At 43.4% G+C, this 144179-nt stretch overlaps 1 protein-coding gene across 8 annotated transcripts; it reads right to left on the bottom strand.

Annotated features, from left to right (window-relative positions):
* Nucleotides 1-49827: 49827 nt before the first annotated feature.
* Nucleotides 49828-109560, bottom strand: MECOM (MDS1 and EVI1 complex locus). Of its 8 annotated transcripts, none has more exons than XM_073578920.1 (16): nt 109406-109560; nt 107708-107842; nt 95385-95487; nt 94951-95167; nt 93163-93310; nt 90923-91079; nt 80305-81655; nt 78062-78185; nt 74405-74431; nt 65779-65945; nt 60113-60190; nt 59464-59633; nt 58950-59094; nt 52721-52927; nt 51838-52018; nt 49828-50938 (listed from the first exon to the last, which is right to left on the bottom strand). In XM_073578920.1, the coding sequence occupies exons 3-16, from the start codon at nt 95431-95433 to the stop codon at nt 50804-50806; spliced, it is 3156 nt and encodes a 1051-aa protein (XP_073435021.1). In that variant the 5' UTR covers nt 95434-95487; nt 107708-107842; nt 109406-109560; the 3' UTR covers nt 49828-50803. The 8 variants fall into 8 exon arrangements, with proteins under 8 accessions (XP_073435021.1, XP_073435018.1, XP_073435019.1 ...); XM_073578917.1 differs by lacking the exon at nt 109406-109560 and adding an exon at nt 109150-109270; XM_073578918.1 differs by lacking the exon at nt 109406-109560 and adding an exon at nt 108115-108573.
* Between the last annotated feature and the right edge of the window lie 34619 nt (nt 109561-144179).

The following is a 144179-nucleotide window of genomic DNA, read 5'->3' as shown; positions in this document are numbered from 1 at the left end:
ACAAGGGAATCCAGTGGGGAGGACTGCAGGTAGACAAGCAAGTCTTCTTACTCTGGCTGCCATCATTTCCAAATGAGTCCAGAGGTCAAGGGCTGGGTCTGATTTACATCAGAAGAGTGGCCGGGGTACCGCCATATTCAGGAGAGTCCAGGAGACAGAGCAGATCAGATTCTATAACAGACGGGTCATCAGACGGGTAGCCGAGGTACCAGCGGAGTCCAGGGCCTGATTAACTGTGACGGACTCAGCTCCTGCTGAGCCCATTTTTTGAGTGGACCCTCTGGATCGTGGCACCCACCCACCGAGGGCGGGATAACCTTGTGAGAATCCACCCCCTATACAGGGAGTGTCAGGGGCAAGACCAAGGGGGTGAGTCACCACGACTGCTGGGACCAGACAGCCGGCTCGGGGACACTAGACGAGTGTCTGACGACAAGGACGAGCAGGAAGCAAGACGAGACTAGACGTAGGTGCAAGGTATCTTCATTAGAATAACTCAGTATCACATACAGTGTAAACAAGCAAAACGTGCAAGGTGCGCACGTGGGCACGCCAAGGTCCATAACATGGTACGTGCCAGGTGGCACGCCTAGGTACAGGTAATGGCATGATGGCATCGGACTCCGGACTCCTGGCAAACCAACAGGGTCCAGGGATCAGGCTGCGGACGTCAGCTCCGGACATCAGGCCGTAGTCGTCTGGTTCCGGACCTCTGGCAACGGTCGGCAGGTTTCCGGGCATCCGGCAGGCAAACCAGGGTTCAGGCAAGGAGGCACGACAGATATCCAAGCAGGGTGCGTGTTTAGGGAACACGCCAAGGTCCAAGGCTAGGTGCGTGTGTAGGGGACACGCCAGGGTTCAAGGCTAGGTGCAAGGCAAGGTGCGTGTGTAGGGGACACGCCAGGGTTCAAAGCGAGGTGCGTGTGTAGGGGACACGCCAAGGTTCACAAAGGAGACAGGGTGCGTGTGTAGAGCCACGCCAAAGCATAGGATAAGACAGAGTGCGTGTAGAGACACGCCAAGGCACAAGACAGAGTGCGTGTAGAGACACGCCAGGGTCCAAGGTACAAGACAGAGTGCGTGTAGAGACACGCCAAGGTTCAAGGCAGGGTGCGTGCTAAGAGCCACGCCAGGGTTCAAGGCAGGGCTGCGTGCTAGGAGCCACGCAGAGACGCACACCTCACTGGCCAATGCACACAGCTGTAACGCCAGCACGAGGCACGACTAAGGCACAGGAGGCGGGCAAAGGAACCTTCGTGCTAGGAGCCACGCCAGGTTCAGGGCAGGGTGCGTGCTAGGAGCCACACCAGGGTTCAAGGCAGGGTGCATGCCAGGAGCCACGCCAGGGTACAAGGAAGGGCTGCATGCTAGGAGCCACGCAGGGGGCACGCCACACTGGCCAGTGCACACGGCTGTACACAAACACGTGGCACTTACCACGGCACAGGAGACGGCCAAGGGGAACCCACGCCGGGGTTCAATGCAAGGACAAGGCAGGGAACAAGGCAAGGAACAAGCAGAGCCAGGTCAGAGCGAGGACAGAGTCTAGCAGCGGAGCGTAGGCAGAAGCCCAGAGCCGGGCCAAGGGAAGACCTTGGGACTAGACATAGAAACGAGCACTGAGGAGAGGAGAAATTGTGCGTGTGCCAGGTAGCACTACAGAGCACCATAGGAGAGAGCGAGGCAGAGCAAGCAAAGACTGAGACCATAGGGAGGAGCACAAAGCAAGGAATAGCAAGGCAGAGAACACAGGGAGGACTACAAGTCAAAGCATAGCAAAAGCAAGACATGGCAAAACAGGCGAGGCAGAGAACACAGGAAGGACTACAAGTCAAAGCATAGCTAAGGCGAGACATAGCAAAACAGACTAAGACAAAGAACAGCAGAAGGACTACAAGGCAAAGCAAGGCAAAGACAAACATGGCACGAGAGACAACACAAGACATGGCACAAGACAAAGAGGCGGAATACGAGCATGGAGCGTGTGCAGAGACGCACTACAGAGCAAAGTGCAAGGGCACAGAATAGAGGGAGCAACCCCACAGACCCAGAGCCTTGCAGGGAAGCAACACAATAATCAGGCCCTGAGTATAGGAAGAGGCGGCCTGATATAGGGCATAGCACCTCCTCCTCCAGGTCAGGACCAGGGGAGCACTTCTGGGATTCTAGACATGACGAGATGATAGCAGAACCAGACAGTGCAGGATCTTAGGAAACGTCACATGATCAGGGTTTCAGACATGACGAGATGAACACCGAACCAACCAGTGCAGGATCCTAGGAAGAACACATGATCCGGGACTCTAGACATGAAGAGATGATTGCAGAACCAGACAGTGCAGGATCTTAAGAAATGTCACATGATCAAGGACTCCAGACATGACGATAAGATCACAGAAGGCAGAGCAGAAACGCAGGCATCCTGTAGCTCAGACATGAGGTGAGTGTGCACACTGCTCTAGGGGACATGCAGGACAGCAGACAAAGCATGCACATCGCTCCAGGAATTCTTGAGACAAACAGACATGGCAGACATGGCGGACGTGACACCCCCTTTGTACTTTCTTTATCAGTCTACCAAGATGAAGAAGGCAGGGAGTAAGGCACGTGGTCGTGGGCATGGAGTTTCAGCAGGGAGAGGACGTGGGGATTCTGTGCCAGCTGCAGGCACCAGTGACTCAGCATCCCCCAGTTTTACCAGGCAACAGTCCTTTATGCGCAGCTTTGTAGGACCTCGCCGTACCCCACTGCTGCGGGACGAACAAATTGAAGCCGTTGTCGGATGGATGGCAGCTAACGCATCGACTTCAATTACTTCCACATCCTCTCAGGGCCAGAGCACTGAAGAGCAACCATCTGCCTCTTCACCACCTGCCAAATTGCCCAGGCATTCAGAGAGCCCTGGACAGGAGCCATCTCTACTTCTGTTCTCTGAATCTCTTGGCTTGGAAACAGGGGGCCAGCCAAGCAGCATTCTAGAAGGTGAAGAAGAGGGAGTATGCAGTGATGCGCAACTGCTTTGTCCCTCTGAATCTGAAGAGGCAGGTGGGCCAGTGCCTATGGTCAGCACACCTCAGTACGCATCAGATGATGAGACTCAGGTGCCACTTTCTGGTGCATACTGTGCTGGTGAGACTACCCAGGAGAAGCAGGTGTTAGAAGAGGGGAGTGTAGATGATGAGGTCCTTGACCCATCATGGCATGAGGAACAGGAAGGTGGTGGGAGCAGCTCTGAGGAAGAGATTCCCCGAAGGGCCAAAACAGGAGGGAGAGGAAGGGGGCAGACTTAGTTGCCTGTAGCCTCCACTTCAGCACCCGTTAGGAGCATTCCTCTTCCAAAACCCAAAACGGGCGCTCCCAGGACTTGAAGTGCGTGGTCCTTTTTTGACACAGTTGCAGATTACATTTGCTTTGTCAAATGCAAGCTGTGTAATCACAAAGTCAAAAGAGGGAAAAGTGTCAGCAACCTGAATACCACAAATATGTGGAAACATGTGCAGACCAAGCACGTGGTGGAGTTACAAAGACACACTGAAGACGTAGGCCAACCTACAGCACCACCTACCACCTCTTCAGCTCGTGTTGTAGCCTCTTCCTCCAGCTCACACATAGCTGGTTCGGCTTCCGTGAGCTTTCCGTGAGCTCATTGCCTACGCAGTACCACGCTATGACCTACCCAGTCGGCACTTCTTTTCGTGAAAAGCCATCCCAGCCCTCCACGTGCATGTGAACAACCGCATTGCGGATGCACTCAAGCAATCACTCAGTGGAAAGGTGCACCTCACAACAGATGCATGGTCCAGTAGGCATGGCCAGGGCCATTACGTGTCAATCACTGCGCACTGGGTTACTGTGGTGGATGCACACAGGGGACAGCGGCGGTGGGACAGTGCTGCCTAGCCCACGGTATAGGAAACAGTTGGCTGTAGGCGTTCGACCCTCCTCCTCCTCCTCCAGAAGCGAAAGCTCGTCCACAGAGCGCAGTCGCACGAGCACTCCATCCGCAGCTGCCAGTGTTGCACACGAGGTGTCCCACTATCGAACAGCTAGTGGTAAACGTCAGCAGGCTGTGTTGAAGATGATGTGTTTGGGCGACAACAGACACACCGCGGAGGTACTGGCCGACTACTTGCAGCGACAAACTGAGTCATGGCTGGGCAGTCTACATTTTGAGGCAGGCAAGGTAGTTAGTGATAACGGCCGGAATTTTGTGGCAGCCATAGCCCTTTCGAAACTCAGACACATATCTTGCCTGGCTCACACCTTGAACCTGATGGTGCAGTGCTTCGACAATAATTATCCAGAGTTAACAGCCCTGCTCCATAAGGTCCGCCGGTCGCCAGTACACTCCAGTTGTATGCAGAAGCGGCAGCGATTGCTCCACCTTCCCAAGCACCGCCTAATTATCGACGTTGCAACAAGGTGGAACTCCACCCTGCACGTGGTTCAGAGGCTGTGCGAGCAGAGGCAGGCTGTAATTCATTTGTGGGAGGATACACGGACAGGCAGTTTGGGGGCAGACATGGAGTTGTCTGGTGTGCAGTGGTCGAAGCTGAAAGACCTCTGTAAAGTCCTTCAGGGTTTTGAGGAATGCACACGGCTGGTAAGCGCAGACAACGCCATCATAAGCATGAGCATCCCACTTATGCGTCTGCTCATGCAAACTTTGATGCACATAAAGGATCAGGCATCTGCAGCCGAGAAGGAAGAGGAGGAGGGAAGTCTTGATGACAGTCAGCCATTGTCTGCTCAGGGAAGTCTCGTGGACGAGGTGGAGGAAGAAGAGGAAGAGGAGGAGGAGGAGGATGGGGATGATTATTTTGGGGAGGAGGATGCAGTTCAGGGGGCAAGAAAAAATGTTGGTGTGGCAAGGTCAGGTACAGGGTTTGTGTGTGACTGAAGGGATGTTGAATTGCCAGAAATTGCTCCTCCACCCAGCACTCGCAGTGCATCATTGACACCTGGAACATTGGCCCACATGTCTGAATATGCCTTGCAGATCCTAAAAAGGGACCACCTCGTTGCCAAAATGGTGAACGATGACGACTAGAGTTGAGCAAAACGGGTCAAAAAAATTCAAAAGTCGCCGACTTTTGGCAAAGTCGGGTTTCATGAAACGAAACCCGACCCTAGGATGAGGTCGGCCACGAGGTCGGCGACTTACGCGCCAAAGTCGCGTTTCAAAAGTTTGTTTTGCGCTCTTTTTCAGCCAATCAGGATCCACGTACACTGTGGGCAACGTGATGACATAGGCACGGGTCACCACCATCTTTCAGAAGGGCATGCAAGTGATTGGCTTGCTTTGGTGGGCGTCACAGGGGGTATAAAAGGGCGTGCACGCCGACCGCCATCTTACTTCTGCCGATCTTAGTATAGGGAGAGGTTGCTGCTGATTCTGTAGGGAGAGCGTTAGGCAGGGAAGAAGACAAAAAAACTGCTTCTGCTGCTAGCGATTTGGCCTGCACAACACACCAGTCACTGTGTGTGCAGTGCAAGGGGAGGCTATATAGTGGTGTATCAGTGGTGTTGGTTGTTGGGCTGCCTTCTAAGGCTTCCTGACATTCCTGCATTGCTGTTTACCCACTGCTCCGCAAACTGCTTTTTTAAAAGCAATCCAATCTCCCTTATCCTCTAGTCACTTTTGTCACAGCTGTGCCATCGAGCCTGTCACATAGCGCTCAGATATTCATTGGGCCTCACACAATCCAAAAGTGTCCAGTGTCCAAAAGTGTGTGCAGAGATTCAAAATCTCCCTTATCCTCTAGTCACTTTGGTCACAGCTGTGCCATCGAGCCTGTCACATAGCGCTCAGATATCAGTGGGCCTCACACAATCCAAAAGTGTCCATCCAGTGTCCAAAAGTGTGTGCAGAGATTCAAAATCTCCCTTATCCTCTAGTCACTTTGGTCACAGCTGTGCCATCGAGCCTGTCACATAGCGCTCAGATATCAGTGGGCCTCACACAATCCAAAAGTGTCCACTGTCCAAAATTGTGTGCAGAGATTCAAAATCTCCCTTATCCTCTAGTCACTTTGGTCACAGCTGTGCCATCGAGCCTGTCACATAGCGCTCAGATATCAGTGGGCCTCACACAATCCAAAAGTGTCCAGTGTCCAAAAGTGTGTGCAGAGATTCAAAATCTCCCTTATCCTCTAGTCACTTTGGTCACAGCTGTGCCATCGAGCCTGTCACATAGCGCTCAGATATCAGTGGGCCTCACACAATCCAAAAGTGTCCAGTGTCCAAAAGTGCGTGCAGAGATTCAAAATCTCCCTTATCCTCTAGTCACTTTGGTCACAGCTGTGCCATCGAGCCTGTGACATAGCGCTCAGATATCAGTGGGCCTCACACAATCCAAAAGTGTCCAGTGTCCAAAAGTGTGTGCAGAGATTCAAAATCTCACTTATCCTCTAGTCACTTTGGTCACAGCTGTGCCATCGAGCCTGTCACATAGCGCTCAGATATCAGTGGGCCTCACACAATCCAAAAGTGTCCAGTGTCCAAAAGTGTGTGCAGAGATTCAAAATCTCCCTTATCCTCTAGTCACTTTGGTCACAGCTGTGCCATCGAGCCTGTCACATAGCGCTCAGATATCAGTGGGCCTCACACAATCCAAAAGTGTCCATCCAGTGTCCAAAAGTGTGTGCAGAGATTCAAAATCTCCCTTATTCTCTAGTCACTTTGGTCACAGCTGTGCCATCGAGCCTGTCACATAGCGCTCAGATATCAGTGGGCCTCACACAATCCAAAAGTGTCCAGTGTCCAAAAGTGTGTGCAGAGATTCAAAATCTCCCTTATCCTCTAGTCACTTTGGTCACAGCTGTGCCATCGAGCCTGTCACATAGCGCTCAGATATCAGTGGGCCTCACACAATCCAAAAGTGTCCAGTGTCCACAAGTGTCTGCAGAAATTCAAAATCTCCCCTGTCTTATAGACACCTTGTACCTTGTTTTACATTACTATATAGTTTGTTGGATTTTGTCTACATTTCTACCAAAAATGAGGAAGGCTGGTGGAAGAGGCCGTGGAATTGGGCGGGGATTGGCAGCTGGTAATGATGGTGTTGGTGGTGGATCTGATGGTAGTGGCAAGAGCAAAATAGGACCGAATGCAGGAGGTGCTGACCCTGCGTCATCGTCTGGCTACATAAGGCCTCGAACGCTTAGTTTTCTAGGAGTTGGCAAACCGCTTTTAAAGCCAGAGCATCAGGAAAAGGTTTTGTCTTACATTGCTGACTCAACCTCCAGCTCTATCGCCTCCTCTTCTTCAGTTGTAAAAAGTAAAAGCACTGAGTCGTCATTGGAGGCTCATGTTCATGAACCACACCTTTCCTTGTGTCCTTCACCCCAACCAAGATTGAAGGATGACGCAGGCCATACTACTGATTACTCCATGGAGCTGTTTTCACATACCATGCCTGGATTATCAAGTCAAATGGTAAATTACCCAGGCCAAGATGAATCTGACATGGAGTGCACTGATGCACAGCCGCTGATGGATGATTCTGCTGGTACATTCACTCAGAGCACTACATTGTCCTCGCAGTGTACAGAGCCAGATTCTGACCCTGATGAGACTCAGGTGCCCCTTCCCGCACACTATACCACCATACACGGTGACACAGAGGAAGGTGCACATGACATAGAAGAGGAGGTGATGGATGACCCAGTTGTTGACCCAGATTGGCATCCATTGGGGGAAGAGGGTGCTGCTTCCAATAGCTCAGATGAGGAGCATCCACAGCAGACATCGACATCGCAACAGCTGTTATCTGGCAGGCCCGGAGCACTCCAAAGACAGGTTCCAAACATCAAAAGAGTTGCTGGACAGCTTGTCCAGAGGGTCAAAAGATCACAGCGTGCTAGGCTGCAAAATGTCTGCCAAAGTAGGAAGAGTGCAGTGTGGCACTTTTTTGACCAAAATCCTCATGATCAGGCCAAGGTTATCTGTAAGAAGTGCGCAAAGACCTTTAGCCGAGGGAAAAATCTGAAAAAGAGCAGAGGCAGGCCATAATGCATTTGTGGGAGGATACACGGCCAGGCACTTTGAGAGCAGACATGGAGTTGACAGGTGTGCAGTGGTCGAAGCTGAAAGACCTTTGTAAAGTCCTTCAGTGTTTTGAGGAATGCACACGGCTGGTAAGCGCAGACAACGCCATCCTAAGCATGAGCATCCCACTTATGCGTCTGCTCATGCAAACTTTGACGCACCTTAAGGAGCAGGCGTCTGCAGCCAATGTTGATGAGGAGGAAGAGGAGGAGGGAATCCTTGATGACATTCAGCCATTGTCTGCTCAGGGACCTCTCCTGGACGAGGTGGAGGAAGAAGAGGAGGAGGAGGAGGATGATGATGGGGATGATTACTTAGGGGAGGAGGATGCATCTCGTGGGGCAAGTGAAAATGTTGGCGTGGCAAGGTCTGGTACAGGGTTTGTGCGTGACTGGAGGGATGTGGATTTGCCAGAAAGTGCTCCTCCACCCAGCACTCGCAGTGCATCATTGACACCAGGAACATTGGCCCACATGTCAGATTATGCCTTGCGGATCCTAAAAAGGGACCCCCGCATTGCCAAAATGATGAACGATGACGACTACTGGTTGGCCAGCATCCTGGATCCACGCTATAAAGGCAAATTACAAAACATCATGCCACAGGAGAACCTTGACCTAATATTGGCTAATAAACAAGCAACTCTGGTAAATCGGTTGCTTGAGGCATTCCCAGCACACAGCAGCGGTGATGGTTCTCACACGAGCCGTACGGGCCGGGGGCAGATTGGCAGAGGTGTTCGTGGTGCACACAGCAGAAGTGGCGTTGGAGACAGGGGTTTCATGACAATGTTGTGGACTGATTTTTCAAATACCGCTAACACAACTGGTAATACTGCATCGATGGAAAGTGACAGGAGACAGCAGTTGTCAACTATGGTTACAAACTACTTTTCCTCCAGTGGCGGATTATAATGAGGTCAATTTGGGCAGTTGCCCCGGGCCCAGTGGGGTTAAGGGGCCCACAGCCCAGGCCAGTAAATTGCCCCATTATAATCCGCCACCGCGCAGGGCCGGATTATAGGCAGGGCAGGCGGGGCTTCAGCCCCGGGGTCCCCACCACATTCCTGCTAGCTGCTGCAATGGCACTCCATCTTCTCCCCACCTAAAAGTGAGTGACCGTGGGGGCGGCATTATGTGCTCTGCTACCAGCAGCCATCTACAAGTAGCGTGAACGCTGATGCTGCTGGTAGCGTGCAAAGGCTTGTGATGAGATCACAGGAGGTAAGGTGTCAGGGCCCCCGATCATGTGACCCCTGTCTCCTCCCCTCCTGTGACCTCATCACAGGTCCTGTGCGCAGAGCACTGAGAGCAGCCATGTATGTGGAGTGCGGCTCTGCGGGTGGAGGTCGGTGCTGGAGGCCCCATTATTCTCTATGTGGAGTGCGGCTCTGTGGGTGGAGGTCGGTGCTGGAGGCTCCATTATTCTCTATGTGGAGTGCGGCTCTGCGGGTGGAGGTCGGTGCTGGAGGCTCCATTATTCTCTATGTGGAGTGGGGCTCTGCGGGTGGAGGTCGGTGCCGGAGGCTCCATTATTCTCTATGTGGAGTGCGGCTCTGCGGGTGGAGGTCGGTGCTGGAGGCTCCATTATTCTCTATGTGGAGTGCGGCTCTGCGGGTGGAGGTCGGTGCTGGAGGCTCCATTATTCTCTATGTGGAGTGCGGCTCTGCGGGTGGAGGTCGGTGCTGGTGGCTCCATTATTCCCTATGTGGAGTGTGGCTCTGTGGGTGGAGGTAGGTGCTGGAGGCTCCATTATTCTCTGTGTGGCTCTGTGGGTGGAGGTCGGTGCTGGAGGCTCCATTATTCTCTGTGTGGAGTGCGGCTCTGCGGGTGGAGGTCGGATCTGGAGGCTCCATTATTCTCTATGTGGAGTGCGGCTCTGCGGGTGGAGGTCAGTGCTGGAGGCTCCATTATTCTGTATGTGGAGTGGGGCTCTGCGGGTGGAGGTCGGTGCTGGAGGCTCCATTATTCTGTATGTGGAGTGGGTCTCTTCGGGTGGAGGTCGGTGCTGGAGGCTCCATTATTCTCTCTGTGGAGTGTGGCTCTGCGGGTGGAGGTCGGTGCTGGAGGCCCCATTATTCTCTATGTGGAGTGCGGCTCTGCGGGTGGAGGTCGGTGCCGGAGGCTCCATTATTCTCTATGTGGAGCGGGGCTCTGCGGGTGGAGGTCGGTGCTGGAGGCTCCATTATTCTCTATGTGGAGTGTGGCTCTGCGGGTGGAGGTCGGTGCTGGAGGCCCCATTATTCTATATGTGGAGTGCGGCTCTGCGGGTGGAGGTCGGTGCTGGAGGCCCCATTATTCTCTATGTGGAGTGCGGCTCTGCGGATGGAGGTCAGTGCTGGAGGCTCCATTATTCTCTATGTGGAGTGTGGCTCTGCGGGTGGAGGTCGGTGCTGGAGGCCCCATTATTCTCTATGTGGAGTGTGGCTCTGCGGGTGGAGGTCAGTGCTGGAGGCCCCATTATTCTCTATGTGGAGTGCGGCTCTGCGGGTGGAGGTAGGTGTTGGAGGCTCCATTATTCTCTGTGTGGAGTGCGGCTCTGCGGGTGGAGGTCGGTGCTGGAGGCTCCATTATTCTCTATGTGGAGTGTGGCTCTGCGGGTGGAGGTAGGTGCTGGAGGCTCCATTATTCTCTATGTGGAGTGGGGCTCTGCGGGTGGAGGTCGGATCTGGAGGCTCCATTATTCTCTATGTGGAGTGGGGCTCTGTGGGTGGAGGTCGGATCTGGAGGCTCCATTATTCTCTATGTGGAGTGCGGCTCTGCGGGTGGAGGTCAGTGCTGGAGGCTCCATTATTCTCTATGTGGAGTGGGGCTCTGCGGGTGGAGGTCGGTGCTGGAGGCTCCATTATTCTCTATGTGGAGTGCGGCTCCGCGGGTGGAGGTCGGTGCTGGAGGCTCCATTATTCTCTATGTGGAGTGCGGCTCTGCGGGTGGAGGTCGGATCTGGAGGCTCCATTATTCTCTATGTGGAGTGCGGCTCTGCGGGTGGAGGTCGGTGCTGGAGGCTCCATTATTCTCTATGTGGAGTGCGGCTCTGCGGGTGGAGGTCGGTGCTGGAGGCTCCATTATTCTCTATGTGGAGTGGGGCTCTGCGGGTGGAGGTCGGTGCTGGAGGCTCCATTATTCTCTATGTGGAGTGCGGCTCTGCGGGTGGAGGTCGGTGCTGGAGGCCCCATTATTCTCTATGTAGAGTGTGGCTCTACGATTCGTGACCCCCGTCACGTGACGAGGGGGCCCACAGAGTCTGAACTGCCCCGGGCCCTGGCTACCCTTAATCCACCCCTGTTTTCCTCCCATATCGATGTTCTCCCACACAGGTCATTCCCCTTTGACTATTGGGCCGCTAAACTGGACACCTGGCCTGAATTGGCCCAATATGCCTTACAGGAGCTCGCTTGCCCAGCTGCAAGTGTGCTATCGGAAAGAGTCGTCAGTGCAGCTGGATCAATCCTGACAGAAAAAAGGACCCGTCTGTCAACCCAAAATGTGGATGATCTAACCTTCATTAAAATGAACCACGCATGGGTTTCCAAGGATTTTGTCCCACCTTCCCCTGATGACACATAGGGTGACAGAAAAATGGCTTGCTTTGGTCCACCTCTTCCTGGTACTTCACCTATTTCGCCTTTTGCATCAGCTGAATGTCCAACATCAACATATGCCACTTTCTAAAACTCCCTAACTGTGCTGCCTCCCCCCCCCATGGCCGGGGTCACCACCTAGCGCACGACACCGTGCGAGTGCCGTTGCCCTGGACAGGTGGGTAGGCCGACTCTTGGGCGCGGGCACTGGCACAGAGTCCCTCATAGTGCAATCAAGTGTCTCTGACGCTGGTGGTGCACACCCGCCGTCAGACACACTGCTGTACTATGAGGGGCCCAGTGCCAGTACCGACGCCCACGAGTGGGCCCCCCTTACTTGGGCAGGGCCCCAGCATTTGCAATCTTTACCTCTCCCTGCTCCTCCGCTGTGTAATCTGGGCCGTCAAATCCATACTGTGCCTGACACCGTCTGAGCCTGCCTCCTGATGTATAGCCATATATTTTGAATGTGTACGCTATCCATACATGTTATCTGGGGATACGGTACCCTTTCTAACCTTTGTGCAATCACGTGCAATCCATACTGGGCCTAACACCGTCTGAGCCTGCCTCCTGAGACATATATTTTGAATGTGTACGCTATCCATACATGTTATCTGGGGATACGGTACCCTTTCTAACCTTTGTGCAATCATGTGCAATCCATACTGGGCCTAACACCATCTGAGCCTGCCTCCTGAGACATATATTTTGAATGTGTACGCTATCCATACATGTTATCTGGGGATACGGTACCCTTTCTAACCTTTGTGCAATCACGTGCAATCCATACTGGGCCTAACACCGTCTGAGCCTGCCTCCTGAGACATATATTTTGAATGTGTACGCTATCCATACATGTTATCTGGGGATACGGTACCCTTTCTAACCTTTGTGCAATCACGTGCAATCCATACTGGGCCTAACACCGTCTGAGCCTGCCTCCTGAGACATATATTTTGAATGTGTACGCTATCCATACATGTTATCTGGGGATACGGTACCCTTTCTAACCTTTGTGCAATCACGTGCAATCCATACTGGGCCTAACACCGTCTGAGCCTGCCTCCTGAGACATATATTTTGAATGTGTACGCTATCCATACATGTTATCTGGGGATACGGTACCCTTTCTAACCTTTGTGCAATCACGTGCAATCCATACTGGGCCTAACACCGTCTGAGCCTGCCTCCTGATGTATAGACATATATTTTGAATGTGTACACTATCCATACATGTTATCTGGGGATACGGTACCCTTTCTCACCTTTGTGCAATCACGTGCAATCCATACTGGGCCTAACACCGTCTGAGAATGATAGATGGGGCCCACTATACACTGGAACATTCCAAAGGTGGACATCAGACACTGGAGCAGCATTTACAGGGCCCATTATACACTAGAGCATTAGAAATGGGGCCCATTATGTTTGGAGCATTATTTGGGCCCATAAGACAGTAGAGCTTCATCCATGGGGACCAACATATACTGTAGCATTATGTGGAGCTCATCATATACTGTTTCAAACATTATATGGGACCAATGATTCTGTATGGAGAAATAGATGGGCCTCGTCATGAGATGTAAAAAGTGAGGTATTTTTCATTGTACTATACCGCTATTTCTCTACCGTATCGGAGCATGATGAGTTGTGGTATGTGTTAAAGGGGCTCTCTTTCGCCCAGGGTACATGAAAACCTGGAGCCAGCCCTCCCCCCCCCACAGTCTGTAGCCAAATAACCCCCATTTTTCAGTGCGTAACTTGTATTATGAAGTTAATTAAGGTTGACAAGCTTAAGTAAGACGAATTGATGCTTTTGCCATTCAAATGGGCACTGTTGGTGTGTTTCCTGTCCTCCTCTCACTGCCGACTTTTATTCCCCATTGACTTACATTGGGTTTCGTGTTTCGGGATGACCCCGACTTTTCCCTATAATCGGACGATCTTGCTCGACCCGACTTTTGGAAAAGTCGGGTTTCACGAAACGAAACGCGACCCTAAAAAACCAAAAGTCACTCAACTCTAATGACGACTACTGGTTGGCCAGCGTCCTGGCTCCATGCTATTAAGGCAAATTCCAAAACATCATGCCACAGGAGAACCTAGAGCTAATATTGGCTAACAAACAAGCAACTCTGGTTAACCGTTTGTTTGAGGCATTCCCAGCACACAGCAGCGGTGATGTTTCTCCCACGAGCCGTAGGGGACAACATGGAAGAGGTGTTCGTGGTGCACACAGCCGAAGTGGCATTGGAGACAGGGGTTTAATGACCATGTTGTGGAATGATTTCTCAAGTACCGCTCCCACGACTGCTAATACTGCATCGATTAAAAGTGACAGGAGACAACAGTTGTCAACTATGGTTACAAACTACTTCTCCTCCCATATCGATGTTCTCCCTCACCGGTCATTCCCCTTTGACTATTGGGCCAGTAAACTTGACACCTGGCCTGAATTGGCACAATTTGCCTTACAGGAGCTCACTTGCCCTGCTGCTAGTGTGTTATCTGAAAGAGTCTTCAGTGCTGCTGGATCAATCCTGACAGAAAAAAGGACCCGTCTGTCTACCCAAAATGTTGATGATCTAACCTTCATTAAAATGAAACATGCATGGGTTTCAAAGGATTTTGTCCCACCCTCCCCTGTTGACACATAGGTTGCCAGAAAAATGGCTCGCTTTTGTCCTTCTCTTCCGCGGACTTCTCCAATTACTCCATTTGCAGCTGCTGAATGTCCAACATCTACATATTCCACTTTATCCACCTCCCTAACTGGGCTGCCCTGGACAAGTGGATGGGCCCAATCTTGGGCAATGGCACTGGCACAGGGTCTCTCATACTACAATCAAGTGACTCTGACGGTGGAGGTGCACACCCGCCGTCAGACACACCGGCGTACTATGAGGGGCCCTGTGCCAGTATCGCCGGCAACGAGTGGGCCCTCCCTGCTTGCTCAGGGCACCAGCACTTGCAATACTTACCTCTCCCTGCTCCACCACTGTGTAGTCTGGCCTGTTAAATACTTCACTGGGACTGCCAATACAAATTTGTTGAAATGATAGATGATGACATGAGACTGTGAGCCCTCGCGGGCAGGGTCCCCTCTCCTTATGTACTTGTGTGTCCCTTGTCTTACACATGTTTATTATACTTGTCTATATTTCCCCTTTTCACATGTAAAGCGCCATGGAATAAATGGCGCTATATAAATGCATAATAATAATGATGGTTAAGACGTAGCTATGCCCTGTCCTTCTGGGCTCTATCTTCAGATGATCAATGGCTTCCATTTGTTATGGACGTCGACTCACAATGAGATGCAGTGGTGGTTTATCATCAGCTTTCACGGTTTTCCGACTCACAGACGTGTGACATTCCTGCCCACATTTTTAAATGTGTCCTCTCATGCCAATCCAATAGAATCATCTACAGCCTGTGGCCTGTGTCTTTTGCACTCCAAAGTTACCTGACAGATCATGATAGGCAGTGAGGACAATGTCTACATCTCTCCCTGTGATCACAATTTGACGGAGATGAGTAACAGTGATGGGTTCCATGGTACTGCGATACAGCAAACCTTTCTTCACAAGAACTGTATTCGATGTCTCCACAGACAAAGTAATTGAGGGTCAGCATTGCCTCTGAGAGTTTTTCCCGTGATTAGTAATTCCAAAATTTCTGCAATCACTCGACTTTCCGTCTGAACTTGTATCCATCTCGTTTCCTCTTGCGGAGAGTCTGGACTGTCTTACTGAGACTGAAATATGTGGAGATTGAAAAATACCCCAACAGTGTATACTGGTGTACGCTTCGAATGCATAACCCTTTTTCTACTTTTTAGATTCTTGTCTAATCCATACTGAGGCTGTGAGTGTCTTTGTCGGACTCCGGAAATATACACGCAGATTTTTAATGTTTAAACTATGCTATATATACCTGCTATCCAGTGATACTGTACCCTTTCTCAATTTTCTACAATCACGTCAAATTCATACTGGGCCTGAGACCGTCTGAGTCTGCCTCCTGATATATAGACATAGGTTTTTAATGTGTAAACTATGCTACATATATACCTGTTATCCAGTGATACTGTACCCTTTCTCAACTTTCTACAATCTTGTAGAATCCATACTGGGCCTGAGAATGTCTGAGTCTGCCTCTTGATTAGAGATGAGCGGTGTTCGAGTCGACCTGTTCGCCAAGTTAAAATTCCAGCTGTTTTTGGAGGTGTTCGAGCCGTTCGTCGAACTCGAACACTTTGCTTTAAAATTCGGCTGTTCGAGTTTCCGTTCGAGAACGGTTCATTCACCAAAAGCATAACTTCATTTTCACATTAATAATGGTTTTCAATGTTAATAGACTGTTTCATGGCATAGTAGTGGTGTGTGGTAGAAAGCAGTGTAGTACACCTGTCAAGGAGCTACAACGTGTGTGTTTCTAATAATTTTTTACCGCATCTTGTCCAGAAAATCCTTTAGGGCCTTGTAGCACTGTCTGCTACTCAGCAGAGGAGCCCACCAGTGAACCTAGCTATGCCGCCTGTTTATGAAAGAACCAGTTTTTGACTGCATTTAGCCCAGTTAATACTTTGGGCCTAGTAACTGCGTCTGCTACTCATCAGAGGAGCCCACCCGTGAACCAAGCTGTGCCGCCTGCTTATGTAAGAACCATTTTTTAGCTCCATTTAGCCCAGTGAATACTTTGGGACTAGTACCAGTGTCTACTGCTCAGCAGAGGAGCCCACCTGTGAACCTAGCTATGCCACCTGTTTATGTCAGCACTGTCTGCTACTCAGCAGAGTTGCCCACCCGTGAACCAAGCTATGCCGCCTGTTTATGTAAGAACTGCGTGCTACTCAGCATAGGAGCCCAGCTGTTAAGCAAGCTACAGCACCTGTGGTTTGGACACTTAATTTTTCCATTCTTTCTGGAATGCCGGTTAGGCCTAATTCCGGAATTCCGGTTGACCTGCATTTACTGGGAAATCCTCGCTCACGGGGAAGAATTGAAATCCCAGATCCCCATCACTAACGGTGTTCAGCGGGTTATCTGCACCTGTAAGCGACACACGCTGGTCCTTTCAGTGTAGCGCGCATGCAGCCCCGGACATGTAAGGGCATGACAGACCTGTTATTGCTCGATCTCACGTGCCAGAGCCTCGCGTGTCCCTCTAGTAAGCTTGACGCGTACCACGGGGGGCATGCCGGAGTCTCGTTTGTTAACGGAATTAAGCTGACAAATCGCTAGAACAACTAAAAACGGACATCCACCACCACACACTGAATCGACAAAGCTTGCAATCTGTCCATCTTTTCTGTAGCTGGCATGGTTGAGGTTTCCCGGGTGGAGTTGAATTAAGCCGGAGGCTCCACTCCTGGTGGTGCCCTTCTGGACATTCCTTTAAGGTTCAGCTTTGCAACTATACTGCCCCCGGAAACCAAACACTGCCTTCATAGATGCTGTTCAGAGGTTCGTGGGAATAACGCCGCCCGATAGGCAGTTGGCATAATTTATGGTGGGAAGTCCGACGGTATATGATCGTCTTCGATTTCAGATTTTTTTTTTTTGTATTTTACATTTTTATTCCAGCCTTTCTTGACTTCATAAGGGCATGACATGCCTATATCTGTGTCTCCTCCTCCACATTTTACTCCTCCACCTCTTTTCTATATGTAGTTGCCCTTTTCCATATGTTATTTTTGTATTCTGAGCATTTTGTCTGCTTTGGGACACCTTTTAAGGTGTTTTGTAATTGTTTCCTATGTGTTAGTATGTGTTTGTGTTTGCTTGCCATTGTTTTCAATGGTGTTCGATGGTGTTCGACGAACATTCGACGAACTTGCCTCCTGTTCGACGAACCAAAACTAACTCGAACACTAGCGGGGTGACTCAACACTACTCCTGATATATAGACGTACATTGTTAATGTTTAAACTATGCTATATATACCTGGTATCTGGTGATACTGTACCCTTTCTGCCAGGAAGTCCTCCTCCACCCACCACTCTAAGTGTATCATTGACACCTGGAACATTGTCCCACATGTGTGATTATTTCTTGCCGATCTTCTTGTTATATTGTGGTGTGATCCATCCTGAGCGTGTGACAGTCTGTGGGTTACTCCTGAAATTTAGATGTACATATAAAAATTACCACAACACTAGTGTATACAGCTGTACGCTTGTGATTAGAGTTGAGCGATACCGTCCGATACTTCAAAGTATCGTATCGGATGGTATCGGCCGATCTTTAAAAAAAGTATCGGTATCGCCGATTCCGATACCGGAAGTCCCATTCAAGTCTATGGGACTTCCGGTATCGGAATAAGAAAAACCCTTTCCTGCCCTTGTACAGCCTCTCTGGGGTCTGTACGGGCCTTTCGGGGGGCTGTGCCGGCCTGCCAGGGGGTCTGTGCAGGCTCCGGTGGTCTGTGCCGGCCTGCCGGTGGTCTGTGCCGGCCTGCCGGGGGGCTGTGCCGGCCTGCCAGGGGGTCTGTGCAGGCTCCGGTGGTCTGTGCCGGCCTGCCGGGGGGCTGTGCCGGCCTGCCGGGGGGCTGTGCCGGCCTGCCGGGGGGCTGTGCCGGCCTGCCGGGGGGCTGTGCAGGCTCCGGGGGGGCTGTGCCGGCCTGCCGGGGGGCTGTGCCGGCCTGCCGGGGGGCTGTGCCGGCCTGCCGGTGGTCTGTGCAGGCTCCGGGGGTCTGTGCAGGCATCGTCCGATGGGACTACAAGTCCCATCGGGCGATGCCTGCTACCATAACAGTGATTGACACATTAGCCAATGATGGGACAGTAGTAGTCCCATCATCCGGCTAATGTGTTAAATGTAAAAAAAAAAAAAAAATTACATGCTACATACATACAACATGCATACTACATACATGCTACATTCATACTACATACTACATACATGCTACATTCATACTACATAAATACTACATGCAACATACATACTACATATATACTACATGCATGCTACATACATACTGCATGCTACACACATACCACATATATACTACATACATACTACATGCATGCTACATGCATGCTACATGCTACATACATAACACATATATACTACATGCATGCTACATACATACTACATGCTACATACTACATATATACTACATGCATGCTACATACATACTACATGCTACATACTACATATATACTACATGCATGCTACATACATACTACATGCTACATACATACTACATATATACTACATGCATGCTACATACATACTACATGCTACATACATACTACATATATACTACATACATACTACATACATACTACATGCATGCTACATGCATGCTACATACATACCACATACATAACACATATATACTACATGCATGCTACATACATACTACATGCTACATACATACCATATACATACTACATGCATGCTACATACATACTACATGCATGCTACATACATACTACATGCTACATACATACTACATATATACTACATGCATGCTACATACATACTACATGCTACATACATACTACATGCTACATACATACTACATATATACTACATGCATGCTACATACTACATGCTACATACATACTACATATATACTACATGCATGCTACATACATACTACATGCATGCTACATACATACTACATGCTACATACATACCACATACATACTACATATATACTACATGCATGCTACATACATACTGCATGCTACATGCATGCTACATACATACTACATACATACTACATGCTACATACATACCACATATATACTACATACATACAATACATTCATACAATACATACATAGACATACAGTACATATAACATAGAGTAACATACTTACCAATACTTGTCACATTGTTCCCCGAAGCCATTGTCTTTTCCGGAATAAATATTAACATAACAAACCACAAAAATACTCACCCACGATCCGAAGCAGTCCACGAGTGTGTCCCACAACGATCTTGGGTAGAGAACTGCAGCATCAGCTGTTGCTGCCGTTCTCTACGGGCTGCAGGAATCCAATGACGGAAGGTAGGTATCCTTCCGCACTGTATTCCTCCGCCACTTAAAAAAAAAAAAAGTCCCTAGTCTCACTTTATGCCATTGCTGTGTGGGAATTTCCCACGCAGCAATGGCATAAAGTGAGACTAGGGACTTTTTTTTTTAAGTGGCGGAGGAATACAGTGCGGAAGGATACCTACCTTCCGTCATTGGATTCCTGCAGCCCGTAGAGAACGGCAGCATCATCTGATGCTGCCGTTCTCTACCCAAGATCGTCGTGGGACACACTCGTGGACTGCTTCGGATCGTGGGTGAGTATTTTTGTGGTTTGTTATGTTAATATTTATTCCGGAAAAGACAATGGCTTCGGGGAACAATGTGACAAGTATTGGTAAGTATGTTACTCTATGTTATATGTACTGTATGTCTATGTATGTATTGTATGAATGTATTGTATGTATGTAGTATATATGTGGTATGTATGTAGCATGTAGTATGTATGTAGTATGTATGTAGCATGCATGTAGCATGTAGTATGTATGTAGCATGCATGTAGTATATATGTAGTATGTATGTAGCATGCATGTAGTATATATGTAGCATGTATGTAGTATGTATGTGGTATGTATGTAGCATGTAGTATGTATGTAGCATGCATGTAGTATATATGTAGTATGTATGTAGCATGTAGTATGTATGTAGTATGTATGTAGTATGTATGTAGTATGTATGTGGTATGTATGTAGCATGTAGCATGCATGTAGCATGCATGTAGCATGCATGTAGTATGTATGTAGCATGCATGTAGTATGTATGTAGCATGCATGTAGTATGTATGTAGTATGTATGTAGCATGCAGTATGTATGTAGCATGTATGTAGTATGTATGTAGTATATATGTAGTATGTATGTAGTATATATGTAGTATGTATGTAGCATGTAGTATGTATGTAGCATGCATGTAGTATGTATGTAGTATGTATGTAGTATATATGTAGTATGTATGTAGCATGTAGTATGTATGTAGCATGCATGTAGTATGTATGTAGTATTTTTTATTTTTTTTTAACATTTAACACATTAGCCGGATGATGGGACTACTACTGTCCCATCATTGGCTAATGTGTCAATCACTGTCATGGTAGCAGGCATCGCCCGATGGGACTTGTAGTCCCATCGGACGATGCTTGCACAGACCCCCGGACATCAGCACAGCCCCCCGGCAGGCCGGCACAGCCCCCCGGCAGGCCGGCACAGCCCCCCGGCAGGCCGGTACAGACCCCCACAGGGTGCACAGACCACCGGCAGGCCGGCACAGCCCCCCGGCAGGCCGGTACAGACCCCCACAGGGTGCACAGACCACCGGCAGGCCGGCACAGCCCCCCGGCAGGCCGGTACAGACCCCCACAGGGTGCACAGACCACCGGCAGGCCGGCACAGCCCCCCGGCAGGCCGGTACAGACCCCGGGCAGTCCACACAGCCCCCCGGCAGGCCGGCACAGCCCCCCGGCAGGCCGGCAGAGACCCCCGGAAGGCCCGAAATGACGGCGCATCATGATGCGCACACACCGCGCATCATGATGACGTCAGTCTGTCAATCAACTTTGAACTTCTGATTCCGATGCCGAATTCCGATATTGAAAAAATATCGGAAGTCGGTATCGGAATTCCGATACAGCAAGTATCGGCCGATACCCGATACTTGCGGTATCGGAATGCTCAACACTACTTGTGATACATTACCCATTTCCTGCTTTTTATATTCTGGTCTAATCCAAACTGACCAAGTGAGAGTTATTTTCTGACTGTGGAAATAAATACTGAGATTGACAACAATGACCCCTGCACTGTGTACAGCTGTACTCTTCAGATCCATTACCGTTTTACGGCTTTTTATATTGTGTTGTAATCCATACTGAGCCTGAGAGCGTCTGTGTCTGCCTCTTGAAATATCTACGGAGATTTAGAATGTTTAAACTATACTATATATACCTGCTATCTGATGATACTGTACACTTTTTCTACTTTTTATATTCTTGTCTAATCCATACTGAGCCTGTGAGCGTCTCTGTGTGACTGATGGAATATATAGGGAGATTGACAATTATCCTTTTACTGTATAGATCTGTACGCTTCTGATACAGTACCATATATCTGATGTTATTTTTGATTCATTTTCTGTAAAATTTTGAAGTTTGGTGGAAGAGGCCGCGGATATGGGCATTGGGGGGCCAGCTGGTGCTGATGGTGGTGGTGCATCTTCTGGTAGTGGCAAAAGCACAATAGCAGCTAAGGCAGGAGATGTTGAGCCTGCATCATCGTCTGGCTCTGGAACGCCTGGAAGACTACCTTTTCTGGGAGTAGGTTAACCGCTTTTAAAGCCGGAGCATCAGGAACTGGTTTTGGCTTACATTGCCGAAACAGACTCCAGCAAATATGCCCTCCTCTTCTGAAGTTTCAAAAAATGCAAGCACTGAGTCGTCAAGTGCTGGCTCCTGGTCAGGAAGAACCCCTTTCCTTGTGTCCTTCACCCCCAACAAAAGTGAATGATGCAGAAGGCCACACTTCATATTAGTCCATGTAGCTCTTTCTATCATACCATGCCTGGGTTATAAAGTCAAATCGTGAATTCCCCAGTCCAAGATGAATCTGACATGGAGTGTGGGTGGCAAGCCAGGGCAGTGGGGTTAATCGGTACCGGGCCGGTGTCTCAGAGGGATGTGTCACGTTGGTGGTGATGACCCGTTCCGTGGCCCTGGGCGTCCATGCAAAGGGGTGAATAACGTTTATAGGTGAATGATACGTGATGCCACCTGTGGTTTCTGATCAGATGGACCCGCGCTGCAGTGTCGCTTCTCTAGGACAGAAGTTGTGGTGCAGCTAAGATGTAGAAGCCCTGCACAAGTAGGGCCGTAGTGGCAGGGCAGATGAAAGAGTTGGTAGATGGTGTGCATTGCAGGATGTAGCAGAGCCGTGCGCCAGGCACAGGAGAAAGATGACAAACACAGTCGTGCAGTTCCTTTACCTGTACTTGGTAAGTGCCGTCCAGGACCCAGCGTACAGATGGAGAAGGAGTTGGTCAGCCTGGAAGCAAATTTGGAATTCTCTCTCTGCAGATAGGTAGTGTGGCCTCCGTTCTAGCGCTTATCTGAGGTACTCACAGTACTGAGTTCACTGAAGTTCCCCCTGTTGACTCTCTTTTGGAACTTTCTCGTATGGCAGGCAGCCATAGCCTTTTCCTTCTGGCTCACACACATCGCTGCTGGGGCCTCCGAGCCTTAGTTGGGAACAGAGGATTTACAGCTGCTACTTCCTCCGGTTTCTGCTGCAGGACCATCAGTTTCTCTACAAACTCGGAGACCGGAATCCGGACCATGCGCTTCAGCTAGGAGTGAGCCTTAACTCTGCTCGTCCTCCAGCTTCCCCTTCCCTTCACAGACTGCTCTAACTTACCTCCTCCCGACCACAGAGAGCAGCTCCTCAGCAGTCAGGTTCAGAGGTCTCCCTGCTGGCCTGGAGTGGGAACTGTGTTGTGTGTTGGTTTAATTGCTAGAGAGATCCTTTGTTGCTCCCAAGGATGACATCACACTCCCTAGGAGGAAGGTAATGCCACTGTGGCGACCGTACTCCTGGGGGCGCCACAAGTGCACTGATGCCCAGCCACTGCTAGATGATTCTGCTGGTACATTGACGCAGACCACTACATTCCCCTCGCACTCTACACAGCCAGAATCTGACCCTGATGAAATTCAGGTTCCCCTTCCCGCATAATATACCACCTTACACGGTGACAAAGAGGAAGGTGTAGATGAATGTGCAGGTTCTTTGAGCAGGTGGGGGGGCATACTCATGGGCGACAGCACTGGCACAGGGCCCCTCATAGTACGCAAAAGTGTCTCTGCCGGTGGGGGGGCCATCAGACACACCGCGGTACTATGAGGGGCCCTGTGCCAGTGCCGTCGCCAACAAGTGGGCCCCCCTGCTTGCTCAGGATCACAGCACTTGCAAAGATGAAATACTTACCTCTCCCTGCTCCACCGCCGTGACGTCTTCCGCGTTTCCTGACAGTGACATTCTGGTCAGAGAGCGCAATGACATCACGTCTGTGCGCCCTCTGTCTAAACAGTCCTAGTGCAGTGAGATGGAAGATGGGGACGACGAGGAGTCCAGACTAATACAGGGATTCCCTAGCGAGGAGACTTATTTAATTGTTTTCAATGTTGGGACAGCAATTTTTGGAGAGCACTATACTCTGGAGAATGATATATGAGGCCCACCATACACTGGAGCATTCCAAAGGTGGACATCAGATACTGGAGCAGCATTTACAGGGCCCATTATACACTGGAGCATTAGAAATGGGGCCCATTATATATGGAGGATTATTTGGGCCCATAAGACAGTGGAGCTTCATCCATGGGGACCAGCATATACTGTAACATTATGTGAAGCTCATCATATACTGTTTCAAACATTATATGGGACCAATGATTCTGTATGGAGAAATATACAGGCCTCATTGCTCTGTATAGCGCACTATGCGGTGGCCATAATACTGTATGGAGTAATATACTGCCCGTTTTTGGAGCTATTGGAGAATTTAAAATGGATATCAGTCATGAGATGTAAGAAGTGAAGTATTTTTCATTGTACTATACCACTATTTCTCTGCCGTATCAGAGGATCATGAATTGTGGCATGTGTTAAAGGAGTCCAGTGACACTCTTTGGCCCACGGCCCACGAAAATCTGGAGCCAGCCCTACCCCCCCCCAACTTAAGCCAAATAACCCCCAGTTTTCAATGCCTAACTATTATTATAAAGTAAATTAAGGTTGACAAGCTTAAGTAATAAGAATTGATGTTTTTGGCATTAAAATGGGCACTGTAGTTGTGCTTCCTGTCCTCCACTCCCTGCCGACCTTGGTTCCCCATTGACTTACATTGGGTTTCGTGTTTCAGTCGGCCTTTGACTTTTCACGATAATCGACCCATTGCGTTTGACCCGACTTTTGAGATAGTCGGGTTTCATGAAACCCGACTCGACCCGAAAAAAGGCAAAGTCGCTCATCTCTACTTTAGACCAATTTGTCCCTTTCCATTGGCTGTGTTCTTTGCACACTGAAGTCGGACCTTCTGGTTCTTTGCAGAGATTGAAAGACTTCTCGACTGGAACTCATGCATTCAACCCTGCTTCTCTTAGCCATCGCACCACAGTTTGGAAATTCACTTTGACCCAATATTCTTAATTCATTTTGTGTGAAATCTGATACTGACTTTTTCTTTATATTGTCAACTTTGGAGGCAGTTTTCTTCTAGGGTTGCCAACTGTTCCTTAACCTTGCTTTTCTTTCTATATTATACATGACACTTGACTGTGAGAACAGTTGAAATCCATAACTACCTCTTTTTGGCTATTACCTGACTTCACTCTCAGAATAATAAGCTTCCTGACATCTGGTGATAAATTTGACTTTGCCATGTTTTAACTGAAAAAACACAGAAAAATAAAAAATTTTAGTCAAAATTCAACTACCCATGACAAAATATGCAAAGCATTTGGACCAGAAAATGTTGAAAACTAAAACATATAGGGATAAAAAAAATGTCAAACACAATTTTCATCCTTAAAGCCAACAATCATTTGCTTCTGGTTTACTAAAATCACCAGGAAAAATGGCATCACAGCATCCAGACAGAAGTAATCACTAGAGTTGAGCGAAACTGGTTGGTCAAATTCAAAAATAGTCGACTTTAGCTAAAGTCGGGTTTCGCCAATCGAAACCAGACCATAGCGTGAGGTCGGCCATGAGGTCGCCGATCAGAGCGCCAAAGTCGCGTTTCAAATAATGCTTCCAGCACCTTTTCTCAGCCAATGATGGACGACGCACACTCTGGGCAATGCGATGACATGGGCAGCGGCTACCACCATCTTAGAGAAGGGCATTGAAGTGATTGGCTGGCTTTGTGTGGCGTCACAGTGGGTATAAAAGGCTGTGACCGCCGACCGCCATCTAACTTCTGCCGATCTTAGAATAGGGAGAGGTGCTGCTGCTGATTCTGAACAGGGAGAGCATTAGGCAGGGAAGAAGGAAAAGAAAACTGCTTCTGCTGATAGTGCTTTTCACTGTACAGTTAGTGTGCAGTGAAATGGGAGGATTTTTGTTGTGTGCAGCAGCGCTGGTGGTGATTAGGCTTCATTTTAAGGCTACCTGCTAGCTGCATTGCTGTGTGCACACTGCTGTTCAAACTGCTTTTTCCAAAGCACTCCAATTTTTATTATTTTGTCCTGGTGAGTTACTGAGAGTTCATTTTTTCACACATCGTATAGCGGTGTATGCTCCTCACACACTACCGTGTACCAGCTGGAATCACGGACAAATAGAAGCTATCTGGGTGTGACTCTGGAAGAACAAGCCGAGGAGTTTTTCCATTTTTCCAAACCTACACCTTAGAGAGCTGTCCATTTTACAAACAGTTTCGTATATCTGCTGTTTGATTACAGTCAAAACTAGACAGAGACAGAGTGTGTCAGTCCCTATACAAATAGATGGAGATTGACAATTTTCCATACAGAAACTGTATAGCGGTGTACCCTCCTCACACACTATCGTGTACCGCCTTATATCACAGACAAATAGAAGCTATCTGTGTGTGACTCTGGAATAAAAAGCTGAGGAGTTTTTCCATTTTTCCAGACCTACACCTTAGAGTGCTGTTCGCCTTTCAAACAGTTTTGTATATCAGCTGTTTGTTAACGATCAAAACTAGACAGAGACAGCATGTGTCAGTCCCTATATAAATAGACGGAGATTGACAATTTACCATACAGACACCGTATAGTGGTGTATGCTCCTCACACACTACCGTGTAACGCCTTGTATCACGGACAAATAGAAGCTATCTGGGTGTGACTCTGGAAAAAAAGCTGAGGAGTTTTTCCATTTTTCCAGACCTACACCTTAGAGTGCTGTCCGCTTTTAAACAGCTTCGTATATCTGTTGTTTGATGATGGTCAAAACTAGACAGAGACAGCATGTGTCAGTCCCGATACAAATAGATGGAGATTGACAATTTTCCATACAGACACCGTATAGTGGTGTACGCTCGTCACACACTACCGTGTACCGCCTTGTATCACGGACAAATAGTAGCTATCTGTGTGTGACTCTGGAAAAAAAAGCCGAGGATTTTTTCCAGACCTACACCTTAGAGAGCTGTCCGCTTTCCAAACAGTTTCGTATATCTGCTGCTTGATGACGGTCAAAACTAGACAGAGACAGTGTGTGTCAGTTCCTATACCAATAGACGGAGATTGACAATTTTCCATACAGACACCGTATAGCAGTGTACGCTCCTCACACATTACCATGTACCACCTTGTATCACGTACAAATAGTAGCTATCTGTGTGTGACTCTGGAAAAAAAAGCCGAGGAGTTTTTCCATTTTTCCAAGCCTACTCCTTAGAGTGCTGTCCGCTTTTAAAACAGTTTTGTATATCTGCTGTTTTGATTATGAATATACAGCAAAAATGCCAATAGTGATCAGAAATTGACAACTAATTCTCACCCAAATATGTATAATGTATAACAGCAAGTAAGATAAAATATAACTTTTAATGCATAGCTTAAAAAATTACCAGACCTAAAGTGTCACCAAATAGTGATTAAAATGAGATGCCCATACATTGGGTGATCCCCAAGGGATAATTGAATACACCCAAAAGCATCAAATAGGAATATAGAATGCAGCTAGTATAGCATCCAAACAGCAATCTATATGTATTGGATACAGCATAAAAAATAGCAGCAAAATGCCATAGCCAATTGCACTCATATGTTTATATACTGGCTAGACCAAAAAAAGGGGGAGGGGGTTCATAGCCACCAATAGATGAGAATAATAAAAGGAGCAATCTCACCAATATTTTGCAGACGGTCAGGAGTCTCCAGGGATACTCATCGTACATGTGGGAAGGCAGCAGTGGGAGTACAATACCCTGTCACATCCCTCATAAGCTGACCATTACCTGATCCCCAGACTCCTGCCCTGACAAGGGCAGTCCACAACTAGCCCTAGATTGCACAAGCCCTACACTTTTCCTTAAAGGAGCGTCCCAACGCGTTTCATCCAAGTAATTCTTCAGGGGACTAACTTGTTCAAAAGTGCCACAGTGCTAAAGCTAAGAGACATACATCCTCCTGCTCTCAATGCTATCTGCTGTCTGCAGAGAGCAGAGGAAAAAGGACTTATTTATATCATTAGGGTGATCCACAAAGCCCCATCATGATTAATTCAGTGAGTCACATATGTATACTCACTCTCACTTTACATATCAATCGTCCACCATTAGATGATTCTTCCCTAGGGTGTGCGCCACAATTCGCGCTAACTCCGCCCCCCATGACATCACAGAGCAAAGCGTCCTGGGTACAGAGCACTGACTGGTCAAGGACGCCCCACTTCCGGTGAAACCAAAATGGCGGATGCCCCACTTCCGGTGACGTCTGAATATACAATAGCCACCCCTGGGAGCGCCCCACTTCTGGAAAAACCAAGATGGCGGGTGCCCCACTTCCGGTGATGTCTAAAAACACAATAGCCGCCCTTGGGAATGCCCCACTTCCGGTAAAACCAAGATGGCGGGTGCCCCACTTCCGGTAACGTCTATAAGCCCAATAGCCGCCTTTGGGAGCGCCCCACTTCTCATAAGTGGGCCCGCATCATGCCCCACTTTCGCAGAAGCACATACAGCGGTGCCGCCACACTTCCGGTGAGCGGAACCGCATCATGCCCCACTTTCGGGGAAGCATATACATTGGTGCCGCCCCACTTCCAATAAGTGGAACCACATCATGCCCCACCTCCTGGAAAGAACATACAGCAGTGCCGCCCACAGCATCAGCACAAAAACAACGCTGGCAAAGGGGGAATAGCACGCAATTCACGCAATTCACCTCCGGTCCAACGGAGCAGAGATAAATTTAAATAACATCCAGATATAGTGATAATTCAGTGATAAATCAGAAACAACGATTGATCACATATAAAGAGCATACAGTAACACCACCTAAATAGATATCATTTCAAGGGGTCTTTAGGGGACCAAAATACACCTCACCAATATGGTGAAATATATGAAGGGAGGGGGGGAGGGAAAGACAAAAGGGGAATAATGATGGACAATGTAAAGTACCAATAGGAAAAGGATATATACAAACGTACAATGCAAATCCTAGTAGTTGGTGACAAGAATAGTGATTTAGGCTTATAGACCAATCTTATCAGTGGATAAAAAATTGGGAGGGGAGAGAAAAAGAAGGAATTCAAATGAAACAATTGAAATTAATTTGCTCATTGAGGCCTTTAGGTGTTACCGTATCCAAATAGAATCATAGAATAGAATCATAGAATCGTAGAGTTGGAAGGGACCTCCTGGGCCATCTGGTCCAACCCCCTGCTCAAAGCAGGATTCGCTAAATCATCCCAGTCAGATGTCTGTCCAGCCTCTGTTTAAAGACTTCCATTGAAGGAGAACTCACCACTTCTCGTGGCAGCCTGTTCCACTCATTGATCACTCTAACTGTCAAAAAGTTTTTTCTAATATCTAATCTGTGTCTCCTCCCATTCAGTTTCATCCCATTGCTTCTAGTCTTTCCTTGTGCAAATGAGAATAAAGTTGATCCTTCTACAATGTGACAGCCCTTTAGATATTTGTAGACAGCTATTAAGTCTCCTCTCAGTCTTCTCTTTTGCAAACTAAACATTCCCAAATCCTGCAACCTTTCCTCATAAGACAGGGTTTGCAGACCGGTCACCATTCTGGTCGCTCTTTTCTGAACTTGCTCCAGTTTGTTGATGTCTTTTTTAAAATGTGGTGCCCAAAACTGGACACAATATTCCAGATGAGGTCTGACCAAAGAGGAGTAGAGGGAAATAATGACTTCACGTGATCTAGACTGTAAGCTTCTGTTAATACATCCTAGAATTGCATTTGCCTTTTTTGCTGCTGCATCACACTGTTGACTCATATTCAGTCTGTGATCTATTAGTATACCCAAGTCTTTTTCACATGTGCTGTCACTTAGCCCTATTCCTCCCATTCTATATATGCTTTTTCCATTTTTATTGCCCAGATGTAGTACTTTGCATTTCTCCCTGTTAAAAACCATTCTGTTAGTTGCTGCCCACTTCTCCAGTTTATTTAAATCTTTTTGAATCCTCTCTCTCTCTTCTCTAGTATTAGCTATCCCTCCTAGCTTTGTGTCATCAGCAAATTTAATCAGTTTACCCTCAATTCCTTCATCTAAATCGTTGATAAAGATGTTGAACAATACAGGGCCCAGGACAGAGCCCTGTGGTACCCCACTTGAGACATTCTTCCAACTGGATGTGCAGCCATTTACGACCACTCTTTGGGTCCGATCACTAAGCCAGTTATGAATCCACCTAACAGTTGCCTTGTCCATTCCATACTTAATCATTTTTTCAATAAGGATTGTATGAGAGACTTTGTCAAATGCTTTGCTGAAGTCAAGATATACTATATCTACAGCATTTCCTTGATCCACCCAATCAGTGATACCGTCATAGAAGGAAATTAAGTTAGTCTGACATGACTTATTAGTTACAAACCCATGCTGACTCTGTTTAATCACTCTGTTTAAGATCCACTTAGCCTCACATTGTAACAACAACTGATCCCAGTTGCCGCCTCTCTGTGGTTTAAAGACCCTATCAATTGCAGTGAAAGTAAGGCACGTAATCTGTCCATCATGCATGCCATGAATATGCCTTGAGATAGAAGTGTCTCTTTTATGTGTTATATCTCCGCTACTCCATACGCTGTTTGATTATGGTCAAAACTAGACAGAGACAGCGTGTGTCAGTCCCTATACAAATAGACGGAGATTGACAATTTTCCACACAGACTCCGTATAGTGGTGTATGCTCCTCACACACTACTGTGTACCGCCTTGTATCACGGACAAATAGAAGCTATCTGTGTGTGACTCTGGAAAAAAAAGCCGAGGAGTTTTTCCGTTTTTCCAGACCAACACCTTAGAGTGCTTTCCGCTTTTCAAACAGTTTCGTATATCTGCTGTTTGATGACGGTCAAAACTAGACAGAGACAGCGTGTGTCAGTCCCTATACAAATAGATGGAGATTGACAATTTTCCATACAGACACCGTATAGTGGTGTACGTTCCTCACACACTGCCGTGTACTGCCTTGTATCACGGACAAATAGAAGCTATTTGTGTGTGACTCTGGAAAAAAAAGCCGAGGAGTTTTTCCATTTTTCCAGACCTACACCTTAGAGTGCTGTCCGCTTTTCAAACAGTTTGGTAAATCTGCTGTTTGATGACGGTGAAAACTAGACAGAGACAGCGTGTGTCAGTCCCTATACAAATAGACAAAGAGTGACAATTTTCCTTACACACATAGTATAGAGCTGTCCGATTCTCCAACAGTATTGTATATCTGCCGTTCGCATTACAGTCACTTTTATACCTAGTCAACGTGTGTGCGTGACACTCCGTAAATATGCTAATTATGCAAATTGTCTCTTCAGAGAGGAAGAGGACTAGAACTCTAGTGCCACCTATTGGAGGTAGCAATCCTAAAAGTCAATGTTGACCCTTTAACGAGCCTAGTTACATGACTTAGGATAAAAGCCAAGCCAGAATCTCCATTTGCAGACACTGTGTTTCGGGGTACTGCCCCTCATCAGTGCAAAGTGGGAGAAGATCTGGTTTGGCTGTGAGAGAGGCATCTGACCGATATCCAAGAAGTATCATTTCTCCTTGCGGAGAATAACATGCTAAGCATGTCGAGGTGAGGAGACTTAAAGCCGCAATGCTCCTCTGGGAAATATGCTAATTATGCAAATTGTCTCTTCAGAGAGGAAGAGGACTAGAACTCTAGTGCCACCTATTGGAGGTAGCAATCCTAAAAGTCAATGTTGACCCTTTAACGAGCCTAGTTACATGACTTAGGATAAAAGCCAAGCCAGAATCTCCATTTGCAGACACTGTTTTTCGGGGTACTGCCCCTCATCAGTGCAAAGTGGGAGAAGATCTGGTTTGGCTGTGAGAGAGGCGTCTGACCGATATCCAAAAAGTATCATTTCTCCTTGCGGAGAATAACAGCCAGTGAAGGGATTGACAGAGGGGAGAAAATGGGGAATAGCGGGGGGACAGGTGGATTAGTCGGGCAGCAGAGTTTAGAATAGATTGGAGGGGTTCGAGAGTGTTTGAGGGGAGGCCACAGAGCAGGAGGTTGCAGTAGTCAAGGCGAGAGATGATGAGGGCATGGACCAGGGTTTTTGCAGATTCTTGGGTGAGGAATGAACGGATTCGTGAAATATTTTTGAGTTGAAGTCGGCAGGAAGTGGAAAGGGCTTGGATATGTGGTTTGAAGGAGAGATCAGCGTCAAGGATTACTCCGAGGCAGCGAGCTTGTGGGACTGGGGAGAGTGGGTAGTCATTTACTGTAATTGATAGGTTCGTAGGGGGGGTCACATGAGATGGGGAAAGATGATGAATTCTGCTTTGTCCATGTTGAGTTTCAGAAATCTAGCAGAGAAGAAGGATGAAATAGTGGACAGACATTGAGGGATTCTGGTTACTAGGGAGGTGATATCTGGTCCAGAGATGTAGATCTGTGTGTTATCAGCGTAGAGATGATACTGAAAGCCATGAGATTTTATGAGCTGTCCCAGGCCAAAGGTGTAAATGGAGAACAGCAGGGGCCCAAGGACTGAACCTTGTGGGACTCCGACAGATAGGGGGCGAGGTGAGGAGGTGGTGTGTGAGTGGGAGACGCTGAATGTCCGGTCTGTTAGGGTATGATGAGATCCAGGATAGGGCCGAGTCTGTGATGCCGAGGGATGAGAGTGTCTGTAATAATAGGGAATGATCCACTGTGTCAAAGGCAGCCGACAGGTCCAGGAGGAGGAGGACAGAGTAGTGTCGCTTGCTCTTGGCGGTTAAGAGGTCATTGGTGACCTTAGTAAGGGCAGTTTCAGTGGAGTGGTGTGACCGGAAGCCAGATTGTAAGCGGTCGAAGAGGGAGCAAGAAGAGAGATGGGAGGACAGTTCAAGGTAGACGTGTTGTTCCAGGAGCTTGGAGGCGTAGGGGAGAAGTGATATAGGGTGATAGCTAGATACAGAGGATGGGTCAAGAGAGGGCTTTTTGAGGATAGGTGTGATTGAGGCATGTTTAAAGCTTGAGGGGAAAACACCAGTTGTTAGTGATAGGTTGAAGAGATGGGTTAGGGTTGGGATGAAGACAGTGGTGAGGTTTGGTATGAAGTGGGATGGGATCGGGTCAAGTGCACAGTGTTATGATTGAGTCACCGTAGGAGGCAAAAAACAGAAATGCTAGCTAAGTCCAGAAAACCAGAGAAGTTGGCAGCTATCGGATTACAGACCCCTGAACCTATCAACACAACTAGCAGTAGCCGTGGGGGGTTCCTACAATGCCCTAGACCCCTTGATCACAGCCGGAGAATTAAATAGGCCTAAAGAAAGAAAGGGGAAATCTAAACTGCCCCAGAGCAGACCCCAATGCAATAGGCAGCCCCCAACATATAATGACGGTGAAGCAAGATGAAAATACTAACACAGACAGAAAGATAGACTGAGCAAAGAGAGGCCCAAGCTAACTAGATAGAAAAGGACAGGAAGGCTGCTGTCTGCAATCCGTGAAAAACCCTATGAAAATAAGAGCCAACAGACTGACAGTGAAAAAGGCCCTGAAGACGCTAGGCTTCAAAAAAGCTATGTCAGTACTCAGGAATATACTGAAGACAGAGCTACAGGCAAAAGGAGATTCAGCTCACCCCAGCAGGGAATGGCAGAATACTGAAAAGCAAGGAAAACAAAACCAAAAGCTAACAGGCAAAACAGAAAACTTAGCTTGAGAGGAGCAGGAATCAGACTGGTGTCCTAGAAGTCCACAGAGAAATCACCCGCAGGGCAGAAGGGCGTCGGCAGCCTTATATCCAGTCCGTGACTCCACTCAGCCAGTCATCCTCATTAGACTCAGGTGCCTGATAATCAGGCTCATTACCTTCCTTTACCAGAATAGGGAGTTCACCAGACCCCAGTGACGAAGGGGAAAATGAACTCACAACAGTACCTCCCCCTTGAGGAGGGGTCACCGAACCCTCAACCACGCCACCAGGGCAATCAGGGTGAGCCCGATAAAATGCACGCACCAATCTTTTGGCATGAATATCAGAGGCAGAGACCCAGGAATTATCCTCCTGACCATAACCCTTCCACTTAACCAAATACTGGAGTCTCCGTCTAGCCAGACGGGAATCCAGTATTTTCTCTACCTCATATTCCATGTTACCTTCAACCAATACAGGGTCTGGAGGTGCCACCCCAGGAACAACTGGTTCAACAAACCTCTTCAACAAGGACTTATGGAACACATTCTGGATTTTAAATGTGACAGGAAGAGCCAAACGAAAAGAGACCGGATTAATAATCTCCAAAATCTTGTAAGGTCCAATAAATCTAGGCTTAAACTTAGGAGAAGACACCTTCATAGCAATATTTTTTGATGATAACCACACCATATCACCAATCTTAAACTGGGGACCAATGGTCCTATGTCGATTGGAAAACCGCTGGGCCTTTTCCTGGGAGAGAGATAACTTATTCACCACTTGGTCCAGATCTGGTGCATTCTCTCCACCACAGTGTCAACACCTGAGCAGGCAGAAGGCTCCACCTGCCCTGAAGAAAATCGAGGATGAAACCCAAAGTTACAAAAAAAAGGTGACATCAAAGTGGCAGAACTAGCTCTATTATTTAAAGCAAATTCGGCCAAGGGCAAAAATGAAACCCAATCATCCTGATCAGCGGAAATAAAACATCTCAAATACGACTCCAAGGTCTGGTTTGTTCTCTCTGTCTGCCCATTGGTCTGAGGGTGAAAAGCAGAGGAGAAGGACAACTGAATTCCCAGCTTGGAACAGAAAGTCCTCCAAAATCTAGACACAAACTGAACTCATCTGTCAGATACAATGTTCTCAGGAATCCCGTGTAAGCGAACCACCTGTTGCAAAAACAGGGGCACCAACTCAGAGGAAGATGGCAACTTAGGGAGTGGTACAAGATGAACCATCTTAGAGAACCTATCACAAATCACCCAAATAACAGTCATTCTTTGAGAGACCGGCATATCAGAGATGAAATCCATTGAAATATGGGTCCATGGCCTCCTGGGGACCGGCAAAGGCATCAACAACCCACTAGAGCGAGAACAAGATTTAGACCGGGAGCAAGTCCCACAGGACTGCACAAAATTCCTGACATCATGAGACAAGGTGGGCCACCAAAAAGAGCGACTCACCAGATCTCTAGTACCAAAAATACCTGGATGACCAGCCAATGCAGAGCAATGAACTTCAGACATCACTCTCTTCTTCCACTGGTCAGGAACATACAACTTTCCACTGGGACAACGCTCAGGTTTGTCCTCCTGGATCTCTTGCAGAGCAAGTCTCAAATCGGGCGAGATGGCCGAAAGAACTACCCCTTCGCCTAAGATGGTAGCAGGCTTGGTCACCACAGGAGAATCAGCAAAGAAACTCCTAGAGAGGGCGTCTGCCTTGACATTCTTAGTTCCAGGAAGAAAAGAGACCACAAAATCAAAACGTGTAAAAAACAAGGCCCACCTAGCCTGTCTAGGGTTCAAGCGTTTAGCCGACTCTAGGTAAATCAAATTCTTGTGGTCAGTGAGGACCACAACTTGATGTTTAGCTCCCTCCAACCAATGTCTCCACTCCTCAAATGCCCATTTCATGGCCAACAGTTCCCGATTCCCCACATCATAGTAACCTTCAGATGGAGAGAACTTTCGGGAAAAGAAAGCACAGGGATTCATTTTAGATGTTACAGGATCCTTTTGGGACAAAACAGCTCCTGCACCAATCTCAGAAGCATCCACCTCTACCTGGAACGGGAGTGAGACATCAGGTTGCCGCAAAACCGGGGCAGAGGTAAATCTTCGCTTCAGCTCCTGAAAGGAAGCAACAGCCTCAGGAGACCAATTCAACACATCAGCACCCTTCTTAGTCAGATCAGTCAATGGCTTGGCAATACTAGAAAATTTTGCTATAAATTTCCGATAAAAATTAGCAAAACCCAAAAACTTCTGGAGGGCCTTCAAAGAAGTGGGCTAAACCCAATCATAAATGGCCTGTACCTTGGCCGGGTCCATTTCAATAGTTGACGGAGACAAAATAAATCCCAAAAATGAAATCCTCTGTACTCCAAAAAGGCATTTCGATCCTTTGACATACAGGGAATTCTCCCTCAAGATCCGGAACACAGTCCGAATATGTTCCACATGAGAATCCCAATCCTTGGAGAAGATCAAAATATCATCCAGATAGATAATCAAAAATGTATCGACAAAGTCTCGGAAAATATCGTTCATGAAGCACTGGAAGACAGAAGGGGCATTAGTGAGCCCAAAAGGCATCACCAGGTACTCAAAATGTCCCTCCGGAGTATTAAACGCCGTCTTCCATTCATCCCCCTGCTTAATGCGGAAAAGATTATGCGCCCCCCTGAGGTCAAGCTTGGTAAACCAGCAAGCACCTCTAACTCTAGAGAATAGATCCGAAATCAGGGGTAACGGATACTGATATTTAATAGTAATTTTATTGAGGGCACGATAATCAATACAAGGCCTTAAAGAACCATCCTTTTTGGCCACAAAAAAAAAACCGGCACCTAAGGGTGAAGAGGATGGTCTAATATGACCCTTCTCCAACGCCTCCTTAATATAGGACCGCATAGCCTCGTGCTCGGGTACAGATAAATTGAAGAGCTGACCCTTGGGAAATTTACACCCCGGGCTTAGTTCAATTGCACAGTCATGACTCCTATGAGGAGGCAAGGACGCAGACTCATTCTCACTAAATACATCATAAAAGTCCGCCAAATAGTCAGGAACATCATGCGACTGAGGAGAGGTGGAAAAAACCGGAGCCTCACTAAAGGCACACTGACAACCCCAACTCACCACAGACACAGATTTCCAATCCAAAACTGGATTATGAATTTGCAACCAGGGAAACCCCAGAACAACGGCATCATGCAGACCATGCAATACCAAAAATCTGCAATTTTCTTGATGGTCTGGGGCGACCCGCATGACCACCTGGGTCCAAAAATGAGGTTTATTCTTAGCCAAAGGAGTAGCATCAATCCCCCTCAAAGGGATAGGCTTCTGCAGAGGTGTCATCGGAAATCCACAACGTTTAGCAACATCAAAAGTCCATTAGGTTTAGCGCTGCTCCCGAATCCACAAAAGCCTTGGCGGAAAATGTGGACAGGGAGCAGATCAGAGTAATTGCCAGAAGAAACTTAGGTTGAACACCACCAACAGAAAACGCGTGTGCAAAGCGTTTCTCTCGTTTAGGACAAACAGAAATAATATGCGAGGCATCTCCACAGAAAAAACACAGCTTATTACGCCTTCTGAACTCCTGACGTTGCGCCTTAGACAAAACTTTATCACATTGCATAGGTTCAGGCGTCTGTTCAACCGGTGGCAACACCTCTCGTGCAATCCTGCGTTCACGTAAACGCCGATCAACCTGAATGGCTAATGACATAGAATCGTCCAGACAAGAGGGAACAGGAAATCCCACCATAGTATCTTTTATGGCTTCTGACAAACCCTTCCGAAAGAGAGCAGCCAAGGCATTATCATTCCAGGTAGTAAGGACCGCCCACTTTCGGAACTTTTGACAGTACAACTCTGCAGAATCTCGACCCTGGTTCAATGCCAACAGGGTCTTTTCAGCCTGATCAATAGCATTTGGTTCGTCATACAACAACCCCAAAGCTTGAAAGAATGCGTTCACATTAGTCAGAATAGGATCATCTGGTTTCAAAGAAAACGCCCAATCCTGGGGATCGCCACGCAGCAAAGAGATGACAATTTTAACCTGCTGCGCGGAGCTCCCTGACGAATTAGGCTTCAAGGCAAAAAATAATTTACAATTATTTTTGAAACTCAAAAATTTAGATCGATCCCCAAAAAATACATCAGATGTAGGGATCTTTGGTTCAACAGCATGCGAACGAGCAAGGTAGGCGGAAATTCCCCGCACTTCCGCAGCGAGCTGCTCCACACGATCAGACAATTGCTTTATCTCCATTGAGAGAAAAAAAAATTCCCCCTACGGCCTCAGAGATATAGAGGAAAGAATATACACACACCTTTTTTTTTTTTTTTTAAACACAATTCTTTCCTGCTATTGAGTACCCTAGGATCTGCGGTATGTCGGGTGATTCTGTAATGATTGAGTCACCGTAGGAGGCAAAAAACAGAAATGCTAGCTAAGTCCAGAAAACCAGAGAAGTTGGCAGCTATTGGATTGCAGACCCCTGAACCTATCAACACAACTAGCAGTAGCCGTGGGGGGTTCCTACGATGCCCTAGACCCCTCGATCACAGCCGGAGAATTAAATAGGGCTAAAAAAAAAAAGAAAGGGGAAATCTAAACTGCCCCAGAGCAGACCCCAAAGCAATAGGCAGCTCCCAACATATAATGACGGTGAAGCAAGATGAAAATACTAACACAGACAGAAAGATAGACTGAGCAAAGAGGGGCCCAAGCTAACTAGATAGAAAAGGACAGGAAGTCTGCTGTCTGCAATCCGTGAAAAGCCCTATGAAAATAAGAGCCAACAGACCGACAGTGAAAAAGGTCCTGAAGACGCTAGGTTTCAAAAAAGCTATGACAGTACTCAGGAATATACTGAAGACAGAGCTACAGGCAAAAGGAGATTCAGCTCACCCCAGCAGGGAATGGCAGAATACTGAAAAGCAAGGAAAACAAAAAACAAAACCAAAAGCTAACAGGCAAAACAGAAAACTTAGCTTGAGAGGAGCAGGAATCAGACTGGTGTCCTAGAAGTCCACAGAGAAATCACCCGCAGGGCAAAAGGGCGTCGGCAGCCATATATCCAGTCCGTGACTCCACTCAGCCAGTCATCCTCATTAGACTCAGGTGCCTGATAATCAGGCTCATTACCTTCCTTTACCAGAATAGGGAGTTCACCAGACCCCAGTGACGAAGGGGAAAATGAACTCACAACAGCACAGGTGGTGAGATGTGATCTTGAGAGTAGAGTGGAGAGTCGATTTTCTGTAATGGTGGAGAAGTTGGTTTTGAAGGTGGAGGGCTGGGAAGTCGGGAGGAAGGGCTCTGGGGGTTGTTGACCAAAACTGTCTCTGATGTTAACAATCTTCTGCTTGAAAAATGAGGCAAAGTCTTCAGCTGAGATGAGTGGGGAGGGAGAAGGTGCTGGGGGCGGAGGAGAGAATTGAAGGTGTTGAATAACTTTAGGGTTGTGAGACAGGGAGGATATGAGAGATGACACAATGTGTGTGTGTATCACCAACCAATCACAAAGCATCTTTCATTTCACCAGAGCTGTTAAAAAGAAGCTAAGCTGTGATTGGTTGCTAAGAGCAACAGTTTTCCTTGCAACCAATCACTAAGCATCTCTCATTTCACCAGAGCTGGTTAAAAGTAGCTGAGCTGTGATTGGCTGCTATTTGCAAATTTTCCCACATGACAACACCTCAGCAGCCATTGACATGGTGGGAGAAATCTAGCATCCCCAAGAACATAAGCTCCCAGCCATTGTCTGTCCCCCAGAAAGGAGCAGTGAGTACATGACAGAAATGAATCCCCCCTCCCGTGTGGTATCATTAAGTGATACACATGAATGTAGGAAAGTGCACATATTAAATGTCATGTGGATTTAATATTTTCTCACAGACACCATTATGCACTATTGATGTGTTACTGTGCTCTGATGCTGTGAGTTTTTTTAAAGTGCTACTTTCCCCATAATTCACCTGAATTATAACACGTAATGCTTTTCCCATAGCAACCCATTAAATATGATACTATACAACATACAGATGCTATACATCCATGAGCAACTCAGCCGGACAAATTACAAGTTGACCTGGGATCTTAGTGAACCATGTTTCTGTGCAATTTCACTATTCTACTGTTACTGGCTTTGACGGGATGATGTGGGATTTTAGGGATAGTAGTCCGGTAGCTCTGGCTGACGGGATAATGTGGGATATTATAGTGAATGTGGCTATGCGGAGTGGGCGGGGCTCTACACTCAGGTTTATATATATATATTGATGTGGGATATTAGGGGTGGTAGTCTGGTGGCTCTGGCTGATGGGACGATGTGGGATATTAGGGGTAGTAGTCCAGCGGCTGTGACGGGATGATGTGGGATATTAGGGGTAGTTGTCCGGTGGCTCTGGCTGACGGGACGATGTGGGATATTAGGGGTAGTAGTCTGGTGGCTGTGATGGGATGATGTGGGATATTAGGGGTAGTAGTCCGGTGGCTCTGACTGACGGGACGGTATGGGATATTAGGGGTAGTAGTCTGGTAGCTCTGGCTGACGGGATGATGTGGGATATAATAGTGAATGTGGCTATGCGGCGTCGGCGGGGCTATACACTCAGCTTTGCACACTAACTAACCGTAACCGTAGTTAGTTACTATGCCCGGGCAGCGCCGGGCTCTTCTGCTAGTTAAATATAATATATAGCACTTTATGAGCATCTAAGCAACTGTCCTATTGAGAGCTAAAAATCATGTAAGTCAGAAACCTGTAGATACAGTGGTGTGTAAAAGGTTATGCACCCCTGGTCAAAATTACTGTTTTTGGGTACAATTTAGCAGGATGAAGATTAAATTTAGGTCTTTTAGAGATCATTTAAAGATTACATATTTGCTTTGTATTTTAGGCAAACAAAATTGTCATCTTTTACATTTTTACATTTTAATAATTACAAAAAAGGATAATTTTTCAAATGCAAAAGTTTGGACACCCTGCATGGTTAGTACCTAGTAGAACCCCCTTTTGAAAGTATCACAGCTTGTAAACACATTTTGCAGCAAGACAAGAGTCTTTCAATTTTTGTTTGAGGGATTTTCATCCATTCTTCCTTCGAAAATTCTTCCAGTTCTGAGAGATTCCTGTTTGGTCTTGTATGCACTGCTATTTTGAGGTCTAGCCACAGATTTTCAGTGATGTAAAGATTACGGGACTGTGGGGACCATTTGAAAACCTTCAGCATGCATCTTTTGAAGAAGTCTCTTGTGGATTTTGACACGTGTTTAGGATCATTATCTATTTGTAGAAGCCATGCTTTAACCCCCCGTCACACATAGCAATCTCACTAGAGAAATCGCTGCTGAGTCACAAGTTCTGTGATGCAACAGCGATCTCACAAGCAAGATCGCTGTGTGTGACAGTGATCAGCGACCGGCCCCCCTGCCGGGTATCGCTGATCACCGTTGAAAGGTCTGGACATTTTTGGGGTCGCTGGTCTCCCGCTGGTCAGCACGCATCGCTGCGTGTGACAGGCGGGAAACCAGTGAGCAGGAGATGGTAACCAAGGTGCTAAGGGGCGCGCAGCGCCTAGAAACCCGATGTGTTCCTTAGTTACCAGCGCGCTGATGCAGGGAGCTAGTAACCAAGGTACACATCGGGTTTCTAAGTGCTGCACGCCCCTTAGAAACACGATTTGTACCTTGGTTACCAGCTCCCTGCATCAGCGCGCTGGTAACTAAGATACACTGCGGGTAACTAAGTGACGTGCGTCGCTTGTTACCCGCATGTCGCTGGTCCTGATCGCTGGTGAAGCTGCCTGTTTGGCAGCTCACCAGAGATCACATAGCGACTCACCAGCGTTCCTGACAAGGTGATATCGTTGTCGGGATCGCTGGTGAGTCTCTATGTGTGACGGGGCCGTTACAGTACATAACTAGATCGTGCGTAGATTGTACATTACTCAATCATTACCGCTAGATATCAACAATGGATAAATGGTAGTTCCATTGGGGACATGATGTCAATATCTCTTTGTTGCTTTTATCCTTGCACAATTACTACAATTTATATGGTTCCTTCATTGTGCCAACAACAATGTCCCCAACTGGGCAGTTAATCACAAGGCCGTGTGCAATCTACTAGGTTAGGGACATTTGTGTATTTAAGTTTTTCAGTGTGCATGCAGTGAAATTTCTGTTTTGACCCATTAGTTTTGTAGGGTATTCTTTGCTCCACTCCACCTAAATACTGTTGGGCTTTACAGTATAACACTTTACCCATGCTCCTAGCATGTTCAGTTAAATAGGACAGTCACCAATGGCTGTGAACTTTCTGTTTGAATATAGCATCAGATGGTGTAAATCTTATTCTGCATACTTTTACAAGACCAACTGATGATCATGCATATCATGAGAGAAATGCACTTGGACTCTTGTTAATGAGCCCTTATTGGTTTTAAGGCTGCATGGATATTATGCATTCTGTGTGTAAGGACTGTGTACCTGTTTTGTCTGCTCTTGCCCTTAGTTTGGTTGGATTCTGCCCTTAACCAAAATGGAGTTTCTGGCTTGACGGGGGCCTTCTTGCTTCCTGTCTGATACTCCTGGTTTCCGGTCTGCTGTGTATATAAAGGAACTCTGCATATTGTACCTTGCTTGTGTATCTTGTACCTTACTTGCTGACAAGCTGGAAGGACCTGCAACCTGCTTGCTTCTTCTAATCTTCTGGATACCCCGCCTGCTTTGGATCTACGTACCACGGAAGGACTCTTGTTTTACACCCGCTCTGCACCCACCTCTGCTACGGTCTGCTTTCCTTTACCCACATCATTGGGCTCCATAGAACTTTATTATAAACTTATAACAGAATACACAAGCCCCAAAAATGGATCTGTGCTCATTTGTCACAGGACTGCACGGAGAGCTGCAAGCAATTAAGACTAAGCTGGGGGCATTAGAGGCTCAAACTAATCATAATGCAAATGTGGCTGATAATTCTATCCAGGCTATAACCGCTCGCCCCTCAAATGTGGAGACTACAGCTGCAGTTGTGGTTCCAGCCCCAGCTCCAACTCCAGGTCTGATTTTTCCCAAACTCCCACCATTCAGGTTTGGTGGAGAAAGAGAGAAATTTTGTGGGTTTCTGAATCAGTGTCAGCTCTATTTTTCTGCACATACGGCTCAGTTCACAACTGAATGGGACAAGGCGTTAACCATGATAATGTTGCTGACAAACAAGGCCTTAGCCTGGGCATATCCTCTAATTGAAACCAATGATGCATGTTTGAATTCTCTGAATGACTTCATTGCTGCTATGTGTCACATGTTTGATAATACTAACCGAAATGTCATGGCAGAAACTGCATTATTAACACTTAGTCAAGGAAAGCGTCCTGTGGTGGAATATGCAAAGGAATTTCGGAGGTGGGTGCTGGACACTACATGGTACGACTCAGCAAAATATGCAGTATTCAGGAGGGGTTTGTCTGCTACTATTAAAGATGAACTGGCTCGGGATGAATGACCTACTAACCTGACTTTATAAATCATTGTATCGGATAGATATTCATCTCAAGGAATGCCGACAAGAGAAGTGGGCGGAGGCCAATCGTAATAACCCCATATTCCTCCCATCTTCCTCCGGGGAAATCCAAAACAAGTCTTCTCCGGCAGAGTCTGAACCTATGCAGATTGATGCGGTTCGCAGGAGTGCCATAGACGCATGAAAGGAACATCGCTTCAGACAAAATTTATGCTTCTACTGCGGAAAATCGGGTCACTGCATCTCGGTCTGTCCTGGAAAAAATCGCAAGTCCGCAGCTGCGGTAATCGAATGTGACTTTTCAGATGTATCTTCTGTTTGTTCTCAGTTAAATACTTGTAGGATAGTGATGGCAGACGAAACTCCAGACTTCCCTGATTCTAGTTCAGAAGCATCGTCACCTGTGGGTGGGAAAGTTTTTTTTCTATAACTTCAGCTATGGCGAGGTCAGAAAGGACACACTTTTTACTATTCCCATTGAGATCTGGGTACAATGCCGTTGGATTACTAGTACAGCCATGATTGATTCTGGGGCTAGTGGCAATTGCATGGACATTGCATTTGCTAAAAAACACAGTATACATTCACAGAAAAGACGTGCACCAGTGTTATTGGAGACTATAGATGGGTCCCCGTTGGTATCTGGGCCGGTAGACTCTCAAACTACATCTCTGAAGATTCGTATGGGAGCAGGTCATCCTGAAAAACTGTCATTCTTGCTAATTTCCTCTCCTGACTTTCCTATAATTCTAGGGTTACCATGGTTACAACGGCAAAACCCCACTATCGATTGGAGGACGAAAGAATTGCAGTTTCAAAGTAAACAGTCACCACCTGGAGAATTAACTTCAGTCAGACCAGGCTCTCGCAATGGGAAGGCCGATGCTCTGTCCAGGATTCATACGGATGATGTAACCTCGGCTTCATCTCCAAGGACTATACTGTCAGAACGAAACTTCGTAAGTGTGCTGCACAATCAAGACCTATTAAAGGATATTAAGAAGGCCTACACCACAGATTCACTTCTGATTCAACCACCTACTCAGGTAAATTTAACCTTAAAAACGGCCTTTGGTTTCAGAGACAACGTCTGTATGTCCCAGAAACAGTAAAATTAAGAGTATTGAAACTAATGCATGACTCTAAGTTTGCCGGTCTTAGAGGAATTCAGAAAACCCAAGAATTTGTGTCTCGCTTCTTTTGGTGGCTGACTTTCCAGAAAGACATTCATCTGTATGTCTCGTCATGTGAGGTATGTGCCAGATCAAAAGTCCCTCGCTCCTCACCTACTAGACTATTGCAACCTCTTCCTATTCCATCTCGTCCCTGGGGGTCTATCTCAATGGATTTTATTGTAGAGTTACCAACATTCCAAGGAAAGAACACTATTCTAGTAGTGGTTGACCGATCAACCAAAGCTGCTCATTTCATTCCCTTTACCGGGTTACCGACAGCCAAACAGACAGCGGACCTTGTTGTACAAAATCTCTTTCGATTACATGGGAGTCCTGGATGAAGTAATATCTGATTGAGGGGTTCAATTTACTTCAAAATTTTGGCAAAACTTTTCTTCTGCTCTGGACATCAAGGTAAATTTATCATCTGCTTTCCATCCACAGTCTAACGGCCAAACGGAACGGACCAATCAGATCTTGGAGCAGTATCTGTGTTGCTATGTGTGTAACCTGCAAGATGACTGGGTGACTTTGCTCCCATTGGCTGAATTCACCTATAATAACTCCAGAGTGCAGCTACCAAAATGTCTCCATTCTTTGCTAATAAGGGATATCATCCCAGCATTCTCTCTCGACTTCCGATAGACATGTGTGTGCATGCGGTAGCCAACCGCATTTTCTCTCTTCAGGAGAATCTGGAAGTTCTGAAGCAGACGCTGGCCACAGCGCAGGAGAGATACAAAAAGGCAGCAGACAGATTCCGTAAGCCAGTACCCACATACAAGGTAGGAGACATGGTTTGGCATTCAACAAAGAACTTAAAACTCAAGGTTCCAACATCGAAACTGGGGCAGAAATATGTTGGTCCGTACAATATCAGCAGCATAGTGAGTTCCGTAGCCTGCTGACTCAAGTTGCCTATCTCTTTAAAAATACATCCCGTTTTTCATGTTTCTCTGCTTAAACCGGTAGTGGCAAATACTTTCTCTGGGCGCACATCTGCTCCTCCTGATCCAATTCTCATTGATGGGCAGGAGGAATTCATTGTGGAGAAGATCATCGATTCCCGGATTCATAGGGGATGACTCCAATATCTGGTAAAATTCCTGGGAACCTCTGGAGAATATTCACACTCCTCGTCTGATCAGACAGTTCCATAGCAGATACCCCAATAAGCCAGGTGTAAGATCGTCCAGAGGACATCTTTAAAGAGGAGAGTAATGTAAGGACTGTTACCTGTTTGTCTGCTCTTGCCCTTAGTTCGGTTGGATTCTGTCCTTAACCACAATGGAGTTGCTGGCTTCACGGGGGCCATCTTGCTTCCTGTCTGATACTCCTGGTTTCCTGTCTGCTGTGTATATAAAGGAACTCTGCACATTGTACCTTACTTGCTGCCAAGCTGGAAGGACCTGCAACCTGCTTGCTTCTTCTAATCTTTGGGATACCCCGCCTGCTTTGGATCTACGTACCACGGAAGGACTCTTGTTTTACACCCGCTCTGCTCCCACCTCTGCTACAGTCTGCTTTCCTTTAGGAGCCAGCCCAGGCTCTGGGTCCTGGACCCTGCATTGCTGGACTGGTCTGTACCACTTTCCATGATTAAGCCCTCTTAGGGTGAAACGTGTAGGAAATTGCTCCCCTCCATACGCCTCTTTATGTCATTTTTACCTGATGGTATGAAGATTTTATATTCTCAATAAAGCAATTATTATTTTATCTCCTGGAGACGCTGGAAAAATCCTTCTTTATGTTGTGCATGCACTATACACCCGGGTCAGGGTGTTTCCGTGCGTTGGAGGTGTGATCAGGAGTGAAGAGGGGTGAGCTGAATACTTCTTGTTTGTGTACTACTTTGAGACTGTCTTATTTGCCTGCTTATCTGTAGAGTCACAGTTTGCATCTAATCTGAAGTTCATATCTCTGCAATATATACATCTTGAACTGTGATATACCGTGTCTGTCTTCATTTCTGACCCACGTCATCGGGCTCCATAGAACTTTAGCATAAACTTATAACTCTGATTCCTTACCTCATGATATAAAAAAGTTTAAGTAAGCCAAGATTGAAGTTTGTATTAAATAATTGGAAATTTCAGTGTAATTTGTGAAGGAAGCAAGAACTGCCAGAAATTAGATGGAACACAGACTCAAATACACTCTTGTGACAAAGTCACTTGCAAAGTGCTGTAAAGGAGGTATGTTTCACTAAGGCTGTTAAGTTCAGTGAAAGCCAGAAGTTTTTGCTCCAGCACACTAAGTGTTGAGAGGTGTTAAGCAGCCAGTTTAAGGGCAGAGTTTTGAGAACAACTTTAGAGCAGGGGCAGGTTGTTCTCTTTATCTCCAACCCAGGGTGTGGTCTGGGATTTAAATAGCCTGCTGAGGCACTCAGTGTTCAGTTTGTCTGGAAAGGCTAGTTCCAGAGAGGTATTTGTGCTAACCTTAATCGGGCATTTTGCTAACCAATAGCGGACGGATTACAGCTACCACAAGGACTGTGCTTTGTGTTACGACTTTTTGTTTTACTGTTTTTGTCCAAAGGCCTTTGTATATTTTTACTTCACCATGGTTTATGCCATATATATAATAAACCAGCGGATGACTTAAAGAGACAGTGTTCCCGTGTCTTTCTCTGGGGACAGCTGAGTGAGCCGATCTACCACAGCCTGTATTAAACATAAAAGGAGGGCCTCATACACATTCTGCTCAAATTGTCATGTATTATTCCTAGAATCCTAAAGGCTATGCATCATGGGCAAAGCCTGTCAAAATTATAAGCAGGATCATCCATAAACACTTCAAGGTACCAACTGCAGTGTCTCATTCAAATATTGTGAACAAGGTTTATTTGTGGTTCTCCTACATGCAAAAAAGCTCTGCACACATTTCAAAGTCTGCCAAAAATTGCAAGCAGGGTCATCCATCCATCCATCCATGTGAACGTGGCATTAGACAAAATTTGCTGTTCCCCACCATTATCTTCTTGTGACCATGGTTTCTCTAAGCTTTGTGCACTAATAAATAGCATGTCTTCCTGTCCATCTTGAAACATGCAGGATGAGAAGCCACAGTTAGACAATGATGTAAATAGCTCATCGGAATGTCCTATTGTGGGATCACTGGTCTACTGGGACTCCACATGGTGGGAGAAACAGGGTGATGACTAAGGGATCCAGACTCTTGGCTGGTGAGACTAGACAGAGCAGAAGACTGGGTGGTTGTGCTAGTAAGCATGCTGGAAGCATTATCTTCTAGAAAACCAATCACCTGTTCACACTGGTGTGGCTTCTGAAATGGTGTCCCATACCTCCCTGCAAAGTGGGACTGGAAGCCATGTTGCTTGTGCTCCAGTAATAGATGGTCACACCTGATCCATGTCCTCACCGTCTGCATGGAGCATCATCACCACTTCGACTTTTCTGTCCTTTACCACACACACATTTTCTAAATGCTAGGTCTCTGGAAACAAAGTTTAAAAAACTATTTTATTACAAAATAAAATTGGTCACCTGTAGCAGGGAAAACAGTTCTTAAAAATTTCAAACCACTGTAATTTCACACAAAAGCAGGCTGAACTGCATGGATGACAATACAATCCATTTTCTTCACTCAAAAAAAGTAGTCATGTGCAGCAGCTATATACTTAGTAATAGACTGCAAAGTCCTCAGCCCTGCATAGAGGTTGTAATCACCACTCTTCCTGCTACAGCAGCTGTCCCTAGGCTACATGTATGGCACAGAAACAGCAAAGCACAAGATTAGCCCTTATGAAGGACTTAGTTTGCTGAACCCTCAAAGTATCACCACTCTGATTCCTAGAACTGTACACACAGGCCTGTTCAACTACTTTTTCCCTCCAATCCAAACTGTCTCTGAACTGTGCAATGGTGTCAGAGAGCTAAAGCGTGGCACCTGTTCTTTAATAACTTCTGATGAGGTAATGGGGTCAGCCAATCTCAGTTATACCACTACCATGATGACTACGGCATTACAGTGACTGTCAGGCATTCCCTGCATGTGTATTGGGTGTGTAACAAGCACCAAACACGCGGGGCAGGGATTATAGTATTTGATCCAAGCACCAGCCAGTGCTCGACGAGTGCTGAGCACATCCGAGAATCACCGAGCGCGTTCATTCATCACTACTACAAACAGTGTAAATGTGAAAGGATTCTTAATAGCACTACTGCTGAATTTAGGTTTTTTTTTTATTTCAGTGCTGGAGTGGTGCAACTAATATACGCAAGTTCCCTGCCCCAAGTAATATACTTATCTCCAACTGTTTCCAGTGCCTCTCTGATCTTGCACCACCATGTTTTGATCGCAACTTCTGACTTACTGGAAGTCAGAAATAACAGACACAAGCTCTCAATGCAAGTCTATAAGAGCCTTATTTTGGGTCTCAAACTTACATTTAATCGTGACTTCGGGATCGCCCAGAAACCTGTAGAAGACGACTGGAGTGGCAACGATAACAGATAAAACTTAGATTAGTGACACCACTCCAGTGGTGCATTTAGCAAAAAAAAACTGGAGTGGTGCTTTCAAGTAGTATTCCCATCTCCAACATCCTATCCCAACATGTAGTTGGTGTAATAATAAAAATATCCACAAATATCTCCAATTAGAAATGTAGAATATTTCTTCTGATTAGCTATATCACTTACTTGCCGGACATTACAGTAGCTTAGATATCCATAGTGACAACTAATAGCAACAATGGTTAGCACTGCAGCCTTGCAGTACTGGGGTCCTTGGTTCAATTCTTACCAAGGACATCATCTGCAAGGAGTTTGTAGGTTCGCCCCATGTTTGCCTGGGTTTCCTCTCATACGCCAAACACATATTGATTGGGGCTCATAATCTAGATTCCCTATGGGGACAGTAATGATGATATCTGTATAGTGCTATGGAATTAATGGAGCTATGTAAGATAGTAAAATAAATAAACGTGAGTGACTATGGATATCTAAGCTACTGCAATGCCCTGCACATGTTGTAACGCCATAGCGAATCAGGATAACTATGCTACATTTTTATTTGGAGGTATTTGCTAGTATTATCGTCATCATCTTCGTTATTATACCCACTACATATTGGGATAGGATCTTAAAGCTGGGTAAAGAAAAATCCATTAAACATCTTATTCCTCTTTGTTTAATTTTTCTGGAACATGGTGTGGATAAAGTGCAAAATAAAAAGTTCAATTTTATGAACAGTTAAAGGCAAAAAGAATCGCAGCTTCAGTATTATTTCCTATAGACTCACATGGAATGAGCTTCAACCCTTCAACATTGTAGTTCTTTATTTTCATGTATTTACTCATCCCAAAGTAATGTATTGAATGTGTAACAATTACAATTATACAAAACAATTAAAGAAAGTACCTCAATTATTCAAAATGAGATTATAAAAAAAATGTAAAAAAAAAGTGAAAAAATTTCGATCCCTCAGATATGGAAAAAAAAAAAAAAACTTACACTTTTTTTAAAACAGGATTGAAACACTTCATTTTACAAACAGGATTAACAAGAACATAAACACACAAGCTTACAGACAAACCGCATAAAACAAATACAATTTTAATCAGGAGAATCATGCGTTCATCAAAAGAAATGAAAACAAATTTGTACACATGAACAAAATTGTATACAAAAAAAAAAAATTGCCTCTATTTTCTAATGTATTAGAAAATTTTCAACACAAAAATCTGCAGACACATACCTAAATCTGTATCCAGACAATATTGTAATGAGCGAGTGCCTCTGACAACATAAGAAATGTAACAGTGCTTTCTGGAGCCAATAAAAAATAAGAAATAAATACAAAGTATACAAGCAAGAAAAGTCAAAACTCTTGACATGATTGTCTAAAATTAAAAAGTCAAAACATTGATTTGGCAAACATTGAACTGTAAGATATATTAGTGGTATCAGCAATGAAAATGGACCTAGATAGACTCCGTTTGAGTATGGATCATTGCAAAATTCAGAATATACACATAATTGTTTTCTTGGGGGAAAGCAATTAAGAAATGATTCCCTGTTATTTATTTTTTTTTTACATTAAGTGACAATGTACATTTGTAAATAACTACTTCTGTTTTCAAAGTGTTTAAATACATGAAGCTTATGTTATAGAAATTGTCTATAATGAAGCAACTCTTTCTGCCACACTTGTAGTAAATCAGTGTGTACAAAAAATGTTTTTTCCTTTTTATTTTGGAGTGCTTGTATATGTGTCGAGATAACACAAAATGAGCTGGAAGACTCCTCGTCCACCAAAGTTCATAGTCTGTCTTTTTTTGCTCAGGAAATCAGCAGCTGCCTTTGCTGTGCAAAACAAAACAATGAGAATAAATAGTTGCTTTTTCTTTTCTTAAATTATTCCATTTAAGGTCACCAGGACTTGAGATGACCCTGCAGGTAATAAGGCATCCTGCTCTTCAGTCTTTTCTCTATTTTTTTTTCTCCCTAAAAAGTCACATATGGAAGAGCCATGCGAAGTGTCGGACTTGGTCCCATAGATGTGCCCCCAAATTGTCATACATGACTAACTGAGTGTAGAGCTGTAGATTCTGCAGCTGCTCTTGCCATGTTGTGCCACATACTGGAAGAATTGTGGCCAGTTGAATGGATTGGTTCCTGGTCAGACAGAGATAGCATCATTGTATATGCCTTAAATGCAGAAAAAAAAGGTTAAATATTAGAATTTTTGCTTTAGTTTATAACAGACTTAAAACACAATTAAAAATAAAAAACAGTGTAAAAAGGGGTTGTTTGGCACACCCCACTTTCATATTGAGTGGTGAGCAGAGTCGATGAGGTCATGCACCTGGCAAATTCAACAGAATAGGCTAAATGCACAGTACAGGTCAATTGTGCATGTGTACCGGCAGGTATGTATCGACATGTTGCCATCAGCATATCTCACCACCTGATGTGGAATTGACTGGAGCTGGACAATACTATTATGACTTAGACAGGTGTTCCATTTTTTACACAAAAAAAAAAAAAACTTGATGGCCTTGATTTATCAAGACCAGTGTTGTTCATGCCGGACAACAATAAGGGGCCATGCTGGAGTCAGAGGCGCCCGATTCATAAAGAGGAGCACTCATCTTAACGAATCAAGATCGTCTGAAAAGTTGCTTTAGAAACTGGAGTAAGATTTGTGGCATAAAGCATGTCACATCTCATCAATAATTAGATAACTTGTTCTATCCTCAACCAGTCACACCACTGCCAGCCTATTTTGTTGTAGCCAGCCGAAACTGCACAAGGCAAGTCGCGAAATGTTAGCACAACTCCATATTGTGCAAAAAATTTAGCAACTTTTCAAAACATTTTTCACCAGATAAAATCGGGTCATGTGTGTTTACATATGGCAGTAATTGAATGATATTCAGAAAAGTTCAATAAGAACTAACATTGTCTCAAATTTATTATACCATACATAATGTTTAGCCACTTTCCAAATAAATTATTAATATTTATTTTTCTAGGGGATTGAAAAATCTGCACACTTATTATTTGCAACGGAAAACTGCATTTAAAAAAAATCACAAGACATTTACCTGGGATTTGGACTTTCTATATATTGGTGGTTTTAAGTCTTCCGCCAAGCGAGAAGACGTGAAAGTAGAGAGATCGTCATTGTATTGACTCTCATCGATTTTTCTCATCTTGAGACTGTCAGTGAAGTGCCTTATATGATCCAAAGCAGATAGACCACTTTTGAAATCTTCATCGTCATATCTGTGTAAATCAAATCATAAAATTTGTAAATTGAAGGAAGAATGTGAACCTGGGGTTGCCAACTGTACAGAATTTCCTGTATTGAAGGATTTTTTTACCCTGTCAGTAAAAAATAAAAAATGGAGATATCTGATTTTTTTGGAGGATAAAGAAATTTATACAGAGTTAGATTTTTTGAATTTTAATTATCATTTTATAGTTTACATTGAATGCAACTGATGTCTCATGTCATAATTATGGGTGTGTAGACATGGTTCACTGATGAATTACGGTTTTCCATTGTGTTCGTAAAAGAAAAAAAAAAATGGTCCATTAATTTTTGACATGCGGTCTAGAAAATAGAAACCGAATTACCGGTAAGTCTAATTCTATTTTCTCTAGTCACCTTCCACGACAGCTACATCAAATTAGTGCTGTCGTGGAAGGTTCCTAGAAACCGAATTACCGGTAAGTCTAATTCTAGGAACCTTCCACGACAGCACTAATTTGATGTAGCTGTCATGGAAGGTGACTAGAGAAAATGAATTAGACTTACCGGTAATTCTGTTTCTAGGAACCTTCCACGACAGCTACATCAAATTAGTGCTGTCATGGAAGGTGACTAGAGAAAAAAAGAAATAAAAAGTTCAAGTTGGCAACCCCGATATTAATCATGAATGTCACGGCTAATGGCTGGTCACCTGACAGTAAACTCACACTTACCTGCTGGGGGAGACTTTGCAGTTTAATTCAGCTTTACTAGCTTCTTCAAAATCATTGTCGTTGCAATTTTCAAGTAGGCTTGAGTTGGGTTCCTGCATGGATTTTCCGTCATCTTCATCCAGTATAGCATCTTCTTCAATTTCATCATCATCCAGGATATCAGAATTTTGACCAGTCAACATAATTTTGTCATGGGCACCATTCATTCTAAACAGACACAGTAAATACATATTACAACTTCGTTTCTCATATGTCCAATTCATAGTCACAAACCCATTTGTATAAAATATTGTTTGTCCGCATAAATATATTTATTTTACATTTTTAATGAATAATACCGCATTGGGGCATGATATAGATTGTCAAGATATCCAAACAGGCATATACGGTCTATTTTATATAATAATAATTATTTTAAATTTCTTTAGCGCCAACATATTCCACAGTGCTTTACTTTTTGAGGGGACTTGGTACAGACAATAAAAGACTTTACAGAATAACAATAATCACATAAGTCAACAGATACCAAGAGGAGTGAAGGCCCTGCTTGCAAGCTTACAATCTATGAGAAAATAGGGGAGACACAAAAAGGTTGATGGTAACAATTGCTTCTATTGTATGGTCCGGCCATCAATGTAAAAAATAGGGTGGTCATGTAATGCTGCATGAACCAGTTACCAACTAGTATGTGTAAAAGTACAGACACTGAGGGCTATCAAATGCATAAAAGGTGTGAGGACAGATGATACAAGGATCTTGGTTTTGAAGAAAATTTTGAATTGGCAACACAGGAATAGTTCGATAAATATGTTGATGTGGTAGGTCAGTCTGAAGAAATAAGTGTTTAGGGCACGCTTAAAACTGTGGATGCTGGGGATAAAATGAATTGTCCTGGGTAGTGAATTCTAAAGAATTTCCCAGCACACGAGAAGTCTTGGAGACAGGCGTGGCAGATTCACATTATTGAGAATGTTAATCTTAAATCATTAGCAGAACGGAGGGCACGGGAAGGGTGATAGACTGAGACAAGGAAGGAGAAGTAGGATGGTGCTGAACAGTGGAGCATTTTGTGGGTGAGCGTGATCAGTTTCTATTGAACTCTGGAGTGGATGGGTAACAAGTGCAGTGACGGGTAAAGGCATCTGTGTAGCAGTTGGTGAGGAATATGATCCTGGCTGCAGCATTCAAGACAGATTGGAGAGGAGAGAGTTTAGTAGGAGGGAGACCAATTAGTAGAGTTACAATAGTCCAGACAAGACTGAATAAGAGCTACAGTAAGTTTTTGAGGTGTCTAAAGTAAGGAAAGGTCGAATTCTAGAAATGTTTTTGAGGTGTAGATGACAAGAGCGAGCCAGTGATCAGATGTAGGGGAGAATGAAAGATGTCAAATAAGTATGACTCCAAGACAGCAAGCATGTTGCTGGGGAGTATTGGTAGAACCACATATGAAATTGGCAACGTCGGGCATAGGTAGGTTAGCAGAGGTAGGAGAACCAGGAGAGAATGGTGTCCTTGAGGCTGATGGAGCAGAGCATAGTGAGGAGGAGCTGGTGATCCACAGTGTCGAATGCTGCAGAGATCCAGGAGTATCAGGAGTAGTGACCATTAGATTTAGCTGTCAGTAGTTCATTAGAGACTTTAGTCAGGGCAGTTTCAGTAGAGTATAAAGAGCAGAAAAAAGATTATAGAGGGTCAAGAAGAGAGTGATTTAAGAGATATCGGATTAAACGGGACCAAGCGGAGATGAAGGGAAGATTAGAGACAGGTATATAGTTGGCAGCACAGTTTTGGTCGAGGGATGGTTTTTTAAGTAATGGATGTATGCTGGCGTGTTTAAATGTGGAGAAAAAGATACCTGAAGACAGGTTGAATATTTTTGTTAGGCTAGTGGTGACAGCGGGGAAAATGGACTGAAGGAGATGTGAGGGAATAAGATCACTGATGCAAGTAGTAGGGCAAGAAGATGCAAGGAGCCTGATTACTTCTTTGTCTATGATTGGTTCAAAGACAGAGAGCAACCTAGATGCAGGGGGAGGGAGGACAGTGTATGGTATGAGGGGATTGGGAGAAAATTTATCAGATATGGTCAATATTTTTGTTGAAGTAATTGGCCAGATCGTCAGCGCAGAGATCCATGGTCGGGGCCTGTACTCTTGGATTGAGGAGGGAATGACAACTGTCAAAGAGACATTTACGATTGCTGGAAAGAGAGGTGATGAGGGTGTTGAAGTATGTTTGTAGAGGTGAAGGGCAGAGTTGTATGTTTTAAGCATAAACTTATAATAGATGAAATCTTTGGCCAGATTGGATTTTCTCCACAGATGGTTAAGCACACCTGGAGCACCGCTGTAGGAAATATGTTTGCAGCGTGTGCCATGATTGTAGTTGTCTGTGCCGAGTTCTTCTATGTATAGGAGGTGCAGTTTCATCCAGTGCACTTTGCAGTGTTTCATTATAATGTTTCATTCATTATAATGCATGTAACAAAAATTAAACATTACTAAATTCTCTCTAATCTTCCATAGTCCAAATATAAAGAAAATCATCCAGTAAAATATTCTTGAATATATAATTTCCTGTTTCTTTTTTTAATATATCTTTTATAGAAAAATAAACATGTATTAGTCCAGCATGCATCAATAAAATGCAAAAATTTGTTCTATAATTTCTTTTTGAATTGTAAAAGAAAATGTTTGGATTACATCTAAACGTCCTCACTATTATAGCCACAGCACAGAGCAACTTCTGTCAAGTCTACAAAATGGGTCTTTTCTTCTCAGGAAATAATCTATTTACTAAATCATCTGTAACCACATTAGAAATGAGTCAGTAATTCTCCAAATCATGTATCACGCGTCCTAGACAATGGGCTTCCTTGGTAAATTTTAGACTTCACTCTTCTGGGTCTATTTTTTCTTGCAATCTCTCCTCCCGTATACATCACCCCCACCAGGAAACATGAAAAGTCAACACTGTTAAAGAGGATCAATGTAAAAAAAAAAATCCGGAAATGATGTATTTAAATTAGAAAAACTAAAATATGCAATGGAGTCTGTATGAGTCAAGCAGAATAATTACTGGAACACTCAAATCACCCAGTGACTTCTGTCTTTTATCTGAGCATAATGATGGTACTTTTGGACCACCAGCGGAATTCAAAAAGAAAAAAAAAATATGTAGACAGCACAGCCAAAATAATGGTGCTAGTTATGCTACATCGCAATTCAAATGGATGAATGTCTCATGAATTGGACCTAAAGAAAGGAACGCTTTATGATTGAATAAACAGATTTGCTAATTACGTCTCCAAGTTCAGTAATTTGCCAGGGATAAAATATCCATCAAGAGCAGTCAGAATGCAGAATTCAGAAAAGGAAACACTGACTGACCCCATGACCCTCTCTCCTTATTAACTTCCTGTTTAGGGACATGCTGTAACCAGATGTTAAAGAAAGTCACCAATCAAAACAATAAAGCAAATAAATGATAAAAACCTTACAAAAAAAACTTATTTGTAATGTTTTAGTACTAACAAGTTAAATAATACATAGAAATCCAAGATTCATGCTGCAACAATTGGGTATTACAAATATGGACGTTTATTAGCCCAAAATTCTCACTATGAAGCACTATTGATTTGTATCATTCAATAATTCAAGAATGTTAATTATGTATTGACGGAAGCATGCTGTAGTACATCTTTTAATTCTACGTGGACATACACTATATAGGCAAAGTGGTGGGACACCTGCACATTACATCTACAGGAGCTTTTAGGACTTCCCCTTTTAAATCCAAAAGGTATCAATATTGAGTCCGTCCCTTTGCAGGTAAACAAACTTCCACACTTTGGGAAGAAATTCCTCAAAAGTTTGGTGTGTTACTGTTGGAATTTTTGTCCATTCATCTAGTAGAACAATTGTGAGGTCCGACACTGATGTTTGACGAGAGCGTCTGGCTTCCAATCTCCAGTCTAGTTCATCACACAAGGTGTTGTCGGGGCACTGTGCGGGAAGTAAAATTCTTCCACACCAAACTAATTCAACCATGACTTTATGAAAAGGGCCTTCCCCAAACTGTTCTCAAAAAGTTTTAAAGCACACAATTGTCCAAAATCATCTTAGCACACTAAACCATTAAAGGGTTTATCCACAACTTCACTTCTGACAAAACTGTGAAGGTTACAGTCCATTAGCAGCTCCTAATAGGCTCCAGAGACTTATGCTGCAGTACATGATGCTCGAAGCCTAGCCAGACCAGGAGGTGAATATCCATTTTTCTTATTTTATTTAGCACACTAAAAAACATTTAAAAGGAGTTGTCCAGTAGTAGGCAACTCCTTTAGGATTTCCTTTCACTAGAACTACAGTAGTGTACCTAGACCAATCCCTGAACCTCCAAGCCACCCCCGAGCAGTATCCTTCCACCACCAAAGTTTTCTGGTTGGCAGAATGCAGTCTGGCATATAATGTTCTCCATGCATTAACAAAACACATACAGTAATTATCCATTAAACTGCCAGAGAGAGAGAAGCATGATTTGTTACTCCAAAGAACACATTTCCACTGCTTCAGAGTCCAGCGGTGTAATGATTGGCAACACTCAAGTCGATATTGTGCTTGGTGATGTAAGGCTTGCATGAAATGGCCTTGGAAACCTATAGCATGAAGCTCCGGCACACAGATTTTGTGTGGATGTTAATGCCAGAAAAGATTTGGGTCTTTGAGTCAGCAGAGAGTTGGCAAATTTATGTTCTATGTGCATCAGCACTCAACAATCCCAGTTTGTAACTTTATGTTGTCTACTAATCAATGGCTGAGTTGCCATAGTTTCTAAACGCTTCCACTTTTCAATAATACTGTTCCGTTGATTGTGGAATATTAAGGAGGGAAATAATTTCATAAACTGATTTGTTGCCACAGCAGCATCCCATTACTGGATCATGATCAAAATCAGTCATCTCTTTAGAATGAGCCATTCTTTCACATATGTTAGTAAAGGCCGGCTACATGACAAGGGGATGGATTTTATACACCAGTGACAATGTGACTGAATGGAAAACCTAAATTCAATGATTTTAAGAGGCATGTCCCAATAAGCATTTCCATGTAATGTATGTATGCACCAAATCTCCTAAAATCAATGTAATTTACAGTAGGCCAAAAAAAAAAATACTATACATTTATTTTTGTATTGTACTGCAGGCATATGCTGAATGAAACTGTGTTAGGGTAACTTGTAATTGCCCAGACTCATTATGGATTAAGGTGACTAGAATTTATATACCAGGGTTCCTCAACTCCAGTCCTCAAGGCCCACCAACAGATCATGTTTGCAGGATTTCCTTTGTATTGCACAGGTGAAGCAATTATCACCTGAGCAATACTAAGGAAATCCTAAAAACATGATCTGTTGGTGGGCCTTGAGGACTGGAGTTGGGGAACACTTATATACGACTCCTGACATAAATTGTATACATACACACACCTCAATAGTGAAATTGCAAAACTAAGATAGAATAACCATGTAATCACAGAAATCACAGAAAGGATAGATATGGTAAAATTCTCCAAATTATGAAAAAAATTAAGAAGTTTCATAACATATCAATTTTTTCAGTATCGAGAATGAGCGCCACGTACGGAAATACATGCACTGACACACCTTGGCCGTGATCAGTGAGGTTATTAATGGATGTCTGAAGAATGTGCTGCCTATTGAATGTACTTGGGCATGGAAATCACAAAGAGCTGCAGTTGGCATCTTCCTTGGGACACTTTGGAGAAATGACCATAACACTGGTTCCACAACTGAATCAATTTAATGCTAAACTTATTTAACCCCTTTTAGTCTTCATTCTAGCTACAACTAACATACGTTATGCCACCTCACAATGTCATCACGGAAGGAGGACTGGTGTGATGTTGCCTTGTGAAAAACCTCTTCACTGCTAACGTGATCTCTAGATCAAACTCCTGCTACCAATGCATCCATGTCAAAAATCGGTCTTGTCGCTGAAAAGGATGGACCTCCTTTCCAGCCCCCATTCCAGTCTACAGTTCATATCAGAAGACTATATGGGCAACACCATAAAGAAGCCTTCACAAGGGAACATCACATCACAATTATTCCTAGAGTAAATGTCTAATGTGTATAGCACCAGTTTCTTTGGACCTACTACTATTCAAATTTAAAGACCAAACAGTATCATTTATATTGAACATTTTACCTCTCTTCCTGGTTTAGGGGTGAATGTTTTGTATGACTGCTGTTCCCAATAAAATTTCGTATTTCAGTGAAATAGGAATCCTCTTTGTCATCCAAAACGGCTCCAGTGCCTTCAGACTCCGAGTGAGGGGAGGATGCAGCTGTACCTGGAAGGAAGAGACAAGATCAGTTTTATGTATTATTTTTTTTAATCTCAGGGGTCTGTCTGGAGGCGTGTATACTTGAGAGGTATTACAGTGTGTTTGTTTAAAGTCTTCAAGAAAAACAAAATGTATCCATTTGTAAATGTAATTTCCTTTTGTCGGATAATAGCCTAACTATACAATAAACATAGTAACAGAACTTATTAAGTATGGGGGCTTAGGAATTTCCCAAGTGGACTTTCTATGAGACTAGACTAGTTAAATATAAATGTTTTTCATATTGTGACATTAATCGACGTAGATTATCAAAGTTGTCATTTGGTCACAGCTTGGTTTCCCTCTTATATACAGCATAAAAACTGTATTACTTACCAGATATGTTGCCATTCTCATGCTTCTTTAAATGTCTATCCAGGTTGGTTTGCTGACCAAAACATCTATCACAAAGATGACATTTAAAAGGTTTTTCTTTGTTGTGAATGTTTCGGACATGCCTTTGCAGATTTGAAGAGATACTGAAGGATCGATCACAATATTTGCATCTAAAAGTAAAAAATTAAAAAAAATAGGTAGGAGAAGGAACATTAAGTGCATAAAATCAGGCTGGTGGATCCTTCCCTAAATGTTAATTCCAGAATGAAGTTAATTCTTATAAAAGTTGCTTTTTTCATGAATTATTGTAATGAGCAAGTACTGAAAATGGTGGTTTGCAACCTTAGCCATGAATGAAGAACACGTGTTAGAGGAATAGTGACGGACTACAAAATCCTCTCACTTCCATATTGATGAAAATCACATTAAAGTCATTGTATCCAGCAGTTTTGCAACATATCAGTAGATCTTTGCATTCTGCATGTATTTAATCTAAAAATATTGCCACCATATGAAAATGTAAAAAATTTGTTTAAAACAAAATGATCAATTAAACTAATAAAAGAATGTGTTTTTTAACTTATCTAGAATTGTTGAACTATTGGAAGGAAATTATGCAACATGGGACCATGAATAATATATGTCTTACCGATAAGGCTGCTCTCCTGTGTGGGTCCGCAGATGGCGAGTTAAGTTTGCAGATCTGGGAAATATTTTTCCACAGTACCTAATAGAATAAACAATATAGGAAAATTGTGTTCACATCCTTCTCCTTTTATCATTTTGTGATTGTTGTTCAGACAACGTTCTTTTACTATTGTATTACTCTTATCAGAGTCTTCCCATTTTCCTTTTATATACTTATATTTTACTCCATTTCTATTTTTACCAAAAACAATTTGAGTCGTTATCAGTAGTGTTGAGCATTCCGATACCGCAAGTATCGGGTATCGGCCGATACTTGCTGTATCGGAATTCCGATACCGACTTCCGATATTTTTTCAATATCGGAATTCGGCATCGGAATCGGAAGTTCAAAGTTGATCGACAGCCTGACGTCATCATGATGCGCGGTGTGTGCGCATCATGATGCGCCGTCATTTCGGGCCTTCCGGGGGTCTCTGCCGGCCTGCCGGGGGGCTGTGCCGGCCTGCCGGTGGTCTGTGCACCCTGTGGGGGTCTGTACCGGCCTGCCGGGGGGCTGTGCCGGCCTGCCGGTGGTCTGTGCCGGCCTGCCGGTGGTCTGTACCGGCCTGCCGGGGGGCTGTGCCGGCCTGCCGGGGGGCTGTGCTGATGTCCGGGGGTCTGTGCAAGCATCGTCCGATGGGACTACAAGTCCCATCTGGCGATGCCTGCTACCATGACAGTGATTGACACATTAGCCAATGATGGGACAGTAGTAGTCCCATCATCCGGCTAATGTGTTAAATGTTAAAAAAAAAAAAAAAAAAAAAATACTACATACATACTACATGCATGCTACATACATACTACATGCTACATACTACATACATACTACATGCATGCTACATACATACTACATGCTACATACATACTACATACATACTACATGCTACATACATACTACATACATACTACATGCATGCTACATACATACTACATGCTACATACATACTACATACATACTACATGCATGCTACATACATACTGCATGCTACATACATACCACATACATACTACATACATACTACATGCTACATACATACTACATACATACTACATGCATGCTACATACATACTACATGCTACATACATACTACATACATACTACATGCTACATACATACCACATACATACTACATGCTACATACATACCACATACATACTACATACTACATATATACTACATGCATGCTACATGCTACATACATGCTACATATATACTACATGCATGCTACATACATACTACATGCTACATACATACTACATATATACTACATACATGCTACATACATACCACATACTACATACATACCACATACTACATACATGCTACATACATACTACATGCTACATACATACATGCTACATATATACTACATACATGCTACATATATACTACATACATACTACATGCATGCTACATATATACTACATACATACTACATACATACTACATGCATGCTACATACATACTACATGCTACATACATACCACATACATACTACATGCTACAAACTACATATATACTACATGCATGCTACATACATACTACATATATACTACATGCATGCTACATACATACTGCATGCTACATGCATGCTACATACATACTACATACATACTACATACATACCACATATATACTACATACATACCACATATATACTACATACATACAATACATTCATACATAGACATACAGTACATATAACAGAGTAACATACTTACCAATACTTGTCACATTGTTCCCCAAAGCCATTGTCTTTTCCGGAATTAAATATTAACATAACAAACCACAAAAATACTCACCCACGATCCGAAGCAGTCCACGAGTGTGTCCCACGACGATCTTGGGTAGAGAACTGCAGCATCAGATGATGCTGCCGTTCTCTACGGGCTGCAGGAATCCAATGACGGAAGGTAGGTATCCTTCCGCACTGTATTCCTCCGCCACTTAAAAAAAAAAAAGTCCCTAGTCTCACTTTATGCCATTGCTGCGTGGGAATTTCCCACACAGCAATGGCATAAAGTGAGACTAGGGACTTTTTTTTTTTTTTTAAGTGGCGGAGGAATACAGTGCGGAAGGATACCTACCTTCCGTCATTGGATTCCTGCAGCCCGTAGAGAACGGCAGCATCAGCTGATGCTGCAGTTCTCTACCCAAGATCGTCGTGGGACACACTCGTGGACTGCTTCGGATCGTGGGTGTTTATTTTTGTGGTTTGTTATGTTAATATTTATTCCGGAAAAGACAATGGCTTCGGGGAACAATGTGACAAGTATTGGTAAGTATGTTACTCTATGTTATATGTACTGTATGTCTATGTATGTATTGTATGAATGTATTGTATGTATGTAGTATATATGTGGTATGTATGTAGCATGTAGTATGTATGTAGCATGCATGTAGTATATATGTAGTATGTATGTAGTATGTAGCATGCATGTAGTATATATGTAGTATGTATGTAGCATGTAGTATGTATGTAGCATGCATGTAGTATATATGTAGTATGTATGTAGCATGTATGTAGCATGCATGTAGTATATATGTAGTATGTAGCATGTAGTATGTATGTAGCATGCATGTAGTATGTATGTGGTATGTATGTAGCATGTAGTATGTATGTAGCATGCATGTAGTATATATGTGTTATGTATGTAGCATGCATGTAGTATATATGTAGTATGTATGTAGTATATATGTAGTATGTATGTTGCATGTAGTATTTATGTAGTATGAATGTAGCATGTATGTAGTATGCATGTTGTATGTATGTAGCATGCATGTAGTATATATGTAGCATGCATGTAGTATATATGTAGTATGTATGTAGTATTTATGTAGTATGAATGTAGCATGTATGTAGTATGTAGTATGAATGTAGCATGTATGTAGTATGCATGTTGTATGTATGTAGCATGTATGTAGCATGTAATTTTTTTTTTTTTTTTTACATTCAACACATTAGCCGGATGATGGGACTACTACTGTCCCATCATTGGCTAATGTGTCAATCACTGTCATGGTAGCAGGCATCGCCCGATGGGACTTGTAGTCCCATCGGACGATGCCTGCACAGACCCCCGAAGCCTGCACAGACCACCGGCAGGCCGGCACAGCCCCCCGGCAGACCGGCACAGCCCCCCCGAGCCTGCACAGACCACCGGCAGGCCGGCACAGCCCCCCGGAGCCTGCACAGACCACCGGCAGGCCGGCACAGCCCCCCGGCAGGCCGGCACAGCCCACCGGAGCCTGCACAGACCACCGGCAGGCTGGCACAGCCCACCGGCAGGCCGGCACAGACCACCGGAGCCTGCACAGACCCCCTGGCAGGCCGGCACAGCCCCCCGAAAGGCCCGTACAGACCCCAGAGAGGCTGTACAAGGCAAAAACAGGGTTTTTCTTATTCCGATACCGGAAGTCCCATAGACTTGAATGGGACTTCCGGTATCGGAATCGGCGATACCGATACTTTTTTTTAAAGACCGGCCGATCCATTCCGATCCGATACTTTGAAGTATCGGACGGTATCGCTCAACTCTAGTTATCAGCACTTATTATTGGTCCGTTTACCCAACTTCACAGAAGGAAAAAAAAAAAAAAAAAAAAGCGCAAATAAAATGTAGAGATTTTTTAGTTGATACCCTTTAATGGTTACTCGAAAACGTAGTGAACAATACCAAACTTTCCAAACTACTTCGCCATCTTCATCAGGCATTATTTACCACAACAGAGGAAGAGTGGGAGGTCCAGCTCCTTAAAATCAATTCTTTATTAGACCATAAAAACATATTGTTCGCCAAAAGATCCTCAAATATTGTGGATGTGCACTTGGGGCGCTAACGGTCTAGCGACGCATTTCGATCTATAGGTAAATCTTTGTCACAGCTAAACTTCATCTCACAATGTGCACGTCTTATAGATTATATGGACCTGTCTAGAAATGCAAGGTCCTAAAAGGTCCGTATAAACTAGAAGACGTGCACATTGTGAGATGAAGTTTAGCTGTGACAAAGATTTACCTATAGATCGAAATGCGTCGCTAGACCGTTAGCACCCCAAGTGCACATCCACAATGTTTGAGGATCTTTTTGCCGAACAATATGTTTTAATGATCTAATAAAGAAGTAAATTTTAAGGAGCTGGAACGCCCACTCTCCCTCTTTTGACTATCCTGGGTCCGGTCAGGACAAATTTCCATGCACCTGTGGTTGTCGGTGAGCTGGCTGGGGCTTTTAGCCCATTTGTTTTGTTGCAATTATTTCCCATAACACTCGAAAAGTTGCTGTGTATTTTTGTGTATAAATATGTGACCCTTCAGTTTTGTTACACCTTTGCGGATGAATTGACCCAAGCAGTCTAGAAAGCTTGCCATGACCAGGATTCTTTCCATTAGCCAAGCCATCAACTGGAGATGAGCAAATCTGCCAAAATTAAAATTCGGCTGAGAAATTCTAGTCACATTGAATCTATTTGATGTAAATCGAATGTGAATTAATTATACTCAGAGGTCTCTACAAACTCTGGAGCATGATAAAATTAGGGTATATAAAAAAATATTATATATATATATATATATATATATATATATATACACATACACACACACACACCCTTTTCTTGCCCTTATCTGAAAGGGCATAAATTAAATGCCTCTACTATTCTGATTATTCACAGTATATCATTTGGCCTCTTTGCGGCCCCTCTTGACACCCAAGGCATGACTGCTCAGCCAATTACTGACTACATTTGTGACCCACCTCAGTCAGTGATAAGCTAGAGTATTCACATATATTTTTGTTGGGATGAAATCATAGCAGTAGAAAGTAAGGCATGCGACTATGTAGCGGGCAGCAAGGTATCAATAACTATTGCAATTTTAATCCATTAAAAAAATTAAATGAATAAAACCTTTTAAATCCTAAATTTTGCATCTCTTATACACAGCAGTGGTCTTCTATGTTCATAGATTTTCATTAATCCAAGATGAACTATTTTGCATATCTTTAACCTTGTGAATTTGACCTGTCTTCAGTCTCACTAGGGTGCCACTCCTTGGTCTATCCCAAATTATTTTATTGCTCAGCAGAACTACTGAGGATCTAGAAGCTACATATGGTGTATAAACAGTTAAAGGGAACTTGTCAGTGTGAAAATGCATTCTAAACAACAAGCATCATGTTATAGGGCAGTGTGAATGAGTAGATAGGTTTTACTGAATATTTTCACGGTAAACTATATAACCAATGTTTTAATCATTTAACCCTATGGTCTTTCTGGGATTCTTGGTCCAATGGGCGGTCCTATCAGTGTCTGACAGATTTCTTTGTGTAAGAGGACATATAGAGGAAGCTGTCAATCACTGATAGGACCACCCACTGGACCGAGGATCCCAGAAAAAGCAGAGGATGAAATAAATAAAAACACAGGTTTGTACTGAAAATTTTCTCAGAAAACTATATACAGTATCATTCTGCTCAGTTCCCCTTGCTATATAACATGGTGCCTGCAGAATGAATGGCATTTTCACGGTGAGAAGTTCCTTTTATATGCAATAAAATATGCCCCTTTGAATGAGGGCTGAACAGAATTAGTTTGGCTGTCAATCTACAATGTTTGTCACGTACCTGCAAGTATATCGTTCTTTGCCTTTTCTAAGAATGTTTTCTGGAAGGACAGTTGGTGAAGTTCGAAAATTGAACATAGAAGGAACCGATTGTATCAGCTCACTAGACTCTGGCTTAAGAGCATTGAAGCTTTCCAACTTCTCAGCCATATTTTCTATTGCTGACATCTGCAAAAAGAGCAAATGTAAAATTGAGAAAACTGCAAAACATTTAGTTTATGGTTAATAACCGATACAAACGTGAACGTTTAGAACCAGGACACCGAAAAAAAATACAAAAAATCTTTTTCCATTATTAACTTGTCTGTTCTATTAAAATTAAACAGACATTAACCCATTTTATGGAATTGAATGTATCAGTTAAGTATGTGTCTATATTCCGCATGTATTAATCTAATAATACAATCAAATAAAAAACATAAGAACACAATAGAAGAGCTTGTAATAATAGAAAATCTCAACATAACACCCTCTTCTCATACCGACAATATCTTTACTTTATGGCACACACAATAAAAACAGTGTGTGTGTTTCTACAATATAACGTAACATATATTTATACCCAAACTCTATAAAATAAAAAAGTTCAAAAGAAACTCAGACACTTAATTAAATTTGCTCGTACGTCAGCTTTTATTTCTCGATACCCTCGATAAGATATATTTTATGTTTAACAACCATTTATGTAACTGTCTGGGTGCCAGTTAATTTTCTTTCCGCACAGGTGGTCTGTTGAATAGCAGATGTATCCCAAAATACGATTAACAAGACAAAATTTCCATCTGCTTTGACTTGTTTATAAAATTCAAAATAATGATAGATTCCATATTGGAAAAAAAAATGATTGAGGAAAAGTGTTTAGTTCGGAATAGCGCTCACTGTATATTGTGGGGTTACCAGTGCACATGCTTTAAGTCAAAGTACAATGCAAACGGCTTGAAGCAATTGCTGCTGGATTACTGCATGTACACATGGCAAAGATTGTTGGTAAGGCTAGTTTCACACTAGCGTTTTGGAGCGCAGCGACGGCCTGCGCACGGTCGCCGCTAAGCCCCGCCCCTGCCGCGCCCCCGCCGATAGCTCCGCCCACCGGCGCATGACGCTGCATGCGCCCTGCGTCCCCTATCTTTATCACAGGGGGCGCAGGCCGTGCGCAGTATGCGTTTGGCGGCGCATGCGCCTTTTTGACGGTGCGCCGACGCAACCAAAATGCAGCAGGTTGCGTTTGGCGCAGGTCGGCGCACCGTCAAAAGGACGCATGCGCCGCCAAACGCATACTGCGCACGGCCTGCGCCCCCTGTGATAAAGATAGGGGACGCAGGGCGCATGCAGAGTCATGCGCCGGTGGGCGGAGCTACCGGCGGGGGCGCGGCAGGGGGCAGGGCTTAGCGGCGGCCGTGCGCAGGCCGTCGCTGCGCTCCAAAACGCTAGTGTGAAACTAGCCTTAAAGAAATAGTCCGGCCTAAATAAAAAAAACTTTACCTGTCGCATTAGTATCCCCTCCCTCATCCCAAAAAAATAGAAGGCAGTCAGTTACTTCCACTTCCTCTCATCCCAGCCCAAGATCAAACAAATTCTGATTCATTGGCTTCAGATTTTGATGCAGATCAATGTGCCACCAAGATTCTGTCATAAGACCTCTGGAGATCAATGATTGACTACAGTTGTCAGGTGAATAGCACCTCTGACAGAAGAATGATGGCACCATGTCTTCCGATGACAACACAGAGGAACGGATCCATATAGCCGCAGAACTGACAAGTGAGTATGACGCACCAATTTTTAAGATATCAGTGCCTAGGGAAAGGTTTTTATTACAGACAGACAACCCTTTTAATTTGAGATTGCTCTAATACAGCATAAAATGCAAACAACAAGAGGTATTCTTGACCATCTGGTGCCATCAAAAGACCTTTTGTACCCCAAGTTTTTTCTTTTCCTGTCCTTTGAAGACACCATAGCCATCTTGGGGTTATTCAGTTTGGGAATAAAGATGGTTTGAGGGGGAGGCCTAACTACCAACTACAAAATATAAAATGTACAGAGAACTTGAGTAATGATTTCTTTATACTATACCTTGGCCGATAACTGTGATAAATGTCCATTTACTGTGCTTTGAAGAATTTCTTCACTGTAAGAACAGTGGAAATATTACCATTTTGGGATACTAAGTTATTGGAAAGGGTTGTTAAACCAGGGATATATAATTTAAACTTTTAAGACATTTCTCCCAAATTGGGCAATTTGCATTCATTTCATAGAAAATGGTTTGCCTCTCAACCAGCACTTTAGGACAAATGGTTGACCGTCATAGACTTGCTTCTATAGAACTCTTCTTACCATGCTACTATTTGTAACGTTAGTTTAAAATTAATACAAAAGACTAAACTATCCCAAACCAATGGCAACACGTTGCTGGAATAGTGTTAAATGTGCTACATTGAATTTTTAAGCCTCGCTAATATGGATCTTTTATTATTTTATGCTACTGAACAACTTTAATGGCTTTTGTATGACATACGTGACAGAAAAAAATATCCTGACTGCCTGACAAAAGTCTGGATATATCATCAGGCATAAAGTGGCTACATCACCCTATAGTGTACTATTGTGATATGATATATATAGATATATATATTTTTTTAATTTCATATCAAGTCATATACATTTGATAGTGAATATAATTGTATAAAATAGCATAATCAACTACAGTATCTCACTTTTTTGTTGCAGAATGTCAAAATTTACTAGGTCAATTAAGGGGGAAGAATACTTTTTTTAGCCTCCGTCAGGTTGATAAATCCCATGTACATGATTAACCAGCATATCAGGAGCTTTGCTGGTGAACATAACCAAGGGGAAGAATGGACATAGCTTTACAGTACCGTAAATACACTGAAAAGATTTTACAAGAGTACAGATGAAGCAAAAACAAGTTTGACATTGAAGAATAAACTTCTCGACTTAACTCAATGATCTGTCCCAGTGCACAAGACAAACAGTTGAATTATGTATTCAGCTCTGCTACATCTGTATCTGGGATATACAATGTAGTTGTTTTGAATAAAACAGTACCGTATCTCTGCTTCCTATTCATGTTCCCAGCTGTTCGCACAGTAACTCTACATGGCTTATTGAAGACTAGATTTGCTTTCATTTGTCTAAAATTATGATTGATAGCTTTCTACAAATGTTGCATGGGGGGGGGGGGATTTGCATCCCCATCACAGAGGAGTAACCTGAAACTCTTGAGTCCAAATGCAAAAATTAGGGGAAAAAAAAAAAAATCCTGACCTACCATGTGTACTTCATTACACTTGTCTGCTTGGATGCCATCTTCAGAGGCGGATGCCACCACGAACTGTGCACCCCTTATATCCACCCCAATGATTATATTAAAATAAAAAAGTATTTGTAGTCGGGTACTAAAAGTACGCTGACAGGTTTCGGACAATGGTCCATTTTATTTATTTTCTTGTATGTGATAGGCTTTGCTTTTCCCCATCCCGTGACCTCCAGTCTTGACCTCGCGTTCCATGCTTGGACATTTTAATGCTGGATACAAATTGCAGCGTACAGAATACCATTCCCAATTTGCTGCGTGTCTTTCAAATCTAGAGCAGGGAAAAAAATTCTCCAAGGGAAGTCAAGATGCATTTACTTGTCATGCAACGAGTACGAAGGGCCTGGGATGCAGCGAGGGCTGCAGGCTCACATAGGTTTGATTCATAATCATTCTGCCGCTAAAACATTTTCCACAGATTCTTATGGACAGCACATTTGTCAACATGAAGGATCTTGACACCTACTGATCACAGGGCAGACAGCTTTGTAATGTTGCTGCTGATCTCATAGCAGGTAATTCCATCCCTGCAGAACAATGCCATTATCCAACGCAAGCATCTGGAGAATTAGCATTTCGGAGGGGGTAAGGGTGGCTTAACCCTGCTATTTTTTTATTTATTAAAAATCAATTTTTTATCACATGCAATCTGAATCCTGTGGTTTTTAATATCGCTGGACTGTTCTTGGGTAAGAAATCAATTTCACATTTGCGTAACTGCACCGGGAAAAAGGTTTCGTGAATGATAAATGACCTTTGGCCTTTGGGCTGATTAGCAGTGACAGATATGCACAGGGGTTAGAAAAGCATATATAATAGTTGGAATAATAAGTACCTTCCTAAAGATAATAAATATCATTTATTTATAGCCCTTTAATATCCGGGTTAGTTCCATTATCTAGAGGTATTAAATCACTTGACATTTTTGTGTGCTGAGATACTTTGGAATCATAGCCCATTTACATGGAAAATGGCCCACAAAGCCTATTACTGTAATATCTATTCATAGCTGCAAGCCATGTACAGAGCCAATTTATTTTCAATTATTAACATTACATATAAAGAAGTTCAGAGGAACAGACTAGTTTTGTCTGCCCAACACTGACCTCCACACGCACACATGTACTAGGCATTGTCAGAGTATAATTAATGTAATCAGCCAGCGCCTTTGAAATATTATGGTATTATTCCAGGCAGCTAGAAGAAGTGGCTGAAAATGATATGTAGCAAGAGTTAATGCTCAGCTATGCCCCGAGACTGGAACCACTTCCTCCAAAGCTTTGTACACTAAAATTAAATCAGCATTTTAAAACAAAGCTCCTAAGAGTCCTGGTGTAATGTTACAAATTATATGGATAATAGATTCCAATCAATATCAACCACTTAGGTAAATTACAAGCTTTGACATGTGTATGTATGTGAGGTTTATGTACATGTGGGAATGTGTTCCTAGATCCATTTCAGGTTTACCCTAGCTCAACATTCAAAATATTAAAATGCAGAATTAAATTTTCTTTGAGGAAGGGCAAGGTCTAATTTTTATTGGATGCTAAAAAGAGAAAATTTGTACTGCCCGATTGCCTCTTCCAAAGAGCAAGAATTAGAATAGATCCCCCCAGACACTCTATGCTGGACATTCTGCGGGAAGGAGCATCTTTCAGACATTTCTGAAGATATTTATCGCTGGGAGAAACAATGGATTGGATGATAACAGTGAAATCTGCTGCAAACTTGTAGGGTGAAGGCAGCATCTGGTCAATGTAGTAGTCTTCATCAAGTGGCAATGGCAAGAAGCAGTTTTCTCTAATCCGTGGCTCTCATGGTAAAAAGGAACTCATCCACTGTTTGTGCATCCTTTCAAAAAATGAGTAGACAGTACAAATTTAAATCTAAAGGCCCTTTTACATTTAGCGATGCACCAGCGATCCGACCCGGTCAGGATCGCTGGTGCATCACTAAATGATCGCTAGTGAGCTGTCACACAGGCAGACCTCACAGCGATGCAGCAGTGACGCAGCGCACGATACTCACCTTTCACACACAGCGATCCTGGTGTCCTTCCGCCCGCCTCCACGTGTCACTCGTCGTCACAGCAGGAAGCCCCAGCAGGAAGCTGACGACGAGAAATGGAGCCGGACATTCTCGCACGATCAGCGATGGACAGCGGGGGAGCTGGTCGGAGACAAGTATCACACATAGGGATATCACTAGCAATATCGCTATAACGTCACAAAATCGGTGACGTTATAGCGATATCGCTAGCGATATCGCTATGTGTAAAACCCCCTTAAGGCCTGCAGAAAGCAAAAGTTCCCCAGTTTACATATACACTAACATTTATGAATTGGATCTATAAGGATACACGAGTCCCTCATTATTGTGATCAGTGCAAGTCCCAGTAATTTGATCACCACAGTTCTAACACTTATCACAAGGATAGGTGATAAAAGTTTCAGTCAGGAATACTTCTTTGAAGAGTACCAATTACTTTCTTAAAAAATTAGTTAAGTGCCTTATAAAAATCCTCAAAGTCCCATGATGTGGTCTCTTTCTTTCTGTTTTCATCTGTTTCATATTATTGTAGAGATATTCACATTTGTTGCCTTTGTATCGCAATACGTTCCAATGGTCTCTTCAGAGAGGAAGAGGACTACAATGCTAGAGCCACCTATAGGAAGTAGCAATGCGAAAAGTCAGTGTAACAAGCCTTGTCTCATGACTTCAGATAAAAGCCAAAACCAGAATCTCAATTTGCAGACACTGTTTCGGGGCACTGCTCCTCGTCAGTGCAAAGTGTGAGATCTGGTTTGGCTGTGTGAGAGGCATCTGACGGGGGGGGGGGTTAACATTTCTTCTTGCGGAAAGTGACATGTCAAGCATCAAGTCTCCTCATTTTGACATGCTTAAAATGTCACTCTCACACAGCCAAACCAGATCTCACACTTTGCACTGACAAGGGGCAGTACCCCGAAACACAGTGTCTGCAAATTGCGATTCTGGCTTTGGCTTTTATCCTAAATCACGTGACAAGGCTCGTTAAAGTGTCGACATTAACCTTTAGGATTGCCACTACCTATAGGTGGGCACTAGAGTTCTAGTCCTTTGCCACTCTGAAGAGACAATTTGCATATTTACCAGAGGAGCATAGTAGCTTAAAAGTCTCCTCATCTTAGCATGCTTAACACATGACCCTCCGCAAGGAGAAATGTTACCCCTTGGATCCCGATCACAATATGTGAAATTTCTGCTTTAAGTCCAACTAATAGTTTCTTCAGAGTCTCATTTTGGGACAAGTGTCTTAAATCCTTGCTCTCAGATTCTGTCAATCACAGCTCAGTAACTGATTTAGCAGTCAAACAGTTTAAGATGGTATAAAAAAGAAAAAGCCATGTGACACCAGACTCGGATGCTTATTCAAACACGTTCCTCCTTATTTAGGGTATGGGGAGTGTATCTGAATTCAGGCGGTGCTTTGTGGAGATCAAAACAATTGCACACATATAAAAGAGAAAAGCAGCAATCATCATTTTCTTGCTTAAAAGTCCTTTATTCTAAGAAATGATACAAGCTGTATGCAGTGTACCTCCTGCATACCAAACGAATGTCTCATTCCTTGGAATAAAGGACTTGTAACCAAGTGCAACTTTTCTCTTTTCTATATGTACAACTAACAGTTTTAGATGATGCCGAACTGTGATTTGCACAATCAGAGAGGTGAAAGTATTCGCCCCAATTGAAGACTGAAGAAATGCCCAGTTGGTCTGCAAGCAGAAATTTCACATAGTACTCTCCAAAAGCAACAAATGTGAATATCTCTGCAATGGAGCAGCGCAGCACAAGAAAGAAAAGAGCAGGAAGATTTTTACAAGCTATTAGACTAAATATTTTTCAGCAGGACCTCTTTGAATCATAAAAAGATAGACTCATAACAAAATGAATTATTATTGTGCCATTTATTCCATGGTGCTTTACATATATTCTCAATGTTCATTTAAAAACTATTATGATACACAGTATTCTTGAGAAAGACTTATATTAATGTTATCACTGGGGGAAATCTCAGGATCATGTTTGCAGCCCTGCTTGCTACTTATAAAACATTTATTGTGATGATTTATCAAAAAGACAAGTACAACTTTATTTAGGAGCTCTGCAATGTTGACAAAAGAGGAAAGTTCAGCAGAAAGGTCATTTACTAACTAACAATGATTCATTGCCTTCTTGATATTTAAGATTAGCGCATAAGAGATATGACTTTTCCATTAAGATATCACCTAAAATTAACTTCGGACAAAGGAAATATGAATAAAACACTGGAATAATTAAAAGACCAGTCGTAATATTTTTGAGCAAGAAAAATTGTGGATTTTTTTAATCCCTTTGCTTATTTTAAGCTTATTTCAAACATTTTTGGAGTTTTGGTACTTATTAGAAAACTTATTTCTGTGAGAACATAGGTGACAGGAAAAGTCAATGTCATGGAGCTTTTCTTCTTGCTGGGTAAGGGAATACATTTATACTGAACGACATCCTCTGTTGTTGAAAGTGCAATTGATTTAAAAAAAAAAAAAAAAAATTGAGACTGCTCACAAAACAAAGTTTCTTTTTTATGACATCAGAAATCATCTCACATCTGACATTTTTCAGTGATTTTATGGAATCTTGTAATATATTAATAAATCTCCCTTGTGTATTAGTCTAAATAGTAGAAAAGATACACACAACTTTACAGTTCAAATACTTGGTAAATTCCTTACTCAATAGAGATTATCCAAGACTTGGTAATCTTTTTTATCGCATGGGTGGGATTCGGAACTTATTTCTGCCCGAGGATGACCTCTGCTGGCTCATATGGCGACTCTCCTGCTTCCTTTGACCTCATGTCAACAGAAAAATTCTCTCTCTCCCGGTCTGCTCTGTCGAAGGAGCGTCACTGCAGACTTCATGCTGATTGAGAGCCTGCTCCTTGCACTTGAGTTAATTGATAGCTCGCTACCCAATGCCTAACATTAGCAGTGACACCCCTTGACAGAGCAGACCTGAAGAGAAAGAACTGCTCTGTTCCATCACTGGAAGCAGGAGAATCACCGGCAGGAGTGGTTCGTGACCACTCTAGTTGGCAGAGATTGTCACTTAGCAGAACAGGCAGGTAGTTTGCAACTACCGGCCGGTACAATCTTAGCCCCATAGGAAAAAAATAAGTGAAGGCCTGGATAACCCGTTTAAACCTTTTTTCTTTTTTTTTTTTTTAAATACACGTCATTTAGAAAGCACAACTACTTACCCAGGTTCTTTGATCAGGCAGTGGGAACTGTTGAAATGATAAAGAAGATCATTAAGTTCCTAGTCTAAAATGGTTCAGAAATTCATATATTCTTAGCATAAATTGGCATTATAGCATCAGCCAAAGGACAAAAATATTAGTATTGTGTTTGTAAATCAATTAACAGAATGACCTCTATTGAGATTGACAATGCAGCAAGTAAAAAGATAACTGCATGAAAATAGGCAGATAATGAAAGCATCTTATTACATCTTCATTCAAAATTGTACAAAATTTTATGAGGTATAGGTTTATTTTGTATCGTGTTGCACCATTTTGTGCAGTTTTAAACAAAAGTCAGGAGTGGATGCAAAACTAAGTAAAATTAAAAAAAGGGATGACTGATACAAATCTCTTTGTGTGTTCACATCTTTCTGGCATCAAAATAGCATTACAATGTCCTTGTATTTCAACAAACTTTGAAATAGTTTAGGCAAATGGAAGAAACTTTGTAATATATTTTATCTGGGAAATATGCTTCTTTCTTTGGGTCTTGAACAACCATCCACTTAGTAAAAAAAACAAGTCAAATCAGTTTTGATAAAATTAATTAGGACTGGCAACTTACAGAAGTATCAGGTGCTATGTCCTATTAAACTACGTAGAGGGGAGGATGGAGGAGGATTGAGGAGCAGTCAGCACAGTGAGAGGCCATACAGACACAGCCAGATTGTGCTGTAGCTGCACTTCAGTGCGGAATTCACAGCTACACAGCTTAATAAATGTTTTTCATACATGTGCTGTTGCTTCTATGTGTTACAGAGATAGAAGAGCAGGAATCCATCTCTGTGTGTGATGTCTATAGGGGACACCATAGTAGATAGTTTCCATCCAAAAGCTCAGAGAGAATTTAAAGCTAGAGAAAGAGCCAGCAGTAGGGTAGACTGCTAACAAAATGCCGTCATAATATCCAGAAATCTAGTTATTCCTAATGAACACACAATATGGCTTAATCTGCAATGTCATCTGACGTGACAGGAATGCTGTAAAGCTGCTGGTGGGAACACAGACAAATTTTTCAGTTATTGGATTCTTCAGCATCCTGATATTTAGTAGCCATTATCTGCAGTAAAGCCAGAAATCAAGTAGCCTTAAAAGCTGTACCAAGTGATTGACACTTAATAGCTGATTTAGCATTTGCCTATACATGGAACGTTTCCACGTCCCAAAGGATCTTAGATACACTGACTTGACCAACACATAAAGCATAAGCTGCCATTTGTAATCTGAAGATATTTTGGGCTGTGAAACTATTTCCCAGAACATACATAACAAATCATGTGCCAAGTTAAATAAATCCATTTCTGAAGCCTAACAAAATTACTAATGTGTAAATATATTGGAATGGCAAATATGACAAATCCAAAAGGCAAATTCCATGTATGAACTGCTGATCAAGTGTAAACTAAGCAAATAGTGAAGCAGTTGGTAATTCTATATATCTCTATATTAGCAGGTCTCATCTTTTTGAAGGACTGCATTCTTGGACTTCAACCAAATACACTTTTAAAACTGTCCTTGCAAGAGCGCTGCAATATCACACTATTAGGTTAATACATTTTCTGCTGGCATATTAAGCTGAAGTTGATGCATTTACTCCCTTGTGGAGAAAAGCCTCTTTGTTTGCAAGAATGAGTGCACCTGTTTGCAGATGTCAATACATTACACTAATGAGAGAGAAGCCATAACTCACGTTCTCGGTTATTCATGGCCTCCTCAGTTGTGTCTCTTGAATCCATAAAGGTAACATTTGCTGATGAACCCCATGCTGATTCAGGCAACTCAGGTTTCAAAACAATCTCATCTATTTCACACTTTGTATTGACTACACCAGTCCATTATACAGTCATAGAGCAATCAACTGTTTAATCGTAACCCATTTTAAAAGAAAGCCAATACCCTAAAAACAGCGATCATCATCATCTTGGGTCATACTGCAATGTCCATTCATTGTTTGATATTAGAATTTCAAGGTATTGTCCAGGCGTTTTTCAGAAGTCTGTAGTCACTCTATGTGCCTGAAAACTTGAGAATTCTCACATCGCGGTGAGCAATCTCCAGTGCCGGCAGTGAGACCGAACAATCAGGTGACCACAAGTATGCAATATGCATACTCCTGGCCATATTCCGACTAGACGTGCTCGGCCTTGATGAATTCACTCCATACATGTCTAGTCGGAATGTGGCTGGAAGTATGCAAATCACATACTTGCATGAGAGCTCAGTGTTATCACCTGAATCGGAGTATTCTCACAGCACGGAATTTGAGGAATTAAAAGTCTGCAGTCACTTAAAAGAATAAGTCTGGGCAACCTCTTTAATGCTCAAGTAGTGATGGGTGAGTAGCATCGTTGCTTGAGTGATCTCCGAGTATTTTGGCGTGCTCGGAGATCTAGTTTATGTCATCTCAGCTGCATGATTTGCAGCTGCTAGACAAGATGAATACATGGTGGAATTCCCTTGCAAACAGGCTTTCTTCACATGTATTCAGCCTGTCTAGCAGTCGCAAATCATACAGCTTAGACTATGAAAACAAAATCTCCGAGCACTACAAAATACTCGGAGGACACCCAAGCATGCTCGAGGAAAACCAATCGAGTATACTCGCTCATCACTATGCTCAAGCTTAAGAGCATACTACAAGGCTCCCTGATAAAACACCCTCCTCATTCCTGGTTTAGGTTGCACGAGCTCAGTATAAAAAGTGCATGTAGGTGGACAGGGATATAGGCATTATGGAAGAACAGCTGCATTTTAATATGATTCACATTAGATCTGTCTACAGGCAATTAACTAAATGAAAATTGATTAAAAAGAATCCCCAAAACCTCACACTCAATCACTTTTCATGCATATGACTAATGAATATTTAGTGGTATGAAAAGTCATTGTTGTTGATCTGATGATCATAGGAATCAGGATCATCATTGCTGTAAACAAGGAGGAAATTCCTTCCAGCCAGATTAGGAGCATCATTGATTGGTGAAAAATGGGGAAGAAAAATTTATCTGCAACAATTCGAATTTGCTATGAATTGCCCCAAAATTTTGATTCACCGGAATACAGCAAAACGGCAACCAGCTATTCATTATTTTGCTGGATTTCAATGAGGGCCAGGAAGGAGTAAAATAGAACAGAAGGGGGGAGTAAAAAGTAGTTTGATTTATTTAATACCCATTCTCACTTGTCCATGGCGATCAGAACTGGAAGAACCATAGAGCCTACATTGATGGCCTGGAAGCAGTTTCAGTGAGGAGTCAGACAAGTACGGTATATTGTTGGTGTCTTCAGTTTTGTTTTTTTTAACCCCTTCCCTCCCCTCCATTTACTATGCTTTGGGTCAGGAGACATCTCAGAGTACAAAACATCTTTTCACGGCATTATAAGAAAAGATGTTCCAAAATTCTGTTAGAATGGCCAGTTTGATTTCCGTTTAAGACTAGAAAAACAATGTTTCAGCTATAAATAACTTTAAATTTGGTTACAGAATATGCCAAGTTAATAGCGTCATGCTCTGCATCAGGAGTAAAATCTAGACTTAATGTAACAATCTAACTAAAGAGAACACGTCCGATTGTAAGATTTCTGGACAATTTCAAATTTCACTTCTGCACCTACCTGTGGATGAAATAAGAATCCAGGGGAAGGTCTTAAATATTTTTCTTTGAGAACCTCAAGTGGATCCATTAGTTTTCTCTTTTCTACCCTGCAATTGTCGATATTCAGGTTATCATCAGTCATTCTGACAAATATAGAACAAATGTCTGATCAGGAAACAAAAAATCATTTTTTTGCACAACATTTCAATATTGCACGATTTTGACTTTACATACTGTACAATTGTCTACTCAAAAAGAAATTGATGGCGAAACTCTCAAACTTTAGTACATGAGTGGAACAAAGTAATAGCGAAGGCGATCAATGACAGAGGATATTGCCAGTAGTATTTTCACTTTCACCATATAGCCAATAATTGAGCAGCAATGTACTGGTAAACTTAAAGGGAACTTGCCACCAGGATTTTGTACCCCAAACTAATATCACCTATGTTAAGTCGCTGTAATACTGAATAAATACATACTTTTATTTTAGCTATCCATATTTCTGTTTCAGAGAAATCTCTTGTCCAATTTTTATACTAATGAGCTGCATGTGCAGACGGATTGGTCCTGCACTTCCAGTTCTCTGGCCTCGCTCCCTCTTACTCACGTTGACACCGGCCTCCTACCAGTGACTGACAGATCACTCTTCTCTCTGACCTGTTCCTACACCCAAGATCTCACACAAGCGCCGCCATTCCCAGGGTGGTGCATGCACAGTAAGATCTGTTATGAATGGGTCACCAAGGAGGATGGCAGGAACAGGCTAAGCCACAAGAAAACCAGAGAGGTTGGTAACTAAGCGGATTGCAGACCCCTTATCCTATCAACACAACTAGCAGTAGCCGTGGAGTGTTCCTACGATGCCTCGACACAGCCGGAGTACTAACTAAGCCTAAAGCCAGAAAGGAGAAATCTAAACTGCCCCGGAGCAGATCCCCAAAGAAATAGACAGCCCCCAAACATATTGTCGGTGAGACAGGATGAGACACAAACACAGGCAGAGAACAGACTGAGCAAACAGTGGGGCCCAAGCTGTCTAGACAGGACAGAAAAGATACTGTCTGCAATCACGCACAAAACCCTAAAAAAATCCAAAACATCTGATATACAAAAAACCTGAGGCCACACGACCTCACCCCCGCTAGATCAGCACTCTGGTATGAACTGGAAGCAAAGCAAAAGATACTAACATAACAGAGGACTGAACAAACTGACACAAGCTGTAACATATGAGCGGGGCCCAGCACTGCCCCCAGCAGGGAGTACGCTGAACCCTAGCAACAAAGCAGAAAACAAAAAAAAAAGGCACAACCAAATTAGATGCAAAGGATTAGCAAAAGAAACACTTAACTGAACCATGCAGATCAGGCAGGAGACAAAAGAACTCCAAATGTACCAGAAGGAAATCAGCAGCAAGCACTAAGGGAAGCCTGCTCAATTATATGCTCCCAGCCAGTAATCCTAGATTCCCAATTATCATCATCATCATCAGGTGGCAAATTTTCATCAACCTGGCCAGCTCCACTACTCCCAGTAACCACCAGAGGGAGCTCCGGCTCAGAAGTCCAAGCAAGGGAATTCACAAAGATCCTGAGAACGTAACGAGGTGTTCCCCAACTCCAGTCCTCAAGAGCCACCAGCGGTTCATGTTTTCAGTATTTCCTTAGTATGGTCCAGGTGATAATTGCAGTACCTGCCACATCACATGGCAATACTAATGAAATCCTGAAAACTTGACCTGTTGGTGGCACATGAGAACTGTGTAGGAATTTCTGTGAAATAGAAACACAGATTGCTAAAATTACGGTTTAGATTTATTCAGCATTACAGCAATTTGACATAGATAATATTAGTAGAAAAAAAAAATAAAACCTGTAGTTTCCTTTTCCAAAACTTCCCAAAAGAATATAGAACATTTCTATAACCACAGTATATGTCGTAAATATGGGTCACATTCCTGGAACCCACATCTTTCAAGAAATGATCCCAGTTAGACACCTTCGCCAGTGAAAATGTATAAGCTCGCTCTACTGGTTTGTAATGAAGTTCTTAAAAATTGCTTGTTTGCCAATTCTTAATACTCCCTTACAAATTTAAACATATATCCATATAGGAATACTATATGTGCTTGCCATTTAGCTTTGTAGATTATTCAAATTACAACTCAAACTTCTCACAAAAAAAAATCCAAAACACACTAAAAGATGACACAGTCTTCTAAAATTATACATTTTTAAATAGTGTGAAAATGAGTGATACCTGTAGATAGGATCCATAAAGAAAGGTGCAGGTCTGGCGTGCTGCAGACAATGATCAGATGGTTTTGTTTTTTCCGCATCACCATCTTTTTTGTCTCCAAATATATGGTTCTTTTTGGGCTGCTCAGTCTGTTTTATTGGGACAGCTCGACTTCTGCTTCCCATACTCAAGTCCAAAGGTTGATCAGGACCAGAAGATGCTGAACCCAATGGCTTTAAGGGCATATTTGATACAAACTTTTCTTCTTTACGCTTTATGGTAAGATCGAAAGGGGACTCCACATTCCCCTTTGGAATTTTCTTTACTTCTTTTGGAGACTCTGGTTCAACTTTTGGAAGAGCAGGTCTTACATCTCTGTCAGGAAATGGGTACATTGATTGAGAAAATGCTGGAAAAAAAGGAAGGGGAAACATAGATGGGTATGGTAAAGTTCCACCCTTTTTGTCTGGAAGACCTACAAGTCCTGTTGAGCCAAAGTATTTTTCAGCAATGGAGGCAATTGCCTTTATGGAATCATTAACAGCTCCTGAAACAGCAGTCTGTTCCTCTAAACATGGTGAAAACACAGAATGATTGTTAAATTCTTGCTTACTACTCAATGCAGCAAGGTTTTGCAATGGGCTAACTTTCTCTTTATATAGTTTACCATTTTCTTTCATTTTGTCTTTATCACTTTCAATGTCACTTTCAAGGTCAGAGCCAGAAGTGGTCTCCAAGTCACTACCACTTGGTGTGCTGACATCATCAAGGTCACTGCTCTCCGACTGGTCACTCATTTTGTCATGAGGCCTTTGGTCAGAAATATTTTCATCTATAAAATCCAAGATTTTGCTTTCACCCACAGAGGAGTGCTTATTCAGTGCTTTCAAAAGGTCTTGCGTTGCTGGTAAAATCTGTGGTCGATTCAAATGAGGACTCTTATTTGTTTGTTCAATACTTGGTAGCCCTTTCAAAGGAGAACTGGCAGGCATTAATGGAGGTCTATATAGGCTTGAGGGAAAAAGACCAGGAAAACTAAAAGAGAATCCAGGAGCTGTAGGGAAAGTAAGACCAGCAGCATGCCGGCCAGCACCAAAGTAGTCTGCAAGCCCAGTGCCTGCATGATTCATGTTGATTGTTGAAGCTTTGTCTAAGGAGGGAGTCCCAGGGAGTGAAATTCCTTGACCAAATAATCCACTAGCAGCAAAGTGATTCTTCCCCTCACAAAATCTTCTGTGCTTATTAAGTGAAGATGTAGTGCTGAACATTTGTCCACAGTCTTTGCATTTGATCTGAGTCCTACAATCTGCATGCATGCGCTTATGTCGACAGAGGTTTGAAAACTGAGTGTAAGACTTATGGCAGACTTCACCTGGGCAGAAAAAGAAAGATCTCGAATGTTACTTGCCTTTTAGCATAAATTACAGGTTCAAAATTAGAATTATAACAATCACTACATCATCTTTCATAAAACTTGACTTTAAAGATTCAATGCTATAAATGTATACCATCTACATACATGAAGCAAATATATGTTCTTTCGGTAATGCACTGGATACCGCGCCTACATAAAATTGTATACATTACATATACACATACCTACTTATATTGCATTCAGGTGTAGCAAACCGATTTCAGATAGAGAATTTTCCACAACAGATCTGTTGTCTGAATATACATTAAGGGCCCATTTATACAAGCTAATCCAGGTTGACATTGTTGTAACTTCTAACTTCCCCAATTTCATTCTTCTACATGTAATATAAATTTTGAGTGTAAAAAAAAATTAGATGATATTTGAGGATAATTGCAGAAATAGTTATTTAGGGAAGACCGATTGTCATCTTCAGATAAAATTGCTGGGAGTCACTAGCACAAAGTTTTTTTTTTGTACCTGCAAAAGGATGCATTATACATCATGATGTTCACATCATTCTCACATCAAAGACACACAAGTATAAACAGTGAGCATTCAGAGCCATGTGCAACAAGCAGGGCCAGAGACAGGCTGCCCAAACTGACAATAGCTCTATTTTAAGCAAGAGAAGGAAACCAAATTGAATGTATCTCATCCTGCATTGCTGGTTCCCATGAACTGTAATCACGTCCCTAACTTCCACTCACACCAGCACTAGCCTTCCAGCACTTGGAAAACCCTTGTCCTTGACAATCCAGAACACTTGCTGTCATCTTCCAAATATTTACCCTGGCATCACCGCTCATAAATAAACAAGGTATCACAATAAGTACTAAAAGTTACAGTAATAATCCAGCTGGAAATATTTTATCATTATAGTGTTAAGTTGCACTCAAAAGATAATGCAAAAATTATTTTATATACAGTACATATATCCCGACTCCAAGACTTCTCTCGTGCTGCTCCTATCCTCTGGAATGCTCTACCCCCAAGAAATCAGGACTATCCACAATTTGCATAGTTTTAAGCGCTCCCTCAAAACACACTTGTTCAGAGCGGCCTATCACTTTCACTAATCAAAGTCATTCTATGTGTAAGTGTGCGTGTGTAGCCCATTCACTATCGCCATCCATCCTTCACTCCCTCAAGATGGCTGGACCTTCATTGTAAATACACACCTGTACTTTGTATCTCCCTCATCTCATTGTAGATTGTAAGCTCTCACGAGCAGGGTCGTCTTATTTTGCTTTAATTATTGTTTTGTTAATGTTGTCACTTATGACTTGTGTTTTGAAACTGTTAAACTGTAAAGCGCTGTGGAATATGTTGGCGCTATATAAATAAATATTATTATTTATTATACTTTGCATACACACACTACTGCAAGGTAAGAACGCTTTCAAAAGTATAAGCTTTAATAGTTTATTTTTATCAAGTAACAAAAGGCAAAAGTGAATGAACAAAAGGAGAAATCAAAATCTGCTATGACCACTCTTAGGCTATGTGCACACGATGCATTTTTGATGAATTTTCGTGGATTTTTTTTAAGCACGTAAATGCTTCAAAACGCAATGGAATACTAAAGCAAGGTAATTCAATGACAGTCCTGAAGTGTTGTGCACACGATCAGTAAATTTCTGTCCGTATTTGGAGCATTTTATTTTCTGCAACATGTCAATTCTTTTTGCGTTTCTGCAGCATTTTTGACTCTGACTTCAGTTGAGTCAGTCAACTCTGCAGCAAAACGCAGGTGTAAAAAGGTTTGCGGATTTGCTGCAAAAACGCTGCAGAATTCTCAAAGGAAATGATGTCAGAAGGAAGAGTGTGTGGGCGGAGAGAGTGGGCGCGCGTCTGTCTGTGGGTGTGTACACCCATGCGACATACAGCCCATAGTGATTATACTTAGGCATCGTCTAATGAGACTACTACTCCTATCCAGCTATGTCTGCTGTCACATATAACAGACAGCATGAGACAATAATGGGAGAATAGTCTCATCATCCAGTGCCTGTGTTCAATTAAAATGAAAAAAAAAAAAAAAAGTACATACTCACCTAATACCTAATCCCCAATGCCCATGTCTCCTGCAAGCAATCAAAAATAAAGCAACATATTCTCCCTGTCTGCCGTAGTCCATATAATACAGAGTGCCCCAGGGCGATCTCATGTGTAGAACAGTCATATCAGGAGATGTGACAGCTCTACCTGGTCTCTGGCGATACACTGACAGGAGGTGATCGCTCCCACAGTGTGTCACTGCGTTGCCGTGAGTTCAACGGAGTTCATCAGCTGATCAGCTCCGGTGCTGTAAGTGAGCACCAGAGCTGATGAACTCGAGTGAATTCTCACGGCAGCGCAGTGATACAGTACAGGAGCGATTACCTCGTCAGTGTATTGCCGGAGGCAGGGTAGAGCAGTCACATCTCCCAATGTTCTACACATGAGATCGCCATGGGACACTTGATATTAAATGGACTACATCAGACAGGATAGTATTATATGTTGGTTTATTATTTTATTTTTGTTGCAGGAGATGAGGGAGTCGGAGATTAGCCTTTCAATAAAGAAATCTGTGTCATTTCAAATAAAGGACTTTATTCTGGCTGTGTCTCCATTTACCATGTAACTACAGGATTAGTAATGGAGAGGTGTCTTATAGACAATACAAAGGTGACATCAACCCCACTTGCCAACGCTACAGGGCAAGTGGGAAGAGCGAGACTAGGTGACAGAATTGGTGAATCTTTAAGAGGCGCCATTTCTGGGACAGCTGAGAGCTGTTTTTAGCTTGGGGTGGTGCCAATATCCACAGCCCCTTCCCAGGCTATTAATATCAACCCGCAGCTGTCTGCCTAGACTTTGCTGGTTCAATTTCATAAGGGGACCCATGTCAATTTTTTCTTGGGTTACCCAGTAAACTAGCCAGTAAAGGCTAAGCAAACAGCTGTGAGCTAATATTAATAGCCTGGGAACCTTTATGGCTAGTGGTTCCTTCCCAGATTATCAGCCCTCAGCTTTCCTCTGTAGGTTATGAAAACTATGCGGGAGCCCATGCAATTTTTTTTTTTTTTTCAAAAACAAACAGATACTGCATGTCACACAGATTTCTGACAGTTGCTGTTTTGTTACAGCATATGTAGGTTAATTAATTGTGTTAATGCTCCTACATAGGCTGGTGAGTGTGTGCTCATGTGTCTTTATTTAACTCTATGTACATTATAAGTTTGAAAATGATATGCAATGATATTATCGTCCTCAATGGAGAATGAAAAAGAAGACGTTGAACAAGGATATGATATCACAATTTTTTTTTTTTAATATATCTTTATTTAGCTCTATGGATTTACAAAACCGCATAAAAACGTGTGTATCTTCCCACTGCGGTTTTCTCCCAAGAGATGCAGAAACCTTGCAGAAATTTCTGCAAGCAACTATGCAATGTGCACACATAGCCTTAGCCTTCATTACAATTTCAAGGCATAATTTTTCTACGTACACTTGAATGCAGTTTTTGAAGGCTCTCAGCAGGGAGGATGACCCTGACATCATGGAGAACTAATCACAGACCTTCTGTGAATGTAGGCTTGAGTAAATGTTTGTTTCTTCATGTAGTCCCAGACAGATTCTATGATATTAGTATCACAGTTCTGTTTGCTCCATATCATCACTTTCAGGACTTCTTGCTGTTCTTTACACTAAAGACAGTTCTTAATTACATCGGCTGTAGGTTTGGGTTGTTGTTCTTCTTCTCATGCAGAATGCATCAGATGGCTCCTGGATAGTAGTATTGCATGATGGATATGCATGTGCCTGTATTTCTCAGGATTAAGGGCATCAAGGAATGGGTAATTTTGAGGACCGCAAACACAGTGGTCAGTAAAGGCAAGAGATGAAAAACACAAATTACTTAATTCCCTTGAAACTGGAAGATGTCCAGCAGCGCTATTAGATCAGGACTTTACTCAATGAGTGGGACCCAGCCTTACCCATCTACTGTTTGGAGAAGTCTGGTCAGAAGTGTTCTTTATGGAACAACTGCATCCAAAAACCAATCCTTTGACAAGTAAATGACACGCCCCAGAGGCCATGGGATACTCGGCACCGGGCCGTTAACTTCAATGGGAAATGTCACAGTGGCAGGGGTACAATTGAATGGGGAATAAAGTTTATGTAGTGATTCGTGACGCCAGTTGGAGAGTTCCACTGTAGTATATCCGGCACTGCAGATGATCCCTGGGGGAGTAGATGGTGATGGCAGTGCAGATATTAAACCCTCTCCAACCAGGGCTAACCCCTAGAGACTGTGATGGAAGTAAAAGGCACGGAGTAATCAGGCAGGAGACAAGGAAAGTCACTTTATCATTTAATGTAGTTCAGGTGCAGTTCAAAGGAGATAATACAACTCTCACCAGGTTACAGTCTGCTCTGAAGAATGGGAGTTATCCTTCAATCTGCTTGTGACTCAGTCTAAGCTTCCTGCTATTCGGATCCCTTCTGGTACCAAGGCTTCCCAAAGTCTAAAACTTCCAGTATAGCCTCTACTCACTGTGTATTTCTCCTCTGGCAACTTGCAGCTTGGATCCTTTTGTGAAACAGCTCAAGTTCCCTCTTGCACAATCCTTCACTGATCCTAACTCGCTGCAGGTTTCCTTGGGAAAACACGATGCTGTTGGTTGTATAAATCCACACAGTCTCTCAGCTTACCACCTGGCTCTGAAAGCATGGATGGTCTAGGGGCTGACACCCTGATGCTTCTTAGCTCTTACTCCTGGGTCAAGTAAATGTCTAATGGCTCCCAAGAGCGCTGTTCTTCTCCTTCACACTGAAAACAACAAGTCTGCTCCTCCCCTCCCAGTTAGGGTGTGTGTCTGCAAAGCTCTAAGCTTCAGACAAGTGAGGGAGTGAGGTCAATTGTGTGTGTGTTGTGGTCTCTAGCAAAACACATACAAAACAGTACATATTTAACCCCTTTTGTGGTGGTAAAGACGCAGGGTGCCACATAAACAAGGCTAAATGACTCAAAATGTACAAAAACATAGGAATAGGGGTGGTTAAAAATGGCAGGAAGCAGCAGGAGTTGTGGACTTATGAGTCAAAATGTGAAATCTTTGGCTGTAACAGAAGGCAATTTATTTGCTGAAGGACTGGAGAGTGCAGGCAACAGTGAAGCATGGTGGAGGTTCAGGGCAAGTTTGAGGCTGCGTTTCAGCAAATCGAGTTGATAAGTTGGTCAAGATTAATGTCATCCTCAGAAATACAAGCAGATTTTCATTCATCATGTGATCAGCTCCAAATTTATACTGCAGCAGGACAACGACCCCAAACATGAAGCCAATGTCATTAAGACTTATCTTCGGAGTTAAAAAAAAAAAAAATAAAACCAAGAAGTCCTTGAAGTGATGATATGGGCCCTCAAAGGCTATTATCTCAAGGTTATTGAGTCTGTCTGAGATCATATGAAGAGACAGAAGGATTTGCACATGCCTACTTCCCAGAAGATTGGTGGCTGGTTATACAAGATGCTTGGAAAAACTGCTCTGCTGCATTCCTCAATAAAAGTCTGTAGAAGTACCTTGTATACATAGAAGAATTGATGCTTTGATGCCGTTTTGAACACAAAAAAGGTGTTCACATAAAATAATGCTTCGAATTAAATTTCTTTTTTGTTCATCACTTTTCCTTTTGTTAATTGATACAAACCAAAATTTATTGTTATTGAAAGCATTCCTACTTTATGCAAAAGTTTTAGAAAAAAAAAAAAATGCTGTAGACACTACAGATACAATAAAACACACTTGCAATAGGGATCTGCAATTAGACAATCGCAAAATATAATTCACTGGAATCCATGAAGTCTATCATAACGTCTTGTAAGAAACCACCTAATTACAAGATATCAGCTAATGTTGGCATAATTTTCACAGAAAAAGAATAACTGAATGCACCATAGTCAACAGTTTCGAATTTATTATTGTCACATAAAATCTGTTACTCGATGGACAGAGATTTATTGGGACCACCTTCATTTGCAAATGATCACTTCTTTAGAGGTCTATTTTGTAACATTGACTAATGGCACAATACTAGAAAAAGCCTTAATGGTCACTTGCTAATGATAGAACAGTAAAAATGCTATTATTTTAATTAACCAGATTAAATCTATGGACAGCGCAGGGACAGGCGATGCATTATTTTACCCTGTGCTGAATGGCCTCACACATTGAACAAGGGAGTCTCTGCATTAATGTGGCCCTTGAGCAGGTTTGGGAAAACAGAACGTCTCTAAGCTGTAATACCCTGTACTTGATATCTGACTTTAAGTAAACCAGATGGGCTAATGGTTTCCATACAGTACCCTTCAAAAACAAAAGACTCTGTTCTTCTACCGGAGCACCTACAATTCCAATGTTCACAAACATCTATCCGGCCACCTTTCATCACTTTCCAAAATAACCCGTGCGCCAATGAGAATTATCCTATCAACATCTAGCGAGCTCAATTTGTAATTTCTGGGAAGACTGGTACGAGATAGCAGTCAGAATTGCATATATTTTCTGCTTATTAAACACATTAAGCAGCGGCCTGAATACGCAGGACCAATTATAGCATGTGGTTTCTATTTTGGAGGACCTGAACAGTTTGCAAAGGCAGTGAGTAATTACCTTTGTGTTGGTGAGCTTTCCCTCAAGTTTGAGCAGAATAGTGTAATAAGAGACAGTTGCCATAAACAGACGGGTGTGCTGTACACGGTGTGTGGCCTGAATCTGGACATGCACAGCAATTTTACATGCAAAATAGCTTTGGTCCAAAATGTGTAATTATGGAAGTGGTGCTCAAAATCGTGTGTCATTCATCCAGTAATGTAGTAACTTGAAAATATGCCCAGAAGGCACTCTATAGACCGCGAACATGCACAGCTGCCACCCTTCCTTAACAGATTATCCAAATCGTATGGGCATTCCTGAACAGTACTTTGTAATATATGTGTAAAGAAAAAAAAGTTATATATAGTATATATACACACACACATACATATATACACACACAATACTAGGTAATTATAGAGTGGCAAGTTTAGCTTTATCTTATAAGAGATTTCATGCCCAAATCCACATCCTGTTCATGTGAATGGGTTTCTGCAACCCCCAATCACATGCAGAAAAAAAAAAAAAAAAAATTCTGATCTAGTAATTGGTGATGCAATTAAAAAAAAAAAAAAAAAAAAAACGAACACAATCCGTAATGGAAAAAGGTAGCTGTAAAATCTACAGCAGTTCAAATCGCCAGCATATCTATACCAGAGGTATAAGGTCAGTTTGGAAAATACTAGAGATTACTATATATATTATATACACACACACACACACTGTAAAATTTCAATAAAAGTTGAACATATAATAATATAAAAAAAAAAAAAAAAAAAAAAAGTACGGTACCCGTAATTTTTGAAAAAAATGCTGACAAAAAACAGACGTTTTCACCATTTTAGATACATGATCTGTGCACCAAACATATCTAGAATGAATTTGTCCCTTTGATTTTTAGCTAATTAGATATCATCAAATGTTGACATGATCCCTTGTTGGTAGGAGTTCCCATCTCTCAGATCTTCCACAATGAAAACTTTTGACATGAGAGATCAGTACTGCAATGGCTGCTGCACTAAGCACAAATGCCTCCAGTACAATAACTGACTAAACTTTAGTTGAGCCTTAAAAGCTGTTCCTACAGAATGCTCCTTTCAATATTCCCATCATTCATGTCTACGTAAGGGCAAGGACCGGACCAGGCAAACCTTTTCCGTTGCGGATCCGGAACCGTAGGGCCATCACCCAAGTTGCACAGGGGAAGGTTAAAAACTCCGGACTGACCTTTGCACTCAGTGTTACAGGGCGTGGTTATACAAAAGAAGCTGCAGAGAGCAGGATGCCGGGCACTCTTGGCAGGAACATGCAGGAGGACATAGTCAGGGCTCCTTCGTGCAACAGGACAGTGAAGGCCCAAGCTATTAGGAGCCTCAGACTCTCACCCAGAGACTGCCGGCAGAGACCAGTTAAGTGTATGCTGACAACGGAGACCGTGAGTGACAAAAGTTCTCTGTCAGAACATAGACGCGCGCGTGCTGCAACCGGAAAGCCGGGTGACCCCGCTGTGAACTGTAACCTGATACTCGGCAGATGCAAGTGGGTGTAAGGCCGAGGTCACACTGGCGAGGAATACGGGAGAGTGAGAGGCGCAAAAAGCCCGCAATAGACACGGACAAATGATTCGCTATGAGGCAGCTCCCATCAGCCGTATATTTCTCCTCAGTATCCTACTCTCCGTGCCACTCGCAGCATGCTGCGATTGTCAGCGTACTACGCCCGTAGTACGCCAATGCAAGTCTATGGGTGCGCAAAAAAATACGGATTACACACGGACCACACGTGACTTGCGAGAAATACGCACCAGGTGTCTTTTAGAAACCCTGTCATAGGGCTCCATTATATGTCCATTTTGCAAGCCTGCGAGAAAATCTCGCCATACGGATGCCATACGGATTGCATACGGATGCTTACATGCGCAAAATACGCGACCACACCTTGATTACGGATGACATATGGAGCACTATTTAGGGGTCTGTCATCCGTATTACGCATGTAAAATACTGACCGTATTTTGCGCTGGTTAGTGTGACTCCAGCCTTAACAGTATATTCTGGCAGTGTTAGAGACTGATTGTGCTTCAGTTTCGTCTCCTGGACCCAGGACCCCCGTCAGGAGAACGAGGATTTGTCAGCGCCGCCAGGACCCGGAGCGCCATCTTCCTCAGGATGGCACCAGACCCCTTGTGTGCCATTGCCTTGGTGCCACTGCTTGAATCCAGGATTTCAGAATCGGACGTCATCTTAAGTGTTACATTACTGAACTTCCCCTTTAAATTGGCTGCACCTGTTCTATTGCATGATAATAATTCCTTCCCAAACCAGTTTTATCCCCTTTCCTCCCTGTGTGAAATATTCACTGTTAAAATAAATCCAACGTTAACCCTTGCTCTGTCTCCGGTCCGTTACTGCATCCCGCTACTTGCTCATGTCTAATTTGTAGACTTTTTTTTTTTTTTTTTTTTTTTTTTAAAAAAAAAAAAAAAAAAAAAAAAAAAAAAAAAAAAAACACAAACACAAAAAAACCCCCCAAACATTGGAAGATAGGAAACTGAGAAAAGAAAAGCGATGTTACTCACATACAAAGGGCTTGACACTGCTGTGAATGTGCTTGTGCTGCTTAAGACCTGATGAGGTTGCAAATGTTTTGCCACACTCCGAACAAGCATGGGCTCGAGCTCCTACATGCTGGGAGCGAATGTGCCTTTGGAGGTTGCTAGGATCCGTGAAAACCTGCTAGGAAATGAGGACATATTAGTTGATACATGTATACGCTAAACAGGATCTGTCATGAGATTTCACTATACAAACAGCAATACAATATTTAATAGATCTCAGAGGCCTGATGAGGCTGGTGCACTTACTGAAAAAAAAAAATCAATGAATGAATGGCTACAGGAACCTTTGTGAAAGCTTCCAATGTTTTAATAAGGTAGACTCAACATACACATTTAAAAGGGAACTTGTTATGTCTGATGATGTCACTAATCTTCAGATATAGGATCACTCTGCAGGACAATAGCATTAGGTGCCTCACTGACCGTATACTGAGTGATGGCTGAAGCTGTGCCAACCCGCCTCTATGACTGAAAGCCAGCAGCTCCAGGGAGAAAGGAAGTTAATTTTATCCCGAATGCGGCAATTTCAATTCAGCGACCAGGTACCTTCATGGCGCTATTAACATGCAGATTAATGCTATATCTGCATTATGGGACATGACATGTTCCCTTTACATTTGAGCATTATACAGTCATTTTGCGATGGATATCCAAAGTAAGTACACCAGCTTCATTGGGTTTAACATCTATTCGTTAATATACGTGGCTTGAATTCTGAAATTGGGTGACGATTTTGCTTCACAGGATATGGTTATTTGCACTTGGATTTGACGAATATTGATAAGCTCATTGCATCAGGATATAAACAGGAAAATACTATTTAAAGAAGGATAGTACATTTTCCATAAAATTAACTGTTTGTAGTTTGTGTGTGTTTTTTTTTTAATAAATATTAGCCTAGGTCGCACAGTATTCATTTAGTCCCAATACGGAGACTGTGCTCTACAGAACTTAAAAATACAGTTGCAGTACTAAAGGAAGGCATATCATGGCCTGTGGACACTACTGCTCTCCTGAACATCCTAACCATAGAACAGCTTCACATGAAAGCACAGTGCAGGGCTGTCTCTTAGCCAGGACTCTAAAAAAAAAAAACTCTAAACTAAAAACGCTTTTCTGTCTGAAGGTTTTGACTTAAAGAATAGACTGTCCAGTTTAATAAATGTCTTATGTAGATGGCACCACAGGACAAGCCTGGAAAGTTCAAGTTCATACTCTTGTGGCTCTCATCACACAAGCAAATTCGTCAGAATGAGAAAAGCACTCTACACCTATATACACTTGGAAGGATAAAAAAAAGGTCTCCAAAAAAGGTTGTTCACTGGTACTTGTAGTCCATGGCATTATAAGAGTCCTATAGGCTCCGATGCAAAATTTGGGTCTGTATTTATATTTCAAAGGAGCAGCAAGAATAAAATAAGAGCAAAAGTTGGACAATTTTGGCATGGTGTCAGGTCCTTGTTAACAAAAATATTGTTAAAATAATCAAAAAAAATGTTGAATATCGAGATACAGCTATGAGAAGAGAGAAGCCTTAGAGCAAAAAATTAAAAACAGAAGTCCTCATGGCCATAGGCAAGCTTTCCTTTGCCCAGGACAAGGTTCAGTTCACTTAACCCTGGTGTCTCAATACTCTAACCAAAGGAAAGTAACTTCTTCATGGCCCTATGACACCCAATACCCTTGGCATATGCCCCAGTTGCTCCCCCAAGCTAGTTCTCTGGCAACAACTATCATTATCCCTGCACCATTTCAGGGACCTTTAGATTTATGAATTGAAGATTGATTACAAAAAAAAAAAAGCAACGCTGAGACGAAGACTGCACTTGCTGTCGAAACGCACTGCCTCTTTTCTCTGGTCTTTTTCCTATTCATTGTCTTGCCATGTGAGGATCAGGTCGGAGTGCCGTGCACCTAAACAAGTATATTGGGGAGCTGATCTACGTACTTTATTACTGGATAAACTTTTTGATGTATCCCTTACTTCCGAACACACCAATAGATAAAGGAATCTGACATACCAATGATGAATAAGGAAGAGCGCTCAACCTCAGCTGTGGTTGCCTCAGTGTTAGGACAGATCCTTTAAGTGTGATAACCGCCTGAATACAATGCTTTAAAAAAAATAAAGCATCTCATGATTTGCCTACTTGGCTGAAATTATGGTGAATTTGCAATGAATAAACACAAATTCACATTACCTTGGAGCAGTTCTCACACTCGTAGTGCTTTCCAGTATCGTGTGACATCTGATGGCGGATTAAGTTGGACTTCCAGTTAAAGGCTTTCGGGCACTGATCACATTTATATTCTCTCTCCTCTGTGTGAGACTGTAAGTGCTTATCCAGGCTGAAGAAGAAATGCAGACACATAAATATACAAATCTATCGCATTGTAAGCATGCTGGAAAAGTATTACATCATGGACACGAGATAAGAAAAGCATGCAGAATGTTTTTATAGGTGGAAGAGTTACAGACTTTATATTAAGGTTGTAATTTAAATTACTACTGGTCAGCTGCAATTCATCTACCAGATTTCATAACCCACTGGATGAAATATAAATATGGTATATCCTATTCTTTGGCATTTATACGCTAAAACATCAGATATAATTTAGCCAATCTGAATGAAAACAAGCGATGGTAATAAACAGGACAAAGAAAATCTATTTTGTTGACCAGAAAATGAATTGACAGTATAAGAAAAGTGGATGAAATTTCATCAAATCTATTTGTCAAGGTATGTTAAAAAAATGTGGGTGATATCCATCTTTAAATAGATGGGAGATGATCTGAAAGGGAATCTGCAAGCAGGATGTTACCCCCCCCAATCAAAATATAAGTGCATGTAGCAAGAGCTGCACGTAGCTCTTTCAAAGACGAGTCCAGCAACACCTTTACATGGCCAGTCCAATCTTCCATTCCCGAGAAATCTGCGTTTGAAATTCTATCCAAATGAGGCTGAAGATCAGAAGCTCACTCCAGCTCTAATCCCCGCTCAGCACTCTCGTCTTGCTTGAATGACGGCCTCTATGTTGTGTGACTTCAGGTAAAGGAGCCATCACTAAAGCCGGCAGAGACATCACTAGGTGGGAAGGAATAGACCTGGGTGGCAGAGACTTCGGATCTTCAGCCTCATTTCCAAATCAATTTGAATGCTGATTTCTCAGGAACATAAGTACAGACTGTCTAAGTAAGGGTACTGCTAGACTTGTCTTTGAAAGTTACATGCACATATGATTCCCTTTACACGGGGGTCGGTCATTACAAAATGACTGTTTAAACCAAGCACATGTGTTGACTGTACCCTTAGCATGGCCAAACAGTTCAGTACACCTTCCATCTTCCTTGTTTTCCATTGATCTCAGCCCTTCTCTGGTTGCTGTAAAGCCAGATCTCTTAATCAAGGAAGAGGAGGGTGGAGATCCTTGCACCTAATGCCTATGCTTGGTTTGGACTGTCATTTTGTGCTGATAAGACTTTTTAATCTGCAGCATGTCAATTTATACTATGACGTTTTCCGGCACATTTGATATATTCTAAGGCATGGGTTGAAATTAGTACAAGTTTGTACTATGAACAATGAATTTGCACCATCTATTTTCGGTCACAAATTTAAGTCACATGTGGATGTATCCTAGGTATACATTCCTGCGGGAAAAATTCAGTGTATTTTTTACTGCAGATTTGAATGGGGAAAATCTGCTGAATATTTCTTATAGGAGCATTGTGTATGAGAATTTGTAGAGTTAATTTACCAGTGAGTGACCCCAATATGATGATTTATATGGTGCATATAACAGAAGATTTCACCCTCTGCTCTGCAAAGAGAAAAATGTGTGGCAAAACAGCGCCTGTATCCACAACACAATCCAAAGAAGAAGAAGTATATAGAGCTGCGGATTTTGCTGCAGTTTCATTGATGCAGAAATTCACCCTGGAAATGTCCGGTGGGAGTGTACCCGGACTGACGAAGAACATTGCTGACCTTTGTATGTCTGGAAACGCCTGATCACATTCTTTACACTCATGGGAGTGTTGCATCTCAATGAGATCACTGTCATCATCGAGACTGGGCTTGAAATGGTTCTCAACCATTGAAAACGCTGAGTGGGGTGTCCCACAGGGAAACTTCTGGTGGTCGCTCAGTTCGGCATGGGACTCAAACAGCTGATCGCACTCTTCACAGCGATACTGACACTCCTCTGTTCAATAAAGCACAAAAATAGCGTAAGTGCACGCAAAAAAAGGGAGGACACAACAGCAAGTCTAACCATATAAAACAAACCAGAATGACCGAAAGGGAAAGAGAAAATCGAGTCTACTGCATTGAGAATTTATTCTTTGACTTAACAAAACTGCTTTCAGCCTCTGGGTCACACCATGTGGGCATCAGACAATAGGGAATAGTATGGAGCTTACCATGGATGTCAGGAGCCATTGTCACATGAGTATAATCTTCACTCTTCATGAACAATAAGAGCTCTTCGCCCGGCTCAATGTCAACTACAACTCTGTAGAATATCTGTAACAAGGGAGACAGTGGAATCAGCACCGGTGCTAAAACCCGCATGTCATTATGTGTGCGCTCAATGTTTACCTTTTCAAATGGGACCATAACTAACTATACTACGCCGTAAAAGGTGATTAGCCAATCACACTCCCCGCTGAGTTACACTTGCTAAATGCAGAAAACATGGCAAGACAATCCAAAGCATGAGAAAGAAATTAAAACCGATTGTGTATCCAAAAGAAAAGGAAAAATAAGACTTGCATCACTGGGTATAGAAAAGTTTCCGTGTTTCAGATAATGTCCGGGCAGGATTGACATTTTATGTTTCCCTAGGCCATTACAAGCACTCCACCCCCCCCTTGACTCTATAGTTCTACATAATTTAATGCTTTTTACATGCCCCGAATGTAGAAAGAAGCCAAAACTTTCCAATACAGACCATGCACAGGTTTTTGCAAACTGCAGGTATACGCAAGTCTATGGCCGTAAAATCCGTTAGACCCTACTACGGTCATTGGAACTTGGTCATAAACATGGTTCTCTGAATGCCCTGCATTTCTCCTGTCATGATGAGGTTATGGGCAATTTTATAGCTTGTTTTGATTATCATGAAAACAATTTATCTATGTATGTTTTGTATGCTCAGCATTAATTCTCCATTTAACAATAAGACAAGCCATAGGTTTTGCAGATTGAGAAACCGCTTTAGCCATGTGTTATTGAACGGCTTCCATATATTCTCCTTTAGGCACATTAGATATAAAACTTTCACAAATTTTGTCAAATCTAAGCAGCAAGGGAGGGTACTGTACTGATTTTAAGGCTTATAACTGCCACTTAGGCAGAAACTATCCCCAAGTGCTCACTCACACCACCATATGAAATGGACAAGTGCTAACTTTTTTTTTTTTTAAATCGGACAGCACTCCGACCAATGACATGTAATGCAGCAGTGATGATCAGTGTTCCCCCCTCATACCCATTTAGCGCAAGGGGGAGAAAAAAAAAAAAAAAAAAATCGTAATTTGCATAAATTGGATGAGACTTGCCTATTCAAGTGTATGAGTGTGTAGAAATTATCGGACTGTAGAATGATTCTCAGAATGGAAAAAGACTGGAGAAATTTTGTCGTCCATCTTATCCTCACAGTGTGCTCCAATTCTCACACTATGCCGACACTCTGATCGACCCACTAATCTCGGATGAGAGAATCTACGGTCTCCTAGCCCAAGTATATATTTTTTTTCCCCTTTTCATTTTGTCACATGTTCTTTTGGAAAGGATGTCATGCTTCCTCTTTTATCCAATGAAAGCCTCTGTCTCTATCACAGCAAGGTGGACAAGTATTGTATAGCAACCGATTCTGTGGTGTATGTACTCGTCTCCAATCGATCAATTCCATGATATAGCTGATTTGGTTAACACGAACAAACATGCAAGTCCCTTGCGTCTCCTCTAAAGCTCTCCCTAAAGAGGGGTTTCCACGACAGTGATGAGACAACAAGACGTAGCATTTCCCCTGCTTTTCTGCCGTTTACAAGAAAAAAAAAATTCTAATAAACATGTCAACTATTCACAGTGTAGCTTGTAAATTGTTAGGGGGGGGGGGAAATCTGAAAAGTGATACCTCCATAGATCACAAGAAAATTTGTCCCAAAGTTCGATATGTGAGTGATGCATTAGTGAGCATGTGACACAGGGCCAGTTTTAGACAAAGTGGGTCTCTGGGCAACTGTAGAGTCCCAAATACCAATATACTGTATCATCACACAAGCATTTAGGTTGCATTTAAATGTGCCTGGTTCAGGACTGTTAAGGAGTGCGATCAACTATAGTGAAATCATTTGCGCTCGTTTTCTGGACTCTTTACACAGATTTGCAAAGAATGATGGGCACCGAACGATCAATCTGTCCCCATACAGAATCAGGCCATCAGCAGCACTTCTGCAGTTTACACCGAGCGATGTGCTGCTGAGAACGATTCCTGTTCCACCATAAACAATCCAAACACTCAATGAATGAGCAGCATTTTTCTTGTTCTGGCGAGATGTGCTGACATGTTTACACCTATGAACTCTCCCCTGCACTGCTGGTCTTTATAAATGTGGATGCTACATAGGCAGCCTGTGACAGACACGCATGCATGTACCGTGCACATACAAACACGTATAGGAGTCCACAGCACATACTGTATATGTCTTTACATATATACCTTCAAGAGTCCATACACTCTAGGCTAAACCACATACACATCCATTCACATCATAGCCTGTCTGTCATAATACATGCTTTGTAATCACATGTACTCTGACCCAAAGATGAGGATTCTGAGCACAAAACTCTGTATATTCATTAAAAATTACCTAAAAATGTAAGAAGTACGTTTTCATAGAATCATCAAGCCTCACCCTGGTGTTCCAAAATACCTTTGACAACACTTCCCGTCTTATGTTGTTCTGGGCCACTGGTGGAAACGTTGTACTTAAGTCTTGTAAGTTCTGCCTGATAACAGTCTACAAATTTAGGAAACAAGGAGGAACCCTAACCGTAATGACATTTTATAGATCTGATTATTTTTTAGCAAACCCTTCAGGAACATCCGAAGAATGAAGCCTGCACTCGTTCTGCTATAAGGCTTTTAACCCCTTCACCCCCAGGCAATTTTTCGCTTTTCATACCCTTCTAGAGCCATGACTTTTTTTTATTTTTCTGTCCACTTAGCTCTATGAGGGCTTTTTTTTTTTTTTTTTTTTAGCGGGACGAGTTGTACTTTTGAGCGATACCATTCATTCTACCACATAGTGAACCGTAAAATGGGGTGGAGAAAAATCCAAGTGGGTTAAAATAGAAAAAATAGAGTGCAATTTCAAATTTATTTTTTACCATGTTCACTATATGGTAAAACTGATCTGGCTATATGATTTCTAGATGTATACACACACTTATTTTTTATTTAATAAAAGGTGAAAAAAATTCATGAATTTGTAAAAAAAAATTTTGCCTCCATTTTTCCAAGACTAGAAATGTTTTCATTTTTTTGAGATATTAGGTTGCGCGAGGGCTTATTTTTTGCAACCTTAGCTGACATTTAGGCCGGGATCACACCACCGTGTGTGATGCGGGAAACTCGCACGAGTCTCTCTCATCAACACCCGGTGCTGGCGTCGGCACTCAGGACTGGGGCTGCATGTATTTCTGTGAGAGTTTCTCACATCACACACAGTAGTGTGATCCCGGCTTTATACGGATACTATTTTGGGGCAGATAAAATGCAAAAAAAGAGGAGATGAAAGCATTGTATTGCAATGTTGTGGTGGCCAAAAAATATAATTCTGGCATATTGATTTTCTTTCCCTCACATTGGTAAACAAATCAGATTTACTTGATATTTTAATAGCTTGGACTTTTATGAATGCTGCTATACCAAATATGTGCATTTTTTAATGCTATTATGAGTGTAGCTCCTGCTTCCAAAGGCTGGGGTGTGGGAGCCCTGGGCAATTGCCTATTTTTCGCCCCTTAATGGCAGCCCTGGTGAGACTGTTACCACTCCATTAACATTGTATAAGAGCTGAGGCTGCACATGCTCTCTAACGCTTATTTCTCACAAGTCGTCTGGGATCTTAGTAGCCAAATACCCAGCAGTTATACATTTATTTTCTGTCTCATAGATAAGTGAGCAATGTTTGTGGGACAAAACCTTAAAAGGGTAACTGTCACTTATTCATGCTGCCTGAAGAACTCAGGCATTGGCGATATTACTGAAACCAACTACATTTTTACTCCGGTGAGGAACATGGATGCCTAATCCAAGGTTGGTCCTTGACCAGATCCTCTCCAATCCCCTGATCTAACAAATCTCTCCCTATGCACAAACACAGGGAGAGATCTGTCAGTCAAGGGGATCTGGACAGAAAGAAGCCACCGGGGACCTGGCTCAGACAATTCATCAGAGACGCATAGTCCCTGGCTGAGTTTTCATAGTAAAACATTTACACCTGCAATAACACAGCCATTCTCTGATTCATGCTACCTTAATCAGATGACAGGTCCCATTTAAGGATGAGATAACAAGCCCTGTTGATCCATTGTCTTTGGCTACTTTGGAGATGTAACTAAGACCAAAGAATTCCCTGACTTGGGCCACCAGGAACAAGGCTCATGGTCCGATGCCCAAGTAGTAAAGTCTCCCAGGACTTTAGGAATGAGGGAAAAAAAAAAAAAAAAAAGAACCTTATACTCCCCTGCCATGGGAATAAGGATACAGCAGCCAGGGCTACATACGTGCGACGCTACTTATATTAGCTAAATCTTATAAATTATAGATTGAAAATTATCTGCTTCTCAGCTCTTTTCTTCCATCCAGCTTTGGCAAACCAAGTAAAACGCATCATTTTCAGCTTTTGGTTACAAATTGATTATCCTTTCTATTGCAACATGTAGCAAGTAAGGTGTAGTTAGCATGCAGCTCCAGTAGATGGCTCTAAAGGCTAGCTGTGCATCGCGGTCCATACGTAAACCGTGACAAAGTTATCCTAGAATCACAAAGATGGGCAGAAGACTACCAAAACATAAATCGAATGAAAAATTCTGACTCTTTCATTCTTCATTTTTAAAGTTTTAATATCAAGGAAACTAAACATTTTCAATCATAATAAATATGAAATATTATGCATAAGCACATTGTGTCCTCTACATGTAAAAATACCATAACATGGGAAGAAGATTTGCTTTTGTCATCACCATTTTCCATCTAACCGCTTTTCCAATTACAAGGTTTTCATGCATTTATAAAAGGACTTACATTTCATTTTGGGCGGCAGAATTATTTCCCAAAAGTGAAGTTAAAAAGTTATCGTTTTCTATGAAACTAGTGTCCAAAATTTAATTTTGAGCCCGTACTGGGGACAGAAACAAATGAGTGATCATGGTCTTTGCAAATCAGAAAAAAAAAAAAAAAAGTTGGGGCTATAAAATTAGCAAGAAAATATTTAGTGTACAGATGCACAAGAAAAAAAAATTATATATATATATATATATATATATATATATATATATTTGTTAAAGAGTATTTGGAGGAAATATTTCTACCTTACATCATTTTTTTTTTTTTTTTTTTTTTTTTTTTTTACAAGATAATTCTCAGTATTGTAATGAAGTTAATACAATTACATTTAGAATTTACATTCTCTGAATTCTACACTGTAGTTGGGATTTCTTGACACTGATATTCTTTGATCCAATGTGCATTTCTTTAAATAGGTGGGCGTTTTCATCTTTATACAAAAAAAAAAAAAAAAAAAAATCTAATGGATGTCACTGAAAAGAAGGTTCACACTGGAAGTGCACTTCCCTTTAGGAACAATGAACTTCTCTCAGCACTTCGCAGCACCTCTTTTGGCAGCTTTCGCAGGTTCGGCTTATTGGCTTCCTTTCCAGCAGCATGTTGACATTTGAATTGTGACATATTAGAACTTTGCATTGGCTTCTCGGAAACAGGCAGGTTCAGAGGACAATACTCCCCGAGTCAGTTAAGTTTTGCAATCCTCCTTCCGTGTGATTGTGAACAGGGTCTCAAGTACTTCTAAAACTATTATTGGAGAAAAGCTTTGATTCCTGGTCAGATTTTCAGGGTGGCTAACGCAAAATAATGGACACAGACATGTAGGAAGGTGGAGTTTGGAGTTTGACACTACTCAACCTGATATTATATGAATTCTATTCCATCATACTAATTTCAGGATTTATGACTAGAGATAGGGGATGTTTTTTTAAAAAAAAAAAAAAACCTTCTCCATTGATTCTCCAAAAAGTGAATGACTTATTTTCTATAAATCAATTCCACTATCTGAAGTAATTATGTTTCAGTTCCAAAAGGATCTAATGCTAGATTCCCATCTAGAAAATCTAGACGTAATTACTTTTTAAACCATATTTTCAATCCGCTTTAGGTTCTTTGTTGACTGCGGAACTTGAACACGTGTTTCGATGTAGAATGCGATACATAGTTAACTTTGCTAATAGAATTCACTTTAATTTCGTTGCCATGAAAATTTCTCAACCTAAATGTGTGACTCGATTAATTCTAGATACTATAACTATGTATCGATTCAACTAATCTAATGTGTTGACTGAAGAAAAACAAACTACAGACCTGGCGGCACAGAGCTTATTCCATAATTTCCTAGTATATAACGGACAACATAGGTACACACAGAGATCAAATACTATAAACAAAAAGCCAAATGGTAGTCTACGAGAAAACTTGGAATATTGCATTTTCTCAAAAGTATAAAACGTGCCCCCAAAAGAGGAGAACTGGATTTATAGGCTTAAATGCTCCCTTCTTCAGACATCATATGCACAATGCCAGAGAACTGAGATGTTTGTAGCCAACAAAGTTCTCTTTATTCTTAAAGTTTCCTCTCTGACCATCCCATCATGAACACTATAAAAAGAGGACATATTTCCTATTGCTTACCCATTAATTTACAATTAGCGCATCCATTAAAATAATCAGGATGCTATATTGAGAAATGCACAAGCGGAGCCTTGATCTTGTAAGTTGATAGCGCAAACAGATCTCAGAGATACTCAGTTATCTGGATCCTTATGAAATTGGCCTTCGAATTGATGTACGTGCAAATAATTGACATAAGGCAATTAAATTGTCCCAATTATAAGGGTATAGTCATCGACCTATACTCTTTAAGACAACATTTGTTGTATAAATAAAAAGAGCCAATTTATAAATGATAAAAAAATCCATTCCATTAACAGAAATGTTTAGTTCCCAACAAATAATTTGGAAATTAAACAATTTTTTTTTTGGGAAGAAGATCCGTTATCCCCACCATACGACACAGTGGCCTCTCTCAATCATAATTTGCAATTAAACAAGTCTACAAGTCATCTGGCGGCAGTAGCCGACATGTTATACGGCTGGCACCCGGTGAGGTCATAGCTGTCGCTCTGCAATGGGAGGGGCTAGTAAACTTTTATTTCTACACGCTGCTGTAATGTTTGTCGGGTGTCATATTCGCCTGGCTATTTGGGAAAGGAAGAAGTGCTCTCTCTGAAGACATAAATTAGGTGCTGTTCTACAGAAAGCCAGCGACATAAGAGAAAAAGTGTTTAAAAAGCAGCAGTACACGAGTGGTGAACTTCATGCTTCATAAATTATATGCACATAAATACGTTTTATGCAGCCAGTTGCTGCCCTATTACACGAGATATTATTTATTATTCAGCGCTGGTAAAATAACCTTTGCTATGCCAAAAGGAACCTCTCCAGCCATTTCTGTCACCGACTTGTTTTAGGAAGCGACAAATTCACATCTTTTCTTTTTTTTCCCCCTAAACAAAATATTCGGATTGCGTTCCAAAACATACAACCTAAAAATTTACCGCCGAAGAAATGCGAACTCTCACCTTTCAGATTAAATCCCACATTTGTACAGCATCAGACTGAAAGAAAAATCATTACTTAGAAAGGATACTAGAAAAGGCCAAAACGATTCCCCCTTTGAAATAGGTGATGCGGGGCCTGATGTTCAGTGTTAAATCTTCACTGTCGGCCATGTACAGGTCATTTCATTTAGAATTAATAGACTCCATTTGCCATCTCTAAAAATGACTGAAGTGTGAATTATGAACGACCTTCGGCCTTTTCAGGAAGTTGTAATAATTGAACTAATAAAGGAAAATTTTCCTCTCTGTGTTGCAGCAGGCGGCTGCTGGAAGTCGTCTTTGAAGGAAAATGTTGATTTTCTCCATGCTTCAGTGAAAAGCATTGCATGCTCCTTGTCCGATACACTATTATTTATGGACCATAAAATAAGCCCAAGTATACGTGCATTGTAAAGCAGACTAAAAGGAAGAACCGAAATGATCATGTCAAATTACAAGACACCACAGACTCTGGAACAAGCCCTGCATCCTAGTGCATCACAGCAGGATTTTATCTGTCCCACGATACACAGAAATATGCGCTAGTGTTTGCCTTTTTACCCTGCAATGACATCCAAGATTCCTGTTGTGAAACAGATGACCATTAAGCTTCAGTAACCCAATGCTATATAAAAATAGCTGCATCCTCCAGCAGAGAACTGGCCGATGTGAAACAGTCAGCATCCATCGGTGAAAGGGTCATGCACTTATGCAAGACGGTGACTAGCAATATATTTTACTATAGGGAAGGTAAATGGACTGTCATACTATATATCAGCACACTCAGACACACCAGCACTTCATCACGCAAATAACACAAAAGGTTAATCATTTAAAATATTGTTGTAGGTACTAAGAAAAGGGTAATATGCAATTGACACCATGAGAAGACGCCAACGGTGGACACCAAGAGAAGACGCCAACGGTGGACACCAAGAGAAGACGCAAACGGTGGACACCATGAGAAGACGCAAACGGTGGACACCATGAGAAGACGCAAACGGTGGACACCATGAGAAGACGCAAACGGTGGACACCATGAGAAGACGCAAACGGTGGACACCATGAGAAGACGCAAACGGTGGACACCATGAGAAGACGCAAACGGTGGACACCATGAGAAGACGCAAACGGTGGACACCATGAGAAGACGCAAACGGTGGACACCATGAGAAGACGCAAACGGTGGACACCATGAGAAGACGCAAACGGTGGACACCATGAGAAGACGCAAACGGTGGACACCATGAGAAGACGCAAACGGTGGACACCATGAGAAGACAATTGTGATCAAAGCCACTAAATAAATCAACTACATTATATAAAATAGGACTTAACTTTAAAAGAGCATTTAGGATTTATTGTACCCCCCATTTAAAGTTAATAATTGTGGTTTACAATATTAGTATATTAAAAAGTGGCAACAGTAATGTAGTGTCAGACAGTCTTTGCTGAAACTAGTACTCCTACATCAACAACTAGAAAGAAACTGTTCAACAGCTTAGAAGAATATCCTTACATTTCTGTGACGCAAACTCCATAAAGCAAGGCAAAAGAGGTCATTAGAAAAAATACATAGTTTTATCAAATCGGCAGCTGAAGACATTAGATACACATCCTGTAAAGTAAGGTAAAAGTGGGAGAATGATCTGACAAATGCTCCGGCAAACAAACTTATGGTCAACAACACATACCAGAGACTGAATAATCGAGTTGCTGGATGTAAAAACTTATGGGGTAAAACATTTTGGAAATTTACATGATGCCTAATCATAACAATACTCGTTCTATGCATTATGGAATCCGCTAATAAAATCCCCCACAAGAAAAAGTGATTTTAGGTGATATAACAAAATCAGAGGGGTTTTGGAGCACAAGGACCCGGATTTATTATATACGTATTGCTCTCCAGGTAATTGTAAGGGTTTTAGAGAGTGTTCATCGATATAAAAGTGAAACAACAGAACCCAGGTCACAGTAGTGTTAACAACACAGAAACAGATCTGTTAAAAGTGGGAAGCAGAAAGGTTAGAGAACCCCGGATTTAATGCAGGGCCCATGTGAAAAACTGCACTGCGCGACCTGCAATAAATGCAAAGCAGCTCTGCGCTATGAATGGAGTGGGATCACCCTGCACACGGTGCTACTACATGGAAGGCAATTTGTGGCACGTCGAGTTTACAAATAAAGATGTCAGGAACATTAAGCAGGGGGTGTTTTTTTTTCATGGCCGCAATCTTAACATGAAACATAAGAGGAGTGGTTTGTGAGAGACTCAAATATTTTCCCAGTGCAATAATTAAAATGGAAATTAGCAGGGAGACCCATTTCCAGCCAGAGAGGCCTATAATTTGCATAGCGTTGCTGGCATGCACTTTTGTATATAAAGTTTTATTGTATGAGACCAAAAGCCTGCCATTCTTCAGAGGGGATAAGCTGATGCTTATGGACTTGTTTCTGAAACGCAACAGCACTCAAAATAAATGCACACGATGCGTTTTACGACACTGCAGAATTTACAAACATGACAGTAGCAAAATGGCTCTTACGTGAAGTGCTCCGGTGCAATCGGGCAGCTGACTGGAGGCATGCAAGGGGTTAAGGTCAAATATCTCGCATGCAGATGAATTAGGATTCTCAGCATTGTAATCTTTATAGTAAACCATTCAATTACATGTTACTCTGGTGATCAGTAATGGCATGCAACAATTCCGTTTAGATTGCAAGCTCCTATGGGCAGGATTCGCTCGCGGCTTTAAACATAAGCTACATTGTATCACTTTGATAGTTGCACATTATCTGTTGTCACATATCGGCACTGTATAATATAACAATAAAAATCATCATCTTTACTGAAGGTCACTGCTTTTTCTACAGTAAAAGAGGCAAATTATTTCAGTTCTTGGCCATTGTTAAATTGTAATGTACAGTATAGGATGTTCTCAGAAAAATACTGAACGATGTCAAATATTGAAATTATTCTATTAGCACAACGTTAAAATCTTCTGCATTATTAACACAGCTAAATATTGAGATCATGCGTCCTTCGCAGCGGAGTTCAACGCATTTTAACATAAACTCCGTAGTAGATCATTGCAAATAATTTGCGCTTTAAGGAGAAACAAACACTGACTAACTTGGAGACGTAAATATTTCATGCATAGAAAGCATATTTTAAATATAATGTATGTTTTATTATATTTGGATGCAATGTAATAAAAACAAATAAAAGGATAATTTAAAAGAAAAAAAAAAAACAAAACAAAAAAAGACACATACTAAAAATAATTATCATGGCGATACAGCCCGGAGTTTTACACGCTGGTGCTATAACAACCTGTGGCCACAATTTTACAAGCACCTTTGGCATGAAATCCTGTTAGGAGACAAATTACTGCAGTTAATGCTAAGCTTTCAGACACTATGCAATTAGGAAGGCCGAAATATTAAGCCGCGTACACGCCAGGGTGGAACGTTCCAACAACATCTAGAATCCGTGTCAGGAAAACGATCCTCCTAATTATTTGTTTGCTTTGAAAACGTGTCAAGCAAATTTTTCTATACACAATTCGTAATGTTCATTTTGTTTTTTATTTTATCCAGGCCAAACTTGCCATTTGGCTTAAGAAGAACAACTCAATAACATTTTAAAAAGATAAAAAAAAAAAATTATCACATTTATCGAAAGCTAATTAATTTGCAAAACAAAAAAAATACAAATATAGCTTATGTTTCCATTTTTGCCTCATGCCTTCCGTTGAGTGTGTGATAAGTCACGGACATTTAAAGGGTTAAGCAATCATAACCTGAGTTGTGGGTATGATTGTGGATGCAAGTGAATCTTTTTTTTTTTTCTTGCAGAATCCTTAGCTGGAAGAAATACTTTGGGTCGTGTATGTTAATCTCATACCTCCAGCTGTCTCAAACTTCAAACCTGTCCTTCAGCCAACCCTGGATTTATTAGTGTAGGTCCGGCCTGACAATCTGGGTATTTGTAATATGCCTATTGGGTTTCAGGTGGAGTGTAATGTTTGCTTGGGACTTTCACAGGTGAGTTCAAGTAATTAGCGGTTAACAATTACTGCTGATCAAGTGTCTCCAACCATACAGCGATATTGAATAATCTCTTACACAATGAGGGGGTTCATTATGTGATGAGTACGGCTTATTCACCAGTTGGCAGATCTTAGTCTTCAAGCAAAAGAATAAAAGGTCCTGGAGAACCTCTTAAGAAATCCCTTTCATCCTGATCCTAAGAGCAGCTCTCTCAGAGTTGAACAGGACCAGGCCAAGACGGCCTTAACCTCTCAAGTCCTGGAGAGAACGTCAGCAGGTCACCTCAACAATAAATAAGTCACACTGTCTGCAAATCACTTCTAATATACACTTCCCAGCGCCCACATGCATTTAACATACAATTCATGGGTATTTGTCTAAAATAAAATTAAAATTATTAATAATTTAAATTATTCAATTTACATATTTTACTTGCAATCATATTTTTAGATTTACTGTAATTCTTCAATAACTTCACTTAATCATAAATTTCATATTGGAATAAAAACTTTATCTTTGAATTTGTGGTTTTAAAATGTCAACTTTAATTAAAACAATTAAGTTAAAATATGAATTGAAAAAATATAGCAAAATTAATTAAACCTTGTATTAATGACAATTTATTGGATATTCTTCCTTTTCCCCAGACTACTTAGGAGCCACCATTTTTCACAAATGGGCGGTGTATAGAACTGGTATTAATCAGTAAATAAATAATGGGACATACCTGGTCATTTAGCTGATACGGTACCAAATTGGGCTGATAGTAATGTCCAGCAAATCTGACAAATTTCAGCCAGTTTCCTACATCTGGTTGACTGGCATCGATGCAGAATTTTATATTGCAATGTTCATCCAAGATCTAAAGAGAGAACACATTTGTATGTGGGTTACTTGGCGTCCTTGATAAATTGCAATTTGTTTCACGCGTACATTTATTGGGAATTGCATAGAAAATATTGGGATTAGGGATTTGTTTGGTGGAATTGAAATAATAAAAACATTGGATCCTTTTATCATAACATTTAGCTCTCTCACATCTCCTGTCTGCAGGAATTTGAAAAACCAAGGTGAAACCTTCCCTGCCAAGAGAAGCCCAGAAAGGTCTCTTTTTCTCCCCCATGAATCACCTACCTGCACTCTAAACTCCTCCTGACAAGAATAAATAAAATAAATTCTACTTTTCAGCCCTGAAGGGGTTAAACCTTGTAATTATCCCAGCCCTCATTTGTAAGGATTCACATCAGATTTCCTCGGTTTTTTTTCTCCTCCTTTTATTGCAGTCAACAATAAGCCAAATATCTCCTAGAGGTTGGGAAAAATCTTCACATTGCAAATGACTGGTATTAGCCCCCGTCACTTTCTCATCGCTAGAATTTATCGCCCACCTTGATGGGAAGATCTTTAATGTGTGGTAGCAAAATTAACAATTTGGGAGGCAAATCAGAAGGAAGAAATAAAGTCCTCCGGTGTTTGCGGTGCAGGAGATGACTGGAGGATCCTAGAATCACATCTACTGCAATCAAATAAATGAAAAAGAAACCCTCTATAGAATTTACAGAAACTTTTACTTTTTATTAAAAGTCTGCCCTCCCTGCAGAGGAGTGCGATCCTGCTTCCTACCATTGTTGCACACAGGCTGGGTCCGGCAGCAGATGCAGGTCATTAACTCTATAACGAGCCAGGCTGAAGCTGGTATGGGGGGCACTGGGAGAAGAAACCTCCGAGAGGACTATGTCCCCCCATCTACAGGCTGACCAAGCACTAGAGGGTTAAAGGGGGTACAGTTTATTCTGCACAGAAGTCTCAGACCTGAACACAAGTTTATGGTCGGTGGGTGCCCCCATATTATATACCGGGGTCTGGAGGCCCCAGCAATGACTCGGACTAATTCCCTTTACTCATTTCACTTTTGATCCGTTTAATAAAACTTTCCCTGTGAACCCCACCCGGACCCTGCAGGACGGGACACCCCACACACGGAGACGCTTTCCTACATGACACCACCTGGAAGGGATGGTTATAATATCCGACTGGAATCGCACAACCAAATCGCGCGATTTAATCTGGAAGAAGCTGAGGGGGAAAATAAAATAAAAGGAAAAGCCGAATATGATTTGCCTATTGCTGGAAATCATCAGCTGGGAGATGAGGATGGTGTGATCGCACCTGGCCGGAGAGGGAGCAGCACTGTCCTGTCTGTCGGGGATCGGCCGCACCTGACCTTCCTCCGGCCTCCCAGGGACGATCGCATCACCTGGAGGATTGCTGCCAATCCCTGGCTGAGTGGCCTCCTGCTGAGAGCGGCCGGCGCTGCTCATGACATCGGGGCAGATTACTTACAGGGGTCTGTTCTGTAATAAGTGACACGTGCACACCTCGGAGCGCCTCCACATCACAGCCGGGGCCAGCAGTCCGCACTTACCTGGGCAGAAGGCAGCCCCGGCTCCTGGAGGCCAGCAGCCCATGGATCCCAGCTCCGGACGCCTCCCTCTGCTCTCACTGTCCGTGCTGGAGAGTCCGAGCCCCCCAGTGTATGGCTGCTGCTCACAGATCCAGCCCGGGAGGTCTTGGAGATACCTCAGAGATCCTTTCCTGGAAGTTAGGATGATGCCTCCTGTCCTGGGCTCCCCCTCCTTTATAATGCCATGTGCAGGCTCCAGGTGACAGCAGCTCTCTCCTAGAAGCCTGAAAGTCCTTCCTGTGGTGGACTAGGAAACCCCTGCGACTCTCTGTCCTGGAACGAGGAGCCTCCTTGGAATTGTGTCCCAGGATGGAGCTTCAGAGTGAGATCCTCCCGGGAGCCATCCCTTTCCCAGGACTTCAATGTCCAATGTGAAGTGTCTCTATAAAGAGGATGAGAGCGGCCATCCAGAAAGAGGAGGAGAGGGCTCCTCAGCTATCTCCCGGCACAGACACTGGCTCCTCTCTCAGGACATTTTTAAAGTGACAGCAGCAGCCTCCTGTAGAAGAAGAGGTCACTAAAAGGTCGCTAAAGACTCCTATAGGACACTCTGATTCCAGATGCACCATCCCCTTCAGCATGTCCATTCCATCCAGGCAATCAGCGACCAATGGGGAGATCTGGGGTGGGTGGATTTCATTCTTACAGGGAAATCTCGTCTCTTTAGCCTTTGAAGAAGTCTGTTCAGTCAGAAAGCCTTGTCCCATTATTACTAATAGACCATAATAAACTGGTCAGTGCAACCAGAGAAGGCTCCACACATCCTCAGCCCAAATCATACTAAAGTGACTGCAGGAGACAGTGGCCTCTCATCTCTAAACCTTTACAAAGTATTAGCTGAGGGCAAACGAGTTCTTGGGAGAACTTTAGAACCAGAGGGTTTTGTTAATTTAAACCAGGTAATGAATAGGTTAATTGCCTAAACCCAACCTCTCTACATCCCCCTTATTTTATTTATTCTTGTTTGTTTATTTTAAATTCAAACTTGTTACATTGTTGTAAATATTTACATGCTTGTACAGGAAATCCATATTTGTGTAAAGGTAGACATTAAAAGGTATCAGTCAAAAAGGTATCTATTAAAAGGATCACTCTGAAATTGTAATATTTTTCCAAGCTTCTTTTTTTTAGATCACGATCTGTAAAGTTGATTTGATTTCAGAAAGGTAAATTAGGGAGAAATCCTCTGTCTGGGGACATCAATATATTTTTGCAGGGTCATAGATGGGAAAAAAAATGATTTTCCTGTTTGATTAAATAGATGAGATAAAAAAAAATATATGTTTGATGTTGATTGTGTTTTTTTTGGCTTCCTCTTTATAAGTAACACAATTTTTTGTAATATAAATGTGCCCTGCTAGAAAATGCTATTTATCTAAGAGGAGGGGGCAGCTTTCTTGACAAGAGATGATGATGAATCTGTCTCAGCAGACTGTTATCTGTGACATTGAACTGCTGCTTTAGATAATGGCCATTGTTTCTGTAAAATCACACAGTGATGCTAGGTAAGACAGGAAAAATCCTTTGTAAATAACCTTAGAACTGACCAGAGATTCCCATAGACTTGGGTGCTTGAGAACCATAAAGAGGTCCCGGTTTGCTGGTCATTGGTTTCCTGCCCTCCCTCATCTCGCCCATTGTTGGAGAGTTTCTTTCTTATTTTTTTTTTATTTAGCCATAAATTGGAGCAGCTCTAGCTATGAGCTATTTTCTTCCTGTCAGGATGAGGGATTTGTTTTATGATGCATTGTGTATTAAATACAAGTAATCTGGGAAACTGATTGCTCGAGTCCATAGGTCTGATCCTAGATTATGATAGGGGTATCCCTCTCCCCTTCTTTTGTTAAGGCTTTTTCCGAAAAGAAGGAAATGTTGCTCTTAGTTAAAGGCCCTCAAAACACTGGGATCTAATGAAGGGGGCAAAAAGATTCCATCTCTCTCACTTTATTGAGTGAGGGAGGATGGAATTCTGCTGGAATCACTACAGCATAATGAACTTTTCCTTGATTCCACATACCTCCAGCAGATGGCGCTGCTTCCTGGACTAAATAGAAGTACAACTGGTACTACTAAGCATAAATATTCCTAAACTCTCACACAACACCCAATAACACATGCCGTAAAATGATCTGCACTAACTCTTTCCATGCTGGAATCACACTTCTCTGCTCCCCCCCTGCTGTGGTTATGTAACAGTTTACACGTTTTGTTCTGCTACATGAGGTGAAGCCTGTCTGAGTCTGTAGATGGTAGTGAAAGGGTTAATATAGTTAGACATTTTACTTTTTTTTTTTCCTTATGGAACTACAACTTCCAGTATTTTTTTTTTGTTCTAAAGGGTGCACAGGTGTCACACACCCAACTGTAGACATAGACAGAAGAGGGTCCAAGGTCATAAATAGTATATGAGCCCCTTGCCTTTCAGTAGTCTGCTCCCTTACGTCTTCCTAAGGATGGGTTCACATGAGCCTATAACAAATCGTTCAGAGTTTTATCAAGAAAACTTGTACGATTTTCTTCTCGCCTGTCATCCATACACAATCCATTTTTTTTCATACAGCAGCTATTAATCATTACAGGACCATTTACAGTTTCCTATGTAACAGAATTGCAATGTATCCGTAAATATCGGATGCTGTAATGTGGCTCCGTACGGCATCTGATTTTTTTTTTTTCTCTCTCACCCATAGACTTGAATGGGAGAGTCTCATTTGACACATGGAAGTAATTAGTGCATGCTAAGATTTGTTTCACACACAGTTTCGGTCACTGAAAATGATCGTTTCTCTGGACTGCCCCATTGAATAACATTGGTCTGAGTGCGGTCCATTTTTCACGTGTATGTGTATGAACAGTTGGGTAAATGAGCCAAAATTGTAAGCTATTAAAATTCATTGTAGGACAAAGGAGGTTCCAGTGTCAAGATCTTCAGTTAAAATCACACTTATATTATATAAGTATTACCGTAAAAAAGTCTCTATAGCTATACCAAAGATTTCTAGCCAACGCATTTCACACTGTCGTCTTTAGTCATTACATTAAAATTTAATAGCTCAGCCAGTCACATGCAATCTAATACAGTAAATACAGTAGGAAGCTGTTTTAAGGGCCTTTTACACATAGCGAGATCGCTAAAGCGTCACCGATTTTGTGACGCAACAGCAATATCGCTAGCAATCTCGCTACATGTGACACGTACCTGCGACCGGCCCCCGCGCTGGATATCGCTGATCGCGCTCGAATGTCCTGGGCCATTTTTTCCTCGTTGGTGTCCCGCTGGCGCCGACTAGCGACGCATGGACGCAGGCGGAAGTCATCATCATCGCTGCGGTGTGACAGGTAAGAGCGACCGCCGAGTGACCGCCGACCAATCGCTTATCGCTGCTGCGTCGCTGGTGAGATCTGCCTGTTTGGCAGCTCACTAGCGACCATTTAGCGATGCACCAGCGATCCTGACCGGGTCATATCGTTGTCGGGATCGCTGATGCATTGCTAACTGTAATGGGACCCTTAGGCTGGGACTCCATACACAGGTCATAACATCGCTCTATGCCACTGCTGCATCTGCAAATAGTTGTCAATTTAAGAGATTATAAATTGATCTTCTAGGTACAGTATAGGCTCCAAGCTCCTCCATGACAGCCTTATTATCACTCTGGGCATAATGGAGCTGCAATCTAAATGTAGACGAGTAAGTACTTGGTGGTGAATTGTGATCTGTTAGTGAGTAGGAATTTCCATAAGATATATTCACACATTATAATTTTTTCAGCCTTAAGTGTCCAGCAATGTTAGAGTATACTAAGTGTGTTTTTGGTATCACTGAGTACTTTAGATTGCAGAATTCTGTGTTATATTTCGTTGCATTGTTTTTAATAGGACAATATTGAAGTAAGTCAAAATAGTAGAGTTGAGCAAACAAATTGCAGTTTCACTAGTCTGTGGTTTCCGGACCACAACATTGCAACCCTTCAACTATTTATAGCATCTCTTGCGCCACTTCTGATTAGTATGGTGCCACAATGTGATGCGTCCATCCTGCAGCAACGCAATCTACAAAGAAGAGGTGCTGGGGATGTCGCAGGTAGTAGGAGGTTCACGGTGCAGAATACTGATGTGGCCACTGGACCAAGGTCCCACAAATCTTTTTGCTGAACTCTAAAAACAGGCAAACTGTTTACAGTAAGGAACACATTTGTCGTATTTTTAATTTATAAATAGTGATCTAGTTATGGGGTTGTGTGGTGCCTCTTCTTCCACTTCTGACATTGGACATGGAGAAACACTGCTGTACCTGAGGCAGGACAGTTCCAAGGAAAGCCATGGAGGGCTTTGTGGGTGAGGGTAATAAGTTTTTACTGAATTCTGGAGTGGATGGGTAGCCAGTGTAATGACTGGCACAAGGTAGAGGCATCGGTGTAACGATTGGTGAGGAATATGATCCTGGCTGCAGCATTCAAGACAGATTGGAGAGGGGAGAGTTTGGTAAGAGGGAGACCGATTAGAAGAGAGTTACAATAGTCGAGACGAGAATGAATAAGAGAAACAGTAAGAGTTTTTGCAGAGTCAAAAGTAAGAAAAGGTCGAATTCTAGAAATGTTTTTGAGGTGCAGATGACAAGAGCGAGCCAGTGATCGAATGTGGGGGGCAAAGGAAAGCTTGGAATCAAGTATGACCCCAAGACAGCGGGCATGATGCTGGGGAGTAATAGTGGAACCACAGGCGGAAATGGCAATGTCGGGTGTAGGTACATTAGTAGCGGGAGGAAACACAAGGAGTTCAGTCTTACCAGTGTTACCACCCACCTTTCGTGTCTACCTCTTTCCTCATAGACTGTAAGCTTGCGAGCAGGGCCCTCACTCCTCTTGGTATTTGTTATAATCTACTGTATGTGATTATTGTTATGCTGTAATGTCTATTGTCTGTACAAATCCCCTCTGAAATGTAAAGTGCTGCGGAATATGTCGGCGCTATAAAAATAAAATTTATTATTATTAAGGAAAGTGTCCAATGCCTGGTTGGTATTTATTGCACAGATTCTATCAATTCTAATAGAAAAGACATAAGCAATATTCAGTAGACCTGCTGGGCATTAGGAGATTTCCTGTTCCTTAGCACCTGTCCTGCCCAGCAGGAAGATGAGCAACTTCATTCACTAATTCATCAAACTCGTCCTGCTAAAACCAACCTTGCGACTTTATTCACAGTAGAGCATTTCAGCTAAGTGAGGCAGCACTAAAGTCTGAGTTCGTACATCCGGTCATCCATTGTTATATCCTTCCATCGTCAGTCTGACAGCCTAGAGGGAAACTGATGCTAGATCGATTCCCATAGATTTCTATGGGACTGTTCATAAACATCTGGTCCATTGTTTGTTGCATCAGACTGGGCCTAAAACTGGATCAAAAAAATGTTCCATGCAGCATGTTTTTGATCCTGCTATAAACCATATAACTGTGCATAAATTGCACATATTTGTCAGTAGGATCAGGCCTAAAACAAAAACCTAGACACATCTCGTGTTTGGGGAAAACTGGGAACTAATTCCAGTGTCTTTATGTATATATGTTTATTGCCTAAATGGTGAGTCTCCAGTAACAAAATGCCCAAATATAGGCTAATTATTATTAAGGGACCTAAGACGTCCAGAAAGCTTGCTTTGTGATATCATTTATTTTATTTTTGTTAGCCATTAAACAGTATCATAACTACAAGGTTATCTTGTTTTTCACAATGAGAGAATTATTTTTTCAACTGGCTAACATGGTACCAAACCCCTTTTTTTCTCTTTTTTTGCGTAATTATTGTGACATGCATTTGGTACTGTGATATGTTGGTAGTGATAATTCACAGCGAGCACATTGGGTTTCCAGAAACTAAAATATATCAAATCCATCCACGTTGTTACAATTTATCATCTGGGATTGTGAAACGATTTTGCACTTAAGAAAATACAATTTTTGTTACAATCATTTGCATGAAAATATCTGGAAATTCCGGTATATTTTCAACTCATTCTTACATGAATCTGAGCTCATTTATCTCCTGATAATCAATGTAATGCTCTGCTTGTTGTCTACAAATGATTGCTTCACAATAGTGATTATCCTGAAGTCAGCCACTGAGTGTCATTTCCCAAGCTGTTCTGCTAGAATGGTTAGTGTAGGGATGCCCTCAGTGAACCGATAGGTATCCTTCTGCCCCAATGCCCCGAGGAGAAGAGGAAAAGGAAGGAGCTTTTAGGAAACCTGGAGCCAGTTAATGAGCCCCAGCTCCGGTGTTAAATTCAGTTCATCCTATGGGAGTATCAGGGGTCTGTGTCCATCACATCAAGACACACAAATGCCTGTTCCTTCATAGTATACTACTACTCACAGATCTGTTCCTGCTCTGGCCTCCAGTCATTTCTACTACAACTCACTCCCAGCATTGTTCTACATAGTAACTGCAGACACATTGCCTAATAAAACCATGAGATCAGAGAAGCGATTTTACATGTATGTCTATATATTTAAATATGCTACCATTAATTCAAAAAAATTGGGAGCTTTGTGAAGTGTAAAGAAAACAAGAATGCAATCTTTTGGAAATCTATTCTAACCATATTTTATTCACAGCAGAACATAGATCACAGATCAGAAGGTGAAAGTTACACATTTCTCAATTTAAATTGAAAAAAACCCCATTTAGATATTGATGGCAACAGCACATCTGAAAAAAGATGGAACAGGGTTAACAATAGACTTGAAAAGTAGGTGGTACAAATGCAAAACAGGTGGAGGGTTCATTTTCAGCTAAACATGACTGGGTGTAAAAAGAGCATGCTTGAGAGGCAGAGTCTCTCAGAAGCAAAGATAGTCAGAGGTTCACTGAACTGTGAATAACTGCATCCAAAAATTGTGGAACAATTTCAGAAAAAAGTTATTCAGTGTAACATTACCAAGATTTTGAATATCCAACCATCTATCTTCAATAATATCAAAAGATTCAGAGATTCTGGAGAAATCAAAGTGCACAAGGCCAAAGGGAAATATTGTATGCTTGAAATCTATGTACCCTCAGGTGGCACTGTGTTATGATTGAGTCACCGTAGGAGGCAAAAACAGAAATGCTAGCTAAGTCCAGAAAACCAGAGAGGTTGGCAGCTATCAGATTGCAGACCCCTGATCCTATCACAACAACTAACAGTAGCCGTGGGGGGTTCCTACGATGCCCTAGACCCCTCGATCACAGCCGGAGAAATAACTAGGCCTAAAGAAAGAAAGGGGAAATCTAAACTGCCCCAGCGCAGACCCCAAAGCAATAGGCAGCCCCCAACATATAATGACGGTGAAGCAAGATGAAAACACTAACACAGACAGAAAGATAGACTGAGCAAAGACGGGGCCCAAAACTACCTAGATAGGAAAGGACAGGAAGGCTGCTGTCTGCAATCCGTGAAAAACCCTATGAAAATAAGAGCCAACAAGCTGACAGTAAAAAAGGCCCTGAAGACGCTAGGCTTCAAAAAAGCTATGTCAGTACTCAGGAATATTCTGAAGACAGAGCAACCGGCAAAAGGAGATTCAGCTCATCCCAGCAGGGAATGGCAGAATCCAGAAAAGCAAGGAAAACAAACACAAAACACAAATGCAAACAGGCAAAGCAGAAACTTAGCTTTAGGGAAGCAGGAATCAGACTGGTGTCTTAGAAGTCCACAGAGAAATCACCCGCAGGGCAGGAGGGTGTCGGCAGCCTTATATCCAGTCAGTGACTCCACGCAGCCAGTCATCCTCATTAGACTCAGGTGCCTGATAATCAGGCTCATTACCTTCCTTTACGAGAATAGGGAGTTCCCCAGACCTCAGTGAAGAAGGGGAAAATGAACTCACAACAGCACTGCATCAACCCCTTTCTGACATACTATCCCATTCAGGTGACCCGGGCCCGTATGACCGAGGACGGGATAGTACGTCATACCGATCAGCCGTGCTCCCGACACTTTAACCCCCGGCACACTGTGATCAAACATGATTGCAGCGTTCTGGTGGCATAGGGAAGCATCGTGCAGGGAGGGGGCTCCCTGAGTGCTTCTCTGAGACCCTCAGAACAACGAGATGTGATTGTGTTGTTCCGACAGCCTCCTCCCTGAGAGCAGGCACTGGTAAGCCTCCTGCACTGCCTGTTAGATCGTTGATCTAAAACAGTGCTCTGCAAAGTGTCAGATCGGCGATCTAACACTATATAGCGATGTCCCACCCTGGGACAAAGTATAACAGTAAAAAAAAAAAATTATCATGTGTAAAAATATTTAAAAAAAATTCCTAAATAAAGAAAAAAATAAAAAATATTGTTCCAAAAGAATACATTTCTTTAACCCCTTTCCTACATTAGACGTACTATTCCGTCCATGTGACCTGGGACCTAATTCCAAAGGACGGAATAGTACGTCTAATGCGATCAGCTGTGCTCACGGGGGGAGTGCAGCTGATCGCGGCAGGGTGTCAGCTGATTATCACAGCTGACACCCGGCACAATGTGTCAGGGGCGGTCACGGACCGCCCCCGACACGTTAACCCCTGGCACACCGCGATCAAACATGATCGCGGTGTACCGGGGGTTAAAGGAAGCATCGGCAGGAAGGGGGCTCCTTCCATGCTTCCCTGAAATCCCCGCAGCAGCGCAATGTGCAGCGCCGCTGTGGGGTTTGTCTTCCCTGCAGGTTCCCGGATCCAATATAGCGACGGGGACCTTCGGGGGCCTGCAGGGAACTGGCTTCCTCACTGCCCACAGAGTGCAGGCATGAGGAAGCCTCCAGCAGTGCCTGTGACAGATCGCTGATCTGTGATGTGACAGATCAGCGATCTGTCACAGGACAGTGATGTCCCCATGGGACATTATAATAAAGTAAAAAAAAAAAAGTGTAAAAATAATTTTAAAAAATATCGCTAAATAAATTTTAAAAAAGACCATTCCCTAATAAATTCATTTTTTGAAAATAAAAACAAAAAAAAATAAATGTACACATATTTGGTATCGCCGCATCCATAAAGACGCACCCTATAAAACAGTCCCATTAGTTAACCCCTTTAGTGAACCCCTTAAAAAATAAAAATAAAAAACAAAGCAAAAAATAATGATTTATTATCATACCGCCGAGCAAAAAGTGCAATAATGCACGATCAAAAAGACGCATATAAATATCCATGGTACCACTGAAAACGTCATCTTGTCCCGCAAAAAACGAGCCACCAAACAGCATCATCAGCGAAAAAATAAAAAAGTTATAGCTCGCAGAATAAAGCGATGCAAAAATAATATTATTGTTTTCATTGCATAAAACCGCCAAAACATAAAAAAAGACATAAATGAGGTATCGCTATAACCGTACTGACCCGAAGAATAAAACCGCTTTATCATTTTTACCGCACATGGAACGGTGTAAACGCACCACCAAAAGAAATTTATGAAACGCTGGTTTTTGTTCATTCTGCATCCCAAAAATCGGAATAAAAAGCGATCAAAAAAGTCACATGCCCAAAAATGGTACCAATAAAAACGTCAACTTGTCCTGCAAAAAATAAGACCTCACATGACTCAGTGGGTCAAAATATGGAAATATTATAGCTCGCAAAATGTTGTGATGCATAAACTATTTTTACAATAAAAAGCGTCTTTTAGCGTATGACAGCTGCCAAAAATAAAAACCCGCCATATATAGTAAATCAAACCCCCCTTTATCATCCCCTTAGTTAGGGAAAAATAATAAAATAAAAAAAAATATTTATTTCCATTTTCCTATTAGGGCTAGGGTTAGGGTTAGGGCTAGGGTCAGAACTAGGGCTAGGGTTAGGGATGGAGTTAGAATTGGGGGGTTTTCACTCTTTTGGCACATCAGGGGCTTTCCAAGCGCGACATGGCGTCCGATCTCAATTCCAACCAAAAAAGTTAAATGGCCCTGCTTCCCTTCCGAGCTCTGCCATGAGCCCAAATAGTGGTTTACCCTCATATATGGGGTATCAGCGTACTCAGGACAAATTGCACAATAACTTTTGGGGTCCTGTTACCCTTGGGAAAATAAAAATTGGCGGTGAAAAAATAATTTTTGTGGAAAAAATATGATTTTTTTAATTGTACGGCTGTACATTATAAACTTCTGTGAAGCCCTCGGGGGTTCAAAGTGCTCACCACATATCTAGGTAAGTTCCTTGGGGGTCTAGTTTCCAAAATGGGGTCACTTGTTGGGAGTTTCCACTGTTTAGGCACATCAGGAGCTCTCCAAACTTGACATGGCATCCGATCTGAATTCCAGCCAATTTTGCAGTGAAAAAGTCAAACGGCGCTCCTTCCCTTCCGAGCTCTGCCATGCACCCAAACAGTGGTCCCCCCCACACATATCAGGTATCAGCGTACTCAGGACAAATTGCACAATAACTTTTCCAGTCCAATTTCTCCTGTTACCCTTGGTAAAATTGAACCTGAAGTAATTTTTTTTGTGAAAAAAAGTTAAATGTTCATTTTTTTTAAACATTCAAGAAATTCCTGTGAAGCACCTGAAGGGTTAATAAACTTCTTGAATCTGGTTTTGAGCACCTTGAGGCGTGCAGTTTTTAGAATTGTGTCACTTTTGGGTATTTTCTATCATATAGACCCCTCAAAGTGACTTCAAATGTGATGTGGTCCGTAAAAATAAAATGGTGTTGTAAAAATGAGAAATCGCTGGTCAAATTTTAACCCTTATAACTTCCTAACAAAAAAAATTTTGGTTCCCAATTTGTGCTGATGTAAAGTAAACATGTGGGAAATGTTACATATTAAGATTTTTGAGTGCCATATCTCTGTGATTTAAGAACATAAAAATTCAAAGTTGGAAAATTGCAAAATGTTCAAAATTTTCACCAAATTTCTGTTTTTTCACAAATAAACACAAGTTATATGAATGAAATTTTACCACTACCATGAAGTACATTATGTCATGAGAAAACAATGTCAGAATCGCCTAGATCCATTGAAGCATTCCTGAGTTATTACCTCATAAAGGGACAGTGGTCAGAATTGTAAAAATTGACACGAGAGTTAACGTGCAAACCACCCTTGGTAGTAAAGGGGTTAAGTAAATAAAAAAAACAATAAACGTACATATATTTAGTATGGCCGCTTCTATAATGGCCCGCCCTATAAAACTGTCCCACTAGTTAACCCTTTTAGTGAACCCTTTAAAAAAAGACGAAAAAAACAATGCTTTATCATAATACCGCCGAACAAAAAGTGGAATAACACGCGATCAAAAGGACAGATATAAATAAATAAACATGGTACCGCTGAAAACATCATCTTGTCCCGCAAAAAACGAGCTGCCACACAGCATCATCAGCGAAAAAATTAAAAAGTTACAGCTCGCAGAATAAAGCGATGCAAAAATAATTATTTTTATATAAAATAATTTTTATTGTATAAAAGTGCAAAAACATAAAAAAAGATATAAAAGACAAATTGTACAATAACTCTTGGGGTCCTGATAACTTTGGGAAAATAAAAATTGGGGATGAAAAGATCATTTTTGTGAAAAAATAAGATTTTTTAAATTTACAGCTGTACGTTATAAACTTCTGTGAAGCCCTTGGGGGTTTAAAGTTCTCAGCACACATCTAGATAAGTTACTTGGGGGGTCTAGTTTCCAAAATGGGGTCACTTGTGGGGGGTTTCTACTGTTCAGGCACATCAGGGACTCTCCAAACGCGACATGGCGTCCAATCTCAATTCCAGCCAATTTTGCATTAAAAAAGTCAAACGGCGCTTCTTCCCTTCCAAGATCTGCCATGTGCCCAGTGGTTTACATATGGGGTATCAGCGTACTCAGGACGAATTGCACAATAACTTTTGCGGTCCAATTTCTCCTGTTACCCTTGGGAAAATAACAAAATTGGACCTGAAATTTTACTTCTATCATAAATACAATATGTCACAAGAAAACAGTCTCAGAATCAGTGGGATCCGTTGAAGTGTTCCAGAGTTATTACCTCATAAAGGGACAGTGGTCAGAATTGTAAAAATGGCCTGATCATTAACATGCAAACCACCCTTGGGGGTAAAGGGTTAAATAAGTGTTCTCAAGTTCTCACATGATTGGAGATAACTTTCTGATCGTTGAGGGTCTGACCACTGTGGCCTCCACAAATTCTGAAAACTGGGGCAGAGGTTGATCATGGGGACTACCATTCCAAACATTCTTCATTGAGAGCACTGGAGATTGCCAAGCACAAGAGAGGAAGTGTGCATGATCAACCTCTGCAACATTCAGCTAGGGCTTTATAAAGTCCCAGTTTTACGGATGAGTGGGGGGCACAGCAGTTAGACCACCAGCGATTGGAAAATTGACCCCTATGCTTTGGATTAGAAAGAACTTTCAAGTTTGAGAACATCCCTTTAAAAACAGACCTTTTTCAGTCATGTAAATCAATACATGGGCTAAGGATACTTCCAGAAATCATTGTCTGCAAACACTGTTTGCCATGCAAGACACACATTCATGTTAAAGCTCTGTCACACAAATGAACGTCTTCTCTGTGTCAAAGCTCATTTAAAATGTACTGAAAAAAAGCAAAACTGTAGTCAGATGAAACAAAATTTAAAATTCTTTGTAGAAACCAAATACACTTTCTCCTGCTGACTAAAGAGGAGAGGGACCATCCAGCTTGTTATCACTGCAGAGTTCATAAGCATGAATCTCTGATGGCATGGGGTTGCACTAGAGCCTATGGCATACGAAGGCTCCATATCTTGAAAGGCACTCTCAATACTGAGCATTATATAGAGGTTTTCGAACATCATATGCTGCCATCCAGACAATGTCTGTTCCAAGGAAAGCCTTGCATTTTTCAGCAAGAGAATTGTAAACCACATGCTTCATCCATTACAACAGCATGGTTCATAGAAGAAGAGTTCCACTGATAGTCTGGCCGCTTGCAGTCCAGACCTTTCACAAATAGGAAACATTTGGCACATTATAAAACAAAAAATTTTCCAAGGAAGACAAAGGACTGATGAGCAGCTATAATCCTACATCAGACACAAATGGGACAACATTCCTTTCCCAAAACTCTAGCAAGGAGGGCTTGTTTTTGAAATTTGTTGCTGCTATCAATTTCTAAACAAGTAAATTTTTCAAATGAAATGGAAAAAGATATGACTTTCACCATATGAGGCCCTGATTCATCAAAACCAGCAATTTTCTCTCTGGTTTTTTAAGAAGGGTGGTGGAGGCTTCTTCATAAATCTAGAGCATCTGATGTGCGATGAAATGAGATTTCTGTCATAATGAATGCCACAGCTCGTCATGAATTAGATGAGCTATGATATCATGCCCCTTCTGCATCGTGACTTGGCCCATTTTAGTGGAACTAGAAAAAACTGATATTAAAAATGCCTAAAGTCGCATAAATCTTGGCATAGCTTCGAGTTGCGTCAACATTTTGCAACTTTTCAAATGTTTTAAGCCACATTTTGGGCATAAAAGCTATGATGAATTGGGTCCTATGTTCTGCTGTGAATAAAATATTGGTGACAGCGTTTTCTAAATCAATGCATTTGTGTTTTCTTTAAATTTTACACAGCGTTCCTACTTTTTTCTTGTAATAGCAGTTGTACATATAGAAACACATTCCCAAGATGACTTCACTGCACTCAAACAAGGAACACTTGCATTCAAATCAGCTCTCACCTCTGATAAACAGGCCTACTTTACACCCCTTGTATCTTCCTTATCCCACAATCCCAAACAGTTGTTCAATACTTTTAACTCCCTCCTCCGCCCAACATTGCCCCCTCCAACTTCCCTAATCTCTGCTGAGGACTTCGCCATGCACTTCAAAAACAAGATAGACCAAACACAGCAAGTCTTTATTATTCAACCACCACAACCCCTTTATATACCAGACCAATTCCCAAACCCCATAACCTCCTTATCCAACATCACTGAAGGGGAGCTTGCTCATCTTCTCTCCAAATCACACCACACCACTTGTGCACTCGATCCCATCCCATCCCACCTCCTCGCCAACCTCACCACCACTCTTATCCCATCTCTAACCCACCTCTTCAACCTATTACTAACTTATGGTACCTTCCCTTCTTCTTTCAAACATGCCACAATCACTCAAAAAGCCAACCCTCGACCCAACCGCTATGTCCAGCTATCGCCCAATATCGTTGCTCCGGTTCGCTTCCAAACTCCTAGTGCAGCACGTCCACGCTGAACTATCCTCCCATCTCTCATCTAACCTGCTCTTTGACAATCTACAATCTGGTTTCCGCCCCCATCACTCAACTAAGACAGCCCTGACCAAAATTACTAACGACCTAATTACAGCCAAAGCAAATGGACAATACTCTATACTCCTCATTCTAGACCTGTCCTCTGCCTTCGACACAGTTGACCACTGCCTCCTACTATAGATCCTCTCTTCCTTTGGCATCAAAGACCTCACCCTATCCTGGATCTCCTCCTACCTCTCCAACAGCACATTCAGTGTCTCCCACTCCCACACGACCTCCTCATCCCACCCTGTCTCTGTTGGAGTCCCCAAAAGCTCTGTTCTAGGACCCCTACTCTTCTCAATATATTCACTTGGCCTGGGACAACTCATAAAATCCCATGGATTCGAGTACTACCTTTATGCCGATGATACTCAGATCTACCTCTCTGGCCCAGATGTCACCTTTCTGCTCTCCAAAATCCCAGAGTGTCTATCAGCCATATCCTCCTTCTTCTCCTCCCGCTTCCTCAAACTGAATGTGGACAAATCTGAACTGATCATCTTTCCCACATCTCACAGATCTTCCTTACCTGACCTACCTATAACAATTGACATCACACTTTCCCCCATACCGGAGGTCCGCTGCCTTGGAGTAACCCTTGACTCTGCCCTGTCCTTCAAACCGCACACCTAAGCTCTCTCCACCTTCTGCCACCTCCAGCTAAAAAATATTTCCAGAATCCATCCTGTTATGAAAGGGAAACCGAGGAGGAAAAAAAGACAACAAGCTAAGTCTCAGAAAACCAGAGAAGCTGGTAACTATGCAGATTGCAGATCCTGATCTTAACCGCACAACTAGCAGCAGTCGTGGAGCGTTCCTATGTTGGTCCTAGATACGTCATCACAACCGGAGAACTAAATAAGCCTAAAGCAGGAAAAGAGGAAAACTAACTGCCTCAGAGCAGACCCCAAAGGAAAGACATCCCCCCACATGTATTAACGGTGAAACAAGATGAAAATCCAAACAAAGGCAGGAAAATAGGCTGAGCAAACGATGGGGCCCGGCTAACTAAAAAGGACAGAAAAGGAAAGACACTGTCTGCAATCTGCCAAAAAAACCTACAAAAATATTGTCCAACACTTCTGATAGCAAAATTAACCCTGAAGTCATAAGACTTCTAAACCTATATCAGCACTCTGAAATATTCTGAGACAGAGCAAAAAAGAGACCAATCTAATAAGGGACTGTGAGAATCATGTGGGAATAGTGGATGAGGGCAGGTATATCTCGCCCAGATTCCTTTCCTATGTGGCCTAGTCTGGTCAGTATCGCACCTGCTAATGAATAATGGGAGGCGGATATAAAAGGATGCCAGGTGGTTGTGTGAGTGTCTCAGCCTGTGAACACAGAGAGCCTGTCTGTGTGAGAGACACACGTGAGTGGAAGCAGTGCCCACTGCAACTGTGGTTTGGCTGGACGGGAGAAGCCCGCCAGTTGGTAGTTAGGTTGTCCATTGTTTAGTTAGTGCCGGACAGGCAAGTATTTGTTTTATGTTTTATTTCCTTTTTTGCATTGCTTTCACCGTTAATAAACCTGACCAAGGGTCCGTTTCACCCGAACCCCAGCTCTGCGCCTGAGTTTCATGCTGAACGCACGTGACCTTTGACCCCAGCAAAGCCGATCCTGGAGTGTTTTATCACATTGTGGTGGAGAACGCGGGCATCACGTTGCAAGCATGAGCATGGAGGACGTGGTGAAAGCGCTGGTACAGTCCACCGCCGTCCAGCAAGAAGCTAATCGGGTGATGATGGCCCAGCTGAAGGAGTTGGTGGACATGACAGCTACCGATCGTTCGCTTCTCCAGCAGGTGGCGCAGCGCCTGGCAAGCTTACCTGATGTTAACCTGGAAGCAGAGTCGAGAGTGATTCACGTGAGTCGGTACTGGCAGAAGATGATGACCGAAGATGACGTCGAGGCATACCTGACCACGTTTGAACGGACGGCGGTGCGAGAAAAATGGCCGAAGGCACGATGGGCCGGCCTGATTGCCCCGTTTCTTTCTGGTGAGGCCCAAAAGGCGTATTATGACTTGGAACCTGAAGCTGCGCAGGACTTTGACAAATTGAAAGCCGAGATCTTGACCCGGCTGGGAGTGACGACCGCTGTCCGTGCACAGAGAGTGCATCAATGGACTTATCAGCCGGATAAACCACCGCGGTCACAGATGTTCGACCTGATCCACGTGACAAAGAAGTGGCTACAACCCGAGGTGTTGACAGCGCCAGAGATAATCCAGAGAGTCGTCATGGACAAGTACCTGAGAGCTCTACCGCCAGCCCTGAGGAAGTGGGTAAGCCATGGAAATCCTACGATGGCAGATCAACTGGTGGATCTGGTTGAACGTTACTCCGTGGCGGAAGGACTCCGAGACGACGCTACCCCACCTCGTTCTTCATCATCTCCACGTGGAACCGGTAAGACTGTTCCAGGGAGTAGGGGAGATGGAAAAATCCCTAAGACAGTGGGGGAGGAAAACGGGACTGCCCGCACTGCGAGGCCGAGAGTAACGAACTATGGTCTAAGCAAGCGGCCCGTTAGGTGTTTCCACTGCCAAGAGATAGGACATATTGCTGCGAACTGTCCGGTCACTACTGAACCCATGCAGTGCGACGTCACAGACTCTAAAAACCGCATGTCTATGGTTCCACGGGTAGTGAGTGTGAATGCCGGTCAAAATGATGTGGAAAAACACCTGTGTGATTTAACTGTTGATGGCAAAAATGTGGTGGCATTGTTAGACTCGGGAAGTGTGGTGACTCTGGTGAAGGCCAGTCTGGTGTCAGCCCCGACTGGACCATCAGACAAATTTTCTGTAACGTGTGTGCATGGAGACACCTGTTCATACCTTACCACGGTCATATGCATTACTACTTCCTATGGGTCTGTGCAACATAAAGTGGGACTCGTCCTGGCGTTATTGCATGATGTTATCCTGGGCCGGGATTTTCCCCACTTCTGGCAATTGGGGGAGAATCAGTTGATGCCCTCGGGTAATCGGGTACATGATTCTTCTCCCAGGGAGCGTGTGGGTCCCAGACCCCTGGAAGAGGTATCCCCGAAAGACTCGGGGGAAGAGTCTGCGGGAAATGACCTGCAGTTCCCGTTTTCAGTCATGGCTGGTGATACGGAGGAGACCAGGGAAGAGGAGGAGGCCGACAGCCGTCCACCTCCCCATTTGCCGGATTTAGAAGTTCAGAAAGATGACTTCCAAAGCGAGCAAATAAAGGATCCTACCCTTTCTCAGGCTAGGACAAATGTATAAGTGATAAATGGGGTACCCGTAGAACCTGGCTCTAGGCTGGCATATCCTTAAATGGTTCTGCAGAATGATTTACTCTATCAGATAGAGAAAAAGGGGGAAGATACGGTGCAACTATTAGTCGTGCCAAAACCCTACCAGCGGCAGGTGCTGGAACTGGCCCACGGACATGTGATGGGAGGTCACCTGGCAGTCCAGAAAACCACCGAAAGGATATTACACTGTTTTGTTTGGCCAGGCATGCATCACGATATTCGTGTATATTGTGAGTCTTGTCCTGACTGCCAAGCCTCTGCACCTAAGCCCCGGTTCTGTAGCCCTTTGGTACCCCTACCTATTATTGAAGTCCCGTTTGAGAGGATTGGGATGGATTTAGTTGGGCCCCTTCCACGGTCTGCACGTGGACACCAACATATCCTGGTCATCTTGGATTATGCCACTCGTTACCCGGAGGCCATCCCTTTGCGTAACACGGCCACCAAGACGATTGCCAAGGAACTGGTGCATGTGTTTAGTCGGGTCGGTATACCAAAACAGATACTTACCGACCAGGGGACCCCCTTTATGTCCAGGGTAATGAAGGAGCTCTGCCGATTGTTACAAATCGAACCGTTACGCACATCCGTGTATCACCCTCAAACAGACGGGTTGGTCGAACGGTTCAATAAAACTCTGAAGCAGATGCTGAGAAAGGTGATAGACAAGGATGGGAAGAACTGGGACTATTTACTTCCGTATTTCCTTTTTGCCATCAGGGAAGTACCCCAGTCTTCCACGGGATTCTCGCCGTTCGAGTTATTGTACGCCCGACGTCCTCGCGGACTGTTAGACGTTGCAAAAGAAACCTGGGAGGGTCAGGTCACACCGTTTAAAACGGTGATAGATCACGTCACACAAATGCAGGACCGTATTGCGGCTGTTATGCCTATAGTCAAAGAACACATGATACAGGCTCAAGGAGCCCAAAAAAGAATCTATGATAGGGGCGCCAAGATCCGTACGTTTGCACCCGGAGATAGGGTGTTGATCCTGGTCCCCACGGTGGACAGTAAGTTCCTGGCAAAGTGGCAGGGCCCCTTTGAGATCAAGGAAAGAGTTGGTGAAGTAAACTACAAAGTATACCAGGCAGGTAAACGGAAACCTGAACAGATTTATCATGTAAATCTGATAAAGCCCTGGAAGGATCGGTCTGCCTTGTCAGCAGAGCTGGCCCGTCCCGTCTGCTCGCATACCGTACCGGAGGTACGGGTTGCAGAGACTCTCTCGGAGCGGCAAAAGACTGAGGTCAGGCAGTTTCTACTTCACAACCAAAAGTTTTTCTCAGAAAAACCCGGGCAGACTATGCTAATGAAACATGACATCGTAACGGAACCTGGTGTCACAGTTCACGTAAAGCCCTACCGAATCCCGGCAGCGCGCCGTGAAGCCGTTTCCCGAGAAGTGAAGGCAATGTTAGAGTTAGGAGTCATTGAGGAATCGCACAGTGCGTGGTCCAGCCCGATTGTGCTAATTCCTAAACCGGACGGCACCATCCGGTTCTGCAATGACTTCAGGAAACTGAATGCGGTCTCAAAATTTGATGCCTATCCTATGCCCCGGGTCGACGAGTTAATAGATCGGTTAGGAAAAGCCCGGTATATTACGACCCTAGATCTAACAAAGGGGTATTGGCAGATCCCTCAGGCTGAGGCTGCCAGAGAAAAGACGGCATTTGCTACACCGGAAGGTTTATTTCAGTATGTGTATATGCCGTTTGGACTGCACGGGGCACCGGCGACCTTCCAGAGACTGATGGATCAAGTCCTGAGGCCACATTGGCAGTACGCTTCGTCCTATTTGGATGACATTGTCATTTACAGCTTGGACTGGGAGACTCATCTCCAGAAAGTACAAGCTGTGATTGACGACCTGTGGGAGGCAGGTCTAACCGCGAACCCCAAGAAATGTCACATTGGGCTAGAAGAAGCCCGGTATTTGGGGTATGTAATTGGGAGGGGTGTTGTTAAACCCCAGGTTGATAAGATTCAGGCGGTTCAGGACTGGCCACAACCAGTCAACAAGAAGCAGGTGCAAGCCTTCCTGGGGATCGCCGGCTATTATCGCCGGTTCATACCCAATTTTGCATCCATCGCTACCCCCCTGACGGATCTTACAAAAGGGAAAGACTCCGTCATGATTAAATGGAGTTTAGCGGCTGAAGAAGCCTTCCATAGCCTAAAACGGGCACTTTGCTCTCAGCCCGTACTGGTGACTCCGGACTTCCGCAGCGAGTTTGTGGTACAAACGGATGCCTCTGATACCGGTATCGGGGCCGTACTCTCACAAGTGAGGGACGGAGTGGAACACCCAGTCCTCTATCTCAGCAGAAAGCTGAATAAACACGAGCAAAGGTATGCAGTCGTAGAAAAAGAGTGCCTCGCCATTAAGTGGGCTCTAGAGGCCCTCAAATATTACCTGGTGGGCCGAAAGTTCAGGCTGATCACTGACCATGCCCCTCTCAAGTGGATGCACTTGAACAAGGAACGGAACAGCCTGGTGACCCGGTGGTTCCTTGCCCTGCAGGCCTACACTTTTACGGTGGAGCACCGCCCAGGGGTACAGATGGGAAATGCAGATGCCCTGTCCCGAGTGCACTGTTTGGCAGGTGTCATTGCTCGACTGGAGTGGTCTGAGCAGAGGGGGGGATATATGAGAATCATGTGGGAATAGTGGATGAGGGCAGGTATATCTCGCCCAGATTCCTTTCCTATGTGGCCTAGTCTGGTCAGTATCGCACCTGATTACTAATGAATAATGGGAGGCGGATATAAAAGGATGCCAGGTGGTTGTGTGAGTGTCTCAGCCTGTGAACACAGAGAGCCTGTCTGTGTGAGAGACACACGTGAGTGGAAGCAGTGCCCACTGCAACTGTGGTTTGGCTGGACGGGAGAAGCCCGCCAGTTGGTAGTTAGGTTGTCCATTGTTTAGTTAGTGCCGGACAGGCAAGGATTTGTTTTATGTTTTATTTCCTTTTTTGCATTGCTTTCACCGTTAATAAACCTGACCCAGGGTCCGTTTCACCCGAACCCCAGCTCTGCGCCTGAGTTTCATGCTGAGCGCACGTGACCTTTGACCCCAGCAAAGCCGATCCTGGAGTGTTTTATCACAGGACAAAAAGCAGATTGGCAAATACTGATTAATAGGAGTGGAATTTCAGCATAGCCCCAGCAGGGGCAGGCTGATTACAAAAAAAACTGAATTGACCAACAAGCGTAAGTGTGAACAATAGCAAAAAACAAACTTAACTTGAGAAGACTGGAAGAGAGCTGAAGTCCAGGACCTGAGAAGCAGACTGACTCACCAACACCCGGATAGGGCGTCGGCTGTCTTATATCCAGTCTGATACTCCAGAGATTCAATCGTTATCTTCCTCATCAGGTGGCAGATCACTACCGCTTAAACCAACCGCACTACCTCCTGTCACCACTAGAGGGAGAACGGAAGGGGAACTCTCAACTGGTGGAGCAGAAAATGAGTTCATGACAGTACCCCCCCTTAAGGAGGGGTCACTGAACCCTCATCCATGCCACCAGGCCGATCAGGATGGGCCCGGTGAAAAGCACAAACCAATTTATTGGCATGAATATCAGAGGCAGAGACCCAAGAATTTTCCTCCTGGCCATAAACCTTCCATTTGACCAAATACTGGAGTCTCCGTCTAACCAAACGAGAATCCAATATTTTCTCTACTTCATATTCCACATTGCCTTTAACCAATACAGGATCAGGAGGTGCCGCCACAGGAACTACTGGCTCAACAAACCTCTTCAACAGTGACTTGTGAAATACGTTATGGATTTTGAACGTAACTGGAAGAGTCAATCGAAAAGAAACAGGATTAAGAATCTCCAAAATCTTATAAGGTCCAATAAATCCTGGCTTAAATTTTGGAGATGCAACCTTCATAGGAATATTCTTAGACGACAACCAAACCATATCACCCACTTTAAACCGGGGACCAATGGTCCTACGCCGGTTGGAAAAACACTGGGCCTTTTCCTGAGAGAGTGACAACGTATCCACCACTTGGTCCCATATCTGCTGCATTCTCACAACCACAGTGTCCACACCTGGGCAGGACGAAGATTCCACTTGCCCTGAAGAGAATCGTGGATGAAACCCAAAATTATAGAAAAAGGGTGACATCAGAGTGGCAGAACTAGCTCTATTGTTTAGCGCAAATTCGGCCAAGGGCAAAAATGAGACCCAATCATCTTGATCAGCAGATATAAAACATCTTAAATAAGACTCCAGGGTCTGGTTTGTTCTCTCAGTCTGCCCATTGGTCTGGGGATGAAACGCGGAGGAGAAGGATAACTGAATTCCCAGATTGGAACAAAAGGCTTCCAGAATCTGGAAACAAACTGGACCCCTCTATCGGACACAATGTTCTCAGGAATCCCATGTAACCGAACTACCTGTTGTAAAAACAAGGGCACCAACTCAACAGAAGATGCCAACTTTGGGAGTGGTACAAGATGGACCATCTTTGAATATCTATCACAAATCACCCAGATAACAGGAAGATCAGAAATAAAATCCATTGAGATATGGGTCCATGGCCTCTTGGGCACCGGCAGGGGCATCAGCAACCCACTAGAACGAGAACAGGGTTTAGACCGAGAACAAGTCCCACAGGACTGTACAAAATTCCTGACATCACGAGATAAGGCAGGCCACCAAAACGACCGACTCACCAAATCTCTGGTACCAAAAATACCCAGATGACCAGCCAATGTGGAGCAATGGACTTCAGACATCACTCTCTTTCTCCACTGGTCAGGAACATACAATCTTCCCATAGGGCAACGCTCAGGTTTATCCTCCTGAAATTCCTCCAGGGCGCGTCTCAAATCGGGCGAAATGGCAGAAATAACTACCCCCTCACCTAGGATAGTAGTAGGCTCGGTCACATTAAGAGAATCAGCAAAGAAACTCCTAGAAAGCGCGTCTGCCTTAACATTCTTAGTGCCCGGAAGAAAAGAGACCACAAAATTAAAACGAGTGAAAAACAAGGCCCATCTAGCCTGTCTAGGATTCAAGCATTTGGCCGACTCCAGATAAATCAGATTCTTGTGATCGGTGAGGACCACAAATTGATGTCTAGCTCCCTCCAACCAATGTCTCCACTCCTCAAATGCCCATTTCCTGGCCAACATTTCCCGATTCCCCACGTCATAGTTGCGTTCAGATGGGGAAAACTTTCAAGAAAAGAAGGCACAGGGATTCATCTTAGAAGTCACAGGGTCTTTTTGGGACAACACAGCTCCTGCACCAATCTCAGAAGCGTCCACCTCCACTTGAAATGGAAGTGATACATCAGGTTGCCGTAAAACTGGAGCAGAATTAAATCTCCGCTTAAGCTCCTGAAATGCTGAGACAGCCTCAGGAGACCAATTCAGCACATCAGCTCCCTTCTTGGTCAGATCAGTCAGTGGTTTGACAATACTAGAAAAATTACCTATAAATTTACGATAGAAATTAGAAAAACCCAAAAACTTCTGGAAAGCCTTCAAAGAAGTAGGCTGAACCCAATCATAAATGGCCTGTACCTTGGCCGGGTCCATTTCAATAGTCGATGGAGACAAGATAAATCCCAAAAATGAAATCCTCTGTACACCAAAGAGGCACTTCGATCCCTTAACAAACAGGGAATTCTCCCTCAAAATCCAGAACACAGTCCGGACATGTTCCGCATGGGAATCCCAATCACTAGAAAAGATCAAAATGTCATCCAGATAGATGATCAAAAACTTATCCACAAAGTCTCAGAAAATATCATTCATAAAGGATTGGAAGACAGAAGGGGCATTAGAGTGCCCAAAAGGCATCACCAGGTACTCAAAATGTCCCTCCGGAGTATTAAACGCCGTCTTCCATTCATCCCCGTGCTTAATGCGAATAAGATTATACACCCCCCTGAGGTCAAGCTTAGTAAACCAGCAGGCACTCTTAACTCTGGAGAATAAATCAGACATCAGAGGTAATGGGTACTGATATTTAACCGTCATCTTGTTAAGGGAACGATAATACACAGTCTTAATGAACCATCTTTCTTGGCCACAAAAAAAACAGTGCCTAACGTTGACGAGGATGGTCTAATATGACCCTTCTCCAGCGACTCCTTAATATAGGATCGCATAGCATCATGTTTGGGTACAGAAAAGTTGAAAAGCCGACCCTTGGGAAATTTACACCCAGGCATCAACTCAATTGCACAGTCATAACTCCTATGAGGAGGCAAAGACGCAGACTTACTCTCACTAAAAACATCAGAGAAATCAGCCAGATAATCAGGAATATCATGAGACTGAGGAGAGGTGGAGAAAACAGGAGCGTCCCTAAGAACACACTGACCACCCCAACTCACCACAGACACAGATTTCCAATCCAAACTGGGTTATGAGTTTGCAACCAGGGGAACCCCAGAACAATAGTATCATGCAAATTATGCAGCACCAAAAATTTACAATTTTCTTGGTGGTCTGGGGCAGCCCGCATTATCACCTGGGTCCAAAACTGTGGTTTATTCTCCACCAAATCAGTGGCATCAATACCCCTCAAAGGAATGGGTGTCTGCAGAGGCGTCATGGACAAACCACAACGTTTAGTAAAGTCCAAATCCATCAGATTCAGAGCTGCTCCTGAATCCACAAAAGCCTTAGTGGAAAATGTGGACAAGGAGCAGATCAGAGTAATTGCCAAAATGAACTTAGGTTGTATACTTCCCACAGTAAATGTGTGTGCAAAAGGTTTCTCTCATTTGGGGCAGACAGAAATAGTATGAGAGGCATCTCCACAGAAAAAACACAGCTTATTATGCCTTCTAAACTCCCGACGTTGCGCCCTAGACAAAACCCCATCACATTGCATAGGTTCAGACATTTGTTCAAAAGGTGGCAGCGCCTCCCGTGTAGTTTTACGTTCACGTAAACGCCGATCAACTTGAATGGCTAATGACATAGAGCCATCCAGACCAGAGGGAACAGGAAATCCCACCATAACATCTTTTACGGTCTCTGACAAACCTTTCCGAAACAGAGCTGCCAATGCACTATCATTCCATGTAATAAGGACCGCCCACTTTTGGAATTTTTGACAGTACAACTCTGCAGGATCCTGACCCTGGTTTAATGCCAACAGGGTTCTCTCAGCTTGATCAACCGCATTAGGTTCATCATACAACAACCCCAAGGCCTGAAAAAAATGCATCCACATTAGGACAGAATAGGATTTTCAGGTGTCAGAAAAAAAGCCCAATCTTGGGGATCGCCGCGCAGCAAGGAGATGACAATTTTAACCTGCTGCACAGAGCTCCCTGATGAGTTAGGCTTCAAAGCAAGAAATAATTTACAATTATTTTTAAAATTCAGAAATTTAGACCGATCTCCAGAAAACACATCAGGAGTAGGAATCTTGGGTTCAGCAGTAGAGTTGAGCGAAACGGGTCGAAAAATTTCAAAAGTCCCCGACTTTTGGCAAAGTCGGGTTTCATGAAACGAAACCCGACCCTAGGATGAGGTCGGCCACGAGGTCGGCGACTTACGCTCCAAAGTCGCATTTCAAAAGTTTGTTTTGCGCTCTTTTTCAGCCAATCAGGATCCACGGACACTGTGGGCAACGTGATGACATAGGCAGGGGTCACCACCATCTTTCAGAAGGGCATGCAAGTGATTGGCTTGCTTTGGTGGGCGTCACAGGGGGTATAAAAGGGCGTGCACGCCGACCGCCATCTTACTTCTACCGATCTCAGTATAGGGAGAGGTTGCTGCTGATTCTGTAGGGAGAGCGTTAGGCAGGGAAGAAGACAAAAAAACTGCTTCTGCTGCTAGCGATTTGGCCTGCACAACACACCAGTCACTGTGTGTGCAGTGCAAGGGGAGGCTATATAGTGGTGTATCAGTGGTGTTGGTTGTTGGGCTGCCTTCTAAGGCTTCCTGACATTCCTGCATTGCTGATTACCCACTGCTCCGCAAACTGCTTTTTTAAAAGCAATCTCAATTTTTTTTTTGTCCTGCTGAGAAGAAAAAAAAACTGCTTCTGCTGCTAGCGATTTGGCCTGTACAACACACCAGTCACTGTGTGTGCAGTGCAAGGGGATGCTATATAGTGGTGTATCAGTGGTGTTGGTTGTTGGGCTGCCTTCTAAGGCTTCCTGACATTCCTGCATTGCTGTTTACCCACTGCTCCGCAAACTGCTTTTTTAAAAGCAATCCCAATTTTTTTTTTGTCCTGCTGAGAAGAAAAAAAAACTGCTTCTGCTGCTAGCGATTTGGCCTGCACAACACACCAGTCACTGTGTGTGCAGTGCAAGGGGAGGCTATATTGTGGTGTATCAGTGGTATTGGTTGTTGGGCTGCCTTTTAAGGCTTCCTGACAGGCTGGCATTGCTGTTTACCCACTGCTCTGCAAACTGCTTTTTTAAAAGCAATCCAATCTCCCTTATCCTCTAGTCACTTTTGTCACAGCTGTGCCATCGAGCCTGTGACATAGCGCTCAGATATCAGTGGGCCTCACACAATCCAAAAGTGTCCAGTGTCCACAAGTGTCTGCAGAAATTCAAAATCTCCCTTATCCTCTCGTCACTTTTGTCACAGCTGTGCCATCGAGCCTGTGACATAGCGCTCAGATATCAGTGGCCCTCACACAATCCAAAAGTGTCCAGTGTCCACAAGTGTCTGCAGAAATTCAAAATCTCCCTTATCCTCTAGTCACTTTGGTCACAGCTGTGCCATCGAGCCTGTCACATAGCGCTCAGATATTCATTGGGCCTCACACAATCCAAAAGTGTCCAGTGTCCACAAGTGTGTGCAGAAATTCAAAATCTCCCTTATCCTCTAGTCACTTTGGTCACAGCTGTGCCATCGAGGCTGTCACATAGCGCTCAGATATTCATTGGGCCTCACACAATCCAAAAGTGTCCAGTGTCCACAAGTGTGTGCAGAAATTCAAAATCTCCCTTATCCTCTAGTCACTTTGGTCACAGCTGTGCCATCGAGCCTGTCACATAGCGCTCAGATATTCATTGGGTCTCACACAATCCAAAAGTGTCCAGTGTCCACAAGTGTGTGCAGAAATTCAAAATCTCCCTTATCCTCTTGTCACTTTTGTCACAGCTGTGCCATCGAGCCTGTGACATAGCGCTCAGATATCAGTGGGCCTCACACAATCCAAAAGTGTCCAGTGTCCACAAGTGTCTGCAGAAATTCAAAATCTCCCTTATCCTCTAGTCACTTTGGTCACAGCTGTGCCATCGAGCCTGTCACATAGCGCTCAGATATTCATTGGGCCTCACACAATCCAAAAGTGTCCAGTGTCCACAAGTGTGTGCAGAAATTCAAAATCTCCCTTATCCTCTAGTCACTTTGGTCACAGCTGTGCCATCGAGCCTGTCACATAGCGCTCAGATATTCATTGGGCCTCACACAATCCAAAAGTGTCCAGTGTCCACAAGTGTGTGCAGAAATTCAAAATCTCCCTTATCCTCTAGTCACTTTGGTCACAGCTGTGCCATCGAGCCTGTCACATAGCGCTCAGATATTCATTGGGCCTCACACAATCCAAAAGTGTCCAGTGTCCACAAGTGTGTGCAGAAATTCAAAATCTCCCTTATCCTCTAGTCACTTTGGTCACAGCTGTGCCATCGAGCCTGTCACATAGCGCTCAGATATTCATTGGGCCTCACACAATCCAAAAGTGTCCAGTGTCCACAAGTGTGTGCAGAAATTCAAAATCTCCCTTATCCTCTAGTCACTTTGGTCACAGCTGTGCCATCGAGCCTGTCACATAGCGCTCAGATATTCATTGGGCCTCACACAATCCAAAAGTGTCCAGTGTCCAAAGTGTGTGCAGAAATTCAAAATCTCCCTTATCCTCTAGTCACTTTGGTCACAGCTGTGCCATCAAGCCTGTCACATAGCGCTCAGATATTCATTGGGCCTCACACAATCCAAAAGTGTCCAGTGTCCACAAGTGTGTGCAGAAATTCAAAATCTCCCTTATCCTCTAGTCACTTTGGTCACAGCTGTGCCATCGAGCCTGTCACATAGCGCTCAGATATTCATTGGGCCTCACACAATCCAAAAGTGTCCAGTGTCCACAAGTGTGTGCAGAAATTCAAAATCTCCCTTATCCTCTAGTCACTTTTGTCACAGCTGTGCCATCGAGCCTGTGACATAGCGCTCAGATATCAGTGGGCCTCACACATTCCAAAAGTGTCCAGTGTCCACAAGTATCTGCAGAAATTCAAAATCTCCCCTGTCCTATAGACACCTTGTACCTTGTTTTACATTACTATATAGTTTGTTGGATTTTGTCTACATTTCTACCAAAAATGAGGAAGGCTGGTGGAAGAGGCCGTGGAATTGGGCGGGGGTTGGCAGCTGGTAATGATGGTGTTGGTGGTGGATCTGATGGTAGTGGCAAGAGCAAAATAGGACCGAATGCAGGAGGTGTTGAGCCTGCGTCATCGTCTGGCTACATAAGGCCTCGAACGCTTAGTTTTCTAGGAGTTGGCAAACCGCTTTTAAAGCCAGAGCATCAAGAAAAAGTTTTGTCTTACATTGCTGACTCAGTCTCCAGCTCTATCGCCTCCTCTTCTTCAGTTGTAAAAAGTAAAAGCACTGAGTCGTCATTGGAGGCTCATGTTCATGAACCACACCTTTCCTTGTGTCCTTCACTCCAACCAAGATTGAAGGATGACGCAGGCCATACTACTGATTACTCCATGGAGCTGTTTTCACATACCATGCCTGGATTATCAAGTCAAATGGTGAATTACCCAGGCCAAGATGAATCTGACATGGAGTGCACTGATGCACAGCCGCTGATGGATGATTCTGCTGGTACATTCACTCAGAGCACTACATTGTCCTCGCAGTGTACAGAGCCAGATTCTGACCCTGATGAGACTCAGGTGCCCCTTCCCGCACACTATACCACCATACACGGTGACACAGAGGAAGGTGCACATGACATAGAAGAGGAGGTGATGGATGACCCAGTTGTTGACCCAGATTGGCATCCATTGGGGGAAGAGGGTGCTGCTTCCAATAGCTCAGATGAGGAGCATCCACAGCAGACATCGACATCGCAACAGCTGTTATCTGGCAGGCCCGGAGCACTCCAAAGACAGGTTCCAAACATCAAAAGAGTTGCTGGACAGCTTGTCCAGAGGGTCAAAAGATCACAGCGTGCTAGGCCGCAAAATGTCTGCCAAAGTAGGAAGAGTGCAGTGTGGTACTTTTTTGACCAAAATCCTCATGATCAGGCCAAGGTTATCTGTAAGAAGTGCGCAAAGACCTTTAGCCGAGGGAAAAATCTGAAAAATTTGAATACCAGTTGCATGCTTAGACATTTAACCAGCATGCACTTGCAAGCGTGGACACAACACCAAACCTCAAGTGCCACATGTGCAACTGATCACAACGAAGGTAGTCAGCAACGCTACATTGTTTCCCCCACTGTAAGCCCACCGGTTAGCACAACAGCAAATGTTGAGGTGTCGTTGCAAGGCCACAGCAGTCACGGAATCCCACTGTTATATCAACGAAAGACTGATTCTAGGCCATCAGAAAGAACACCAACTCCATCACCATCATCAACCCTCTCTCAGTCCGCCCTGTCCACCGCTACTTCCACCATATGCAGCTCTCAAGTCCAGCTCACCCTCCCAGACACTATGAGTAGGTCAAGAAAGTACTCAGTCTCTCATCCGCGTACACTGGGTTTGAACGCCCACATTGCCAAACTAATCTCGTTTGAGATGATGCCCTTTCGGTTGGTGGAAAGCACAGCTTTCCGCGAACTCATGGCCTATGCAGTACCACACTATGACCTACCCAGTCGCCACTTCTTCTCTCGCAAAGCCATCCCAGCCCTCCACCATCATGTGAAAGACCGCATTGTCCATGCACTCAAGCAGTCAGTGAGCGGAAAGGTGCACCTCACAACTGATGCATGGTCCAGTCGGCATGGCCAGGGCCGTTACGTGTCCATCACTGCGCACTGGGTTAATGTGGTGGATGCAGGGTCCACAGGGGACAGCGGTGGTGGGACAGTGCTGCCTAGCCCACGGTATAGGAAACAGTTGGCTGTAGGCGTTCGACCCTCCTCCTCCTCCAGAAGCGAAAGCTCGTCCACAGAGCGCAGTCGTACGAGCACTCCATCTGCAGCTGCCACTGTTGCACACGATGTGTCCCCCTATCGAGCAGCTAGTGGAAAGCGTCAGCAGGCTGTGTTGCAGATGATGTGTTTGGGCAACAGACACACCGCCGATGTGCTGGCCGAGTACTTGAAGCGACAAACTGAGTCATGGCTGGGCAGTGTACATCTTGAGGCAGGCAAGGTAGTTAGTGATAACGGCCGTAATTTTGTGGCAGCCATAGCCCTTTCAAAACTCAGCCATATACCTTGCTTGGCTCACACCTTGAACCTGGTGGTGCAGTGCTTCCTCAAAAATTATCCGGAGTTAACAGCCCTGCTCCAGAAGGTGCGAAGACTGTGCGCGCACATCCGCCGGTCGCCTGTACACTCCGTTCGTATGCAGAAGCTGCAGCGATTGCTCCACCTTCCCAACCACCGCCTCATTATCGACATTGCAACAAGGTGGAACTCCACCCTGCACATGGTGGAGCGGCTGTGCAAGCAGAGGCAGGCCATAATGCATTTGTGGGAGGATACACGGCCAGGCACTTTGAGAGCAGACATGGAGTTGACAGGTGTGCAGTGGTCGAAGCTGAAAGACCTCTGTAAAGTCCTTCAGTGTTTTGAGGAATGCACACGGCTGGTAAGCGCAGACGACGCCATCCTAAGCATGAGCATCCCACTTATGCGTCTGCTCATGCAAACTTTGACGCACCTTAAGGAGCAGGCGTCTGCAGCCAATGTTGATGAGGAGGAAGAGGAGGAGGGAATCCTTGATGACATTCAGCCATTGTCTGCTCAGGGACCTCTCCTGGACGAGGTGGAGGAAGAAGAGGAGGAGGATGATGGGGATGATTACTTAGGGGAGGAGGATGCATCTCGTGGGGCAAGTGAAAATGTTGGCGTGGCAAGGTCTGGTACAGGGTTTGTGCGTGAATGGAGGGATGTGGATTTGCCAGAAAGTGCTCCTCCAACCAGCACTCGCAGTGCATCATTGACACCGGGAACATTGGCCCACATGTCAGATTATGCCTTGCAGATCCTAAAAAGGGACCCACGCATTGCCAAAATGATGAACGATGACGACTACTGGTTGGCCAGCATCCTGGATCCACGCTATAAAGGCAAATTACAAAACATCATGCCACAGGAGAACCTTGACCTAATATTGGCTAATAAACAAGCAACTCTGGTAAATCGGTTGCTTGAGGCATTCCCAGCACACAGCAGTGGTGATGGTTCTCACACGAGCCGTACGGGCCGGGGGCAGCTTGGCAGAGGTGTTCGTGGTGCACACAGCAGAAGTGGCGTTGGAGACAGGGGTTTCATGACAATGTTGTGGACTGATTTTTCAAGTACCGCTCACACAACTGGTAATACTGCATCGATGGAAAGTGACAGGAGACAGCAGTTGTCAACTATGGTTACAAACTACTTTTCCTCCCATATCGATGTTCTCCCACACAGGTCATTCCCCTTTGACTATTGGGCCGCTAAACTGGACACCTGGCCTGAATTGGCACAATATGCCTTACAGGAGCTCGCTTGCCCAGCTGCAAGTGTGCTATCGGAAAGAGTCTTCAGTGCAGCTGGATCAATCCTGACAGAAAAAAGGACCCGTCTGTCAACCCAAAATGTGGATGATCTAACCTTCATTAAAATGAACCACGCATGGGTTTCCAAGGATTTTGTCCCACCTTCCCCTGATGACACATAGGGTGACAGAAAAATGGCTTGCTTTGGTCCACCTCTTCCTGGGACTTGACCTCTTTCACCTTTTCCATCAGCTGAATGTCCAACATCAACATATGCCACTTTCTAAAACTCCCTAACTGTGCTGCCTCCCCCCCCATGGCCAGGGTCACCACCTAGCGCACGACACCGTGTGAGTGCCGTTGCCCTGGACAGGTGGGTAGGCCGACTCTTGGGCGCGGGCACTGGTACAGGGTCCTTCATAGTGCAATCAAGTGTCTCTGACGGTGGTGGTGCACACCCGCCGTCAGACACACCGCCGTACTATGAGGGGCCCAGTGCCAGTACCGACGCCCACGAGTGGGCCCCCCTTGCTTGGGCAGGGCCCCAGCATTTGCAATCTTTACCTCTCCCTGCTCCTCCGCTGTGTAGTCTGGGCCGTCAAATCCATACTGTGCCTGACACCGTCTGAGCCTGCCTCCTGATGTATAGACATATATTTTGAATGTGTACGCTATCCATACATGTTATCTGGGGATACTGTACCCTTTCTAACCTTTGTGCAATCTCGTGCAATCCATACTGGGCCTAACACCGTCTGAGCCTGCCTCCTGATGTATAGACATATATTTTGAATGTGTACGCTATCCATACATGTTATCCGGGGAAACGGTACCCTTTCTAACCTTTGTGCAATCACGTGCAATCCATACTGTGCCTAACACCGTCTGGCCTGCCTCCTGATGTATAGACATATATTTTGAATGTGTACGCTATCCATACATGTTATCTGGGGACACGGTACCCTTTCTAACCTTTGTGCAATCACGTGCAATCCATACTGGGCCTAACACCGTCTGAGCCTGCCTCCTGATGTATAGACATATATTTTGAATGTGTACGCTATCCATACATGTTATCCGGGGAAACGGTACCCTTTCTAACCTTTGTGCAATCACGTGCAATCCATACTGGGCCAAACACCGTCTGAGCCTGCCTCCTGATGTATAGACATATATTTTGAATGTGTATGCTATCCATACATGTTATCTGGGGATACGGTACCCTTTCTAACCTTTGTGCAATCACGTGCAATCCATACTGGGCCTAACACCGTCTGAGCCTGCCTCCTGATGTATAGACATATATTTTGAATGTGTACGCTATCCATACATGTTATCTGGGTATACGGTACCCTTTCTAACCTTTGTGCAATCATGTGCAATCCATACTGGGCCTAACACCGTCTGAGCCTGCCTCCTGATGTATAGACATATATTTTGAATGTGTACGCTATCCATACATGTTATCTGGGGAAACGGTACCCTTTCTAACCTTTGTGCAATCACGTGCAATCCATACTGGGGCTAACACCGTCTGAGCCTGCCTCCTGATGTATAGACATATATTTTGAATGTGTACGCTATCCATACATGTTATCTGGGGATACGGTACCCTTTCTAACCTTTGTGCAATCACGTGCAATCCATACTGGGCCTAACACCGTCTGAGCCTGCCTCCTGATGTATAGACATATATTTTGAATGTGTACGCTATCCATACATGTTATCTGGGGATACGGTACCCTTTCTAACCTTTGTGCAATCACGTGCAATCCATACTGGACCTAACACCGTCTGAGCCTGCCTCCTGATGTATAGACATATATTTTGAATGTGTACGCTATTCATACATGTTATCCGGGGAAACGGTACCCTTTCTAACCTTTGTGCAATCACGTGCAATCCATACTGGGCCTAACACCGTCTGAGCCTGCCTCCTGATGTATAGACATATATTTTGAGTGTGTACGCTATCCATACATGTTATCTGGGGATACGGTACCCTTTCTAACCTTTGTGCAATCACGTGCAATCCATACTGGGCCTAACACCATCTGAGCCTGCCTCCTGATGTATATACATATATTTTGAATGTGTACGCTATCCATACATGTTATCTAGGGATACGGTACCCTTTCTAACCTTTGTGCAATCACGTGCAATCCATACTGGGCCTAACACCGTCTGAGCCTGCCTCCTGATGTATAGACATATATTTTGAATGTGTACGCTATCCATACATGTTATCCGGGGAAACGGTACCCTTTCTAACCTTTGTGCAATCACGTGCAATCCATACTGGGCCTAACACCGTCTGAGCCTGTCTCCTGATGTATAGACATATATTTTGAATGTGTATGCTATCCATACATGTTATCTGGGGATACGGTACCCTTTCTCACCTTTGTTCAATCACGTGTAATCCATACTGGGCGTGAGAACGGCTGGCGAGCTGTTAAGCAAGCTACAACATCTGTGGTTTGCACACGTAAGTTTTTCATTTTTTCAGGAATGACGGTTAGGCCTAATTCCGGAACTGCAGTTGACCTGCACTTACTGGGAAATCATTGTTCGCGGGTAATAATTGTAATCAGTGATCCCCATCACTAACGTTGTTCAGCGGGTTATCTGCACCTGTAAGCGACAAACGCTGGCCTTTTTAGTGTAGCGCACATGCAGCCACGGACATGTAAGGGCATGACACACCAGTTATTGGCCAATCTCATGTGCCAGAGCCTCACGTGTCCCTCTAGTAAGCCGGACTCGGACCGCGGGGCATGACGGAGTCTCGTTCGTTAACGGAATTAAGCTTGCAATGTGTGCATCTGTTCTGTAGCTGGCATGGTTGAGGTTTCCCAGGTGGAGTCAAATTTAACCGTAGGCTCCACTCCTGGTGGTGCCCTTCTGGACATTCCTTTAAGGTTCAGCTTTGCAACCATACTGCCCACGTAAAACAAACACTTTGCCTTCATGAACGCTGTTTGGAGGGTCATGACTCTTGGGAATAACGCCGCCCAATCAGTTAACCTGCTAGAGAGATCGTTCGTTGCTCCCAAGCATGACATCACACTCCCTAGGAAGAAGGTAATGCCAGTGTGGCGACTGTACTCCTGGGGGCGACACAAGTGCACTGATGCCCAGCCACTGCTCGATGAATCTGCTGGTACATTGACCCAGACCACTACATTCCCCTCGCACGCTACACGACCTGAATCTGACCCTGATGAAACTCAGGTTACCCTTCCCATATACAGTTCCATCTTACACGGTGACAAAGAGGAAGCTGCAGATGAAAGTGCAGGTTCGGCCCACCCGCCATCAGACACACCACCTTACTATAAGGGGCCCTCTGCCAGTGCCGTCGCCAACGAGTGGGCCCCCCCTGCTTGCTCAGGATCACAGCACTTGCAAAGTTGAAATACTGTGCAGTGAGATGGAAGATGGGGACGACGAGGAATCCAGA

Source organism: Dendrobates tinctorius, unplaced genomic scaffold (genome assembly GCF_039654945.1).
Source record: "Dendrobates tinctorius isolate UK_male_01 unplaced genomic scaffold, ASM3965494v1 ptg000060l, whole genome shotgun sequence".
Lineage (NCBI taxonomy): Eukaryota > Metazoa > Chordata > Amphibia > Anura > Dendrobatidae > Dendrobates > Dendrobates tinctorius.
Note: the sequence above shows the minus strand (reverse complement) of the source record. Positions and strands in the feature narration are given on the sequence as shown.

Bases quoted from the DNA above. Each gene is read 5' to 3' on its own strand.
- MECOM (XM_073578920.1), bottom strand. From the start codon at position 95,433: ATGAAGAGTGAAGATTATACTCATGTGACAATGGCTCCTGACATCCAT. The intron at 78,186-80,304 runs GTATCACTCATT...TATATTTGTCAG, and splicing joins TTTATGGATCCTATCTACAG to AATGACTGATGATAACCTGA. The intron at 50,939-51,837 runs GTAAATGTCTTG...TCTGCATTTAAG, and splicing joins ATAGAAAGTCCAAATCCCAG to GCATATACAATGATGCTATC.